This window comes from Equus asinus, chromosome X (assembly GCF_041296235.1).
Source record: "Equus asinus isolate D_3611 breed Donkey chromosome X, EquAss-T2T_v2, whole genome shotgun sequence".
NCBI lineage: Eukaryota > Metazoa > Chordata > Mammalia > Perissodactyla > Equidae > Equus > Equus asinus.
In genome coordinates this window covers 103539392-103661287 of record NC_091820.1, presented here as the reverse complement: position 1 = coordinate 103661287, position 121896 = coordinate 103539392, and the positions used below count along the sequence as shown (strand labels likewise).

The 121896-nt window shown below is 41.4% G+C and overlaps 1 protein-coding gene across 4 annotated transcripts; it reads left to right on the top strand.

Annotated features, from left to right (window-relative positions):
- The first annotated feature begins 4674 nt into the window (after positions 1-4674).
- CHRDL1 (chordin like 1) lies at positions 4675-117317 on the top strand. 4 transcript variants are annotated; one of them, XM_014853723.3, is made up of 12 exons: positions 4675-5144; positions 8717-8865; positions 33564-33676; positions 36286-36379; positions 74330-74475; positions 75896-75989; positions 91937-92004; positions 99026-99194; positions 103140-103349; positions 109735-109902; positions 111633-111722; positions 114947-117317. In XM_014853723.3, exons 1-12 carry the CDS (start codon positions 4993-4995, stop codon positions 115075-115077), a joined length of 1584 nt encoding a protein of 527 aa, XP_014709209.2. In that variant the 5' UTR covers positions 4675-4992; the 3' UTR covers positions 115078-117317. The 4 variants fall into 4 exon arrangements, with proteins under 4 accessions (XP_014709209.2, XP_044619388.1, XP_014709215.2 ...); XM_044763453.2 differs by having other exon boundaries at positions 4678-5144; positions 74333-74475; positions 103140-103334; XM_014853729.3 differs by having other exon boundaries at positions 4694-5144; positions 74333-74475.
- Positions 117318-121896: the final 4579 nt, after the last annotated feature.

Genomic DNA, 121896 nt, shown 5'->3' with positions numbered 1-121896 from the left:
TTAGACATATGATATCCCCAGTTTGTTTTTATGACATCCCTGGTTAACGTGTTCCACACCTTTGTAAGACTGCTCAAAAATGTTGTTCAACTATGTGAAACAAATCTTCCATCAGAAGCGGGTGTATTTTATGCTCTGCCCATTTGACTCCTTCATTGCAATTGTGGGCACACCACAATTTTGGATCAAGGAATGCACCCTTTTCATCTTTTAGATATTTACTATAATCCTGCACACTATGATGAGTTTACCTTGGTTTTTAAAATAAATATGTTCCTGAAATTTTCTATAAACCAAATCTTGCTTTTTTAATGGCAATGGTGGGCTGGGGGGGAATGGGGACATGTTGGTCAAAGGGTACAAACTTCCAGTTAAAAGATGAATAAGTTGTAGGGATGTAATGTACAGCATGGTGATTATAGTTAACAGTACTCTATTATATGCTTGAAAGTTGCTAAGAGAGTAGATCTTAAATCTTCTCACCACACAAAAAAAATTGTAATTATGTGTGGTGATGGATGTTAACTAAGCTTATCATGGCAATCATTTCACAATATATACACATATCAAATCATGTTGTACACCTCAAACTTACACATTATATGTCAATTATATCTTAATAAAGCTGGAAAAAATAAAGTGAGTATGAGTTCTGCAACACACAGTATAGAAGATCAACACACAACAATCAATTGTATTAACGTATACTAGCAATGAACGTTGGAAGCTGAAATTAAAAAAACAAAAACATTTAGAATTTCTCCAAATAAAATAAAATACATATGTATGAACCTAACAAAACACGCACAGGGTCTATATACTGGAAACTACAAAGCACAGATGAATGACATCAAAGAAGACCTAAATATATGGGGAGACATACTGTGTTTATCGATTGGAAAGACTCAACACATTAGAGTCGTCAATCCTCCCCAAATTGATCTATAAGTTTAATACAATTCCTGTCCAAATATGAGCATGATTTTTTGTAGACGTAGATAAGCTTATTCTAAAGTTTATACAGAAAGTTAGAAGAGCTAAAACAATCGAAAAAGAAGAATAAAGTGGGAGGAATCATACTACTTGACATAAGGCCTCTATGTGACTAGAATAATCAAGACTATGTGTTGTTGATGGAGGGATATGCACACAGATCAGTGGAACAGAACGGAGAAACCAGAAGTAGACCCACACAAAATGCCCAACTGATATTTGACTAAGGTGTGAAAGCAATTCAATGGGAAAAAGACAGATTTTTCGACAAAATATGTTGGAGCAATTGGACATCCATAGGTGGAAGAGGGAACCTTGACCTAAACCTCACACCTTATATAGAATTGACTCAAAATAGATCAGAGATTTAAATGTAACACTTAAAACTATAACACTTTTCGAACAAAAACAGGAGAAAATGTTTGGTATCTAGGGCTAGGCAAAGAGTTCTTAGACTTAACATCAAAACATGATTCATAAAAGGAAAATTAATAAGTTGGACCTCATCAAAATTAAAAACATCTGTTCTATGAAATCCCATGGGAAGAGAATAAAATGACAAACTACAGACTAGGAGAAAATATTTGCAAATCACATGAGCAGTAATGGACTAGTATCTAGATTATATAAAGAACACTCAAAATTCAACTGTAAGAAAACAATTCAATTAGAAAATGTACAAAATGCATGAAGAGACATTTCACTGAAGTGGATTTACAGATGCCAAATAAATACATGAAAAGATGGGAGATATCAATAGGTATTAGGGAAATGCAAATTAAAACTACAATGAGCTATCACTATAAACCTATCAGAATGACTAAAATTAAAAACAATGACAACAAGAAATGCTGACAAGGATGTAGAGAAACTGGGTCTCTCACGCATTGCAGGTAGGAATATAAATAGTACAACCATTCTGAAAAAGCATATGGCAGTCCTTACAATACTAAACCTGCGCTTACCATACAATCCAGGAACTGCACTGTTGGGCATTTATCCCAGAGAAATGAAAACTCATGTTCATGCAAAATCCATAGACAAACGTTCACAGCGGCATTATTTGTAACCGCCAAAATCTGGAATCAAAGCAGATGCCCGGCAAGAGGTGAATGGTTAAACAAGCTGCGATGATACATCCATACCATGGAATACAACTCAGCAATAAAAGGAACAAACTCTTGATACCTGGAACAGCTTGAATGATCACCAAAGAATTATGTTGAGTGAAAAAAGCCAATCTCAAAAGGTTACATACTGTATGATTCCATGTAATATACTTAAATGACAAAATTATAGAGATGGAGAACCAAGTTTAGTGGTTGCCAGGGAATAGGAAGAGGGAGAGAGAAGATGGGTGTGATTATAAAAGCTTAACACTAGGGATACTTGTGGTGTTGGCACTGTTCAGTATCTTGACTATGGCGCTGGTCACATGAACCCACACATGTGATAAAATTTCATAGAACTATACACATAGGCAAATGGGTGCACGTAAAAGTGCTGAAATTGAACTAAGGTGAATGGATTGTATCGATATCAATTTTCTGTTTGTGATACTGTACTATAATTATGTATGATGTTACCATTGGGGGTAAAGGGTATTCAGGATCCCTCTGAATTATTTCTTACAACTGCCTGTAAATCTACAATTATCTATAAATAAAATCATTTTTTATTATAAATGGATATGAGATGATCTATGCTCTAATCCCCATTTAATAAATAGAGAAAAAGAAGACATGGAGATAATCATCAGTTTAGTTTGAATAAGACCTGGTAGGAAGTCTAGGTTAAGACTCACCCACATTTGAGCTCCCAGTTCAGAAATCAAGACTGGAACGTATACAAGGACCACCAGTATTTACGCTAATGAAGAATCTTTCAGAGAATTCCAGCAGCTGAAATTCTCAGTTGCCAAGTGTATAAGAGATCCTGAGCAAAAACTGCCCAGTTGAAAAGAGCCATTTGATCATAATAAATTGTTTTAAGCTTTTAAGCCAGTACGTTTTGGGGCGGTTTATTATGCAGTAATCAGAATATTGCATCAAGCAAGGGGAGCGAGTGGTTGTAGCCAAATAGATAAGTTTTTAAATCTCAGCGAGTCTACTGATTTTAAATGCTAGGACCCATGTTTGTCCAAGGCTGTTCCCTGAAACCCATTTTCCTGAACACTCTCTAAGCATGTTGGGAGTGATGATGGGGGTTGAGGTATACAGATACAAAGGAAATTGAACAACCAGTCCTTGCCCTTGAAGAACTCACAATCTAGTGAGACAAAACATCAGTGCCTTAAACGGCATAAGAAGAGTTATAAGGCAACAAATCAGCAAGTTCAAACTAATATACTACAGCACAAATTGAATGCATGTGGCAATGTATGGCTACCCAAGCAGCAGGATGGAGCTAGACATTTTGGGCCCTGAAGGCAACATTTCAGAAAGGGCCCCCTTTCCTTTGTTAACAGTGAAATAAACATCTCCAGCAATGCAGGGGCTAGTTGCATGATATTAACACTTCTGAAGAAAGAAAAAGGAGAAAACTTCCAGGGACAATCATTCTTGTTTTAATTTTCCTTTGTTCTCTGTTCCTGATATGTTGTTTTTTGGCAAGCCACCATTTCCCTGAGCATCAACTTCCTCATCTATAGACTGGAGATAACAATTAGAGAGTAGAGGGTTGGAAGTCAGGAAATCTGAATTGGAATCTCAAATCTATCATTTACTAGCTGTGTGACCTTGGATACAACATTTCTCCCCATCAGTTTTTCTCTTCTGTGACACGAAGAGGTTGAGCTGAATGGTCCAGAAGATTCCCAGCAACACTGACACTTCAGGCCACAGACAGTTCACAGTTTGTTGTGAGGGTTTAAAAAGCAATGATGATGTATATGCAAGTACTCTGTAAGCCATAAAGTAGTATACAGATGTTAGGAATATCAATATTATCCAGTTCCCTGCAGCTGTACTCCAAATTTAGGGGCTTAAAATATAAATGGACACTGTCTGTCAAGGCATCTGTGCTCTTGGAGGATTCTGATAATTCTTTGTAACTATCACTCTTCCAATAAACACAAATTTGAACCAGTCTATCTCAGGCTCACCAAAGCATGAGCACTGCTATTGTGATTTCGAGGTTGGGTTCTTGGCCCAACTCAGAATCATAGCGACTACTAGAACAGTGGCGGCTGTGGCGGGCCCCTCCAAGTTTTCTTTAAAGACCCTTAACAGTTAGTACAAGCCCTTTCCCCTTTCTGTGGGGCTTGGGAAGCCCTCTTTGTGAGAGAAGGCAGATTTGAAAGTCGTTTTCTCTCCCTCCACACAGACACCCATCTCCAATCTCCACCCCGCCTTCAAGGACACCAAAGCTTTGTCCCTTTTCTAGCAGCAATGTGGATCTGGGAAACGCCACAAAATGATAAGCAGCTTGCTAGGGCATAATTTGCCAGGCCAGCTCATCTCGCCTCCCTTGCACCAGCTCAGGACGAGACCAGGTGCAACCAGAAAGGCCGTTGTGTCTGAGGAGATGGGTTGCGGCCTTGCAGGCAAGGAAGTGGGAGAGTAGCCGGGGTCTTCCGGGAGGGAGCAAGTGCTGGAAGCTCCTGGGTGCATCCAGCGCAGAGGGGGAGGAGAGGCTGGAGGAGATGTGCGGTCCCTTTAAGACCCCAACGCTCACTTAGCCAGAGAAGGGGGAGTGCAGTGGGGGCGCTGCGAGATGGGAAAGTAGCCGGCTGAGCCTCACACTTTCTCCCGATTTCTTAACTTTCGGGCCGGGGGAGCAGGAATAAAGCCGTTGTGCCGGGGCGGATAGGGGGTGCGTACTCGCAGCGGCTGCGTGCTTGCGGACTTCCCGCCTGCCCCAAGCAGCCGGCCTCTCGGGCCAAGTGGCGAGCGAGCGGGCGCCGGGCGGGCAGGTGGCCCCGGGCCGCCGCGCCCGCGCCTTGGCTCTGTCCCCCGGGAGCCGAACGAGCCGCAGCTCCCTCGTGGTGTGAGGGCGGTGATGTTTTTCCTCCCACCCACTTTTGAGTCCCCCCTCCCCCCTCGCACGCACTCTAGCTCTCGCCACAACCTGCGAGCCCCAGACCTCAGAGGAGCGCCCCGGGGAGCTCGGAGCGCGTGCACGCTTGGAAGACGGAGGAGGCCAGTGGCCAGGTCAGTGAGCAGTGCCGGGTGCCCGCTTTCCTTGCCTTCCTTTCCAGCCTTTGCACAGGTGGGGTATACTCTGTTGGCTGGAGCCGCTCCTGGAAGTTCCCCCAGGGCGCCTCGAACTCCCCCGACCTGCCACCCCAACTCGCTCTCGGGACCTGCCATTCCAACTCGCTCTCGGGTTTAGCTGCTAGCGGCCGGCCCGGCTGGAGGTGGGGCCCAGGGCGCCGGTCAGAGGCAACTTGGGGGCTCTGGATTCGAACTCATCACTCGCCACTCCCCGCTCGGCCTGCATATCTCTATGCTCTGGCGCTTTGGGGAGGCCACTTGGGTAGCTGCTAACTAATGGGTTTTGCAGTCCCTTTAGTTATCGCGTGTGTCCGGAGCCTCTTTTCTCGCTTGCTGAAGTGCTCTGGACCAGTGGGTAATTAATGCGTGCTAAAGTTAATGAAACAGGGCAGACGAGCGACAGGCTCCTCTATCCTCTGGACGTCTGCCTCGTCTTCCAGCCCAGACCACTGGGGTCAGAATTTGAGACGCTAGGCTCAGGAAGCAACGCACTATTGCCTGAGCTTAGGGCCTGGAAAGCCTCCCTTCTAGTCCCTCCCGGCCCTGCCACTCACTCTGTGGCAATAACTCTGTGAGAACAGGCAGTTGAATTCTCTGGGCTCCAGGGTGCCCATTTTGAAGGTGGAGTTGTTGTTGGGAATAAAATGAAATGATAGATAGCAAGGTGTTTTGCCAGCCAAATGCAAGGCATTGTTTGTCAGGCATAAGCCGTAATGAAGGCATCGACTCTGACAAGAGACACCCTGGGCTAGAACTGCCATTTTTCGGTGGTAACCCTCCACCAGTGAACTGAGCTTTTCTTGTTGGGTGATAGAGTGGGGAGAGGATTTAACTGATGGACACGGCCTGAGATCCAGTATCTTCTTATTGTTTGTCAGAAAAAGAATTGCTACCCTGGGGGCTGTCCCACAGATGATACTGAATGTGAGATTACAAGGTCAGTCAAGCCTCTAGGGAGGATTAAAGAGACACTGTGGGGCGTGAAGAACTGGCTGACATGTGCTCATCCTTTAGCCTTCCTTTGGGAATGTCTCCGGATTTGTTCTACCCAGGAGACCTCTTCTGAGACTGGTCGGACTCCTGACACTTAGGGCCCATATTGCCCTGCATTTACAGCTGGGCAGGGAGCCCTTGGTCCCTTTGCTTGATGCAAATGAACAATGTGAATGCTTGTTTCATGGAGGCACCTTAATGGATACATTTCCTTAGGTTCTGACATGCTTCTTGTTCTCTTGTAAAGCCCACTCTCCCTCCTCCCCTCCCCAGTGTTAGTTGCAGGGTTTTGTTTTCTTTGTGGCTTTCTTGTTGGAGCCTGGATCCCCCCAAAACACATCAATGGCTACATTTCTAAGTCACCTATAAAAGAGCCAAGTTCAATGGCACAACAGCCTGTGTGAAGCAGACAGAGAGTTAATGCAGAAATAACTCCAGTTAAGTGGGTCAAAGTATAATTTGAAAAATTAAGGACAGTTTGGCTCTTTGCAAGTATAAGAGTCGGCATGTTTGCTGAGCAATGCTTGCTTGTGTTTATTGCTGCAGTCCCAACAAATGTCTTGAACCCTTTCCCCAAAAGAAAAAGTTAAAGGGACAAAGAGAAATTGAATAGGGAGGAGACCTGGGGAGGGAACTCTTCTCAGTTTATGTTTCTGCTCAGAATACAAAGGCAGGACTTCAGGATCTTGAAATCAAAAGTGATTATTTATAAAGCGATTCGTTTTCTGATGTTCTCCATCACAGCCTGGGAGGCCACACAGATGACAGGAACGCCAAAAGAGATTGATAGCCCTCTCGTCACCAACTTTTTTATTTGCTCATAACATTATTTGGGACCCAAGAAAAGCAAAAAAAAATCCTCAGAGCCGTTTTCTTGCCAGCTTGAGTTATGAAGCAATGCTACTGTTCACCAAATCACCCAACCATTGTACAGGAAAAACAACCCTGTTGGTTCTTGCCTGGGGAGACCCAAAAACTGTGGTTTCAGAAATACCCCCTGAGATCCATATGTGATTGTGATGAATTGGATTTCCGTGATTAAAAAATGTTTCTCATTTGGAGGCTTGGGGGATAAGCTTATTAAAGTAGGCTCAGGAAGAGCCTACTAGGGTTGGTAGCTGCGTTAAATTGTTCATGGAAATGATTTGCTTTAAGGGATCCTGGTAGCCCTCAAAGGACCGTGATGTTCTGAGTGATTGAAGGTGGACCACAAGCTTACAGAGCGGACCAAGACGTCAGAACTGAGGCCTTTGGAAAGCTAGGAACATGTCCTAGGAGAATTTAGTCCTGTTTAAGGAGCAGGGAGGAGGTAGAGAAGGCAGACGGATGCTGCAAATCCTGGCTGATAGCGCAAATTATTCTCTGCAATCAGTTTTTCTTCGGTTACATATTCATAATTTGAAACAACGGATTTCAAATTATCCATAGCACTTAAAGTTGGAACTGTGTCATCCACATCACTGCCCAAAGACAATTAAATTCTCCAGAATGGTCACCTTGCTTGCATTCCTTTCAGCTCTTTATACAGCATTTAGGTTGGACCCTCTGAAAAGATCAATGAGTTCAGTTCCCATCCAGGGTTAGCCCCAGATTGAAATGTGGTGTTTTTCGAATACTTAAATATTTTCAAATCACCCATTGGAAGACTTTTGCAAATTGTAAAGTCTGTGGAAATGACCTGTGACTGGATATGAGCTATGGCAAAGTTGCTGTGTTCTAAGGCTGAAAAAGTTTAAGATTTTCACCCCTGAGACTGGAAATGCAAGTCTCATATTTTTAAGAATTGTAGTTGCTTTGATTGTCTTTTTCATGGTGACCCAATGTGAGCATGTTACCTATGTAAATTTGCCTAATTTCCCTTAAAATGGCTCGTTTTAAATTTCCATTCCACAATGGGCTTCATGTGAGAGAAATATGTCTGAATCATTCAGGTGTTTAATTGCAGCCATTTGCTAATTACATCGCTCTCTTCCAACATCAGTAGCCAAACTGAAGATCCTTATAGATCTCAGAAGACACAGGAGGAACACTGATCAATTTGTGCCTCATCCCTGAAGGATAAATAATAATAGTAGTCTTGAAGCTAAGATTAGTTAACTTTCATTTCAGAAATTGTTTGGGTCTCATGCCTGTTATTTTTATCTTGTTTGCCAAAGTAGCCGTTTTGCAAACCCCAGTTTCCCTTTTCTCCCAAAGAAAATCTCTTGAGAAATCAACTTTTATTCCCTTAAAAAGGAGGATTTCAAAATTTATTTTTATTTTCCTATGACTTGCCTGTAAGGATTTAGCCTGAGCGTCGGATAGGAATGCATGTTCATCCGCTTGAATTTTCCCTCACAATCTTTGCAAGACAGGAGAGGCAAGTTCTCTTTCTTATGCAGGAAAACAATGGTTGCACTTATGTAAAATCCCCAGCACTTTTTTTTTCCTTAGCAAGTTACAAGCTTAAGCATCAATGATCTCCATCAGTTCCAGAGGATCTGTTTTAAGTCTTTTTTCTCCTTTCTTCCCAACAGCTTGAGTATACTGGGCCCTGAAAGTTTTGAGTTGCCTTTTGCAGTGGCCAAAATGAGAAAAAAGTGGAAAATGGGAGGCATGAAATACATCTTTTCCTTGTTGCTGTTCTTTCTTTTCCTAGAAGGAAGCAAAACAGAACAAGTAAAACGTAAGTGTCTTGAGTTTAAAAAACAAGATACTTTCTTGTAATTTCTTTGACAATCTGGTTATAATCTGTTGGGATCGTGATTTAGCCCAAATGTGGCCATGCCCTTATTCTAAGGGAAGAAAGTGAATGTTACTGGTTTATGCATGAGTTGATAAAAGAATGAGGGCTTTGAATTGAGCCAACTAAATTTGGGACTGTTTTTCTGATTATCATATAGTTTTCATCTCATAGAACACATGACACATTAGCCTATTTTCCTTTTCCTGTTCTAAACTGTACAAATCTCATTCCATTTTACGTAACTCTAGAAATATCTGACAGATGAGCTGGATTTTTTCCCAAATTTCAGACTCTTCAGCAAAGGTTTTCAGTTTATGAAAAAGAATAACACAGAAAAGGAAAAAAAAAAAGAAAAAGTAAAGCCGGCTCTGCCTGTTCTCTTATGCCGGAAAAACGAAGAAGGAAAAAACCTTCACAGGAACTGGATTCAGATGAAAAATCCTTTGAGGAAATTGAGATTCCAGGGACCATGAGCAAATTGGATGCCATTTATTGAAAGGAACGTACCCGCAAAGCCAGGGAATATTTCTAGAAAGTCAGTGATCCGTGTGATGGGCTAACACATTGGAGAAAGCAGAGTGGCAAGAAGGGGAGATAATTAAGCCTCCTTGCTGCGACATTTGGGAGATTTATGAGTAACCATTGACATCTCTGCTCTTGTTGGGAGCATTCTGCTGCCTTCACACAGTATGAGCCTCACCTTCATTGGGCCACTTGCAGTCACCTCTGAGGTGGACACTTGCTCTAAATTTGAAGGAAAACCCATAGCTCTAGTTCCCCTTTTTGGCTGCATTAAAAGAAGCTCAAAGTGGAACTGGTCCAAGAAGGGCATTCTCTGCTCCACTGAACTTATTCATGAGAAGGAACTGTGAAAATATTCTTGGTAGGAGCTGAAGCAGTATCTGAAGCCCATCACTTAAACATTTATCTCCTTTATCAGCATAAGTTAAATATATCAGGCATGAGTCTTGCTGACAGAGAACAGAGTCAAACCTATTCCATCATTGCGTGTGTTTCTGTCCCACTACAATTTTCATAGTAAACTTAGTCTTCTTCCTTGGAGAAATAGTGCTTTTGATTAGGTTTTTAAGCACGAGTGATCTGTGGCAATATCTAGTATGATTGGGCCATGAGAGGAAGTTTAGCAGGGCACAATATCAGCAGAGAAGCTTGGATCAGCCTCTCCCTTGTATTGTTCAAAGGACCTCCTTTTCCTTCCATTTGAATGTGTCATCCATTTCAGAGCCCTCCTCTTTCAGAACTCCTTCTTGATCAAGGGGATGTAGTAGAAAAGTTGACCATCCATTCTCAGCTCACTTCACAATCAGCTGGACTTAAAAGCCTTCCTCTCCTAGGAGGAAACTGCCCTTATGGCCTGTTACTGATGGCATCCTAGGGGAAGCTTGCAACTCTTAGAAGACCGTCTCTTCTGGGAAGCCTTCCATATTTATGAAGTCTTGAGGAATATTGTCCATGCAACTTAAAGCTTAATTGACAAACCAAAGAAAAATATGACTTAAAAACTATTTACAGACCAAAAACTATCACTTTCTAACCTTTCCTACTGCCTATGAATTTGTCCCAAGCCCTTTTGGTATTCAATTGGTGTCGAAATGATTATGTAACAGATAGCCTAGGGCACCAGTTCTGGTCTAGTGTTTCAGGCTTGTAGTCAGATAATGAGGCTAATGTCATGGTCATTCTCTGAAGGAGCAGCTTAGCATCATTCTCTGTGACCGTGCCCAAAGTTAACTGTCTTGAAGATGTGTGCAAAGTTATCTCCACTAAAGGGGAAATCTCAAAGTATATGCCCTATGTACGTTGCCTTGATACACACACACACACACAATGCACACACACAGATTTATATTGCTTCTCTAACAGTGAGAAGTTAGAAGTGGTGGAAATGTCAATCCGTTGGGGAATGGTTACATAAATGATCCATGTAATGTACCATCATGCTTCCATTAAAAACACTGCTTATTGAAAATGTGATAGCCCCAGAAAATGCATGTATTAACTTATTTTTAAATTTCTTATCTGAGCTTTATAAAAAATGTGTATCCCTCAACGCCCATCCTATTCCCCAGGGGTAACTATTGTTAACAGTTTGCTATGTGTTCTTCCAAACTCTTTGCTGTTTGTTATAAAAAGATACATACATATCTATAGGTTTTTTTCCTTTTACAAAAATGGGATATTATATATTTTTTTCTGTAACTTGTTTTTATTCAGCAGTGTATCTAAGACATCCTTCCATGTCAGAACGTTGCAATGTGACTACCATATTCTTTCTAACGCCTGCATAGTTTCCAGTTATATAAGTTTGCCATAGTTTGTTTAACCAGTCCCTATTTGTAGCTCTTTAGGTTTTTTTCAGTTTTTGCTATTATAAGTAAGGCTTTAATGAACACCTTTAGGCACTTAAGCATATTTGTGAGGAATTGTTAGGTTAAAGTATATGTTCTGTTTTAAGCTTCGTAAGTACTGTCAAATTGTCTTTCGAAAAAGTTGTATCAATTTAGATTCCCACCGTCTATGTATGAGTGTCTATTTCTAATGCCTTCACCAAAAGTCTTATTAATCTTTGTATTTTAGGGCCAGTATTAGGGGAAATCATATTTCACTTTTACTGTGGTATTTTCCTATTACTGGAGCATCTTTTCAATTATTTTTTAATCCAGCTGTATTTCTTCACTGAATTACCTATTTTTCAGTTGGGTTGCTTGTCTTATGGATTTATAAAAGCTTATGTATTGACATTTTGTTATTTCAAATGTTATTAACCTTTTGTATTTCAAATCTTATTTTCCCAGTCTGCTATTTTGCTTTAAACTTTAAGTTGTATTTTCCCATACATAAGTTTTAAATATTTGTGTAGTCAGCTCTGTCACTCATTTCCTTTATGGCTTCTGGATTTCTTCTCATTCCTAGGAAGGTCTTTCCCACTTCATATTCTTAGATTTTTTCTACTGCTTCCATAATTTGGAGTTTTACCCATAATTCTCTATTCCATCTGAAATTTATATTCATGTATGGTGTGTAGTAGGAAACTAATTTTTTTTTATCTGAGTGGTAGGTTCATGACTGTTATTTTTGTTCATCTTTGTGCTGCTTCTATTCATTCCAAAGTTTCCACAATTGGCAAGTATTACTTTTACAGCAAGGGAAACATCCTTTAAAGTAAAAGGACATCTAATTTCCCCTATTTTTACTGTCCAGTTCTAGAGAAGGGTACATATGGATGTGGAAAAAGGAAAAAGAGTTAAAAAAATTGGGAAAACTTTAGGAAACGTGTAGTTATAAGGGTAATCAAGCTTCATGTTTCTCATTGCTGTCTGATACCATTTTACCCAAGGAAGCCAAAGATTCTGATCTTTCACTGGCTGACTTGAATGTAAGCTTCTAGGTCAAGGAGGGTGCTCTATAGCCTGCTGGCTCTCCTCGTGGGCATCAGAGTGGAATGAGGGAGTATGCTGTTGTGGTCAGAGATACTCACTCAGTTGATGTACAGTCCGAAGAGGTCTGGCAAAAATGCTTTATTTGTGGAAAGCTGTTTTCACAAGAAAAGGTAGAGGTGTGTGCTGCCACTTGCTAGTAGCTAATTAGCCATAGTCCATCACTTTCACAGGAGGGAAGACAGGCTCAGGAACCCAGGAAATACGGATGGTGCATTGCATTGGATGAATGAGCCATTTGTGGCTTATATAAAAGTTTGTTACTGTCCAAAATCAGCAAGGTTTGAGGTCTTTAGCTGGGAAAAGGTCTTTCTGTAACTCCATTATGCTCTGTTGTTAAAGTTGTAGTCAAAGAGGCCAGGAAGCTCTTTTGAAGTTCAAAGGAGCGTAACATTCAGTGCATAATATTCATGCAAATATGAGACAATTGGGCTGAAGAGTTTGCCTCTTTTGGCAGATCTAACTTTGGTAATGAACTCTTGATCAAAGTAAGGTGGAAGAATTGAGTTGTTAGAAATATTCAATTACGTATTTTGAATGGACCAGCCTGTGCCAAGTCTGGCAAAGGTTCTGGGCAGAGAAATCATTCGTGTGTTTTATGGAGTCCATTCCTGCTTTATAAGGTGAGTTAGCTGGATCTTCCAAGGGACTAGATTTCACTCATTTTTATCCTCAGGAGAAAAGCTTCCAACATTCATTTTTGGCTAAAAATGGGCCTCTGAACTTCTCAGGAAGGGCGAGTCACCAAAAGATTGAAGAGAAGGAAGAAGATACTTAGAAAAGTTAAGACATGTGAAGCATGGCCTTATGGAGCCTACCTAGAGCCTCTCTATTGTGGAAGCCAACAAGAAAGGCTTGAGTTTTCCTCCTCCAGATTCTTACTTGGACATTTGAGGTGATTATTTGACAATAGGAAGAAGCAAGGAAAAGAGTAGACCTATTCACATCTTAGAAGTTTAAGTAGGTAGAAGTAGAATATAGGAAGAATACCTTAAAATTAGATCGCTTAATGTTTTCAAAGTACATTCTTAATTATTTTTTATGTTGGGGGAGCCAGTGGGGTTGAGTATGGAGGCTCCAAAGTCAGCTTAGATCCAAACCCCAGCTCCATGACTTTCTTATGTACCTTGAGAATGTTACTTAACTTCTCCAGCTTTAGTTTTCTTATTAGTACAAAGGGGGAAATAATAACACAGTGGCCATCAACATGGTCATTTGAAGAATAAATGAGATTGTGTATATCAAGTGCTTTGCAACAGTGGCTGGCACATAGTTAGCTTTAAATAAGTGGTAGCTATTAGAGTAACTCTCTTGCAAGTCAAGTGATATTATCACCTTAATTTTTAGATGAGAAACTTGAAACCCAATGAGGTCAAGTGATTTTGTACAAGGACAGACAGCAAATCCAAGCCAGGGCCAGAACTAAGACCCAGGTATCCAAATTCCGTGTTGCGTTCACTACACCAGATTGCCTCTAGCAATTCTCTGAGAAAGCCAGTTCATTCTCTTGAATAGAAGCCCAGTCCTTTGCACATGGCAGCCACTTAACACATAAGAGATGATCCAAGTGAATGAATAAAGAACTTTGTAACCAGAATTCCTGAGAGAGACAGTATACTATTTGAGAGTTAAAAGACAGAGATTAGGAGTAAAGTTATTCATGAACCTAAATAAGCTAAGCCAAAGGAAATTTGTGAGGAAGGTTAAAAATATGTGCCTTTATGTCCATGCTTCTTAGATTTCCCTGATTTCTCAGTAGGATTGGAATGTCCTCATAGTCTAATGGAAAGAGGACTGTGCTTTAAGTCAGGAGACCTGGTTTCTGGTCAGTTCTGTTGCCTGCTTTGTGGTATTGGTTGAATCATTCATGCTCTTTGAACTAAAGATTCTCCATTTATAAACTGAGAAAAATTCTTGCTTTCTGGACAGCAAACGAAAGGATGCTAGAATAGGGAATTGGGAAGTAGGACAAGGGAAACCAAGGCTCTGGCTTTAGGTATTTGGAGCATACCTGGACTTTTATCATTATCACAAGTTCGTTGCAAAGAGTATTTTATTCACTTAAGATTTATAGCTTGCCTGCTTCTAAAAAGATTAGAAACGGGTTATATATGAAAGAGTAGTTGCAAGACAACATTTTTAAAGATGAAACAAAATAGAGGCCATCTGAAGAAAGTAGAAAGAGTAAATATTTTTAATACTTGGTTTAGTACGTTATAATATTCGCACTCTAAATTGGACTTATGCTTCCTGAAAGGATAGAAAGAGAAACTTTGAGTTTGTTGGCAAGAGAAAATTACAGTTTCATCTACAGAGATTTATTTCCTCTCTCCTACCCACTCAAACAGTATTGATCATGGGATGTTTGAATAAGCACCTTGTGGGTGGTATTAAGGACACCATGTATAACCTTGTTTCCATAGAAGAAAGAAGAATTGTCTGTTTGGCATTTCTTTATTGACCCTCTGTAAAGGAAGAGGACAAGTATTAAATTATAACTCAGTAAAGGTCTTTTATAAGTGCTAAGGAAATGTGGTTCAGGTACTTTTGGATGATCTAAGTTAATTGAAGGCGAGAACATGGAATTGTTTAACAAATGGGTGTTTAATATGTCTAGAGACTAGATTGTCAATTATCAGATGCCCTAAGCAAGCTTTATAAGACGAAGCACTGTCTTACAACCACTTTGGTTTATTATGTCAATTCACAGTTGATTCTCTAAAACGCACCTGTAGGGGAGATATATCCCATGTTGTCTGAAGTGAAGCTGGACGTTTTAGATACCAGTGTCAGGGCATGCCAAGTTGATACTGTTGTGAAAAGTTCAAGAGCAGAACTTGAGTTCTTGACCAAACACAAAGTGAACCTTGGGGCCGGCCCCATGGCTGAGTGGTTAAGTTTGCGCGCTGCGCTGCGGCGGCCCAGGGTTTCGCTGGTTCGGATCCTGGGTGTGGCCATGGCACCGCTCGTCAGGCCACGTTGAGACGGCGTCCCACATGCCACAACTAGGACCTGAAACTAAGATATGCAACTATGCACCAGGGGGTATTTGGGGAGATAAAGCAGAAAAAAAAAAAAAGATTGTCAACAGTTGTTAGCTCAGGTGCCAATCTTAAAGAAAAAAAGACAGTGAACGTCTAAGCAGAGACTTGTGCCACTGAGGTGCTGATAGGAACAACAATTTGTTTTTGCAAACGAGAGCTTTGATTTTTGCCCAAAGTCCTATGCCAAATGACATTTAAGAGACGGTTTTAACCAGAAAAAGATTCAGGTCAGGTTTCATCAGCTGAGCAGCCTTTCTGTAAAAGGATCTCGCCATGGCCTCATAGTAAAGACTAACAAGAATACCATCAAATCCCAGTTATCAGTGCTGATGGAAGATAGAAGGGCACAATAAATTGAAATTTCATGAAAAATCTCCAGTTCTCATCTTAGCCAATTATGTCGCCTTGCTCGACGATCAAACCTCTTTGAAATATGGACCCTTTTCTTCTCATTGGGTTTGCCCACCTGCTAGTAGAAAGGGCAGGTAGTGGGAGGGCTATGCTGTGCATAGGCTACTCAATATGTATTGAATTGAATTAGTTTTGGGCAAATGATCCAACAAGTAGGAATAAGATAATTAGCTCCTGGATAAAAAGGAATAAGCTGTATGCACAGGATGGAGAATTTGACTTCTTCCTAGCTTTCCTCTTTCACTGGCTTCCACAGCCTGGAAGTGAAGTCTTAAAGCCCTGAGGAAATCTACTGGAGACTTCAATTCTAGAAGCCCAATTGCTGGAGATATAGGAGACTTTTTTCCCCTGTAACTACTATATCTTGCCCTTCTTCCATTCTGTTTCAAGTTTAATAAATGAAAGAAGGACTTATGAGTTTAATTTTTTCTTCATTATTATAGCAGCCTTTTAAAAAAATAGTTAAAAAGGAATTTGTTGACTTGATTTGTCCACTCATATAATGGACAGCAAAGATTCATCTCTCCCTTTGCACTGATGTATGTGTTATAATAAAATAAATATTATTGTGATACTTACATGATGATGTGTCTACAATAATAGCTCTTATCAAAAACAATCATGGGAATGCTTTCTTGCTTTTAGACTGGTGGTGAAACTACTGACCTTTTGACCTCGTCCTGGGTGCTACACAGTAATGATTGGGCAAAACATTGGTGGCATAGTGGCACATCTCTGTTGTTTACTTTTTGTCATCTTTCTTCTGGTTAACAGCGGCCCCTAAAGTACCAGGAATTGCCACTTCGAATTAGGGCCAGCTGAACCATTTGAAAAACAGCTACAGTGATGCAGGTTGAAGATCCATCTCAAATGTTAATTGGAATTCCTTTGGGACCAAGTTCTACTCACAGATGCCATTAGTTAGTGATAAGACATGCATTCTCCAGCTGGTATCTCTCAGTTATTGGCAAGCGATAAACTTACTTTTCTTGCCTGTATCTCCTAGAAGTTGAGGAGGCATCATTGTTTCAATAAGATCAGCTCACTTGTGCTTGTCCAAGATGATATACTGAGACTTTAAGTGTGGTTGATTATGCCACGTAACTCATTAAATTCTCTCCTGGGTGATGCCAAAAACTTTTTAAATGTTCAGAATTAGCATGTACTGAAATTGACTTTATCATAGTTTCTGAAAATTGATAATTGTTCAGCAGACTCATCGAACGATCAGCTATAATTGTGCTAACCAATCTTGGACAACTGTTGTAAAACAGATCTTAAAGATTATAGTGTTTACTTTTGATATGTACTTGAAAAAAAACAGTCAGCAATTGCAGACGCATTGTTTAATATCTCCAAAGGCATCACTGTTCATCTCCTTGCCTGCCTCCAGTTCCTGAATTTGCTCCTTCCAGGAGTTTGTAGATTTCTGTCTACAGTCTGTCTGTTTGGGCATAATTGGCCAAATCTCATATTGCTGAGATAATAGGACCAATGCACTTGATGAAAGACCATTATGTTTGCATTTAGGGTCAGATTTCTATCAGAAGTTAGTGTTTGAGTAAGATAGTTTTATCCTCAAGAAGCATAGTTTACAAGACACTGGTACCAGAATATGGGATAAATGCCATGTGAATATTATGAGAAAAGTGCTGTTAGGTTTAAAGAGAGTGAAAAAGAGCTTTTAGCTGGTGTAATCTATCTTCACAACTGGATTTCATACCCCTTGACAGCATGGGTACTATTTTATACTTTATGCTTTATCACTGCGATGGATACAAAAAAATGCAAAATAACGTCTGCCAGCTGTACCATTTTATATAGTCTATTTGAGTATGACTTGACTTCACTACAGCCAACAGTGAATCAGTCTTTAAAATTAAAAATTTTAAAGAATCAGTCTTTAAAAGGTAATCAAAGCTGCATATCAAAAATAGAGCAGAAGGGTAATTTGAGAAAAGTTTAGGCAAGGATGTGTGGAAGCCCTTTATTTTCCAAGCTCTAAAAGTGGGTGACCTGCACCTTACAATTTTGTAGCAGGAGAGGCAGAATTCTGTAGTGGTTACAGTCCTTTGTTCTGAAGCCAGACTACTTTGAATCCCAGCTCCATACCTTGACCAGTCATGCCAACTTAAGCAAGTTACCAAACCTCCCTGTGCCTCAGATTCCTCATCTGTAAAATAGGGCTAATAATGGTACCTACCTTGTAGGGTGTTTGTGAGAATTTAGTGAATTCATATCTGTAAAACTCTTGAAACAGAACCTGGCTCAGAGGAAGTGCTCGACAAATGTTAATTGTTATTATCACCATTCTTATCTGGCTCCATGTTTTTTAGGATGTGGTTCCTGGCTGCTTTTTACACTTATCATCTACATCTTAGGCTTTGAGGCAAATTTGGAGCAGGGAAAATTAATTTCACTCAATTTTCACACTTTTTCTAAGAATGCTCTTTAAGAGGCTGAATTTGGGAGAAATGGAAGCTTTTGACTGAAACAAGTTATTTGGATTGTCTGTGGTTTTCATGAATAATGGTGAGCTCAGATGTATTGAAAGGATCCATTTAATAGTGTCCAAGAAATAACCTGTCTTAAAGATATTTCAGAGAAGAGATAGCAACTTGCTTAAAAGTGATAGATAAAGAATACTCTCCTTGTGGCATCAGTATATACTGCTCCATTGGAAAGAGATTTTCCCGCAAGTTAGAATCTTTAACAGTTTGGATGTGAGTTTTAAAAATATGTAAATTTTGAAACTCAGATTTTGATAGCTTGTCTTATTTTAGTGCTTGCTTAGTCTTTCAGAGGTCTTTATCTTTTATCATCCCATTTCTTTTTCATCAAGTAAGAAAGGGGTAAATCACCCAACTATGCAGATCACATAGCTGATAGTGAAAGCTCATCCAATTTCATATTTTAAGTGGGTAGATCTGATGTCAATCTCTGAGGAGCTAATCCAAGCAAGCAAAATAATCCAGAATCAAATGCATAATACACAAGGTTCCATCTTACTTTGCAGTGTGGATTTAAATCTGCAAAGTAACTTCTAGTTTACCTCCATTCAAGTATTAGTGGCTGCAGACTCATACGAGTAGGCTGTTTATGCTAGCCTGATAACAACATGTTAGTAGCGCCCTTTGTGGATTTGCTTCTAAGAATTTCAAATTATTTCTGAAATGTCTAGATAAGTTGTATATGTGAAATACAAATCACTCAGGTGTTTATCAGTAAGATTATGAACTTGTAGAGAAAATCACTCTCCTCTCACCAACATCTGGAATGTAGTGAAAGCTGCCTCATTTAGATGTTTGTCTTGGGAAATTCAGGATTGTCTCTCATCAATTAAAGATGCTGGAATTGTTAAAATATTTCCTGCTCCATTCTAGAATATCATGGAGCAGAAGTCTAATTTGTGTATATACCAAGAAAATTGTATTTCTAAGACTTGGCTGAAAAACATACAAGTTCTACCTAAAAAGTAATTCTTATTTCCTGAGTTCTTTCACTTCATAAATGATTTTGAGCATCTACTATGAGAAATATAGATTAATATAACAATGTTAACAATAATGGTAATGTCATAAAAGGGGAAATAAGAATAGTTACTAAAAATGAGTACATATTCAACCTTCCTGATAAAGAAAGAAATATTGGTTCCATTTCCCCCCCACCAAATCAGCAAAGTTTTAAACAAAATATTCAGTGTTAGGCATTCTCACCCACTGCTAATGGGATGGTAAATTAGCATAGCTTTTCTGGAAGGCAGTTTGATAATATAGCCCAAGAATTTGAAAGCATTCAAAACCTTTGACCCAATAAATCTACTTCTGAGAATTTATATTAAGAAAATAACCAGTGTTTCATGTAGAGGTTTATATATACAAGGATGCTTATCATGGATTTTTTTAAAAGAAATAAAAAGAAGCAACCTAATATGCCCAAATAGGGATTGGTTAATAAATTATGGTTCAACTGTGTTGGTATAGAATCATGTCACTGGGGATGAGGTATGGGGAAATATTTAATGGCACAAAAATTTTCATGATATGTTAATTTTAGAATATAGTTTACAAAGTGCAAGTACTATATGTTGTTAATTTTGTAATAAAACCTTTTTATACACAATGTGTAGAAAAAAGACTAGAAAGAGCTTCTAGTTTCTGACCTGACATGTAATGAGCATAGAAGTTGTCACTCCCATTGTCACAAGAAAAAAGCTGAAGGAACTGAAAAATCAGTCTTAATCCTCTTAAATCCATCAGAATATTGAGGTCGCAGGGCAAACCACCCTGTGTTTTTTATTCTGAAAACTGGAAACATGGGTGAATTCAAAGAATCACCACTGCTGGATCCTGGTAGGAGTACTTAGAGGGTAATTCACTAATTGCTGGAGAAGAAGCATGTACTAGCTTGAGAGAGGAAAAGTCCTTTTTGTGAGTATTTTGAGTTTTATCTCTTAGAGCTCCACAGGTTCTCAAGGTAGAGATTGGAGAAAAATTCCTTTCTTTTTCAGGCAGGGGAGGGAAAAAGTAACCATTCTAAAATAAGCCCAGAGCTTTTTGTTCTCTTTAACTAAGGACTGCCCTCAAGGGAAATGATTTTACCACAGCCTAACTGATTGATATTTTATCAGAGCTTAACCAACCTGGGAGAGAGAAATACCCAACTCCACTAGCTTTCCTGTCTCACCTATACTAGTGGGAGGGAGAAAAGCTAATAAGAAGTTTTGAAGGTTGTATGTAGCTCAGGGAAACAGGCTCACTGAAAGACTGAGAGCTGATCATACAATTATAGAAGGCTTCTCCTTCCCTCACAATTTACCACCACATCAATAGGGCCCCTATATAATCACAGGTGATTACCACTGAAAGAACTGCAAGCTTCAGACACTATTTAAGAAGGAGTATCTAGGGAATCCTAAAAACAGCAGGAGGGAAATAAACAAGGACATTAGTGCAGATTTGAGCCTCTGATACTCCGGCTACAAAAAACAGTAAAATTAACCTAATTCCTAGCTAGATTTACATAAAACTTCACACTAAAGGTCTGTTTACCTCAATTCCTTTTACCCAATACTTTTTTTTTTTGAGAAAGATTACCCCTGAGCTAACATCTGCTTCCACTCCTCCTCCTTTTGCTGAGGAAGACTGGCCCTGAGCTAACATCCGTGCCCATCTTCCTCTATTTTATATGTGGGACGCCTGCCACAGCATGGCTTGACAAGTGGTGCCATGTCCCCACCCAGGATCTGAACCATCAAACCCAGGGCCACCAAAGCAGAATGTGCAAACTTAACCGCTGCGCCACTCCCAATACATCTTGTTTAACTTTGAACAAAAAATTACAAGGCATGCTAAAAGGCAAAAAACACAGTCTGAAGAGACAAGTCAGGCATCAGAACCAGACTTAGATATGGCAGATAATTTTGAATTATCAGACTAGGAATTTAAAGTAACTATGATTAATATGCTAAGGACTCTAATGGAAAAAGTGGACAATATGCAAGAATGTATGGGTAGTGTAAACAGTGAGATGGAAACTCTAAGAAAGAATCAAAAGGAAATGTGAGAAATCAAAAACATTGTAACAGAAATGAAGAATGCCTTTGATAGGCTCATCAGTAGACTGGACATGATTGAGGGAAGAATCAGTGAGCTGAAGATATGCCAATAGAAATCTCACAAACTGAAACAAGAAGGAAAAAAATGAAGAAAAATGCAACAGAATATCCTAGAACTGTGGGAAAATTACAGAAGGTTTAACATGTATGTAACAGGAATACCAGAAGGAGAAGAAAGGAAGGAGCAAAATAAATGTTTGAAGTAATACTGCTTGAGAATCTTACAAAATCAATGACAGACACCAAAGCACAGATCCAGGAAGCTCAGAGAATAAAAGCAAAGCAGGATAAATATGAAAAAATCTAGACCTAGCATACCATATTCAAACTGTAGAAAATCGAAGACGGAGACCATCTTAAAAAAAGGAAAAACGCATTACCTATGGAGGAACAGGATTAAGAATTACATCTGATTTCTCTTCAGAAACCATGCAAGCAGGAAGAGAGTGGAGTGAAATACTTAAATTGTTGAAAGGAAAACCTCACCAACGTAGAATTCTGTATCCAGCAAAATTATCTTTCAGAAGTAAATGAGAAATAGATTTTTCTCAGACAAACAAAAATTGAAGGAATTTGTCACCAGTAGACCTGCCTTGCAAGAAATGTTAAAAGAAATTCTTTACAAAGAAAGAAAATTATATATGTCAGAAACTCAGATCTGCATAAAGAAATGAAGAAGATTAGAGAAGGAATAAATGAAGTAAAATAAAATCTTTGTTTATCTTATTCTTCATTGAGCTAACAGAAAAAAGTTTGTTCAAAATAGTAATAGCAACAATGCATTGAGCGATTATAGCTTATGAAAAAGTGAAATGAATGACAGCAATCTCATAAAGAATGCCAGTGAGGAATGTGGACTACTCTGCTATAAGGTACCTAGACTACCTGTGAAGTGATATAGTGTTATTTGAACTGGACCTAGATTAGTTGTAAATGTATATTGCAAACTCTAGGACTACCACTAAAATTGTTTTAAAAATAAGTATACTTGATATGCTAAGAGAAGAAAGAAAATGGAATAATAGAAAATGCTTAATTAAAGCCAGAAAAGGCAGAAAAAGAATGGGACACACACAAAGGAAAAAGAAATAAAAGTCAATGAATAGAAAATAATTACAAATATGGTCAACCTTAATCCAACTGTATCAATAATCAGTTTGAATAGTTTATATACCCCAATTAAATGACAGAGAATATCAGAGTGAATAAAGAAAACAAGACAAGATCCAATTATATGTTGTCTACAAGAAACCCACTTTAACTATAAAAATACATATGTATTAAAAGTAGAGAGAGATAGATATAGCATGCTAACACTAATGAAAAGAAAGCAGGAGTAGCTATAGTAATTTCAGACAAAGCAGACTTCAGAGCAAGGAAACTTATGTGAATGTATCTGACACAGCATCAAAATATGTGAGGCAAAAACAGAAATGCAACAAGAAACAGACAAATCCACTATTATAGTTGGAGACTTTTACCCTCTTTGATTAGTAATTAACAGATCCAGCAGACAGAAAATCAGTAAGCATATAATTAACCTAAACAGCACCGTCAATCAACCAGATCTAACGGACATCTATAGAATATTTCATCCAACAACAGAATACACATTCTTTTTTTTTTTTTTAGGAAGATTGTCGCTAGCCAACATCTGTGCCAATCTTCCTCTATTTTATGTGGGATTCTGCCACAGTGTGGCATGACGAGTGGTGCTAGGTCCATGCCCGGGATCTAAACCTGAAAATCCTGGGCCACCAAAGTGGAGCATGCAAACTTAACCACTGTGCCACCGGGCCAGCCACCAGAATACACATTCTTTTCAAGCTCACGTGGAACGTTCACCAAGATAAGACCACATTCATGGGTCATAAAACACACTAACAGTTTTAAAAGAATAGTGTAATAAATTATATGATGTATATACTCAGAACACACAGCAATTAAACTAGAAATCCATAACAGCAAGGTAGCTGTAAAATCTCTAAATATTTAGTGGTTAAATAATATACTTCTAAATAGCACACAGGTCAAAGAAATCTCCAGAGAAATTTTAAAATATTGTGAATTATATGAAAATTAAAACAGCTTATCAAAATTCATAGGATGCAATGAAAGCAGTGCTTAGGGGAAATTTATAGCATAGAATTAAAATATTAGAAAAAAGAAAAATCTAATGTCAACCATCTAAGCTTCACCTTAGGAAACTAGAAAAAGAAGAGCAAATCAAATGCAAAGTAACCAAAGAAAAGAAATTTTTAAAAATTAAAGCAGAAATCAGTGAAAGTGAAATGAGGAAAATGATAGAGAAAAATCAGTGAAACCAAAAGCCAATTCTTGGATAAGATCAGTAAAATAGATAAACCTCTATCCAGGTTACCTAAGATGAAAAGAGAGAAGACACAAATTACTAATATGTGAGATGAAAGAAAGGCCATCACTATCCTATGGACATCAAAAGGATAATAAAGGAATATTATGAACAACTCTATGTCCACAAATTTTATAACTTAGAAAAAATGGACCAGTACCTTGGAAGTTACAACCTACCAAAACTCACACAAGAAGAAACAGTCAAAATAGCTTTATATCTGTTAAAGAAATTGAATTGGGCCGGCCCAGTGGTGCAGCGGTTAAGTTCGCACGTTATGCTTCGGCAGCCTGGGGTTCGCCGGTTTGGATCCCGGGTGCGGACATGGCACCGCTTGTCACGCCATGCTGTGATAGGCATCCCACATATAAAATAGAGGAAGATGGGCGTGGATTTTAGCTCCGGGCCAGTCTTCCTCAGCAAAAGGAGGAGGATTGGCAGCAGATGTTAGCTCAGGGCTAATCTTCCTCAAAAAAAAAAAGAAAGATAAAAAGAAATTGAATCAACAATTAATAGCTTTCTAAAACAGAAAGCACCAGGCCCAGATGGTGAACTGATGAATTCTACCAAACATTCAAGAAAAAAATAAAGCCAGTACTCTACAATGTATTTCAGAAGATAGAAGCAGAAGGAACACTCCCTAACTCATTCTGTGAGGGTGACATTATCCTAATACCAAAACCACGGAAAGACATTACAAGAAAGGAAAACTACAAATCAGTATCTCTCATGCAAAAATTCTCAACAAAATATTAGCAAAGTGAATCCAACAGTGTAGGAAAAATCCAAAACCAAATGGGATTTATTCCAGGGATGCAAGGCTCTTTTAACATTCAAAAATCAATTAATGTAATCCTTTAACAGGCTAAAGAAGAAAAATCACATGATCATAGCAATAGATACAGAAAGAGTAGTTGACAAAATCCAACACTATGCAACAAACTAGGAATAGAGGGGGAATTTATTCAAATTCATAAAGAACATCTACAAAGAATCCCCATTATCATCATACTTACTGGAAGGAAACTAGATGATTTTGTCTTAAGATGAAGAACAAGGCAATAATGTCCCCTCTCATCACTCCAATTCAACATTGTACTTGAAGTCCTAGCTAATGCAATAAGATGGAAAATGGAAATAAAAGGTAAACAGATTTGGAAGGAAGAAATAAAACTTCCTTTGTTCACAGATGATATGATTATCTATGTGAAAAATGCCAAAGAATCAATTAAAAAACCCTCCTGGAATTAGTAAACAATTCTAGCAAGGTTGAAGGATACAAGGTTAATATATAAAAGTGATTTGCTTTCCTATATACTAGCAGGAAACAATTGGAATTGTAATTAAAAACACAAGACCATGTACATTAGCAGCACAAAAACCCCATCAGAATGCTTAGGTATAAATCTAGCAAAATATGTACAAGATCTGTGTGAGGAAAACTACAAAACTCTCAGGAAAGAAATCAAATAAATAGAAAGATATTCCATGTTTATGGATAGAAAGGCCCAGTGTTGTTAAGACATTAGTTCTTCCCAGCTTGATCTATAGATTCAGTATAATATCAATCAAAATCTCAGTTAATTTACTATGTGGAAATAAACAAAGTGATTCTAAAGTTTATACGAAAAGGCAAAAGATGCAGAATTGCTGACACAATATTGAAGAACAACAAAGTTGGAGGACTGACACTAACCAACTTCAAGACTTGCTATAAAGCTACAGTAATCAAGACAGTGTGGTGGTGTTGAAAGAATAGACAAATGGATCAGAGGAACATAATAGAGAGCCCAGAAATAGACTCACACAAATATAGTCAACTGATCTTTGACAAAAAGAGCAAAGACAATTCATTGCAGAAAGGATAATGTTCTCAGCAAATGGTGCTGGAACAACTAGACATCCACATGCAAAAAAATGAAGGTAGACACTGATCTTAAACCTTTCACAAAAATAACTCAAAATAGAGGCCAACCTGGTGGCATAGTGGTTAAGTTCACGTGCTCCAGCACGGGTTTGGATCCTAGGTGTGGATCTACACACGGCTCATCAAGCCATGCTATGGTGGCATCCCACATACAAAATAGAGGAAGATTGGCACAGATGTTAGTTCAGGGACAATCTTCCTCAAGCAAAAAGAGGAAGATTGGCAACAGATGTTAGTTCAGGGACAATCTTCCTCACAAAAAACATAAAAATAAAAAATAAGCAAATTCTGCTCTGCAAAAGACACTGTTAAGAGAGTGAGAAGAGGGCCGGCCTGGTGGCGCAGTGGTTAAATGCGCATGTTCTGCTTCGGCGCCCGGGGTTCACCGTTTCAGATCCCGGGTGCGGACATGGCACCTCTTGTCAAGCCATGCTGTGGTAGGCGTCCCACATATAAAGTAGAGGAAGATGGGCACGGATGTTAGCTCAGGGCCAGGCTTCCTCAGCAAAAAGAGGAGGATTGGCAGCAGTTAGCTCAGGGCTAGTCTTCCTCAAAAAAAACAAGAGAGAGGGAGTGGAAAGACAAGCCCCTGACTGAAGGAAAATATTTGCAAAACACACATCTGATAGAGGACTTGTTTCCAAAGTATACAAAGAACTCTTAAATGTCGACAACAAGAAAATGAACAACCCAATTAATAAATGGATAAAAGAGCTAAACAGATACCTCACCAAAGAAGATGTACAGATGGCAAATAAGTATATGAAAAGATGCTCTACATCATATGTCATTAGGGAATTGCAAATTATAACAAAAATGAGATACCACTGCACATCTATTAGAATGGCTAATACACAAACTACAAACACCACCAAATATTGCTGAGGATGTGGAGCAACTGAAACTCTCATTCATTGCTGGTGAGAATACAAAATGATATAGTCACTTTGTAAGACAAGTTGGGCAGCTTCTTACAAAGCTGAACATAGCCTTACTGTCCGATCCAGCCACCATGCTCCTAGGTATTAAGTCAATAAGTTGAAAGCTTATGTCTACACAAAAACCTGCATTCAAGTATTTATAGTAGCTTTATTCACAATTTTCAAATATTGGAAGCAACCCAGATGTCCTTCAGTAGGTGAACAGATAAACAAGCTGTACATCTATACAATGGAATATTATTCAATAATAATATAAATGAGCTGTCAAGCCATGAAAAGACATGGAGGAATCTTAAATGCATATTGCTAAGTGGAAGAAGCCAGTCTAAAAAGACTTCGTACCCTATGATTCCAACTATATGACATCTTGGAAAAGACCACACTATAGAGACAGTAAAAACATCCATGGTTTTCAGGAGTTAGGGGAGTGGAGGGGGGAAGGGATGAATAGGCAGAGTATAGTGGATATTTGGGGCAGTGAAACTATTTCATAGGATACTATTATGGTGGATATATGTCATTATACATTTGTCATAACACTTAGAACTACACAAAACTCAGTGAACTCACATGTAAACTGCGTACTTTAGTTAATATATCAATATTGATGCATTAATTATGACAAACATAGCACACTAATGCAAGGTGCTAATAATGGGAAAAGTCAGGGTGGGGTGAAGAGGGGATATGTGAGAATTCTCTGCACTTTCTGCTCAGTTTTTCTGTAAACCTAAAACTGCTTTAAGAAATAAAATCTATTAATCCAAAAACAGGAAAAAAAAGACTGGAGGGGCATTAGCAGAATGTTAAAAGTGGTTATCTTCCAGCAGTGGAATTATGTGTGGTTTTTCTTTCCTCTCTATATTTCGTCTTTATTGTTTTATTAAGGCATAATTTACACGTAGCAAAATTCACCCTTTTTAGTACAGTCATGCATCGCTGAATGACAGGGATACATTCTGAAAAATACATCGTTAGGCGATTTCATCATTACGCAAACATCCTAGAGTGCACGTACACAAACCTAGATGGTATAGCCTACTACACACCTAGGCTGTATGGGACTAATCTTACGGGACCACCATCATATATGCAGTCTGTTGTTGACGGAAATGTCATGTGGCACATGACTGTACACTTAAAGCTAATACATTATATGTCAATTGTGTCTCAAAAAATAAATAATTAAAATTTAAAAATTCACCCTTTTTAGAGTACAGTTTTGTGAGTTTTGACAAATAACGTTGTGTTGTGTAAGCACCACCATAATCAAGATATAAAATAGCTCCATCACTCCAAAAATTTGCTCTGTACCCCTTTATAGTAAAATCCTTCCCCCACTCCAGACCTTGGCAACTACTGATCTGTTTTCTGTCCCTATAGTTTTGCCTTTTCCAGAGTGAAAATCATTGGAGTCATACAGTATGTAGACTTTGAATCTGGCTTTTATCATTTAGGATGATGCCTTTGAGATTCACCTGTGTTTGTGTATCTTAGTCTTTCATTTCTTTTTATTGCTGACGAATATTCCATTGTTTGGATGTTTGTAAGTTCATCAGTTGAAAGACATTTGAGTTACTTCCAGGTTTTGCTGACTATGAATAAGACCACTTTAAACATTTATGTACAGGTTTTTGTTTGAATATACGTTTTTATTTCACTCAGGAAAATACCTAGGAGTGGGATTGCTGGGTTGTATAGTAAGTGTATGTTTAACTTGATAAGAAACTGCTGAGTTGTTTACCAGAGTGGCATTTCCACAAGCAATGTATGAGGAAAAGTCCAGTTGCCTCACATCTTCATCAGCACTTAATATTGTCAGGTTATTTTGAGTTTAGCCATTCTAATAAGTAGGTAATAATATCTCATCATTGTTTCAATTTGCATTTCCCTGATGACTAGTGATATGTTTGCAGTCTGGATATCTTCTTTTTTTTTTTTTTGGTGAGGAAGATTGGCCCTGAGCTAACATCCGTGCCAGTCTTCCTCTATTTTGTATGTGGGACATCACCACAGCATGGCTTGGTGAGCAGTGTATATGTCTGCACCCAGGATCCAAACCTGTGAACCTCGGGCCTCCAAAGTGGAGTGTGTGAATTTAACCACTACACCACCAGGTCGGCCCCAGTATTCCCATTTTTAAAATTGGATTGTTTGTTTCCTTATTCTTAAGTTTTAAGATTTCTTTATATATTCTTGATAAAAGTCCCTTATCAGAAATGTAGTTTGCAAATAATTTCTTCCAGTCTACGGCTTTTCTTTTGATTTTCTTAACACTGTCTTTCAAAAGCAGACATTCTTAATTTTGATGGTCTTATTTTACAATAATTCTTTTATGGATTGTGCTTACAGTGTCATATTTAAGAACTCTTTGCATAACCCAAGATCACAAAGATAGTCTCCTATGTTTCCTTCTAGAAGTTTTAAAATATTAGGGTTTACATTAAAGTCTATCTATGATCCATCTTTTTTCTTTTTTTCTTTGATTCGCACCTGAGCTAACATCTGTTGCCAATCTTCTTTTTTTTCTTTTCTTCTCCTCCCCAAAGCCCCCCAGTACATAGTTGTATATTCTAGTTGTGGCATGTGGGATGCCGCCTCAGCATGGCCTGACAAGTGGTGCCACGTCACCCAGGATCCGAACCAGTGAAACCCTGGGCCGCCGAAGCAGAGTGCGTAAACTTAACAACTTGGCCACCGGGCTGGCCCCAGTATGATCCATCTTGAGTTAATTTTTGCATATGGTATGAGATATGGATTAAGATTCATTTTATTTTATGTTTTGCCTATGATTGTCCAAATGTTCTGGCAGCTTTTGTTGAAGAGATTGTTTCTCCATTGAATTGCCTTTGCACCTTTGTTGAAACTCAACTGACCACATAAAGGTGCATCTAGGGTTTTTTTGGTGAGGAAGATTGGCCCTAAGCTAGCATCTGTTGCCAATATTCCTCTTTTTGCTTGAGGAAGATTGTCCCCGAGCTAACATCTGTGCCATCTTCCTCTATTTTGTATGTGGGACACCACCATATGGTTTGACGAGCAATGTGTATGTCTGCACCCGGGATCTAAAACCATGAACCCTGGACTGCCAAAGCGAAGTGCGTGAACCCAACCACTATGCCACCAGGCAGGCCCCTGTAGGGCTACTTTTTCACTCTCTCTTCTATTCTATTGATATGTTTGTCTAACCTTTTGCCAACACCACACTGTCTTGAAAACTATAGTTTTACATTGTCTTGAAATCATGTGGTATATATCCTTCAGGAGCTTTCTTTTTCAAAATTATTTTGGCTATTCTACTTCCTTTGCCATTCCATATAATTTTTGAATAATATTAAATTAATTAGATTATTAATTTTTACAATGTATCCTGCTGGTATTTGGATTTGGATTGTGTTGAATCTATAAACCACTTTGGGGGAGATTTGACATCTTAACAATATTGTGTTTTCCAATCCACGAACAAGGTATATCGCTCCATTTTTTAGGCCTTCTTTGATTTGTTTAATCAGTGTTTTGTAATTTTCTGAGTGCAGATCTTGCACATGTTTTCTTAGATTTATACACCAGTATTTCCATGTTTGTTGGGAACTATAGCAAATAGTACTTTTTCAAATTTCAATTTGTAGTTCATTATAGAATATATAAATGTGATTGTTTTTTGCATATTGGCCTTGTGTCCTGTAATCTTGCTAAATTCTTACTATTTGTAGTAACTTTTTAATAGATTCTTTGGGATTTTTCTATGTAGGTAATCATATCATCTATAAATAGAAACAGTTTTATTTTTTATTTTCTAATGTGTGTGTATATATATATATATTTTTTTTCCTTACCTGGTTTCACTGGCTAGGATCTCTAAGAGTGGTGGAGCAGGCGTCCTTGCATAATTCCTAATCTTAGGTCAAAAGCATTCAGTCTTTTGCCAGTAAGTGCGATTTTAGCTGTAGGTTTTTTGTAGATGTCCTTTATCAGATTGAGGAAGGCCTCTTCCTAGTTTGCTGAGAGTTTCTGGCATGAATGGATGTAGAATTTTGTCAATTGATTTTTCTGCATCTATCACAATGATTACATTGTTTTTTCATCTCCAGTTTCTTGATATGGTGAATTATTTTGACTGAATTGTGAACGTTGAACTAGCCTTGAATTTCCCAGATAAATCCCACTTGCTCCTAAGGTATTATCCTTTTTATATATTGTTGGATTTAATTTGCTAAAATTTCATTGAGAATTTTTGTATCTGCATCCATGAGGGATATTGGTCTGTAGGGTATTGTTCTTATAATGTCTTCGTCTGGTTTTGATGCTAGCATAATGTTTACAGCAAAGATTCAAATTGGAAGCCCTCCTTCCTCTTCATTTTTCTGAAATGTTTGATATAATTCATCAGTGAAGCCATCTGCCCCTGTTGTTTTCTTGGTGAGAAACTTTTTAACTACAAATTCAACTTCTTTAAAAGATAGAGAATTATTCAGTTTATCTATCCCTTCTTGAGTGAACTTTGGTAATTTGTGTCTTTCAAATAGTTCATCCATTTCATCTGAGTTGTTAAATTGAGTGGCATACAGTCATTCATTATAGTCCCTTTTTATCTTTTTAATATCTACAGAATCTATACTGAATTATTCTCTGTTGTCCCTGATGTCAGTAATTTGCATCTTCTCTCTTTTTATCTTTGTTAGTCTTGCTAGAAGTTTATCAATTTTGTTGATCTTAAATAACCAGGTTTTGCTCTCATTGATTTTTTCCTATTGATTTTCTGTGTTCAGTTTCACTGATTTCTGTTGTTTATTATTCCTTCCTTATGTTTGCTTTTGGTTTATTTTGCTCTGCTTTTTCTAGTTTCTTAAGGTATTGGTTTGAGACTTCTCCTTTTCTAATCTAGGTATTTAGTGATATAAATTTCCCTCTATGTGCTTCTTTAGCTGAATCCCACTGATTCTGATATGCTATGTTTTCTTTTCATTTAGTATGAAATACTTTCTAATTTCTCTCTTGATTTTTTTCTTCAACCCACAGGCTACTTATAAGTTACCAGCATATTAAAAGTGGTTGTTTTCTTGTGCTGGAATTGTGTGTAATGTTTCTTTCCTCTGTATACGTTTATGTTCTTTTTGTGTATTTGTAGGTGTTTTCCAGTTTTCTACGTTAAGTATGCATTGCTTTTCTAATTAGAAAATAATCAATTAGTATAAAATAATACTCTGCATTTTGTGGCACTTTATAATTTGCAAAGAGCTTCGTTTAATCCTCCAACATCTGCTTAAGAGACGTTTAATCCATATTTCACAGATGTTAAAAACTGAGATTGGCAGAATTTAAACGGCTTGCTCAATGCCAGACGGGTAAAGCTAGTTAAGGCTCAAACCCAGATTTTCTGTCTCCTAGTTCCTCATCCTGAATAAGTTGGAAATTAATGTTTGAAAAGTAAATTGGAATTTATCTTGTGAGTATTTGGAAAGAATCATTGAGGGTCTTTCAAGCAGTTAGGGATTTGAGACAATTATCTCAGTGTAGTTTTAATTTGAATCTCTGATTACTAGTGATGTTGAACATCTTTTCATAAATTGCCTGTTCCCATTTCTTCTTCTCTAAATTGCTGTTCACGTCCTTGGACCGTTTTTCTATTGGATTGGTTGATTCTTTACTTATTGATTTGAATGATTAAAAATGTTCCAGATACTAATGCTTTATTTATACTAATACTTTATTTGTTGGAAATATCTTCTCCCAGTTTCTTGCTTACCTACCTTTTCTTTATTCTTTCAATTTTGATCATCAGGGAAATGTCTGTTGGAGAGTGTGGGAGAAATTAATGTGTTTGCTACAAAAGGGGTCTTGGTTTATTTTGACCTTGTGTGATGGGAAGCAGGAGACAGAAGAGGATGGGATTAGAAGACAAACCACGTGATTTAGTGAAGAGAAGGAGACATAACTTTTGAGTTAATTGGGAGTTGTTAACGCAGAAAGAAATCTGTAAGTTGAATGAGAACAAGGACTTTGTGTAATTCTGCTTGCCATTTTATTCCCAGACTTAGCATATTGCCTGACAAAGAGTAAGTACCCAAATATTTGTTTAATGATTGAATTATGTTAGCACGTGTGGGCAAAGCCGTATATAGGGACCTAATACAATGTGTTTAGTCCATCACTCCTATGCCAACACAAGACAGCTCTGAGAATGTTCTCATAGATCAGCATTTTAGACATTAGCTTGCATTTCCAAAGCAAGGGAGCACAATCTTTTCCAAAAGGACACATGACATGCTCCCTTATCTTACCATTATAACAGAATGGTAGTCAAGATTTTGGCTTCACTGTCAAACTTGGGTTTGAGTCTCATGTCAGTTACTTATTGGTTATATGACCCTTGACTTTCCTCATCTATAAAATGAAACAAATAGGGGTTGGCCCCGTGGCTGAGTGGTTAAGTTCATGTGCTCTGCTTTGGCGGCTCAGGGTTTCACCAGTTCGGATCCTGGGCACGGACCTAGCACTGCTCATCAGGCCATGCTGAGGTGGCATCGCACATAGCACAGCCAAAAGGACCTACAACTAGAATATATACAACTATGTACTGAAGGGCTTTGGGTAGAAGAAAAAAAAAGATTGGCAACAGATGTTAGCTCAGGTGCCAATCTTTAAAAATAAATAAATAGAGACGAATGGTAGTACCTAACTTACTGAGTCACTGTAGAATCAAATAAGCAAAGCATGTAAAACACTGAGCCTGTAGCAGGGGTTCTGTAAATATTCGCTATGCCTCTTTCCTTGATGTACACTGAAACAGATGGAACCTGTGATTGCCTTTGGATTTTGTGACTTGGTCTGTTTTCTAACAGGCATATTTTCTATCTCCTTCCTCACAGATTCAGAGACATATTGTGTGTTTCAAGACAAGAAGTACAGAGTGGGTGAGAGATGGCATCCTTACCTGGAACCTTATGGGTTGGTTTACTGTGTGAACTGCCTCTGCTCAGAGGTACAGTCCCTCATGCGTGTGATTTCTTAGCTTGCTCCTCAGCATGCAGAGGTGCTTTCAGTACCCAGAAGGCCAGGGAGCATGGGTGCCAAAAGCCTAAAAGAGGTAAAGAAGCAGATCACCACGAAAAATACATATCTCCTTTTTCATCTATTGCCTTTTGGCTTGCTTTTCATGGGATCTCTGAGTATTTCCTATGGACAGATACTTATGGTCTCTTAGCTATATAATATAGGACATGGTGGGAGGAGGCAGAATAGCTTGATAGTGGGAATGGGGGAAAAAGCTCAATATAATGCCTGGATGACAAGACAAATCCTTTTTGAAAACCATTCTCAAGGCTGGCCTTTAGAGAAGAGGTTAGGACAGATTATACACTGATTTATTGGGAGAGTGTATTATATGTTGTCACAGCCAATAACTGTAATTAGGATTGAGGTTGTGAAACCTTGGCCTTTACCTGGTGAGGATTAGAGTTCTCTTGGCTTGGCCTTAGTTCCTGTCCGGTCACTCAGAGAGGCGTTTTGATGGCTTAAATGCCATCTTTGCAATAGACGACGCAGGTAGTCCTATCTTCTTTCCATGTCCTTGACTCCAGGACCACAGCTATGGTCCATCGTTCTGAACAAGCCTCTACCATCATATACTAGGCCAGGGTTTCTCAACCTCTGTATCATTGACATTTGGGGACAGATAATTCCTTGTTGTGAGGTCTGTCCTATGCATTGTAGGATGTTTCAACATCCCTGGCCTCTACCCACTAGACGCCAGTACCACCAACCCTAACTGTGACAACCAAAAATGTCTCTAGACATGGCCAAAGTTACTTGGGGAGCAAAATGACCCCTGGTGGAGAACCACTACCCTAGGCCAGTTGGAAAGGAAGGCCTTGAGAATTCTGAACATAGAGAAAATTTTCAAGACCAGCCTCTCACTTCAGACTTGATGGAAAAACTGCTACTCCTTGCTAGTCCCCAGGTAGAACAGGAGCAGTCACTTGCGAGCCTGATTCTTTTGCCATTTGAACAGAAAATTGGGCTTTCGGAATTTTGAGCATGTGGAAACCTAACCTTCAGGCAACATCAAGTGGTGTTAAATGGCTGCAGGTCTCTAGCGTCAAGACAGACCAAGTTTCCAACCCTGGTTCTGCCACCTGTGAGCCATGTTATGTTTGACAAGTTACCTAACCCCTCTGAGAGTCTATCAGCTTCTTCTTTAAAATGGGATAGTGATATTTACCTATTTCATATGGTTGTTGTAAGGATTAAATTCTCTAATCCATTTCAATCCCTTGAAACAGTGCTGGGTCAGTCAACATTCAAGAAATATTAACTGCTGATGTCATCATCATCATCACTCTCATTATGGTTATCATTATTTTTATTAATCTATTAACTCTAGAACAGAATTCAGCATAAAGCATTAAGGAGGAATCAGTTTAGACCTCAGCCAGGAGGGGTGGTTTCTGATGTGCTTTGGTGATCTCACTTCAAGATCTGGCTCTGAGGAGTGTGACACATAAGGAGGCTCTGTGGTGTTTCTAAATGTAACATTCCAAAATTTATCCTAGAAAGTGCACGAGAAAAGAAAAAGGTTTGTGGTAAGATGATTCAGATTTGGATAAAAGAAGCCTGCCTCTTTAAATGGCCAGAGCAGGTATTAAATAGAGCATCTGGGGACTGATTAACTGCCTGGTATGGCATGATTATGTTAGATTCTTGACCCAACACATTGGAAATGGACAGCTAACCCTTGGGGGCTGAGGCTTTGCTTTCTGCAAGGCAGTGAAAATGTTAATATGATCCCAATGCCAACAGCTCAAGCACTAGGCATCTTCTCTTTCTCCATCCTTTCACCCTCTTCCCCCACAAGAACCTGACAGATACAAGTAACCCTTGCTTCAAATGAATTATGGATGGAAAATGTTAATACAAAATTGATTTCCAAAGTCTTCCTTTGTTCCAGCAATTGTTGAGAGCTGTCAGAGCTAGGGATCTTATAATTGTAAATCAGGCAGGGACCCAGCTGCCCCACCCAGGCATACTAGCTAATCAGTTCAATTCCAAACCGTAGCTTGTTCTTTAAAAATTTTTGACTGAAAAGGGAAATGAGGAGAGGAGGCACTCAGCCTACTGGACCAGGGCAGAGGCATACGGAATCCAGGATCCATGTGCTAGGGATATTTCCTTGCCCAAGGGTGGGTAGCAACTCAGGGGACCCATCACTCATTATTCCTTCCCTTCCATGGCATTGGGCAGGTGATTATGAAATCAGACTAGGCTCTTGCAAAAGACGTGCAGCTAGAACTGGGGAGTGGTAGAAACGCCACAGAGCCAGGCCAGGAGAAGCCTCCCACAATTAGTGGAAGGCTTTGAAAACTGGAGCAATAGTGATCCCAGCCTTAGAAAAATATGCTAGTAAGCTATCAACAAACCCGGTGGAGGTGCCAGTGATGAGAAAAGTAAAGAAAATGCTGATTTCATTCAGCTTCTCGGGAATGTGTTATTCACTGTCTGGGTGAGTTCCTGCATGACTATTTCCCAAACTGGCATGATCCCAATGACCCTTGAAAGACGTTTATTTTTTTCATATTATCTCCTCTCTTTCAGAACGGGAATGTACTTTGCAGCCGAGTCAGATGTCCCAGCCTTCACTGCCTGTCTCCTGTGCATATTCCCCATCTGTGCTGCCCTCACTGCCCAGGTAAATCAGTTCACATCTTTGTTCTCCAGTTGCGATTCTCCTTCCTTCCTCTTCCACCCAACCCACTCCATCTCCCTCATTCCCCAGAAAGGAAACTCCCACACGGAAATAACAATAGGACACTTTTAGGCAGCCTGCAATGGCCCCTGAATACTGGTTATAGCCCAAGAAGGGCACATTCTAGGCTCTAATAAGTTATTGGGTACCCAGTAACAGATTTTCATTGGCTTTTAATCATTTGAAGGTGGATGTCAGTTGGGGGAAGGGAATCGTGGCCCAGAGATTTTCTGCCATAAACAGCCTCTTCCTGCCATGAGCAGCGGGCACCAGGGGAGTTGTAGCATGGTGGCACGTGTCCTACAGAATTAGTGCTGGAGTTGCATCCAAGCATAGCCTCTAAATGATGAGGGGCTGTTCATAAATCAAAGGGGCTGAACCAGTGAGGTTTATGACAGTATAAAGCTGCCTGCCTGCTGAATGGTCACCTCCTCCAGACTGCAGAGTTATTATGTACACATTGTTAAGAGCGACTCTAAGGGGAGGCAGGCGGAGACTTTTTCACAAGGCTGTTAGGACGTCTGCTTTCATGGTTTGCGGCTAGGGTGTTTGTCTGAGGCAGGGGCTCTGTCAATGACACTTTGTTCACATCTGACTGAGGCCTGGCTCCCACACCAGAAGCGTGCAAGCATGGAATGATTCAGAGAATGCCTGTGGGCCTGACAGCTGTCCTAGGAAAAGCTAAGTGACAGTCTTCGGGTTGGGACATTAAAAGCCTTGTAGTCCTGTAAGTCCATTCTATTTCCCTCTAGGATGGACGTTCTTGAGTTAGGGTCCTTAGGTGAGCTGTATGGGGTCAGTGACCCCTTTAAAATTGTTCACACTTTTTAGTGTAACTGTGTATACATGTGAATTCCTTTAAAGAGGAGCCATGGCTTTATTGGTATTCTTAAAGGGCGTGTACATGACCCTAAAGATGTGAAGAACCACTAGTCTAGGGCATAAATGGTGCTTTAAGTAGTAAGGAACCTCCAGAGCTTATAAGAGAGAAACCCAAGGTGTCAGGGCAAAAATGATAGGAATGGGGCTAGGAATGAAGTTCACTGAAAACTCAGTTAACTTAAATGTTACATGAATGGAGTTTTTGTTTAATGGAGAAAAAAACCCCAAACCTTTTTGTCACCACTTTTATAAAGTATACTTTCCTGCACCAGTAAATATACTGAATATAAATATATGAAAACAGGGGATTCTTTCCCAGATGGCAAAAGATCACGCCCTGCCACAGGTCTGTCATCCTGAGTATTGGTGATGATAATACATGCTTCAAGATGTAAGAGATGGACTTGGCATATGATCAACCTAAAAGTTGTTTTTTGGAATTAATCCCTAAATGAGGCTTACTATCTTCATACGTGTTTATTTGCTTCTTCTACTTAAACTGGATTGCAAGGGTGTGGTAAGGGAGGAGTTCTGGTAGATGGGAGCAGTTTCTGATAAAGAGGCTAATCTGGAGAGTTTTTTTTTTAATCTGCCAGGTTGTTTGTCAAATAGCCTTATAAAAGCTTTTTTATCCAGAAGCCTCCAAAGTGGTCTAATGTCATAGGAATTTATCTAAACTGCTATGTAGTGATTGTTCTTCACTAGGAAGGAGGTTGAGGCATGACCCAGACACAGAGCATAGGGTGGAAAAGCATAGACTGAAGTATGGCTGCCATTTACCCCAGCTGCATAACAGGAAGCAAGTATTGAGAAGAGGAGAGAGTATAAGCTAGCAATTACTTTGAGAGAAAAAGAAAGTGTTAAAATAAGTGAGGTCATAAATCTCAGAAAAGAGAAAATTGAAAGAAATAAACACATTGTCTTGAAGACTTAAAAAGCCCATTTTGTGGAGTATAGAAACCAGCTGTTCATTTTCTTTTCCTTGTAGTTCTTGCAGGTCACTTCCTTGTGAGTTCATTTTTCTTCTTGTTAACTATAACCGTTAATAGTTTTTTCTGTGGGTAGTGGTACTGAAGTTCCCTAGTTATTATATGCAAAAATGTCTTTATTTTGCCCTCATTCTTGAATGATAATTTGGCTGGGTATAAAATTATAGGTGCATGTTTATCTTCCCTCAGCACTTAGAAGATATTAATAAATGGTTTGTTGACTTCCTTTGTTTGTGGATAAGAAGTCTGCTGTTTGACTATAGTTCTTTTGTGGGTAACCTGTTTTCTCCTTCTTCTAGCTTTTAAGATTTTCTTTTTTTCTTTGATGCACACAATGAGGTGTATAGATGTGTGATTTATTTTTACTTATCTTACTCAGCCAAAGTACTCAAATTTCTCTTCTATTTTTAGTCATTATTTTTGTGAAAATTACCTCTTCCCCTTCTATCTTTTTTCTCATTCTCAAAGTTGTCTTTGGTGTATGTTATGGCAGCTCATTTAGTTTATCCTGTGTCTCTTAATTGCTCTTTTATTTTTTCCCTCTTGATATTCAATGATATATTACTTCAATTCTGTCCTCCAATTCATGAATTCTTTCTCCAGCCTTTTCATCCCCACTATTTAGGCCATCTGTTGGGTTTTGTTTATTGTTTTATTTTCAATAACTATTTTCCTCCAAGTTTTGAATTATATTTTAAAATATCTACATGTTGCTGTTTTATAAACCCTTGTTATTTTTTCTTAGGATCTTATTCCCTTCTTTATTTCTTTGAAGTATTTAAATATTTACTTATAATCCCATTTCAGATTGTTCAAATATCTATATTTTTTCTGGTGTGAATTCTCACTTTTGTTGGATTTCTTGACAGCTTTTGTTAGTTCTGAATTTCCTCTCATTTTCTACAATTTTTGTTTAGAAGCTCATCGTCTTTGGAGGTTTTCTCTTGCATAAACCCTTCCTTCCTGGTGAGAAGGTTGTTTCAGGCCTTGTTAGATCACTTAGCTCTAAACCAGGTCATATATTACTGTCTCAGCTTGGGCTCCCTCAGGCCTGGATGATCTATTTCTACGTCTGTTTTCTTGTGCGGTGGTAATCCCTGATAGTGATCTTGGACTGGGACCTCAGCTGCAGCTGCCTACCTTGGGCAATCAGTCCATTTGAGGTAACCACCTTGGGTGGGCAGAACTGTGTCAGCCCCTGTTTACATATGAGGAATGTGACTCTAGTCCCCAGTTTTACATAGGGAGCCACTTGCAGGCCATAGTTCTTGCGCAGCTGCCTGGCCTCAATTGTCTGTATCCAGTCCCAGATGCCAGTGGACCATATGGTTTTGGCCCCCATTTATTGCTGCACTTTCCGTCTATGTTTTATTCCACGAAGGGTCTCCTTTCGTATCTGAGCATGATTTTGCAGTTTTAAAGATTTATTTATTTATTTATTCTTAGTTTTACATTTCATCTCTCTCTCTTCTTTGATTTTGGCAAAGAGCAGGGAGTTTTCTCACATACTCTCTCTGCCATATTAAACCAGAATGCGAACCAGCTATTCTTTCTTTCTGTTGAAGATAAAACAAGAGTAAATGGATTTAAACCATAGTGGAGAAGAATTAGTTTGATAAAAGGATGAACTTTGGGACATATTGGTTGTTAAAATCCTAGAATAAATGGCTAAGGAGAATTTTGATCTCTTTACTGCATATTTCTGGAAATAAAAAGTAGCCACCCATGTGAGATAGAGTTGGCACAGTTCTGCGTTGAGACAGGGCAGTGGCTGTGATGACTCCTCTGTATTGCTTCCACCCCAGTGATTATTAGGCATGAGGAAACTCATGCCTTCAGGGCCACAGGAATGCTTGGTCAAAGGAAGGGGCTCTAATTTTCTGTCTTAACCCAGTGGAAGGCACTGTGATCAAAATGTCCTCACTTAAAAATAGAAGATTTAAAGCCAAGATGATGAACAAGCTCTGTATCAAAAAGAAAAAACAAACAAGGAAACCATATACCCAAGGTTTTGGCTGTACATACTGTCTTATAGCAGTATTGACCTCGGGGACCGTTCACCTGCATAGTGAGGGACTCGATGGGAGGGGCCTGCAGGCCATGCCTAGAGCTCCTCTTCCAGTGGAGGAGACTGAGGAGCCATTGCCTCCCCCTTTGTTTCTGTGTTTCCCATGGCGCTTGCTTTCTAAACTCCCTACCTCTGCAATTTCCAAGGTTCCCACCTGCATTTTAGGTTGTCTCCTGTAGCTCCTGCTGAGCCAGGGAAGTCAGAGTATGCAGACTGCTTGTCCAGAGTCACCACAGAGAAATCTATACTGATGCCCGTGAAGAGCAAATGAAAATTCTTTCATCAGCGCTTCCCCAAGTCTTTATGGCAGAGGTCAATTTTGGTCACATACCAAAGGGCTCTCCTGGGCCCAAATTGGCTGGTGCTACATGGAGGCTAGAACATTCTTAATAGAAAAGTCAAGACTGCGTAGAAGTCAGAAAGGTCATTAAATCCATCCCAGTCTCTAAGCAGGACTCTCTATATTCCCTGATAATGCGAGATTTCTAGAAATGAAATTCAATACCTTCTCTTTTGGGAAAGTGGAGTGGTAAAACGGGGAGAGGAGAGAAAAAACTATGACTTCTTTTCTTTTGTTCTTTATATATAATTTTATCACCAAAAGAAGACTTATATAGTGACCAGGAGCCTAAATCATGGTATTATCTGAGAGTTTTTTTAATGGCCATTCTTTTTTTTTTTTAAAGATTTTATTTTTTTCCTTTTTCTCCCCCAAAGCCCCCCGGTACATAGTTGTGTATTCTTCGTTGTGGGTTCTTCTAGTTGTGGCATGTGGGACGCTGCCTCAGCGTGGTCTGATGAGCAGTGCCATGTCCGCGCCCAGGATTCGAACCAACAAAACACTGGGCCGCCTGCAGCGGAGCGCGCGAACTTAACCACTCGGCCACGGGGCCAGCCCCTTTAATGGCCATTCTTAATGAATTTGCTACTCAGGATTAATAAATTTGGGTTCCCTTACAGATATTGCAGTATTCATGGGTCATTAAAGAGCTGTTATAAAGTTGCCAAAATATCTAATTTGATCTGTTACCAGAGACCTAATCCACAGTGTTCCCTTTCGGCTAGGTGTGAAAAAGTTTAGTTCTGTGGTATGGTTTTAATAGGGACACTGACAGTGTGGTTTTGCCAAGAGAGGCACCCCTCACCCCAGCCTTTCAAAGTCAAGGTAGGTTAAGGAAAGGACCTTTCTAGTGATGCACTGTAGTCTGTGTTCCTGTAAGAAGAAGCTGGAAGCCCTGTGGCATTTCTCTCTGGACAGTAGTTGGGCTGTGAGCTAGCTAGTGAATTCAGGCATTTCTCCTATAGTGCAACATATGCATTTCTGAAAATCCTCACATTCTGCAAAACTGTACGCTGAAAAATAACAGGGCTTAAGAAAAAAAGCAGGATTGGAGAAAACAACTCAAAACTTATGCAACTTTGTAACCAGAGTACTAACAAAACAGCTATACTAATAGAATACTAGCATGATTTAAAAAGGCATCTTAAACTTCTAATAAATACAAGAATATTACATTAAGTATAGACTTCACTACCTTTTAAAATGGTGACATTAGCTTGAAGGAAGAGGTTATAAGGAAGGATTGAGCCTGCAGAGTTATAGAGATGAGAAAAATACACAAAGATCTGAGAGAATCATGTAATAAGCACTTATAAGACAGAGCATACGGCCAAACTGAGCCAAGAGGAAGAATGTGGGTTGAATGGGAATAGGATAGAGTAGTGTATTCCTTCATGGTTTGCTGATTTCAGTTGTGTTAGTGTTCTTGGCATTCACCTGCTGTCACGTGATGGTGCAAAATATTAATTTGCTGGGAAAAATCAGGTATAAACCAATGGAATTTCTATTTTATACCAACATCATTCTCTTATTTACCACTTGCATATGAACAAGTTTGGATTACACAAATCTATAGCAGAAACAGACTATAGAAGATGAGGCACATATATGGCATTTGGCCTTTGACAGTGTAGAGTGAGGGTTGCAAGTCACTGGATCACTCTGAATCTGTTTTTTGGTGTGTTGTCACAGCTATCTGCACATTGTTTTTCCCTTGCCTCCCATCCCGTACATTTATATGAAAAGGGGATCTGGTTCTATGCCTGTGTCCATGTCTGTGACTTCTATTGTTAGAGTAATCAAGTAGGTATGCCTGTTTTGTTCCCTCCAGTTTATTTTTTTTAGGGCAGAAGTTCGGGGGGGGGTATTTATTTATTTTTTATTGTGATAAAGTACACATAACATAAAATTTATGATTTTAAAGTGTACAATTTAGTGGCATTAAGACCATTCACAGTGTTGTGCAATCATCACCACTAATCTAGTTCCTGAAATTTTTCACCACCCCAAAAGGAAACTCTGTGCCCATTAAACAGTCACTTTCCATTACCTTCTCCCCCCTCCAGCCTTTGGCAACCACTAATTTACTTTCTGTTTCTATGGATTTTCCTATTCTACGTATTTCATATAAATGGAATCATACAATATGTAGCATTTTGTGGCTATCTTCTTTCACTCAGCTATGTTTTCCAGATTTATCTATGTTGTAGCTTGTATCAGTCCTTCATTCCTTTTTATGGCGGGATAATATTCCATTGTATGGGTGTACCACATTTTGTTATCCATTCATAAGCTGATGGACATTTGACTTGTTTCCACCTTTGGCTATTGTGAATAGTGCTGCTATGAATATTCATGTACAAGTTTTTGTGTGACATGTGTTTTCAGTTATTTTCGGTATATATCTGGAGTGGAATTTCTGAGTCATATGGTAATTCTATGTTTAACCTATTTAGGAATCTCTTTCAAATTTTAAAGCTTCCTTATCTTCTTTTGGTTCGTCTCTTTGATTATCTGCTGCCTGTCATCCTCATGGTTGCTGCTGATTGCTGTTGTTGCGATCATCCACGTCTGATCTCCATTGCTCTCTCATCTCTTCTTTTGTTCTTTTCTGAATTCAGTATTAGCTTGCCTCTTGGATTTTATTGAAAAAGTTCAATTCTTTAAACAGTAACAGCCAATTAGCATATTCTTTTCCTTTGGTAAGGTGACTACAATAGCTATAGTATGCAAGATGATCAATTGGGGGCCATATCTTTGCCTGCTGAAGATTGGTATATTAAAAAAAAAAAACTCTTTGGGTCCAGAGCTATCCAAAAGCCTGAGGATTCTGGAATGATGGTCTCTGCATAGCAGAGGTTTTAGTTTATTATTATTGTTGTTATTTTATCATTGTTAGTATTCTTACACTGATTGCTGAGAGGTAGCCACAAGGTGTTCACCGTTGATCACTAGACCATCCATGTCCACACTGTCTGCTTTCCTACGTCTTAGACCCCATTCACTGTCTTCCATGCTTCATTTCTATTATTTTCCTGATACACTTGGTCCTTGAACACTGTGCAGAGTGTGAAGGGTTAAAACCTTCTGTAGGAAAGTGGCACCCAACTTGCCTCCTGCCAGGTGAAGTGATCTTTGTCTCTGGTGAACCCTGGGGATTTAGTTGGTCTTTTAAAAGAATGTGATTTCCTATTAGCATGCTAGAGGCCTGTATGTCATGTAAGGACAAAACTCCTAGGAGGACTATGGCTTTCTGTCATGGTAGAGCAGAACTCTTCTATTTCTTTCAATGGACATGAACCAAAGCTGGCCCCACATGAAGGTGAAGAAGGTGGCACTTCATTGAGGGATACTAAGAAGCCCCAGTTGTCCCAAATAAGTCTTCCATTTGCTTTCTATATTTAAGAAACCTCTACCATTACAATCACTTTTCTGGGTTAAGGCAGTGTTTCCAAAAGTTTGTTGCAAGGAACACAATTTAATGGGATGATAATAGGATTTACTAGAGAAAACATTTATATAGTCAAATAAATGTGAGAGTTTCTGGATTAGAGAAGGCTAAATAGGTTTCTTTTAATGCAGGACTTCTCAGAGCCTTCGATATATTAATGTGCATTATGAATCTATAAAAGAGCATGGGATGCAGTATTTTCCGAACTTATTGAGCTATAGGCCTGATTATTTGTAGAGCACTTGGCAGGATGAGTGTTCTTTAATATGTTTTAGAAAGTCTTGGATGATGCCATTCAACTTCCAGAAGTTATTTATATGATAACAATAAGCTATTGGTATGTGCAGTATCTTAATTTGGAGAAGTTCGTTAGTGTAGCAGGCCATTTTAGAACAAGACTCCAAACTAGTGTTATTCAAACTTTAGTGTGCTGAAGGATCACCTTAGGGGGTTTGATAAAATGCAGACTCCCAGGCCCTACACTGACAATTGTGATTTGGTTGGGTGGCAGTGGATAGTCTGTATTTTAAGCAAGCACCCCAATTAATTCTGATGCAGTTGGACTGGGGACTGCACTATAGTAATAGGACGCAGGGGAGAGCTTGATAAAGGAGTTCAAGAGCACTGACTACACAGAGCAGTCCTGGGTGGGATCTTGGAGTAGAAGGCCCTGTGCATCTGCAGAGGACTTGGGGGCATCAGGACAGCATTGTTTCTCTGATAATGGGGAGCATAGGCTCCCTGGAAACATACTTTGACTGTGTGACACTTCCCCAGGACCAACCCTGCAGTAACATGAGCTCACTGTTCCATTTGGCCTGCCTCCCTGCTTTCCCAGAGCTCCCACCCAAAGTCTTTCTCTTCTGCCATCTTCCACAGTTGGAGTCCCTGGCTGTTGTGTCCAGAAAGAAGGACCCTCCGTAGGGAGCTCCCGCCTCTACCCCCGCCCATTGTCCATGACTTGTTGTTGGCGAGAAATGAATGACATTTCTCGGAATTAGCCCAGGAATTTCTGCTGATAAACAAATGAAACTCTCAAAGGGAAAAGCAATCAACATAGTTTGAAATAAAATCAATGTTTTCAGCTTAGTCTGTTTTCAACTTAGTTTGAAATAAGAGTCACATCTAGGGTATTTTAAGGAAAGAATTACTAAAATGTCCTTTAGTGAGCTTTCTTCCTAGTTGCAAGGATGACCCTTAAACCAGGGCCTGCTTTCAGACTAAGTAGAGCAGGAGATTATTACCTTGATTTCCTGTGACCTGTGATTCCTAGACCTGTTCAGCTGGCATTGTATCAGCCTCCTCCTCCCCCACCCCACTTCCCTGCTAAGTTGCCTGATAGCCAAAATGCTATCATTATTACAGCTTCATCTTGTGAATTTAAGCTTTGACTTCTGATGCATTCATCTATCTTTGAGAGTGATAACTCTTATTAATCATTTTTAATTTAATCTACACACAGGACCTAGAAAGTGGAATTTGATGGTGGAGAGTGTGGCTGAATGGGTGGGTGGGGGAGATCCCACGGCCACAAGCCTGGGTATCTGGAAGAGTTCTGGGGGCATTGAAGAAGGAGCCCAGGGAGTCAGGCTTTGCCTTCCCCACAGTCCTGTGGAGTACCAAGTTCCTCCATAATATCAAGAAGAAGTTCTTTATTCGTGGCAGAGGACACGATGATTTCTAGGATCAGTTGCCAGCTCGCAAGTTTTTCACTTCAGGGTTGTTAATTTAAAACCAATATTTTCCAGAAGTAACCAAATATCCTTGCTATCTGTTGCCTAGAGCCAAAGGGTTTCACTCCAGGGTTTTGGATGCAAAGTGATTATAACCCAAAAGGTTTACCAGATTATTTGCAGCGACTAAGATAAATAACAGTCTTTATTAGAATGGTTTTTGTATGATTTTCGTATCTAGATTTTTACACCGTCAGCTATTCCCTGAAAGTGATTTTAGAAACTGGCAGACTTAGGGTGTCAGTTGTTGAAATCTGTGCCAAAATCCACCTCCTCACAGGACTCCATTTTTGACCATCAAAGTAGTCTATTTTATAAATGTCTTGGTGTGTTGTCTCTTGTCTTTGCCACATATACACTAAGACCCAGAGAGTGGGAAGTGGTTCAGCAACAGATGTGTGGCTGCTGAGACAGTGTTTTTTAGAGTTGTACTCCTTGAATTGGAGAGAGGCTATGAAGTATATGTACTATATTTTTAAAGAAAGGGATAAATCAAAGTTGTCTGCAGGAGGGGAAGGAAGAGGTTGGTTGGATTTTTTTTTTAATTGGAGAGAAAGGGAAAGACTTCAAACTAGGTAGTAGAGGTTACTTTTAAAACATAAAGATAAAGGAAGTGTCCCTGTAAGCTATGTTTTCTTTCTTTAGCAAATTTGGGCAGCTTTGATTTCTCCACATTCACAAGATCATGCCCTCAGGGATCTAGGGCCAAATCAGAGTCCACACTCACCATCATACCTTTTATGTAGTGTATTCCTTTATTATTTTAATAGGAGGGAAATGGAGCTTGAGATGGAGGGGCAGGGAAATTTGGCTTGCTTTCTTCCTTGCGTTGTTTGTTTGTTTCTCTTCCTCCCTCCCTTCTCTCCTTTTCTTCTTTTTTAATCTCTTTTTATTTTAAAAAATTTTATTGCAGTAAAATATGCATAACATAAACTTTACTATTTTAACACTTTTAAGTGTACAGTTTTGTACGTGTATGTTACTGTGCACCCGTCACCAACATCCATCTCAGGAATTTTTCCATCTTCTCAAACTCTGTACCCATTAAACACCAACTCCCCATTTCCCCCAGCTCCTGGCAATCATCATTCTTCTTTCTGTCTCTATGAATTTGACTGTTCCAGGTACTTCATATGAGTGGAATCATACAATATTTGTCCTTTTGTGACTGGCTTATTTCACTTAGTATAATGTTTCAAGGTTCATCTATTTTGTAGTGTCTTTCTTTTTTAAATGAGGATGAGAATGGAAAAAAAATTTGAGAAGACGCTAGTGCTAGAGATGAGAAAGTGAAGTCAGGAGTCAACCAAGGAATCTTAGAAATATCTAACAAATATTGGTTTTCAGAGCACATTTTTCATAGGGTGAGGAAGACTCCAGAGACCATGCTGTCTTGAACAGTGACAGCCATGACAAGCAGTAACTATCAGTAATGACTGTGTGAAATGCTGGATTTTGAAAGACAGGCATATTCTTTATTAACCTTTCTCAGGGAGCATCATCCATTGGGAGCTGATTACTGGCACATTTTGTCATGTTTTGGAGAAATCCATAGAGGTAGAACTGTGTCCCTGTTTTCCTTTATCTGGAGAAGTACATTTCCAAAAGAGCCTCCTCTGAGATTGCAAGGGAAATCATGTCTGGAGCCATTCAGTATGGTTTTATTAGAAAGATTATTAAAGGATCAGACTATCAAATCTATGAGGCAATGTTGAAGGAAAAGTGTGCATATGGCTATTTAGGGGCTGTTATTTTTGTTGTTTATATTATTTTGGTCTTCATGGTGTTTGGTTTGGTCTGGTTTGGGTTGTTTTTTAAATTTGTTTGTTTGTTTTTGCACAAAGCAGAGCAGTACCCAAGCCTAGAGCAGGATGTGCTTTCTGTCCTCCAGCTATGTACTTTCTATTCCTCCTTGGAATTAGTAAGAAGGCATTTGGGGGCATTTGAGGCTTTGTCCTCCAGCTTCCCAGCTGCAGAATGTACCAGTATGTTGGCATCTGGATGAAGCCTTCTGGCTTCAGGTCTATATCATTGACCAGAGGGCCCATTTGGCTTCCAGAATCAGGACTACATTTGGGAAGGAGAGAGAGCTTTGGTCCTATGGAGTATGCATTCCCTTCCCCCCCCCAGGTGAGGCTGTATTGTGCTATCATGGAGAGAGGAAGGCATGGGGCCAGAAAAGAGATGGGGTCTAACCCTACTCTCCCTCAGATCACTGTGGGACTTTCACAGAGCTTGCCAGCCTCTTTGTGCCTGTTTTCTCAACTTGTGAAATGAGAGTGATAATTCCTACCTTCTCCTAAAGTTTGTACTGACAGTGAAAACAAAGATGATATGGGAAAATGCTTTGAAAAGTATAAAGAGGTATCTATCAGTGAGGCAGTGTATAGCAGGGGAAAGAAGGAATTTAAATCTCGAGTCATCAGATTGCATCAGTAAGAGAGAATGTGGGCAAAACCTGAAACTCTGGCATTTCACTATTTGTTCCCGTAGATCCCAATGACAGAGCCCCATAACCAGGCGCTGACCATATGTCTCCAGCTTCAGGGAAAAGTTGTTTGGGGTCTAAAGGAAATAGGTGACAAGTTTAATGAGTGTCAGGCAGAAGGCATGACATAAATGACATTACCTCTGCCTTTCCTTTCTATTTCCTTCTGATTAGGTTTTCAGTGGTTCCCTGAGTGGGTGTGCATCCCAGTAAAGCTGATTTCTCAAAGTAGAGCGAGCCCTTAGCAGAAACATGGGGTAATGCTGAGAAGGTACTCAGAGACAGGTAACAGTCTCCGAGCTGTCTTGAAAGCTTGATGAGGATTTTCTTTTTTTTTTTTTTTTTTTTTTGGCTAAGCCTGACCACTTCCCCTGCCCTGAATCCTAAAAACGTTGAGCAGGATTCTTTGCTCTGTACTGTTGTGTACTGATTAAGTTGCCATAATTCCTGTTAGCAGGCCAGCACTGCATGAGTCTCTACTTTGTTCTGAATTCATGTTCTGGCTAGAGCCTGTCATCCAGCACCTCATGTAGGAGCACAGCGTGACCCTACTGCAGGGAGCGTCTCAGACCACTGGCATCAGGGAAAGGAGCCACTGCTGTAGTGCTGCTTCCCAGCCTGGGAGGATCAGTCCCCCCCGTCTCCCAGGGCTTTGGAAATGTTGGGAAACTGTTTTGATCATCACAGTGATTGGGGAATGTCCTTGGTATTTAGTGGGCAGGAACCAGGGATGCTAACACAGTGAGTAGGAATATGATGCAGTGAAGAAGTGCCCCACCCCAAATTCCAGTAGCGACCCTATTGAGAAACACTGGACAGCAGCTTTACCCAGAGATGCCTGGAAGGGAATCTCCTCCCAACCAGAAGTTGGTGCTACAGTCTACTCATTCATTCATTCACTCACTCACTCACTTATTTGTTCACTTCACAAGCATTTACTGAGTACAAGCTTTGGGCCAGGTCCCATGTATGGTGCTGAGGTTTCAGAGTCCTTGCCTCAAGTTGCTCACAGTCTAGTGGGGGAGATAGGCATAACGACATCATTAAAACTTAATGTGAGGAGTACTCTGGTAGAGATTTGGACAGGGGCTGGGCAGGCGGAGAGGGGAGAGAGAGAGACACTCTACAAGAGCCGGGAGCCAGGGTCCTCAGAGGGGAGCCAACATTTGAGCTGGGTTCTGACAGACAAATGGGACTTTGCCAGATGGAGGAGGAGGAGGAGGAGGGAGGGCATGTGCGAAGGCATGTGTGGGACCGAGACTGCAGTGGGTGTGGTCCGTGCTGGTGGGAGGAGGCTCAAAAGGTTAGGTTGATGGGGGCCCAGTCTCAAAGGACCTCATCCTCCCTACAGTGAGACATTGTTTGGTGGAGCCAGCCCACTGCAAATGTTGGGAGTAGGTGAAGTTTGTCTTTCATGCTCCCAGACATCTTTTTGCACCCGTTTTCCTCTCTGTCAGTCCCCTGCATCCTCACCTCTCTCTCAGCCACTCAGCTTTCACATAGACACTGACACCTGATGGGAATGAGGCTGGGTTACCATTTCTAGGGGCTTTCACTCTTTATCAACAGAGAGGTGAATGCTTAACTAAAAGAATTCACTATGGATAGAATTCCAGGTGTCAGTGGAGAGACTTTGGGGAGGGGACTTGGAAGAACCGAGTGTTGAGGAGACAGTGCAGAGGGGCTAAGATCAGTTTACACACACTCACTGTGCATGTGAGCATACATGAGGTGTGTGTCTGAGTGGGTGAGATTGTGTATGTACGAGCCAATATGTGAGGGGATCATAATAGTTCCTACCTCAAAGGACTGTTATGAGAATTAAATGAATTAATACATGTAAGGGGTTTAGCACCATCCCTGGCCCAAAGTATGCCCTCAATAAATGCAAGCTCTTTTTTATTATTTTAGAATGCACGGCCAGAGTTCAGTCTTGGGAAGTGGGGACATACTGGCCAGGATGGAGATGAGGATTTTATGCTAAGACCTTAGTGGCCGTGTCTGGTTAGTTTCAGTATGTACCTAGGCCACATCCTAACACTGGGACAGTATAATTTTTTAGCATGTGGCTGATCAAGATGTAAATTTTCTCAAGTGGAGCCATAGCAATATTTTATGTACATTTGTGTTTACTTTCTCTGTCTCCACTCGGAGCACATGGCAGGTGGGAAGCTGTTGTTTTACGGACAGTGCAAACCTGCCTTGAGGCCCAGGTCAGCAGTTCTGTCCTCATGTGTGGGAACACGAAATAGAAGAACCGCAGCACTTAGGGCTAGAGCCAAAGAGATGCATTAGAAAGAAATTAACTTGGGAGGGGCTGGATGAGGGAACAAAAGTCTTAGCTGGAGAAAGAAGGAGCAAACGGGAAAAAAAAACTGGGAAGGACAGAAGACATAAGATCATCCAGCTGCCCCCAAGCTGAACTTACAATGTTTTCTGTGTTCTCTTTGGAAGAGGGGTTGGTTTGTCCAGCATTCAATGGAAACTTGTTGATTGACACTGAGTTGGGCACGAGTTCAGTGTGAGTGCGCCTTCAGCTATTTATTTGATTTTTTAAAATTGCACCCTTTGCAGTAAGATTGTTTAGCTTCTCCTGGCGCCCTGGGGCAGTGAGTTTAGATTGTTAAAATAGCAGCTATTAACACTATCTGTGTTATGACACTGTCCTCCCTGACCGCCTTTAGAGGAATTGGGTATAAAGTTGTTTGACAAAAGTTAAATTCCACTCTCCCCACCAAGAGAGACGGAGAGTCCTCCTCTGAGTCAGAGCACGTTTGTTTAGCCCTCACCCCAAAAGCCTCCAAGTCTGCCTACCCCCGCACTGTCCCCACTCACACACATGTGACTCTCACAAACACACACTGAACCACACTCACTCTCACGTGCACCGTCACACACTCACACCCACCCCACAAACTAGAGGAATCCTGGGGAGCCCTTGTGCCTGTCTTGCTGTTCCTTTGTTTTGTTTTCCTTTCTTTGTTTTGTTTTGATTTGAAATCAGTCTTTGGGATTAAATTGGATAATTTTTTTTATGGTATTAATAGTGCTGTGGAGGGAGCATGTAAGGACTTTCTCCTCAGTCCTGGCCATGCTTGCTTCTCCCAACTACTAAATACAATGCTGACTGATCAATCAAAGTCGTCTTTGTCGGACTTTGCATACCATACCTCTTGGGCAGATAGCCCAGGAACCTCTAAATGATGCATGAATTGCTGGATTATCTAGATTATTCATAGGTCTGTTTAAAAGGGAATTTTTCATGAGAGGACTGGATGGCTCTGGCTTTCCCAAAGGCCCTGGGGGAAGATCAAAGGAGCCCAGTCAGTGGGAGAAGTGGGAAGCTGCTGAGCTCCCTAAGCAAGGCAGTAAGGGTGGCTGCAGCAGAGCCACACTCTAGGCAGGTCAGCATTGGTCAGTGGTGAACAGCTATGATGAGCCCAGGCCTAGGAGGCGTGGAGGGGAAGTTCTGTGTTCTCTGGACATCTTTGGTGTATGTCATCCATACCAGTGCTGTCCAATAGAAGTTTTTGGAATGATGGAAATATTCTATATCTGCACTGTCCAATATGGCAGCCACTAGCGCTTGTGACTGTTGGGCACTTGAAACGTGACTGGTATGACTGAGGAACTGCGTTTTAAACTTTTTTTAGTGTCACTTAGTTTAAATATAACTAGACACGCGTGACTAGTGGCTCCTATAGTGGATGGCACGGCTTTATACCATTCATTGGATACTTTTCTGCGGCATGGCATTTAATTTTGTACCTTCCATGCGTCTATTCAGTGTCTTGCAACTAGATGATAAACTTCTTGAGGGCAGGAATCATATTATTCTAAAACCACAGAAAATTATATCTTGAAGAGATTTGTCGTCCAGTTCCTTCCCCTCACATTTGACAAACGCAGAGCCTGAGAAAGACTCTCTCACTTACCTGAAGCCACAGCGCTCATTATAATTAGCTGAACCTGGAACCCACGTCTCCCTACCTCCTAGACTGTGCTTCGCCACATCTCCCTTGCAGATAAATTTCAAAAGAGTAAATATTCTCTTCCTTTCCACTCTCTTCACTGCTTCTGAGATTAATCCCCTGATATTTGAAAATAATTTGGAACCCAAGTATCTTTATCTGCTCATGTGCCAATTCACAACGTAGGCTCTGGACGAATGTTTACGGAATGAATTAATTCTCTGAGGCTTTCCTGTTGTGTGTTCTCTTTTATGTTATATTTTCCAAGAAAATCTGTTTCTGTCTCACTCAGTGCATTTGAGTCAGCCAGTGCTCACGCTGTCTCAGCTCAGGGAGACAGGGCCTCTGCAGATGTGGCCATGGCCTGGGCAGCTATTTGGGTATAGACTAGAGAACCTAGTTTATCAGCTGCCTAGCAAGCTGATAAAAATGCTATAGCGCTTTGGGCTCCAGGCCTCATCTGCAGTTTGAATTCTGTAGACTTGATGGTAACCAGGAACATCAGGCATAACTCTTTGCCCTCTCCACTTTTTCTCTGGCAAAACACAATCACCTACAACTAAAGGTACCACAAGTAGGACTTGGGGGCCATATCTTACTGGTCACTTAGAAATTGAGATAAAAAACCCAGTCCAAACTAACTTTTGAATCAACTGCCAAAAGGAAGACAATTCAACTCAGGTCCGAATAAAGTATGCTTTCATCTCCTTTCTCCTCTCTCTTATTTGCCACTCCAAGTCTTTGCCCCTAACCCAGAGCCAACCAACAGTAACTCAGCAATAGCTTAATTGAAGCAAAACCTGTTAACAGCCACCAAAGGCTGAGTTTCAGCCAAGGAGCTGGCTCCTCCAGGCAACCCTGCCAAGAGCCAGGCCCAGGAAAAGGAGCAAATGGCCTGCATCCCATCTGCGGTGGAATGGCCAGCTCGTTTGCTGGTACCACCTAAAGAAGGAGTGGTCCGGTACTGAGATAGAAGGCTTCCAGGGACCCGCCCAGCCCTAAAAATCTTAAGCCCAAGTATAGTCATTGGATGCCAAGGACACTGGAGAAAGTCTTTGGAGCATGTAGGAGCACCAAGCCAATTGGAGTGCCTGCTAAGCCAACCCAGCATTCCTAGCATTCCAGCCACGCCATATACACCCCCACCCCCAGAAGGCAGCCAGTGGCCACATCAGAGGCTACATCCAGCAGGCTGAGACCCCCATCAGATCCTCCAGGAGCCTACTCCCTCGCTTAGGCCTGCCTGCTGCCCTGTGCTGAGTTCAGGGAGGTGGACAAACAATACCGCCCAGTTTAGCCTAAGAATCTCATTTGCCATGGAATCTCCAGGCGGTGAATCATTTTGAGCAAGCACTTAAGCAACTTTCCACTGAGTCATCCTGAGGACTGTCAGGTTCATTAATCCTGACATATACTGTGTATATCCTTTGTTCAGATCCTGTTCCCATCCTGATACTGAGGGAGACAAGATTGTAAACAACAGAGCTTTAAAGACGTGCTTATTGGGAGTCATTTGTATCAGGGTTCCCTTTGCCTCTCTATCTTCTAAAAGGCCTGAAGCACTAATTAAAATCCTGCCAGTACCAATTCTTGCTCTGTGTATGCTCTTGGCTGCATAACTACCAAGAGTATGTACTCTTTACTCTGAGTGGCAGTACATGTTGGATTTCTTTTCCAGATACTCCATGGGTCCTTTTTCATTTGGCTTCTTCTAGACCAGGGGTCAGGAATTTTTTTTTTCTGTAAAGGTTCAGATAGTAAATATTTTAGGCTTTGCAAGCCATACAGTCTCTGTTGCAACAACTCTTCCATTATACTGTGAAAGCAGGCGTAAACAGTATGTACATAAATGGGCATGGCTGTGTTGCCATTAAACTTGATTTACAAAAACAAATTGCATGTCGGATTTGGTCCACGACCCCTGCCCGTTCTGGACACAATGGGCTAAGTCCAGTTAGTAGGTGAGACCTAATTTTAACTGTTAAGAGTGCCTGCAAGTATCACTTTGGGGAAGGGACCACTCTTACCCTCAATTCTTTGGGCGAAGAGGTGTAAAAATTAGAATATTTTTCATCTTTCCCATTTTGAATATGAATGTTGGATTCTCTATAACAATCAGAATAGGCTAAATTATGATGCAGTCACAACCCGCGAGTCTCAGCAGCTTAAACCAACCAAGGTGTATTCCTTACTCACACTGCATGTCCATCTCATGTGTCATTCTCATCCAGGGACCCTGGCTCATAGAGCCTTGCTATCTGGAATTCAGTTCCAGTGGCATGGGAAGGGAATGTAGCAAATTATGCGCTGGCTCTCAAAGACTTCTGCCCAGAAGTGACACAGATTACTTCTGCTCATATGTCATTGGCTAGAGCAAGTCACATGGCCATGCTTTGACTTCTCAGGGACAGGGGAAGTGCAGTGCTGCCATGTGCCTGGTAGGAGGAAAACTGGAGTATTGATGAATAGCCCTAATGACTATCACACGCTCCAGGAACTGCTTTCCAGGTTTCTTCTTCATGTCCTTCCTTGCCTAGCCCTTAGGTTATCTGGCCTAATTGTCTGTTTTGCACAACCCTGCCTGGCTTTCCTCAGCCCTGCTGGTCATTGACATTGGGACATGGGGGAATAGCTTAGGAACTAAAGCATTGGGATAGTAGTCATTCCTTAGAATGCTATGTAAACCAACCATAAATATGAAGTTAGGCCTTTGAGCCAGGTCCTACATGCCATTGGATCCTAGGCTTGATTGCCATTGGGCGGCAGGCCTGAGAACAAGTGGACCTCCCATGCCTCTGGGTTTTATTTTACTTTGGTTTGCTTTTAATGGGAATTTGACCTAGAGAGGAAATTCTAAACATATTGAGTCTGGGCAGTTTCTGCTCTTAGTGCTTTGGAGAGCAGTTGTCAAGATGGAGGAAGGAGGTGGAAAGTGAACGGTAGAAAGTGTAGGTGATATTAATGCAATATTATGGGCTAAAGTGAAACTTATGGCCCATGATTTTAGAGGAAGGAGTATATTTGTAAATACACAAGACTTGGATAGGATAAGCCAATTACTCTAAAAATCCCAATATCTCAGCAGCAAAACACAATGGGGGGTGGGTAGCTGTGAGGAGGGAGGGCTCTATTCCATGCAGTCATTCAGGGTCCCAGGCCCCTTTCACTGTAGCGGCCTCTCTATCCTCTACGACCTCAGAGTCCTCCTCTAGATCCTCTGCATGTAGCCCTCTGTCTAGGGAAAAGAAAGAAAGGAGAGTTGTGCAGGAGGTTTTACAGGTCAGACTACAAAATCCTGAATCATTTCTCACCACATTCCACTGACTAGAACTTATTCACATAGCCCGACCTAACTGCAGTGAGGCTGTAAAATGTAGTATAGCTGAGAGCTCACTCAGTTGAGGGTGGGGGTAGAGGGTGGGAGGAAAATGGGTTTGATGAGCACACAGCACCACTGTATACTTGTCTTAAGCAAAGGTGATGTTTTTGTAGGAAGGGCGCAAACTGCTGAGTCTTAAATTGAAGTCTTCACCAACATCTTCTCAATATTGAAATGTCTGACGCTCATGGGGCATTATGAGCCTTGATGGAGTAAGAGACTGGTCCTACCCTCAGAGAACTTGTATTATAAATAAAGATAAGTGTAATTCCCCTAGACCTCATATTTTGCTTTGTACTTCACATGGCCTTTGGACCCATAGGTAAGAGCAATTACATTCTTGCTTGTACAGTGACTTAAGATGTGCGTCCTAGGGGCAGGAAAGTGAAAGAGTTGACATTCAGTGAAATGATGATCAGTGACCCTGGGCAACTCATTCTGAATCCTAAATATTCATAAATCACTCTTAGAAACTAAAAGAAAGCAATTAAAAGGGGAACTATAGAAGTAAACTTCTTTCTCTTCTTGCCCTGATTACTAGGACATTCAGAATCCTTTAATGCTCATATAACATCATAATTATGTTAACTCTATTGGTTGGTATTTCTTTTTCTTTTTTTTTTGAGGAAGATTAGCCCTGAGCTAACATCTGCTGCCAATCCTCCTCTTTTTGCTGAGGAAGACTGGCCCTGAGCTAACATCCAATCCCATCTTCCTCTACTTTATACACGAGACAGCTGCCACAGCATGGCTTGCCAAGTGGTACATAGGTCCACACCTGGGATCTGAACCAGCGAACCCTGGGCCACGAAAGTGGAAAGTGTGAACTTAACCGCTGTGCCACCCAGCTGGCCCCTGGTTGGTATTTCTTATAGCTACTTCTTGGTTCAGGTTTTTTCTGTTTTGATTGTTAATTACTTCATGGTATATGCCTTTTGTTGCAAAAAGGAAAAATTGAAAGCATGGTTTCTTGTTTTATTTAATGCTAAGTTTGAAAATTGGTATTTGTGGAAAAGGTTTTCTGTGTGTATCATGACTTCCTGAGCAGTTGGTTTTACATGGTATAGTTTTAGAGAAGAACTTTAGGTCAAAGAAAGGCTCAACTCTCTAAGCCAAAGGAGTATATCCCTCCTTCAAGGACAGCTAGAGCTTTCATGTCCAACCCATAGCTGTAGGTCAGAATGGACAAAACATTTTTAGGTTCCCTTTCTCCCTAGCTGTATGTTGAATATTTGGGGATCAGATCATTTGTATTTATTATTTCCTCTAGTCCAGGGCTTCTTAACCACTTTCGGGCCAGATATTTCTTTGTTGTCAGGTGCTGTCCTGTGCATTGGGAATGTTTAGCAGCTTCCTTGGCCTCTATCCATTGGATACCAATAGCGCCCTCCTCAACCTGTGACTACCAAAAATGTCTCTGGATATTGACAAATGTCCCCTGGGGGAAAAATCACCCTCAGTTGAGAACCACTGCTGTCGTCCTGAAGTATTTGTGATCTTGCATAGATACCCTCACTTGCCCAGGATCCTGGTCTTTAATTATATGTATTTTGCCATTTCCTGTAGAGATAGGAGTTGGAGACAAAGGTTATGGGTGGCAGGAGACACAGTTCTAAGAATGCCTGCACTTATACCCCCGTGGGGCATAGAATGAGGCAGCATAGAACAAACGCTGCATATATATGTCTAGAACTGGGAGTAAAAAGCCTCCTCAACACTCTTTAAGCTTTGAGAAGCTGACTCATTTCTAGGGTATCATTGAAGGTTCTGAATAAAATGAGTTCTAGAACCAGAAGCCCTAAAGCAGTGACTCTCAAACTTTACTGTCCACATGAATCACTGGGAATTTGTTGAAATGCAGATGCTGATTCAGTAGGTCTGGGTGGAGGTCTGAGATTCTGCATTTCTAACTAGCTCTTAGGTGACACTAGTGCTGCCGTTCCCCATACCACAAGAGTGGAGGGTTGGTCTCTGAGAAGAGGAGCTGGCCGTCCAACGCCGTTTTCAGGTTCTGTCAAGGGAATTGTTCTGTTCCAAGATGATTTCATTGGCCCAGTAACTAAGAAGGTAATCTGCAGTTTTTAAACATTCCCTCCTACCACTCTCAAGAAGGCACAACCCAAGTCTATAGCCTCCCCCTCTTTCTCTCGCTCTCCCTAACCATTTGAGGCTAATAGGAGGTGAAGTAGTCAAGTACTTCCTTTTGATGAGCTACTTTATATTTTTTAGACCTTCTATATGCCTGTGAGTATGTGAGAGAGAAAGTGGTTTCCTTTTCAGAGGAAACAGAATTTAGGAAAAGCAATTAAAGTGACAGAAAAGATTTTGTGTGGGTGGCTATTTTATACTAGCTGTAGTTTCATATAATGCCTAGATCTCAAGAGCAGTATAGTAGATAGCTCCACTTCTGGGGCCAGAGACTTTGGTTCAAGTTCTAGTTTGACCACTTCCTAATCTTAGTTTCCTCATCTATAAACAGGTATAATAACATATCTACCTCATAGGGTGGCTGTAGGGAGAATAGAGGTAATGAACAGGAAGATACAGTGCTGAGCACAGAGCCTGCTCAGTGTAAGCTCTAGTCAATAACTGTCAGTTGCTAATGGTATGGATGCTGTCCCTGTAATTATTGGAACTGTGGCTGTCAAATTCTTTTCTGCCTCAAGAGTGTCTAATATGCCATACTCCTGTCAGTGATGTCTCTCATTATGCTCAGTGATTCCCAATCAGGGATGGGCTGATGTGTGGAGCTTGGAACTACTCCCACCAGAGGCCATGGTCCTCTTGAGAATTACGAGGTCCCCTTTTGAGAATTACTGGTCCAAAGCAATGACTGATCCTCATATTGCATTTCCAGACTTGGTAAATCCAAAGATGATAACAAACCTTATTTACTTGCTTACTTTCTGACCTCTACAATCACCTTTCTCCCTAATAACTTTACTCCAAAATGAGGAGAGTGGCCATAATATGAGCATCTGGCTGCCAAAAGATGAGTCCCAGTTTCAAAGGGGAAATTTGCATTAATCTTTGACATTTCTTTACTATTCACGCCTCCAGTTCCTGAAGAATAGCCACCATCCGATGGCAATCAGTGTTGGAGTTCTTTTAAATCTCAATCCCCTAACACTTCCTTTCCTTTCTCTGTATTGTATCCTCTTACCTATGTTACTCTTTGCCCAGCAGGGACTTTGGCTTCAGATCTTAAAGGATTTCCTAGGAGGAGAAACATGATACTTTCTCTTTTCCTCTAGTAATTCTGTGACATGGCAGATGAACTGCCTCCTTTGGTCTCCAGGAAAAGGTGGACTGCCTTTTCCTCACAGCTCTGACTGCTCCAGCAGCCTGGAGCGCTTCATCTGCCACTGCCTTCCCCGCAGCCTCTGCCAATGGCAGCCTCTGCCAATGGCCTCCAGGGACCACTTTCTGAAACCTGCTGCTAACACTTTTCCAAACACAACAGAAAGCGTGTTTGGGGATAAGTTTTCTCAATTAACCCTCAAGTACTGAATACCTCTTTTCTTCCTTTAAAAGTATGTAATGTGATAGCCCTAGGTTTTTTCACTAGCCTCCTAACGGGTCCTACCTCCAACCTCATGGCCTCTTGTCCGGTCATCTCAGAACAGTCTTTCAGAAATGTAAATCTCATCAAATAACTTCACTGTTGAAGTCACTTCACTGGCTTCTCATCATATACAGAAAAAATCCAAACTCCAGGGCTTGACTTCTTTGTAGCCCCAGTGTCTGATGTCACTGGGTTGTTGTTCCATGTGCCAAACTGTATGGTTCAAGTTAATAGCACTATACAGTATTTCACAGGGGGCATTTTTCTCTTGGTTTACAGGGCTTGCTAATGAAAGAAAAAAAGAAAGGAAAAGATGCAAGAGATGCTATGCAGCTGCCTAGAGGAAACATGTTAGATTGTAGCTGAAGGTTGAGTGACTGAGGGTGGGAGCAGGGTCCTGAATTCAGTAGTTTATAGTGTCCATGAGATGGCAAATATCAAGATCATTAAAACATCTAGTTATTAGATGAGGTGCAGGGCAGTACTTCCCAAAGGGTGTTCCTGGGATGTTCATAGCTGTTACATAGATGAAAAAGACGTCTGGTGGTTCAGTAAAGTCAGTCAGAGAAAATGCTGGGTTGTAGTTAAGCAGATTTCTTTACTATGGGACTTCTGCGATCCTTTAACACACTGAAAGGGCTATTGTGAGCATAGAATATGGATCTTTTCCCAACTTTATTTGCAGCACAGCATTTTGTTTTCACAGAGCATCTTGTGGACTAGTAGTGCTCTGCAGAGCAGACTTGGGAAATGCTGGTGTAGGCAATACAAAGGAATGCTTGACTGCCCTCCGCACTGTCTCGGCCAGATGCCTCGCATTGTTTCTGTAAATGCTGCTTGAGGGTAGTGACTAATTTGTCCATTTCAAAGGGTCATTGACCTTCAAAAATAAAGCCTGGTTCCCAAAGGATTAGAACTAACCAAGTAATAGTAGAACTCATTCTTAATTTATTTAGGGAGAAGAGGAAGGCAGTGAGTGACACATGTTACAACAAAACCTGTCATTAATAATTAGGTGACATGTGGAATAGTTGCTTTAACATTTTCATTTCAACTACAAGTCCATTTATTACAGTGTTCGGTAATTAGAAATTTTAAAAGCCCATAGTATAGTAGTGAAAGAATAAGACAAACTTATCAGATCCACTGCAGAAGAGGTTCTTTTCGTTGGGCTATGTAGTCTAAGTTCAGATGAAGACCTGAGATTTGGGAATTGGCCCCTGACAACAGAGGACTTTGTGTTTTGTCTTCTTCCTCAATTGTAGGACTTGATTTTAGTGGGCTTCCCTAGCCCTCATGTTCTGTGGCTCTAGGCAAAAATTAAGAGACCTAAGTTTGAATCCTTGCTTCGACACTAAATAATGGTGTCGCCTTGGCAGCTCTGGTCCTCATTTTCGTCTGTCAGGAGAGAAGGCTATTTCCAGTTTGCTTTTGGAAATATACATGGGAAACTCTAGAAGGCTTATGTAATGAGATTGAAATGGTCCATGAGCTGAATAATGGAGCTGATGATAAAGCTGTTCAGTAAAGTGGAAGAAGACATTTTGACAGGAAAGAACGTAGAAGTTCCCTCTAAAGATTGGATTATGGGAAGCTTTCACCAGTACGTGCTCTCAGCACACAGAAAGCTGAAAATGAGCATGCATAGCCCTAGAGCCCTGGAAACTGGACTGAGTTGCCTGCAGAGATCCGGTGCTGCTGAGGGGAAACCCACAGGACCCTCGCTTTGTATTAAAATAGTAGGGACACCTCTTTTGGGTCATGGAATACTTTGAGAATCTGATAAAACCTGCAGACCCTCTTCCCAGAAAAATGCATGTACACTCATACACTCAAATTTCTCTAAGTCACTTCAGAATCACTTCAAAAGTCATACTTGATTTTTCTCCAGCTCTCTAGGACTTAAATCAAGAACCAATTTGGGGCCAGCCCGGTGGCACAGCAGTTAAGTTTGCACGTTCCACGGCCCGGGGATTGCCAGTTCAGATCCCGGGTGCAGACCTACACACTGCTTGTCAAGCCATGCTGTGGTAGGCGTCCTACAGATAAAGTAGAGGAAGATGGGCATGGATGTTAGCTCTGGGCCAGTCTTCCTCAGCCAAAAAAAAAAAAAAAGGATTAGCAGCAGATGTTAGGTCAGGGCTAATCTTCCTCAAAAAAAAAAAAACACTTCACCCTTGGATATTCACATTTATATCTTGAAATTAATAATAGACTCTCAACGTTCAAGCATATATCACTATTTCAATGATTGTTCCTCCATTCCAGTGCTAGAGCCAGGAGGAGATAGAGAAATCAAGACATAAGCCCTGCCTCCTTTGCTCTTACTGATCACTTAGCAGGCAGTACACTTGTTATCAGGTGCTAGACTGTAGGGTACAGTCAGACCATTATAGTTGCTGCAGGAAATCAGAGTGTATTTGATAGATGGTGAGGGCTGGGTAGGGTATGGGTAAGCAAAGGGGAGTCTGCAGTTGGGTCTAGCATTAGTTAGGGCAGAGTTGGCAAGGAGCATAGTGGGGGCAGGAACCAGCTGGTCTGAAGTAGAGTGTTGTTTAGCCAAGGGGATGCATCGTTGAGATGCGCTTCATTACCCTAGCTGTGCTGTGATGCTCCTCCATACATAGGGCTTCAGCTCCAGATGCTCGCCCACAGGCAGGTGACTGACACTGCAAGGCTAGAATTGCTATCTGAAAGGCAGCAAATCACAAGCTGAGGGGCCTTTTCTGAGTTGGCAGAACCTTTCAGGGGTGTAGTATGCTCTGGATACCGGACCGCTGGAGCAGACTCAATTATAAATCTCTTTTTGCCTTCAGATGGAATGCACTTGGTAAGCTGGAGATAATCATAATCAATTGCCTGTGTTGCATACAGCTCTTTTTCTCCCTGAACCTTTTCAAAAATATAATCCTGTTTGTTCTTTCTATGTCCCTGTGAAGTAGGAGCAAGTGAAATGATTACCCCCAGCAAATAACACACGTACTCACAGATGCAGGAAGTTCTTTAGAAACTGAGGCCCAGAGATGCAAAGTGACAGCAGTCCCATCACACAGCAAGTCAGTGGCACAACCCAGCCAAGGATACATCTGCTTCCCTGCCCCCCGAAATCCCGTGCCCAGTCTGCCAGCGCCCCTTGCTTCATAGAGCCATGTTCTCCTCTTACACAAATCCTCTCCTCAAGCCATCCTTCACAGCATCTGTCTGACAAGAAGGCATACTCAGGCAGGGTCAGCTACTGACTGACAGCAGCTGAAACATTAACGGAAGTGGGATGAAAAACAGCCCGCAGATGGGTTCCGGCTGAGGAGGGGAAGAACTGGGATTACCCCGGGGTGTGAGCTTTCAGCGCCCTCTTCCACTCTCTTCTCTCCAGCTGGACCGGCAGATGACTGTTTCCTCTCACTCGGCACCTTCTTGGCTGGGACAGAGTGTTGTGTCTGTCTGTTTAGCTGCAGAGTGATCTGCTAAATCTGCTGCAAGAATTTCCCGGCCTGGGACCCCACTGGGGGTTGGGCAAGGGGTGGGAGTAGGGAGGCCACTGGTTGTATGGAAGGTATGAGCCCACACAGAGTCTCCTTGAAGATTCCAAGCAGGAAAATCCTGTCCCCTCTCTCCCCTCCTTTAGCTCAGCTGTCTGGCAGACCCTCCACATCTCCCAAGGCGGGTAGCCCATGGCAGGGCCAAGCGGCACTGGACAAAATTATGACTTGGGATTGACCCCCTGACCCTTTTGTGGTTCTCCCTTTCTTGTTCATTTACCTTTCCCTTCTTTACCTGCCTCCCCGTCACCAGGGTACAAAGCCCCTTCGCTTTGTCCAGACCTGCCCTACTCTGATACTCAGCCTTTGTGTCTGCATTGCAAGATGTTTAGCAGTTTAGTATTTTTGGTAACAGCTTTATAGAGATATAATTCACATACTATTTATCCTTTTAAGGAATACAGTTAATTTGGTTTTAGTGTATTTACAAGGTATTGTAACCATCGCCACTATCTAATTCCAGAATGTTTTCATCGCCCCAAAAAGAAGCCCCATACCCACTGGCAGTCACTCCCCATTTTCCCTTCCCCCTGGCTCCTCACATCCACTGATCTACTTTCTGTCTCTATGAATTTGCCTATTGTGGATATTTCATAAATGTGGAATCATGCAGTACGTGGCCTTTTGTGTCTGGTTCTTTCACGTAGCATGTTTTCAGGGTTCATCCCTTATGACAATTATATTGCATTGTATGGATATACCACATTTTGATTATCCGTTCATCCATTAATGGGCACTGGGTTGTTTTTACCTTTTGACTATTGTCACTAATATTGCTGTTAACATTCGTGTACAAGTATCTGTTGGAGTCCCTGCTTTCATTTCTCTTGGGTATATACCAAGGAGAGGAATTACTGGTTCATATGGTAACTCTGTGTTTAACGTTTTGAGGAATTGCCAAACTGTTTTCCAAAGCAGCTGTATCATTTTACGTTTTTACTTTCCCACCAGCAGTGTGTGAAGGTTCTATTTTCTCCCCATCCTCACCAATACTTGTTATTATTGTCTTTATTCTTATAGTCATCCTAGTGGGTGTGAAGTGGTATCTCACTGTGTTTTCTTGTCCCTCGCAAGGCCTTACTCTTTACTGGGGACTGTTCCAGTCTTTGGTACTCATTACTGTGAACTTATTAAATTCGGGGGAAGGCAGGGCCCCTCTCTAACTAATGCTTGAACCTGGGGCCATGTCAGGCGCTCTGGCAAAGCAGAGAGGAAGAGAGTTTAGGGACAGAGCAAACTTGCCACTTTTGGAATCTTTACCGTAGCAGGAGCAGTCTGCACTACCAGTCGTTTTCCCTTCCACCAAAGAGACTTTGAGTGCGGAAGTAGCTAGACAAGGCTTCCTGGAAGAGGTGAGACTGGAGTTGGGCCATGAAGGGTGAGGGGAAGGAAAATGGGTGAAGGGGGAAGTGGAGAGGCTAGACTGAAAAAAAAAATACGAAGAGCAGCTCAGATACTGACCCAAAACAAAGATGAAACTCAAACCAATAAGCAATTACTTTTGTTTAGTAGCTCTGGAAAACAGGCAGCAGGAGAGGAGGCTGGAAATAGTGGCTAAAATGCAGTGGGAGAGTTGGCTGAGTTCAGATTTTATTCTTTGCCCTTTAGGACTACTCATAATCACAAATACACTCATGACCCTTCTGACCCGTAAAGCCACCTGTCTGGGCCCTCAGGAAATCCGAGGAGATTACGGGTTTGGTATATGGCTCTGGACAGACTCAGATCTTTGGCTAAAGAAATCACACCTGGTGGGCTCCCCCCTGAGATGGGGGGATGGGGCAGATGGTGTCAGCTGAGAGCTGAGGCATAAAAGGATTCTGAGTGAATGTGATGGCTCAGAAGTGACTCTAGTCTTCACTCAGAATCAGGGAATTTTTGAGAAGTTCTGCAGAGCAGTGAAAGACAGTTTTCTTAGCCAGTTTAGGATGCTATAACAAAAATACCATAGACTGAGTGGCTTAAGTAACAAACATTTATTTCTCGAAGTTCTGGAGACTGGGAAGTCCAAGATCAAGGTGCCCGCAGATCTAGTGTCTGGGGAGAGACCACGTCCTGGCTTGTAGACAGCCACTTCATGCTATGTCCTCACATGTTGAGAGCAGAGATCAACTCTCTCCTGTCTCTTCTGATAAGGGCACTAATCCCGTTCATGAGGGTTCTGCCGTCATGACCTAATCACCTCCCAAAGGCCCTACCTCAAAGTACCATCACATTGGGGATTAGGTTTCAACATATGATTTTGGGAGAGGGGACCTCAACATTCAGTCTATGGCAGGCACTATAAGGACTGGGCTGCCCCACCTCTCTTCCTTTACCAGCTTGCTTTCTGCCTTCCAGAAATCCTATTGTTTCTAGCTAATAGTAATACAACAACAGGATTTACTGAGGATTAATATGCACCCAGTACACGTTATGTGTATTGTCTCAGTTAATCCTTAAAATAACCTATGAGGTAGGTACTATTATCAGCCCCATTGTATAGATGGGGGAACTGAGACTCAGAAACGTTAAGTGATTCTCTCAGCTAATAAGTGGTAACTAATTATCAGTGGAGCTGGAATTTGGGCCCAATTTGGACACCCTGAAATAAGCCCTTTTTTCCCAGTAGATGGATCTTGGAGGCTGTATTTTCAGTTAGCTGCCCCATGAAGAACTAAGTTCTGGAAAGTTTCAGAATCCTTGCCCTACGCTGTACAGCCTCATTATGGATAGGCTGTATACATGTTACAATTTAATTATCTAGAAAAAGAACCTGTTTTCAAACATTGTCTTCCATTGGCACCTTGGTATCAATTTGTTAATGAGATGAGTGCTAAGCCCCGCTAGCAGGACCTCAATGTGATGGGCCACAGAAGAGTTAAGTTTCTATGGAGGAGGAGAGTTTGGGAAAGATCTGGAAATCATAAGTTTCTGCCCAAGGAAAGCTGGTCTAGCTAAGTCATCACTTTGAGAGGCCCAGGGCAAAAGGAAGTGATGGTGGTTGGTTGTAGCACTGAAAGGAAGAAATCTAAATGATAGGCATCACTAGTTTAGCTGATGGACCCATTTGAAGCAGTACCTTTGATTTCAGTGAGCATCCCGAGGGAAAACTCATTTGAACCCACATGGCCTCGGAGGGTGAGCACTGTTCCCCTTTTGGAAGGGAGCCACTGTTTCGGATGCATTCATCCTGCAAGATGTACCGCATCTTTGCTGTATGCTCTGACCTGGCCTGACCAAGATGCACTGCCAAGCTGCCCCTCCCTTCATTGTAGCACGGCTCCTCCGAGGGCCACAGTTACTTTCCCACCAGCCCCCTTATTTGTCTGCTTTCTTTCCATCTGGGCCAAGGCCTAAAAACCAGCTGAAATTTATGCACTTTAAAACAATTTGTTTAAGAAAGTAACGTAACAGCCCCCACTGTCCCCAAACAGAGGTGCTGAATAGTGTCAGTAGGAGAGAACCATCTCCTTCTAGTCAACTAGGAGCACAGAATCCTAGCTAGGGTCTGTCCCATTAGCAGGAGTAGTGCTGGGTTTCTATGCCCAGCTTTGTAGGATCGATTTGCTATGGTTTGAAGGAACTCAAAATGATCACCTAGTCTGGCCACTGGCCTTCAAGTAGGATTTTTTCAAACATACTCTTCCAATTTAGTTTTTGAATGAGAAATTTGTATCATTCAAGAATATGAGTGCAGTGGCTGGCCCAGTGGCATAATGGTTAAGTTTGAGTGCTCCACTTCTGTGGCCCAGGGTTTGCAGGTTCGTATTCGGGGCGCAGACCTACACACCACTGATCAAGCTGTGCTGTGGTGGCATCCCACATACAAAATAGAGGAAGATTGGTACAGATGTTAGCTCAGCAAGAATCTTCCTCAAGCAAAAAGAGGAAGATTGGCAACAGATGTTAGCTCAGAGCCAATCTTCCTCAGCAAAAAAAAAAGAACACGAGTGCTTATATGTATATATGATTATATGTATTTACATATATAAAGGTATGAAGTAAATGTCTAGTTCACCTCATCCCACATCCATCTAATTCTTACCTTCCCCCCAAAACAGAGTTCCCCCTATAACTTTCAGTACTTTCTTATGTATCTTTCTAGATTTTCTTTATGAAAATATAAGCAAATATGAATATGTACTCTTTTAAAGATATACTCTCTTTTACATAAAAGTAGCATGCCATGCATATCATTTTGCATGTTGTGATTTTCTTCATTTCATAATTTATCTTTCCATATTGGCGCATAGAGAGCTTACTCATTCTTTCATACAACTTCATAATATTTCATTATATCAGTGAGCCATCACATATTTAACCAGATAGCTATAGATGGACATAGAAGTTGTTCCCAATCTTTTGCCATTACAAACATTGCTGCAATGAATAACTTTTATGTATGTTTCACACATGTGCAAGTGTATGTGTAGAATGAATTCTTAAAAAGTAAGATTGCTGTGTCAAAAATGCGTATATTTTTAAGTTGATAGATATTGATAAATTACCCTCTGTAGTTTTTGTATCAGTTCTCACAGGCTTGCCAAGAGAGTATATTAATCAAACTTTTGGGTTTTTTCAAATCTGATAAGAAAAATGGTGTCTTGGTGCAGTTATTGACATTTCTCTTATGAGTGAGGTTGAATATATTTTCTTAAATGTCTAAGAGCCTCTTGTAGTTCCATTTCTGTCAACTCTCTGTTTATATTCTTTGCCTGTTTTTTACTGTTGGGTTATTAGTCTTTTTCTTATCAATTTCTAGGAGCTCTTTATATATTAGGGGCAAATAGAATTTTAATCCAAAAGTAACAAATCTCTGAAGAGGTTCTATGTTAGTTGTTTTTACAGTGTCTTTTAGCAGCAAAGCCCTTTCTTAGAATGAAATCATAAAAATCATAAAAACACATGCATTGATAAAATTGGAGCTGTTCTGTGAAGTGGAAGTGAGGAAGGGGCTCATGTCCCTCTGACACTTCTGAAGAATCCCAAAGCAGCCTGGAACACAATTTGAAAATGGCTGCCCCACGTGGCTGGTTGGCCTGTGATTTCAGTTCTAATAATCCTTTCAGCCAGGAATACTTTCTAGTTTCTAATCTGAATCTTCATGATACAGTTGGTACTCCTTCCTGCTTGACATAGTTGGGCAATTTGTGATAATTTAACCTCTCTTCCATTCTTAACCTTTATGTGTTATTTAAATATGTTATCATTTAACACCTTCTTGTGCCAGCCCCTCCAATGATAGCAGGATTCTCCTTGAAGTCCAGGACATGTCTTATTTACCTTTGTAGCTCTAACCTAGCATGGTACCAGCTATTGTCAAGGTATAGTCAAGGACCTGTTAGTGCCAGGTGTAGTCAAAGACTTCCATAAGTGTTTGTTGAATAAAAAAGGAAACAAGAGAGCAACAGTGCCTTAACTGTCTTTATCCCACAGCACCTACCATACACAAAAGAACAAAGTAAATGCTTTTAAAGATTTTATTTTTTTCCTTTTTCTCCCCAAAGCTCCCCGGTACATAGTTGTATATTCTTAGTTGTGGGTCCCTCCAGCTGTGGCATGTGAGATGCCGCCTCAGCGTGACTTGATGAGCGGCGCCATGTCCGTGCCCAGGATTCGAACCGACGAAACACTGGGCCGCCTGCAGTAGAGCACGCGAACTCAACCACTCGGCCACGGGGTCGGCCCTAAATGCTTCTTAATTAATTATCCAGTCATCCATGGAAACAAGGAAAATCCCTTCTGTTCTTCACATTTATAGCTTTCTCCTATGTGCCTTCTTTCTAGACCAACATTATTTACCATTTATTGTGGACTTTGTTATATACCAGATACTTTTGGGCTTTTTAAAATTAATTATTTCTAAACCTCACAGCCATGTAAGGTAGATGGCATACTCATTTTGAAGATGAAGAAACCGAAGTACAAAGAGATTAGGTAGCCTTCCCAAGGTCACAGAGCAAAGACAGGCCAAAGCTGAGATTTACACCTACTGTTTACAGACCCCAGAGACCAGGCTCAATTCTTTTCACTTGCATCACTGAGACATAGAGCTGAAAAACACTGTGTACAAACAGCACCCAACACAGGGCTTCCTTTCCTAGTCCTTTTGGTGTTCTGTCCTCATGTTTCTGGGACCTGGGGCCGAGCCCTTTGGACTATACAGTTCTGTTTTATTGGGGGTGTGTGTGTGTGTGTGTGTGTGTGTGTCTGTCTGTCTCTCAAGGTAATTAAAGGGAACATAACCTTAACCTCTTCTTTCGAGTTTTTTGCCTTCATCTCCTTGTGTCCTCTCTACCACAACCTCCAAAGTGGCCTGCTAATGTGCTGGGACTATACCAGTAGAATGACAGAGAACCAGACTGGAAACATTAGCATCAGGCTCAGCCATCAAAAGTAAGGTAGGAACCCAGGTAACAGTAGCCATGGCAAAAGAAGGGAGGGCTTGGAGTTGAGGAGATTAGCAACCTATCCCTGGGAGCTCTGGAGAGGTTTGCATTTATCTCATAAACACTGGGAGCTGATTGTCTCCTGACATACACGCAACCTTTCTGACTAGCCAAGAACCGCTCCACTGAGAAAACAGAAATTTGAGGGTAGGGAGAGTGGAGAAGAGAGCAACCAGCATGAGGACTTTGGGTTCCAGAGGATGGGAAGAAGGGTAGTTCCAGGAGGGGAAAGAATGGTGAACCAAAGGAAGTGGGATAGGACCACAGACTTCTTGGTAAAATTTGCCAGTTTCTCTGAAGGGAGGAAAAAAAAAGCCTTTGGCAAAGTTATTCACACTAAGATGTTAGTAACAATGTCTAGCCACTCACAGAAGTTTTGGGATTATAAACTGATTGCAAAAAGGCAACCATTTACCCCAAAGGGTTTGGACTTCTAATGATGGCAGTTTAGTCACTAGTGAGAGAAAAGGAGGTAAGAAATATTTAGGATAAGGGAGTGTTTTCAGAGCACCCCAGAAATCATAGTTCTGTTTGACATAAGACCATCCCTCACCATGGGAGAAGAAACAGTTTCTTTTCCCAGCACAACTGTAGTCAGATGGCTTAGTGCTGGTCTGCTTACCCCACAGTGTCCTTCCTCCATTCCTCCTCAGAGTGCTGTATGGGATTTGACTGGAAACAGGAGACAGCAGAGGCTAGAAGCCATGCATCCTGGTCATTTCTGTTGTAGCATTCCCCTGAGAGGCCTTGAAGCCAGCTTTGCTTTGGACTGATTTTCTGCCAGTTTTCAGCCAGGAACACTGAATGTGTTCCAAGGATAGTTGGTTAGAAGCCCAGCCACCTTCAAAAATCTGAGAAGGGAGAGGGTAGAGTACGAAGTGGCTTTCCTTGCTTCTGTGGTTCCTTGCATTGGCCCTCTAAAGATGCAGGGGAAGATTTAAGTCCCATGTCCTATTCTTAGATAGAAAAATCGAGGCCCAAAGAGGTAAAGTGGCTTGTGTAAGGTTTTGGGGAGTCATATGAGATTATGACTCAGTGATCCTGACTCCCAGTTTTTTTTTTAATTTCTTTGTTTAAATAAAAATTGTATATATTTAGGGTATACAACATGCTGATTTTATATATATATATATATATATATATATATATATACACCCACACATGTTGAAATGATTACTAGTCAAGCTACTTATCTCCTCACCTAGTTACCATTTCTTGTGTGATGAGAGCACCTAAAATCTACTCACTTAGCAAATTTCCAGTGTTCAGTACAGTTAGTAACTGTCGGCACCATGCTGTACTTTAGATCTCTAGACTTACTCGTCCTACGTAACTGCAGCTTTGTATCCTTTGGCTGGCATCCCATTTCCCTCACCTCCTTGCCTCTGGTAACCACAGTTCTACTCTCTGCTTCTATGTATTCAACTTTTTAAGATTCCGTATATACGTGAAATCATGCTGTTTTTTCCTTTCTGTGTCTGGCTTATTTCACCTCACATAATATCCTCCAGGTTCATCCATGTTGTTGTAGATGGCAGGATCTCTTTCTATGGCTGAATAATATTCCATTTATATATACACACCACATTTTCTTTATCCATTCATCTATCGATGGACACTTAGATTGTTTCCATATCTTGGCTATTGTGAATAATGCTGCCATGAACATGGGAGCACAAATTTCTCTTCAAGGTACTGATTTCGTTTCCTTTCTGGCCCCAAGTTTTAGCACCCACTCTGTGAAAAGTACACAAACTTCAAGGCAGGAAAACTATATTTCTAAGTTGGCTCTCCTATTAAATAGCTGTGTGAAATGGGCAAATTCTTTTGGGGTATCAGTAGCCTCATTTTCATAATTCTACCCCCCACCACACCATTAGGGATGTTAGAAGAATGAAATCAAAATAAATGGGAAGATGTTAAGGTAATTTTATTGCATAAAACTAGTATTAAGCATGACCATAACTGGTTTCTTTTTCTTTGGTTCTGTTTTGTCTTCCTCTCCTTTGTTTTCTCTCCGTCTCCTGTTGAGTGGATTAGTAGATTCCCCTGCCAGGTTCCTCTAAAGAGTATTGCAAGAAAGACTCTCAAGGTCATGCTTCCACTGGAAAACCTCACTCTGCAGTTGCTTCACCACTGGACCCTCGGTTGAGGGCCGAATTCAAAAATCAATCCACATTCTTTTAAGGCAAAATAATTCCAACATTTTTTTTCTTTTGGTATTCTAGAGATCTGCCAGCTCCTGTAAGAGTCATGGCAAATATTATTTTGTAGGTCATCCTAGTTTTCCTTCACCACAAAAAACTGAGATTTGGTATAATTAGAGCCCAGGGGGCAAATGGCCCTGCTCCTGACCTTTCTCCAGTGGGTTTCACTCGTGTCTCACAGCTGCAGCTGTCTGGTTGTGTGTACTTGTGGGCAGGAGCAGGGACTCATAGCCCAGACCAAAGGGTCAGTTAGTATGACTTAAACTCTTTCTAGGAGCTAAGGCTTCTTCTTTTTAAGGCAAAATTAAGGAACTTCTCTTTTACTCTATAAGGAGTCCTTAATAAATAGTGAGTGAGTTACTCATAAATTGAAGCTAGATCAACTTATATGGCAAAATATAGAATTGAGGTACTTACCAAAATCACTGAAGCTAGAGAAAGGGCAATATCAGTTTCCTAGGTGGGGTTTTTTTTTTTTTTTTTGGTGAGGAAGACTGGCCCTGAGCTAACATTTGTTGCCAATCTACCTCTTTTTTTCTTTTCTTTCTCTCTCTCCCCAAAGCCCCAGTACATAGTTGTATATCCTAGTTATAGGTCATTCTAGTTCTTCTATGTGGGATGCCTCCACAGCATGGCTTGATGAGTGGTGCCTAGGTCCATGTCCAGTATCAGAACCAGAGAACTGCAGGCTGCTGAAGTAAAGTGCACAAACTTAACCACTTGGCCATGGGGCTGGCCCCAGGTTTCTGGGTATTTTATTTTTTCTTTCTTTTTCTTTTATTATTTATTTATTTGTGATGCAGACTGGCCCTGAGCTAACATCTGTTGCCAATCTTCCTTTTTTCCTTGAGGAAGATTGTCCCTGAGCTAACATCTGTGCCAATCTTCCTCTATTTTATGTGGGATGCTGCCACAGCATGGCTTGATGAGTGGTGCTAGGTCCACGCCCGGGATCCAAACTTGCAAACCCTGGGCTGCTGAAACAGAGTGCACGAACCCAACCACTGTACCACCAGGCTGGCCCCTGGGGATTTTAGACCAAAACATTCTAGAGGGACAACACAGCCTTCATACTCTGTTTGTTTTGGTTTTAAATTAAATGATCCCTTCCTTGTTACAGGTTTGAAGTGATTGGCACCCTCCTTTGATAGTGGGTAGGAGGGAAGACTCTAGAATCAGTCAGACATCAGTTCAGATCCTGGTGCTACCATTTACAAGTTGCGTGACCTTGGGCAAGTTAATTTCTTAAGACTTAGTTTCCTCATCAGCGAAATGGGTATAATCATAATGTCTGCATCAGAATTAGTAAGAACCAATGAGATAATGTATGGAAAAGCACCCACCATTATGCCTGGCATATTATTTAGAGCTCAATAAGTGTTAGCTATTGTTTGATGATGATGATGATGTTGATAGTGATGGATATTATTATCAGCCTTTATTATTTTCGCCTATATCCTGAGAATAATTTTATTCTGTTTTTCTAAAACAGTTGTATCGAGATATAATTTACCCACCATAAATTGGACTCATTTTCATTATAGGTTTGACTGATGGGAAAGAAAGGATGCTCTAACTCCCTAAGCCTCCGCTCTAATAAAACACACAACTCCCCTGATTTCTCTTCTTCTACTATCCCACAGTAGGCACTTTCAAAGCTCTGCTTGTATCTGTTGTTAATTTGTACATCAGTGATTAGTTTACTCTGGGGGCTTGCTCATTGTTGTTTGGGGGGGTGTGTGTGTATACATGTGCAGCATGCACTTTGAAGAAGACCAATGAGAAGACTTCTTGAGACCATTCACTTAGAGTCAACTCTCTAAGTGCATTGACTTTTTGCTACATGGCAACCCAGTCTAGACTCCATGGAGAAAAGAGATGTGTAAGGCAGATTCCAAGTCTTAAAAAAGCAATACATATGCATGTATACATAGGTTGATAGAAAGAAGATGGAATTTAGGGTCAAGAGACCAAATTTAAATTCCCTTTTTCATCATTCACTACCTTTGTGACTTTAGATAAGTTATTCAAATTCAGGTACTTGTTACTCTCAAATGGAAAATAAAGATAAGAATCGATCTTACTTAATTTATAGGGTTGTTATGAGGCTTCATTGTAATAATGTATGAGAAATCTCTTTGTAAATTGTTGGCTAGGTAAATAAAATTGACAAATATGTGTTACAATAATATTCGATTGTAAATTGTGTGCTTCAGACATCAGGTACCCTGAGAGGTGCAGATCATGGGCTGCAGCTATTAGGAATGCCTCGTGGAGGAAATGGGACTCTTTCTGAGCCTTCAAAATCAGATAGGACTTCAATACATGGAAAAGAGCGGGAGGGGAGGGGCAGTCTTGATCGAGGGATTAAAAATAAGCAAAGACTCCAGAACCCCAGAGGCTGGAATAAGCATATAAGCACACACCAAGCGATATAAAACATAGAAAGGGGTAAAGTTACCTGAATAGTTATAATAGATGGTTCCTCTTCTGAAAGTTCGCCCTCCTTCCAGGCAGGTTAATATCTTATTTGTCTAGGACTGTTAGCTCCACCAAGGCAGAGGCCTTGTCCTTCTTCTCTGATCTTTCTTTAGTGCCTGTCACAGCGCCTGGCACATAGTAGATACTCACTAAATGCTTAACAACTGAAAGAATGGATGGATGGTCATGTCAGCTGCTATTCTTGTCTGGCTGCCTTAATATTATCTAAAGTCATCAGCCACTGAATTAGGGACTGTCTTTTAATTCCCTATATGTGGTACAGCCCCATCTGCTGTTGGGCTTTGAAATTCTTTGACTGTTTTGCAATGATGGCAATACTCGGTGTGATTTTTCTCCACCCTGTCCCAGAAGACTCCTTACCCCAAGCGAACAATAGGGTGACCAGCAAGTCGTGTGAGTACAACGGGACCACTTACCAACATGGTGAGCTATTCGTGGCCGAAGGGCTGTTTCAGAACCGGCAACCCAATCAATGCACCCAGTGCAGCTGTTCGGTAAGACCCCTCATCTTAATGCCCCTACCCAAATAAGAGAGCTCCCTCTGTACTTATACCTTTAGTTTGAGCCTACACTGTCGGATGTTTCAGTGGAAGGTGAACTGCATCTAAATCATAAGCCTCCCTGCCCATCTGGACTCCCCGATCTTCATCTGCCCTGAACAACTGTGTTGAAGAGGTCAGATCAGTAGTATTGGGCAAAGAAGAGCTGGTGGTGTTGATCTGCACTCCTTTTCACAGTAGTTATACCACCAAAGCCTTCATCTGAAGGACACGATTATTCGAAGCCTTGGGAATGCTATGGGTGGAAAAGCTACTGGCACTATCTAGGGTCACTGAACCAATTTGTAAGAAAATGGGCTGTCTCTTAGTTCCCATCTCTGAAGTAGTCTACTAATCAGTTCGTTCTTGGTGCCCTGCAGTGACAAGTGTCTCGACAAAACATGATTATTCCTGTGACTTTATTTGTCAAAAGAACTGTGTGTACTTCAGGAATAAAGTATATGGATTATATCCTCATCTAATTGTACAGTCCGGAGACTGCAATAGGTTGAACCAGAAAATGGAGAGTAAAATGAGTGTTTACACTGAAGTGTGAGGGAATGAAGTTAGAAGTAGAAACAACTTTTGTGCTTGTAAGGGGCATTAAATTCTGGATTGCCAAGGGAAGTTACAGAATCTCTTCCTTTAGGGATTTTTAGTAAAAATATACTATCTCGATAGTTTGGGAGAATTTGGTTGTGGCTTTGCCTTCCTAATGACCTTTCAGGAGCCCTTCTAGCCCCAGAATAATATGCATCTAAGAATTAAGAACAGGTTTAAGGAATAATGTTTGGAACATAGAATTTTAAAGAATGAAGATTCTGCAAAGACAGCCATAACAGCAAGTAAATGTGATCCTCTCCTTTGCCTCGTGCTGAATTGAACTGTTAGTTCAGATCATTTTTTACAGTTTTGTGTTACCCCAGTGAGCTTGTCTCCTTGGTTTGGATGGGAGACTCTAGTGAGAGTTATAAAAAGTGGCCACCACACAAATCCTCATTCCCATAAATCCCTAACATCCAGCCGGGGCGTGTGGGAACCAAGGGAGACAATGAACAGAGAAGAGAGGAGCGAGACTATATTTGGTGGTTTGGAGGCCTGTGGCAGCCCCCACACTGACTACTTTGTACCATCTTAGATCAGTATGCCCAACTAGGATTGCCAGCTCTTCTGTGACTTAGTCCCTGGCGTGGAGAAGTAGGAAGTATCAAACAAACAATACATGATAAAATTTAGGAAGTACCTAGAACCGACTATGGGAGAGCAGCAGGAAAGGACGCACCATGTTTTAAGCCCCTGCTCAACTCAGTTACTGAGCTAAGCCTTTACTCTTATCCCAGATCCTTCTGACCTTAATTCTGTTTCTCCTTGGCAGGAGGGAAATGTGTACTGTGGTCTCAAGACTTGCCCCAAGTTAACCTGTGCATTTCCAGTCTCTGTTCCGGATTCCTGCTGCCGGGTGTGCAGAGGTAGGTGTCCCATATCCCAAGACCCAGGGTGCTGCCATCCTGAGCAGGACTTAGAAGAGAGGAAAATACCTGTACAGGGTTCTTGGGAAAGGGAATTTTCTATGGTAGCCATAGTTTCTACCAGTGCTTTCATTCGGAAAATGAAACAATAAAAGCTCTGATTTTAAGGGCCACTGCCTGAAAGAAACTATGCTGGAGAGCAGCGGAGGAGAGGGGGTGGGAGTCATCTTAAGTGGAAGTGAGTATCTATCTCTCCTTCCTTAACCCCTTCTAGCTTGTCCCCAGGTTATTGTATTATAAAACACAGCCCATTTCCATGCACAGCCTTAAAAGGAAGAATGGGCCTTGCAGAGTGTTTTGAGCATTTTGAAGACTGCAGGGCAAATTTAGGTGCATTTTTTAAAATCCCACAGTAAGATGGTGACAAACTCAATACAAGTAAAATGGAAGGCATCATCTTCTCAAATTATATCCAAAATGGAATCGTCATCTTCTCAAGATCATTTTGTATAGTTTTGTGTTACCCCAGTGAGCTTGTCTCCTTCGTTTGGATGGGAGACTCTAGTGAGAGTCATAAAAAGTGGCTACCACACAAATCCTCATTTCCATAAATCCCCAACATGGGTGCATATTGGAATGACCTTGGTAAATTTATGTGCAGACCACGGCTGGGGAGGTGGGGATAGGTGATCCCAATGGGCAGCCAAGAGAACCACTGAGTTAGAGGAAAAAATTAAAGGATTTGCTGGTAGGGGATGGGTAGTTGACTTCCTATACATTACTGCCAGCTTAATCTTCCAAAAAGATAGCCTTAACCTTGCTGCACCCCTACTCAAAAGTCTTCATGCTCACATATTATAATATGCCAGTCACAGTTCTAAACAGTTTATAGTTCCAAACACTTTAATCCCATGACAACCCTGTGTGGTGAGTACGATTATTATCCCCATTTTATGGATGATGAAACTGAGGCAGAGAGAGGTTAAGAACCTTGCCAGAAGTCATGTAGCTAGTGAGTCAAGGAGCTAAGAATTGAATCCTGGCAGTCTGGCTCCAGACTCCAGGCTCTTAACCATTTCATTGCCATTGAAGGGGACGGCTCCCTGTTGCCAGGAAAATACATGTCAACCCCCTGACTCTGACAGTGAAGGCCTTCCATGTTCAAGCCTCAACTTGCCTTTATAGGCCCACATTTTTCCATTCATGCACCTCAGCTTCCACTCACGTTGTTCTTATGCTCTCTTACATTTGTAGCTTTGCTTTCTCCTTTGCCCCTCAATACTTCTTGAACTTTAGTGTGCTTCAGAATCACCTGAAGAACTTGTTGAAATTCTGATCCCTGGGCCACAGCTGCAGAGATTCTGATTCAGTGGCTTTGGCGTAGGATCCCAGGATATGCATTTAGACGAACCCCCACTGTCCATTCTGATGCTTTGAGAAACCATTCCTAAGATTGTGAGGATGACTGGGGGTGGCTTGAAAGGAACGTTTTACATCTGAGTTTAGTGCACTTAAATTGAGCCTATTAAAAGTCTGGAACCTGAGGAAGCCAATAGAAAAGTAACCAATGTCAGTGTCTGATTGGTCAAAGCATCTAATTCCAACCATATGGCAACCAAATTTGGAGTGAATGAGTGGCAGCTGTTTCATCATAAGGAACTGGCAGGAAAAGGAGACAAATGGCTGCTTAGGTCACATCTGTACATGTGCAGTAAGGGTTGAGAGGAGGGAATGTTGCCTGTTTTTGAAATATCCGTTGCCTCCATCTCTGCCTGTGGAAATCCTGCCAGTTCCTCAAGACATAGCTCAAATGCAGCTTCCCCAGATTCAAACACAGGGAGTCCTCAGGCACGTTTTGATAAATACTAGCTGGAAGGCCTTTCTCTCTTCTCTGCCTTCTCACCTCCATCCTTAATTTCTCCACCCCTAAATCCTCCTTATCTTTCAAAAGCCAGCCTAATGCCGCCTCTTCTATGAAGTGTTCTTTTAATCCTGCAAGTTGGGAGTAACCTTCCCTCTGCTCTAGGACCCCTCAGCACTTAATCTGTGCTTCTCCAGTAGCATTTATCACCTTGTCATGTTTGTCTTTTATTATTTGTGCTCATGTCTTGTCATCCCTACCAATGTATAAGCTATTTAAGGCAGAAACTATTTGTGTCTCATCTCCCCCCCCCCCCCACTGCACTAGACACAGAGTATAGGTGCTCTTTGAATAACGCACGCTTGGAAATATTGCCAGAAAGTTAGTCATAGTTTGAATTAGATGCTACTAAAATATTATGATTGTGTTTTCTTCCTTTGAATCATTGATTGCCTGTGGTAGATGGTACTGACTATACATTGGTTCATGGTCAATAGGAAATTACCTGGTGTTGTTCCTGAGCCCCATGTTGTTTTTCTCCCCCATCCTACTTTAGGATGCTATAATTAATATTTTTCGAAAGAAATTAACTTATTCTGAGTACCAGTATATTCTCATCCCTTTTAATGTGCGTTTTGTACCAGCCCTCATAAGTCAGTATGGATTTACTTGCAGCCTAATTTGATTTATGCTTCAGTAAGGCTGTGAATCTTTCCATACCTGTTTCTCACAGTGTGTGGGTATCCGTACCTCAATACAGCTGTTATGTTGCATCCAGGAAAGATGAGTATGTTGTTCCTCAGCTCCTTTCCCACCTTTGCTCCAATGTAACTTGAGTCTGCTCCAAAGGGAAGAGTCCGTACTGAGCAGAGGTGCACACGTGGTTGCTACTATAACCAGCTAATTGGTATAATCCAATTTTTAGGCTGAGATTATTTTGTTTGGGGAAAAGGGTATGTGAAATTCAAACTGAAGAATAATTAATAAAAGAAAGGAAACTGCAAGAAGATGTATTATTGCATCCAAGAGGCAATACGGTGCAAAGGACATAGGCCACAAGCCACAAGGACATAGATTTGAGGTTGCAGAGCTCCCGTCTCCTAGTGATGTTATCTTGGACAAGCTGCTTAACCACTTAAAGCCTCAGTTTTCTCAGCTGTGAAAATGGGGATGCTAAGCTCTACCACCAATAGAAAGGTTGTAAAAATTAACTGAGCTGACATAGAGTCCTAGGAGAAGGTCCAGTACAGAGTTATTCCTTAATGAGTGATAATCATTATATTTCATATAATAATTACTATATTTATTACCCTGGGGTTAAGTAGAATTGCACCTTCTCTTCTGTCTCTGACAGTCTTGCCTTTTGATTTGCTTAATCTCCGTATGCAGAACCTCCATATACCGAACCTAGTTTCTAGTCCTTCTTGTGCTAACAGATCCTAGGACTAACCGTCTTCTCAAGAGTTCTCTTGTCACAAATAAATCTATTTTCTTTTCTTATGTCCTCAGAAGCAACAGATAAAAGCTGGCTATTACTGATCCTCTGTTGTCCCTTGACAATTCATTAAGTTCTTTCTCTGCCATCTCGTCTCCAGCCTAAATAAACCATTCTCTTTCATCTTCTCCTATAAGGACTAAATCCTACACTTTTCATAAAATTGTTGCTTTTTTCCCCTGCTTTTAATTTCTTTACATCTTTCAGTTGTATATAATGTGATTGAATCTGCTTTGAAGTTCTAATTTTTGAAGCACCTAGTTATTTTTTTCTGCTGAAATGATGTTTTTACAAAGGTATACCTTGTATAAGCATATTACTCATACAGTGGGGAACCCAGACACACTTCTGCCCTATGTTGGCCACCCTAATTGCAGGCAAAATACTGCAGAAGAAATAACCTTTTGAGTGCTGAACTTGCAAACCTTAATATAAAGGGCCCCATTCAGACAGGCTCTCTGCACTGTCACCAAACACTAATGTGTGCCTTTCTTCCTGGGTCAGACGGCAATCTTAGCTGTGGATTGAATCTCAGCCCCCGCCTCAGTTGTTTAGACATGTCTTTGAGGCCAAGACAGTCAGGAGAGTGTTGGCAGGGTGCGTGTCATTGCTGGCACTCCAGCAAACCTCATCTGGACTAGAAATGTAGCTCAAAAAGCCACTGGAACCTTAAGGGAATCTTTATCAGAAGAAAAAATCTCTTCAGAGATTGTAGGACTGCCACATTCTGGGCAAGCAGGCCTCAAACCCAAACCCACACCCAGCTTCCCTCCCCCGTTTATCATTTCTGCTTCCTGTCTCCTGCCAATCTTGCCAAAGCAAAGGGGAAGGCTATGTACTTGGACTCTAGACAAGGGAGAGGTATTTGGGGTAGGCTATCAACTGTACTGAGAGCCAAACCTGCATGTGGTAGATGGTGTACATATCTAGCGCTTACTATGCGCCAGGCACTGGTCTAAGCACTTTTGTGTGTAATATCTCATTTGATCCTCACAACAAAGGAGGAACAGTTATTATCCCCATTTTACAGATGAGGAAACTGAGGCAGAGAAGTCAAGTGATTTTCCCAAGGATACATGGTAGTAAGTGGCAGAGCTTGAATTTGAACCTTGTTAGCCTGGCTCTAGAGTCCCAAGTTTTTGCACTATCTGGTGGGAGCCATTCATAGGAGTGTGACAAGGGCCTCTCCTAGTGTAGGAGAATAAAGGGAGAGAGAGGACATGTGTGGCACATTGGCATAGGCAGATAATCCTAAGAAGACAGTAACCACACTGCCCGTCTTTCCCCATCAAGGTCTCAACCTACCCACTCCCAACCACAGGGGAACACCCTCATTCCACCCTTCTCTCTTTCTAGGCTTAAAGAGGCCCGAGTGTAAATATCTACCTTCTTTCATTCAGCATACATTTGTCGAGCAATCACTAAGTACCTGGCACTGTGCTGTTGCTCAAGACATAATAGTGAACAAAACAGACGTGGAACCTGCCCTTGCAGAGTTTAGCGGGGAAGACAGACATTTATCACATAATGATGCAAGTAGATATAAAATCACAACTGTGCCACATGCTACAAAGGAAAGGTATTATAAAAGCCCATAATTGGGAGGGGTCGACCTAGTCAGGGAGGTGAAGGAAGACTCCTAGGACTGTCTCTCCAGCCTCAACTCACACCACATTCCTCTTCACTCTCTGCACCCCAGGGAGGTGCACAGGGATGAGTGACTTAAAAGTTAGGCAGATAACTGGTGGCAGTCCTGTCCTCCCAGGATTCCTGACTTCTGATTTTACCGTGAAACCAGTCACCTCATGCTGTAGGAGTGTCTGTACTGTCCTTCCTGCATTATAGATGCTGCATGATACTCTAGTCTGGACTTTTCTTCTGAAGTAACTACCATACCTTACCATATTATCCAATTTCAGTTCTTCAGCTTGTTTTAAAGGCCCTCTGTAAAACAGTCTGACCCTTCCTTAACCTACTGCTCATCCTCTTTTCTCTGACACCAACACGCACACCTTCTTCTCTAGGCTGGCCGTTCTCTGTCCTGTAATATGCCATGTTCCTTCCCACCTTCACCGCTGTTATGTGCTTCTCTTGACTCTTACTCCCCACAAGCTTGGAATAGCCTCCCTCCTCTTCTACTGATTAGAATCCTCCCCATCTTTCAAGAGCCCAGCTGAAGGCGCACCTCTTCTAGGTAGTCTTGCCTAACCCCTCTAATCCTCACTGATCTTGTTTGACCACTTTCAGGGCTTAGTGTGGTTCATAGAGTTCAGCATTTAAAAATATTTTCTTGTATTGTTCATTGTTTCCTGGGTCTTGGCTCCTCAACTAGAAAGTTCTATAAATAGAGGACCGTCTTCTTCTTCCTCTGTTTCCACTAGAATAGTATTGAGCATATATCTTGTGATGAATTTATTAAAAGGAAAGAGAGCCACAGTTATGAAAAGCTCTTGACAGCACTCCAAGTGCAGTGCTGGCTGGAGAGACAGGAGAAATGATTGAACTCACAACTTACTCAACTCAAGCTCCTTTATCCAACGCATCTCCAGTGAGCCCAAGGAGAAAATTGAGTCTCTTTATAAAATCGAGATATTTCTGCTAACTCCTTCAAAGTAACTGAAACTGGAAGCAACTGCTTAAAAGCAATTTGTCAGTGTTCAAGACAACTGCCATTTTACCTAAGACTTTCAATTTCTTTCCGAAAAAGCAGCAAAATTACACCTCAGACGCCATCTCGGCTGCAATGCAGAGATCTCCAGGGAAGTGGTGTGTGAGATATTTCATTTTTTAATATCATAAAATTCTATCAAATTTTTCAAAATCAAAGAAAACTGGAGAAAATACCAGCAACTCCAAATATAGATCCTCACGTATCAGTCTAGAGTTGCTTTTGTTTTTGTCCTCATTTTCAGCAGAAACACTACCATCTCCTGGTCATAATGATAGAAAGGAAACATTGTTAGTGAGAAGCACTACTTAAAAAAATAAAAATTAGCTCAATAATTTTTGAGTTGGTATGCTCTCACCTAAACTTCCAAATGAATTGAAACACTGATCTTTTCATGGCTAGGGAAGCCTGACCATCCTTAGTAATCCCTTTTCAAAAGTGAATCATTCATGTTCATGAATATGGGACCATCTTAGGGATTGTCTATCCTTGCCTACCTCTCCTCTTCTTTGAAATCCCCACTGGAAGCTTTCTTCTTCCATGGAAACTTTCCAGGTTGTTTTTGTTCTCTCTCCATCCCTTGCACTCAGAATTCATCTCCATGTGCCTGCTGACTGTCCCAGGACTCCCACCCCTCTGAGGTCATCATGTTCTTCTTGGCATGTCTTTTATGTCTAGAATGTTTCTTCTTAGACAGAAACCCCTTCTGACAGTGGATGAGACAGCATTGACTTTCATACTGAGCTTAACAAATTAACAGCAATGATTCCTAATTGGCCATCTGGGATATCCTGTCAAGGTCAATAATGCCCCATCCTGTTGTGGTGTTGGAGGGTTTTTCATGTGTGTATGAGTCTGGTTCTACAATGAAAATAAGGAGTTCCTGGTGAAGCATTTCAAAGCAATGCTCTTTTCATGGATGGTTAAAGCCACCCTTCCTTCAGCGTTGTCCTTCTGACTACTTCAAGGGACGCTGCGACTGCCCAGAAACACACCGCTGGATATGCCCGCTACTCTCATTAGAATAGTCTTCATGAGCTTAGACCTCAACATTTATAGAAATTAATCTTTCTTGACTGACAGTATAAACGGAGGAAAAAGAAACATGAGAAGGAAGAGTGATGTCAGGCAGAGGAATCATATTTGAATACAGTAGTACCCCCTTATCCACGGTTTTGCTATCCGTGGTTTCTATTACCTGCGGTCAATGGCAGTCCAAAAATATTAAACGGAAAATTCCAGAAATAAACAATTCATAAGTTTTAAATTGCACACCATTCTGAGTAGCATGATGAAATCTCACATCATCCCACTCGGTCCTGGGTGGGACATGAATCATCCCCTTGTCCAGGGTATCCATGCTGTGTATGCTACTTGCCCATTAGTCACTTAGTAGCCATCTTGGTTATCAGATCGACTGTCTCGGTATCGCAGTGCTTGTGTACAAGTAACCCTTATTTTACTTACTAATGTCCCCAAAGCCAACTTTATTATTATAGCCATGTGCTGCATAACGACATTTCAGTCAAGGACAGACTGCATATATGATGGTGGTACCATAAGATTAATACCGTATAGGGGCTGGCCCCGTGGCCGAGTGGTTAAGTTCGTGCGCTCCGCTGCAGGCGGCCCAGTGTTTCGTTAGTTCGAATCCTGGGCACGGACATGGCACTGCTCATCAGACCACGCTGAGGCAGCGTCCCACATGCCACAACTAGAAGAACCCACAACGAAGAATACACAACTATGTACTGGGGGGCTTTGGAGAGAAAAAGGAAAAAATAAAATCTTTAAGAAAAAAAAAAAAAAAGATTAATACCGTATAGCCTAGGTGTGTAGTAGGCTATACCATCTAGGTTTGTGTAAGTACACTCTATGATGCCCACACAATGACTAAATCACGTAACAACACATTTCTGAGAACATATCCCTGTCATTAAGCAACACATGACTGTAGTTATTGTTGTTACTCTCTTAATGTGGCTAATTTATAAATGAAACTTTATCATAGGTATGTATGTATAGGAAAAAACATAGTCTATATAGGGTTTGGTACTATTCACTGTTTCAGGCATCCTTTGGGGGTCTTGGAACATATCCCCTATGGATAAGTGGGCTGTACTGTGTTATCTACACTACAACTGTAAGAACTCGCAAAGCCCAGGTCCCCATAGCCCAGAAAAAGTGGACAGTTGCTATAATTATCCAATTGATTCAAGCGAATTGCTGGAATGACTACATCCACTTTCGTTTTTGGCTTTGGCTGTTAAAACCAGACCCACATCCTCTACTCTCACCAAGTAGTCCAGTCCTCTTTGGATAGGGCCAGGAAGCCAAAGTGATGGTCACAGAAAGAAGAAGGACCTTAAACTGGCTGCTTTTCATTCCCGGGTTGAACAGGCAGTAAACATCAGTAGATCACTGAGTTTCCCTCTCCACCCTGCTTGTTATTTTGCATTTATGGATGTGGTAGCGCAGGACTCTATTTGGGTTCTTGGATTTTTACCACTCTGCTTTATGACTATGTAAATTGCACTGCCTCCCAGTGAAGCAGATATCTGTCTTCTTCAACCTCATTTTAAACCAAGAGAGAAAAACACAAACTCCTCCTCTAAAAAGATGAAAATAAGGAGAGGACTAGCATAATTATGAAAGAATCTAAGCCATTTCAGAAGGAATGAGCTGAAGAAATTTCTGCAGCCATTTTTTTTTTGTATCTCCAGGATTCTGGCTTTAGAAATGTAATGATTTAGAAATAAAATGATTCCCTTTCTATGTGTGAGCATAAATTTTCTTTTTCTGCTAGGCTTCATTTGTTTGTTTAATCTAGATCCTTTCCTTTGTTAAATACCTAGCACACTTGTGGGAGTCCCTAAGTTGGGCTTTCCCCCTGTGTAAGCTACCCTTGAAAGAGGAGAAGGAGGGGCTGGCCCCGTGTCCGAGTGGTTAAGTTCGCACGCTCCACTGCAGGCGGCCCAGTGTTTCATTAGTTCGGGTCCTGGGCGCGGACGTGGCACTGCTCATCGGGCCACGCTGGGGCGGCGTCCCATGTGTGACAACTAGAAAGACCCACAATGAAGAATATACAGCTATGTACTGGGGGGCTTTGGGGAGAAAAAGGAAAAAAAATTTGAAAAATCTAAAAAAAAAAAGAAAGAGGAAAAGGAGGAAGAAGTGGAAGGAAAGGATGGGAAAAGAGGGAGAGGCAATAATAGCTAACACTTACATAACACTCACAGTGTGCCAGGCACTATTCTAAGCTCTTTGCATATACTAATTCATTTCATCCTCAAACCCTATAGGGTAGGTATTACTGTCTACATTTTAGCAATAAGGAAATTGAGGCACAGAGAGGTTCATTTACTTGCCCAAAGTCACACAGGTAAGAAGGGGCAGAACCAGGAATTGGACCCAGGCAGTCTGACTCTGGGCTGTTCTCTTATTCATTACTGCTATGCTGCATCTCAGCTTGGGGATGTGAAACAATTTTGGGGACTCTTGTTAACTTTGAGCCTACTGAAGGAACAGACTTTGTGACAACTCTGCTCCCAGGGGCCAGATATGGTAACACTTCCAGCAGATTCATCGGGACTACTCTGGGATGCAAAGACCCCATTTATAGCCATAAACTTGGATCTGTGTAGTCACATCTCCATTGAAAGAGCAGAGCATGGGTCATGGGCACCATCTAGCTCAGTTTTTTTATTCCCTCTCCCATGATTTCCTCCTGCAAACACATGCACTTTCACAATGCACTTTTTAAAAAGTACGTATTTCTGATTTTTCTGGATAAATGCTTTTGTACTCCTCTTCAGATTTGGCTTGCTACTGTTGGCAGGAGTCCTTCCTTGTCTGTGACTTAGTGTTTCTCAAGCAGATATTTTGTTTAAAGTGCTTAGAGCTTGTATTGACAGCCCAAACAATAAAATGCTTTATTTGACAATAAAGTATTTTCTAAGAAAAATGACCGCCCACTTCACAAGATGCTGGAGGACCTCTTGTAGTCTTATGGATCACTACTGGAAGCTCAGGTGTCTACCAGTGGAGAATCCTTATACCAGTGTTCTTCAAAGCTTCCTTCAAATTTCAACACACTTGCTCCCTCTGAAAAGAATTTGGAGAATTAGATGTTTGGCATAGGCCCCCCCCAGAGTCATCTGCTTCCACTCCCTCTTTCATCTCCAGCTTGGTTATTGAGTACTAACTATAAAGTAGCCCAACCACAGAACCTGGAACGATCATTTTCTTCCTCTCTGCCCTCTCACAATTTCCCTCAAAATACTTTTAACTCTTTTCCCTGATTCTGCTGATTTCAACTTGTTCTTCTGAAAATACAGAAATCACTTTGTCTTGTCGCAGAGATCACTTCCCCCTGTCTTGAGGATTCATTTAATTTCTATTTGCCTTATGATTAGAGTGACCGTATAATTTATCATCCAAACTGAGACCCTTTTGAAAGTGAGAGGGGCAATCTTAATAATTATGCCTGCCAGAAAAAGAGGCATAAAACTGTGTTGTCCCAGATAAATCAAGACCTACGGGCACTCTATTTATTATGATGTGTGTGTTTCAGAAGTGGCCACATGCTGGCGTAGTTTTGCTGTCTGAGGCTTATCTTCATGGGTATCTCATAATCTCGTTGTACATTTAGTCCTTTTGAGAGGATAGGGTTTAATTCTGTGACCTGGTTAAGCCAACCAGAGATTAATAGAAGCAATGGGAGCTATAAACAATCTGAATTTTAGCCTAGCTCTTGACCATTTTTCAAATAATTGTTCTCCATTTCTCCCATTACCAGAAAGCCAAGCCATTCCAGCTCCATAGGGTACCACTCAGAGGATAATTGAGGTTTGAATAAACAACACATGTGGCTTTTAAGGTTAAATGAATATTGTTTGACATACAGTACACCAGAGTTGTTTTTCATTTTGGTTTCAAAAATTGGTTAAAATTACCTCTTGTTGCTTCTCGGAATTAACTAGAATCCATCTGTCTCCATTAGAATCACTGTTGTTTTTTTTTCTTTAAAGCATTGGCTGAAAAAAGAGGCTCCCTCACATGATCACTTGTCCAGTGAATCAGGGGCAAAAAACAAAGAAACAGGTTTTGTAGGGTACTGGTGCCTACTTTCTTCTTTTATGGATTTTGCCTCTTAGATATATCTAAGTTATATCTAAGGTATAATATCTAAGATTGTAAATGGACAAACCTATTTTCAGCTGTCCAGACAGACCCTGCCCAGGCCTAGAGAACCACTTATAGCCATAGAAAATGTGAACATCCAAGAAGATAATTCCAGTTTAACTATGGTTCAAATTATATGGAGTAACTAAAATGTTGAAACCTTTAGCAGCTATTTATAGCAGATTCAAGCTTAGAGAATGCCATTTTGATAACTTTGAAAGCTCAAAGGCAACAAAATACTGGTAGTTCCTACTTGAAAATATATATTCAGAAGTAATAGCTGTGGTAGTTTTTTTGTGTGGGGTTTTTTTTTCTCTGTTTTTTATGATTTATTTTGAAGGTTCTTTTTTTTTCCCCTTCCTGCTTTTTCTCCCCAAAGACCCCCCGGTACATAGTTGCATATTTTTTTTAGCTGTGGGTCCTTCTAGTTGTGGCATGTGGGACGCCACCTCACCGTGTCCTGATGAGTGGTGCCATGTCTGCGCCCAGGATCCAAACCGGCGAAACCCTGGGCCGCTGCAACGGAGCGCGGGAACTTAACCACTCGGCCATGGGGCCGGCCCCCTTCAGTAGTTTTTAATGAAGTGAAATAGTTCAATTTAGGTACACATGACTGTCTGAAAATGCTTAGGTGGTTGTGACACATTTATCTGAACTTGTGTTACAGGGTATTAATAGTCTGCTCCCACGTTTGATACTGACTTGCCTCGTCACGTTGCCATCTTGCCTCTGTTCATTTAACAGGGATTATATGCTTCTATATTGCTTTCCAGATTCTGACTGGACTATGAGTATTTTAAAACACCATTTAAAAGCCCTTTAAGACTCCATGGTCTAAATGCAATAAATTGAACTTCTCAGAAGGCCGTGCTGAGTAAACATTTCATGTCAATCCCAATCATTAATTTACATTAAAAAAGGACATTTGATGCGGACAGCTATTCTATCAGTTTTCTTTTGTAATTTGTTCTTTTTTACCTACTTAGATTAGGCTTAAAACCACATCCTATAGCTTTTATATTTTGTTTTGCCATTTGCTCGTGAATCTTTTCTGATTTCAAATCTCTTGGGTCCCATGTTTTCATGTTTGCTCAGGACAAAGCTTAGACCCACCACTGCCACCTGAAATGGAATAAGTAAATCCAAGTTCATCCCCACTTAGTCACTGTCAAGGGCAGTGCCATTCCCTAGCTCTCCAGATTTGCAACCCAGAGTCATTTTATACTGTTTTCTCCTTTGCCTTCCTCCTTTATTATCAAATCTTCCATCAGGGTCTTATCATTTCCTTTTGATCAGGAGTGGTCTGATTTGCCCCTTCTTCTCCATTATTTTATAGATTTTCATGGCTTATCACATATTATTATGACAGTCTCCTAGTCAGCCTCCCAAATTCCAGTTGTTCCCCAACTAGCGGACACTCCATTGCCAAGATAAGCTTCCGCAAATATCACTTTTACCATTAGAACCTCTACATAAAGATTGGTAACAGGATCAAATGTGAATTCTTCAGCCTCTTTTTGAAGTCCATGCAGCAATTATTTACCACCCTTACCTCAACAACCAGTCCCCCTCCCTTCCTCCCTCCTTCACCCTCCTTCTCCTTCTCCCCCTCTCTCTCCACCAGCCCCATTTCTCCTTTCACATCTGAGGTTTCTACTCAAGCCACATCTTGCTTGCTGTCTCCAGTATGTGACTTGCTATTTCCCAAGCTCTGGCCCTTTGCAAATGCCATTCCCTTCAGTTGAGATACCCTCTGCCCACATCACTGTCTGTTTATACCCTGCATTTATCTGCTTCTAAAAATGTGACTTAACAGTTCTTTTGGGAAGCTTTCCATGACCACATCTGGCCGCTTGCTCCACCTGTTCAGTATCTCCTAAGCACATATATTCCATTTGTATTTTCAGTTGTTACCCTGTGTGTGTGTGTTTTTAGGCTATTTCCTATATTGATTTCCTGTCACCTCCACACAGGTTGTATATGTCTTGAGGGAAAGGGCATGTCCTGTTCTCTCCTCCTCCTGCCTTAACATCAGGCTCTCCGCTCGAGAAGCATCCAGTGCATGTTAACGGACTTTGGGGAATTATGTTCTAGACAAAAACAGAGGGGAAATCATCTTCACTCTTACAGGGTCATTTAAGTTTCCACATAGTCTGCATCCAGTCTGTGTCTACTATCTTTACTCAGACATGGAATAACCAGGAAGAGGCGAGTATACTATTGCCCAAGCACTTAATTCTGTATTTTTGACTGCAGTTCAATCAGTACATATACTGAGCACCTGATGTGTACCCAGAAATATGCTAAAGTGCTCCAGCCCAGTTATTCACAAACTCCTGCACACATTAGAATGTCTGGGATGGCTTGTCAAAACCCAGATCACTGACCCCCCACCCCGGAATCTTTGACTTAGTAGGTCTGGAGTAGGGTCCGAAAGTTGGCATTTCTAACAAGTTCCCAGGTAATGCTGATGCTGCTGGTCCAGACACCACACTCTGAGAACCAATGATGTAGTCAGTACAGAGGGGGCGTCTAAGACATGGTCTCTGGTTTCAAGGGATTTACAGTCTCTTTAGGGAAGCAAGGCAAGCTTAGGAAACATTTAACAGCCAAAAATATTGTAGTGTTTTAGTATTCATTCATTCAACAAATATTGACACTATCTACATGCCCAGCACTGTTCTAGGCACTGGAGTTACATCAGTGAACACGATAGACAAAAATCCTTGTTCTCATAGGAGAATTCTAGTGAGAGAAAACAGACAATAAATAAAATATATAAAATGTACAATAGTGATAAGTGCAAAGAAGGAAAAGAAAAGAAGGATAAGAAAAACCAAAAGGGGATTGAAATTTTAGATAGGTGGTCAGAGAAGGCCTCCCAATTCCATCATTTGACAAGTATTTCTTGAGTGACTACTATGTGCCAGGCACTGTTATAGATGATGGTGACAGCCATGAATAACGCAAACAATAAACCCTGTCCTTGCAGAATGGACACACTTATTTGGGAGCCAGGTAAGCTGGTATTTTGGGTATTAACGCTCATCAACTCATTATGTGACTGTGAATGGCTATACACCCTCTTTGAGCGTTGGTTTCTCCATCTGTTAAATGGAGCAGTTGGACAACGTTATGCTTGTACATCTCTAAGGCTATAGAATGCTAAGTCCTTCAGGAGATCAGAAATATGTAAGAGTGCTTGAGGAAGACTTAGTAAAGGAGGAAAAACTTAATGGTTTTCATAGGCATGGGGAGTTCTGGGGGGTGGGAGGTGGGAAGGTAATTTCAGAAGAAGAATAACGTGAGCAAAAGCATGCAAGCAAGAATGGGAGCCAAGTTTTAAATGAAGAACAAGGAGGTCAAAGGGTTCCCATTGTATAATAGCTGAGATAGTTGGGTAGGAGGTAGATGCTGAGCAAAGATGAGGTGGGGGCTAATTACAGAGAGTCTTGCCTGGGAACTCACTGAGGGTTTTGATCAGGAAATGATACAATTATACAATCAAAGTGGTGTTTTAGGACGATTAACCTAGCAACCAGTTAAATCTTCAAAATTCATATTTTTTTTCCATAAGATGACCTTTGAATCATGGAGAGTTAAAGCCATACTTTGTTGTATGTCACTGTCTAATGATAATATTGCTATCAAACTAATTTTAAGGTCTTTTTCAAGCCCTAAAAGCCAAAGATGTTATGTAATTTTCCCTAACAGTATTACACATGATTGAACCAGTAACATGTTACTGTTTAGACTTAGGTTTTGAAAGTTTCAGAGATGCATTAGAACAGAAAATCCTTAATGCTTATATCTTTTTCTCTTCCTTGTTATCCCATGAAATATATGATTGACTCTATATTGGGTTTATCCTCAGGCAGATTAGATAGATAGATAGATAGATAGATAGATAGATAGACGTAGAGATAGATATAAGACATATATTCACAGAAACACACACACATATAAATAGTACTCATGTAGAGTGACGCAAACATCTCTAAGACCAAGCTCTTCTCATCAGCTTGCTTGGTCCTAGATAATACAAGGTAATATTCTTGGAAGCTGAGGAACGTCTGTACCTGTTTTGTGAATTTTGCCCTCTAGGCTAAAAGTAGAATCCTGCTCCTAAAAAGAGTTACTTTGGAAGATGGCAATGATAGGGGTTCGCTGTTCAAAGAGTGGACTTACAGACCTAGAGAAAGCTGTGGCAGGCAAAAACAGAAGTACATCTTGGATATTGGTTATGTAAACACTCCAACCATAGCGAGTTTTATCCTAACTTTCATATCAGGTCATAACTTCTCAGAGACATAATGGTGAATTTAACAAATCATGACAGACCAAGTCCTCAAAACTCTCACTTTTTTAAGGGTAGTTTAAACACAAGTTAAATATGCCTACAAAATACTTAACTGTTACTGGAATAAAATAAGCAAAAGTGACAAATGATGGCTATATTAAAGTAGAAAGTGATTATTTTCCCTTTTATTTTCCAAATTATGTGTAATGTTGCTGGAAAGTCTATTTTAGAAAGTGGCAACTTTCACGGGAGTTGTTTTGAAAAATGAGGCACACCCAAAGAGAAATCTTTCAGTGGTGCTTTTTGAAGGACTGCCACAACAGCTAAAACATCTGGAGAACTTTGAGATCATAGAACCAAAATGTTACTGGGTCACAAGGGTGATATTTTTTCCTTCTATGTATGGATGATTCTTTCTTTATTTCTTTTTAATCAACAGGAGAAGGAGAATTGTCGTGGGAACATTCTGATGGTGATATCTTTCGGCAACCTGCCAACAGAGAAGCAGTAAGTGTGAATAGTTCAAATAATTCAACGCTCCACAGCATCAGGCCAAACTTTCTTCTCTCCATGGTTACTATCCCAGCAACTCCATAAAAGGGCGCATTTTTAAAACCATTTTTCTTCCCTTTCCTCAGAAATTCGAATGGCATCATTACCAACCTATAACCTTTTAAATGCACTGTATAATTGGTAAGCAGGCCAGGACACAGAGAAATCATAGCCTTAGCCCTTAGGAGCCCTTCATCTAGATCAGATGTTGGTGCCCTTTCAGGATGACTTGCCAAAACTTTGTCTTCTGTAAGGGAGGCAGATCGCTACCCCTATCCTCAACAGGAAGGACTTTCTGTGGGATTGTAAGGCAGGGCAGCCCATCCTTTTGGCAGAGGGACTTTAGACATGTCCACTTAACCTCTATCCTAAGCCTTAGCTCTTAGTCATACAGCTTGAAGAGCGGAAAGGCAGCAGACCAGATTCTCCTTCCTCAGCCTGCAACATCTTCTCATTTCCATTCTCAGCACTAATTTCAGAAAAAGCTTTATGAGTAGACATCTCTCTACATAGGGTAATAGCATCTCTTGTTCCTTTGTATTTTGAAGTAATTAACAAAATAGAATCTCTCTCTAACAAATTTGTGTCTAAGTACAGCAACACTTCAAAGTTCTTAAAATCTGAAAAGGAGATGTTCCGATTCAAAGAATATATCATATTAAAGAACTTAAGAAAAGTATACAAAATGTACAAAGGCACTCATTGCACATAAATGGGTATTCATTGCGCCCTTGTACAAAAAAAGCGCACAGGGGCATTCAATGCAGCATTATTTTGATAAGAGCAAAACAAATGGAGACAATCTAAATGTCTGTCAATAGGAGCTTGGTTAAATACACCCAATCTATGGGGCACTGTGCAAGTGTTAAAAAAAATGCAGTGCATCAAAGTGCAGTAAAGTGGAGGGATCTCCAAGATATATTATGTAAACAAAACAAGGTGCAGGATACAATTTATCCTGTCATATCCTTATGTAAAGATTGTGTGTGTGCATGTATGTAAAGGCATATGAAAAGTCTGGAAGGTCACATACCAACATGTTAAGAGTGGTAATGTCAGAGGGGTGAAAATGGGCAGGAGGAAAGGTTGATTTTGAGTTTTTACTTTATATCTTCTGTATTATTTGATGTTTTGCAATGAACATGAATTAGTTTTGTAATAAATAACATTTAATGATTTTCTAAAACCTTTTGAGTTAGTTTTAAACGCACTTTGGATATAAGGCAAGAGTCTAGGAAATTATAGGGCAGGCCCGAGGATAGTGAGGGTATGAGGAAGGTGTTGATAGGGGACATAATAAAATGACCAATACAAACATCACAGTGTTGCTTAGGCCATGCTTCCCAGTTATCACATGTGCCACTTTTGCTTTGCATTGTCCCCAGCTTGCCAACACCCTCAGCAGTGAGGTGAAATGATTCATATTTTCTTTCTTTCTTTTTTTTTTTGAGGAAGATTAGCCCTGAGCTAACATCTGCCAATCCTCCTCTTTTTTGCTGAGGAAGACTGGCCCTGAGCTAACTTCCGTGCCCATCTTCCCTTACTTTATACGTGGGACGCCTACCACACCATGGCGTGCCAAGCGGTGCCATGTCTGCACCCAGGATCTGAACCGGTGAACTCCAGGCCGCCGAGAAGCGGAACGTGCGGACTTAACCGCTGTGCCACCGGGCCGGCCCCTCATATTTTCTTTATTCTCTAGTCGTATTATTTTCTAGACATTGCTGTTTCTGAGTGAGCATAGAAGGATTGTGGGTAGAGTAGAGAATAATACTCTGGATGTCTCAAAAAAGGAGCTCTCTTGCAAGAGAGGGTGGGCTTCTCAGTTTTCAGAGTAATATAGACCCTGAGGAAAGATTTTCTCCATCCAGCTCTATCTGCTTTGTAATAAGTGAGATTCCTTCCAGATCCTAACAGGAGATGATGTCAGTCTCCATCTTCTGTGTTGTAAATTTCCTTTTTCTCAGCCCCAATTTTTTATTGTGGTAGGAAATTGAGAGTAGCTAAATTAGTTGCTGTCAACCAGATGCCATTTTAAACCAAATTTAGGTCTCAGTCACCTTAAGCTGTGTGCCTTACTTAAGCTGGGTTTCTTAGCCCCCAACACTTAGCACTGTGGCCACCTCAGCAGTTTTGCTGGTAATGCCATTAATTAGACTTCCTTCCTGACTTTGTCTTATGCTGCTCCCAACTCCATCCCTTGTGTAAGCCTCATCGTTCTTCCTAAGCTGCTGGTGATAGGGCTGGACTTAATCCAGTACTTCCTGTAGCAAAAGAGGTCAGATACAGAATGCAGGGCCTTGAAATAGTTATTGATTTTCAAAGGAGTTAAAGACCTATCTTTAGAAACAAACGTTTGGGCCTGGTAGACCAAATCTCCAGATGGTTCCACTTTATTATAAATAAATATTTTCCTTTGTTCTAAAAGGGGTAGATATTGTGGGATATGATTTGAATAATAAATAGCATCTGTAGTAATGGAGAACTATGTACCTGGCACATAGTAGGCACCCAGTAAATATGTGTTGAGTGAATGAGTGTGGAAGGTGGACTGAAATAGGGGGGTGGGGAGTGGGGGGGACTTTTCATTAACATTAATGCACAGGAATTTGCCCCAAATAAGAGAGAAATCCTTCAAACTTGTTTTCTCTTGACTAGCCAAAAATTAGGAGGTGGGAGAATCCCTTGTTAATATCCTTCATAGGCCCAGCTTTCTGCATGGGAGAAAAATGGCAGCCCTAACAACACATTTCCTATTCAGTAGACTGTTCCTTTAGTAGGCTGTTCCTTTTTACAGGGAACCATCAAAAATCTCGGTTCAACAGAAACACAGATGATTGTTTTATTTTGCCAAGTGAGCTGAAAACCATCACTTTACCAAGTTTTATGAAGTGCATAGAAAGGAGAACCAGTGGTTCAATTATGACTCCTTTGTAAAAGCGTGAAATGGTTTCCGTTTGATTTTTATATCATAATTTCACATGAATTGATCCTAGTACCATCATATGTGTGTGTGTGAGTGTGTGTGTGTGTGTGTGTGTTATGTTGGGAGAGAGAAGTAGGAGCAGGGTCGAAAGCCAAAACATGAAAGCAACCATAATTTTGTTTTGGACAACACCCAAACTGATTTTTGTCCCCAATAGATTACTCAGAGATTTACCATTAGAAAAGTAGAGGAGTTTGTGATAAAAACAATATGAAACAGATAAAAACGCATGTCTCATTCACATTGTAAGAACAGTGGTTTGGGAAGGAAACTGGGCTAAGTGTCTCCCAGACAGGGATAGATGTAGGTTACCAGTGACTACAATATAATGTACTCATGGCTTTGTAGATTAGAACAAATTTTTTTAATTAAATTAACCTTTTTAATTTAAATTAAAATTTCTATTTTTTAATTGAACTTAAACGTTTTATTTTGTGATAACTGTAGATTTATTTGCAATTGCAAGCGATAATACAGAGAGATCATGTCTGCCCTTTACCAGTTGCCCCCAATGGTAACCTCTTGCAAAACTATAAAACAGGATAACAACCATGAAGGCACTTTTAAGGCCGTTTCTGAACTTTCATGTTTTCCTGTCTCTGCCAATAAAATGCTTATATATTAGGCCTTAGAACAAGTAAGGAAGAAATTCCTGGGGAATTTGTACAATGGTGGGAATTTTCCATCACCAGAAAAGAACTGTGTAAGAGCTACCTCAAAAGCCTGAGATATTTGTCAGTCCTTCATGTCACTAAATTAAATAATACCAAAATATTGAGCAGAATAAAATAAACCATAGCTATGTGATCATTCCTACCTAACTAGTTTTGACCTGCTCTCTCAAGCAGGCTATTCACAGTTGGTTTTGAAGATGAGCTCCAATTTCACTTACAACTCCAAGGCGTTAATGCCTTTTTCTCCTTTGCTGTAAGTTACAAGGTCAGAATGGCCCCTGGTAAGCTTTTTCCGTTTGTTTAGGGGAGCAACTCTAAAAGAGCCATTATTCTTTTCTTTCTTTCTTTTTTTTTTTACTTGGGTCATACTGGTTTATACCACTGTGTAAATTTCAAGTGTACCTCATTATATTTTTGCTTCTGTATAGACTGCATAATGTTCACCACCAGAACTCTAGTCTCCATCCATCACCATACACATGTGCCCCTTTACCCCTTTCATCCTCCCCCCACCCCCTTCCCCTCTGGTAACCACCAATCTGTTCTCTGTATCTATATGTTTGTTTATCTTCCACATATGAGTGAAGTCATACAGTATTTGTCTTTGTCTGACTTCCTATTGATGGAAGAATGGATAAAGAAGATGTGGTATAAATATATATATATATATATATATGGAATACTACTCAGCCATAAAAAACGATGAAATCTTGCCGTTTGCGACAACATGGATAGACCTTGAGGGTAGTATGCCAAAAGAGCCTTTACTCTTAAGCCAAAATCACACATCACCACCCCCACTTCCAGGCCCAAACAGAAGATCCTTTGTCAGTGATTCTCAACAGTGGCTTCAAATTAGAGTTCCCTGAGGAGAATATAAAAATCCTGATGCCCAGGCCTCACTCCAGACCAACTCTATCAGACTCCTTGTGGTAGGCCCCAGGAATCAGTATTTTCACACCTCCGCGGGTGATTCTTTGCGCAGCTGAGGTAGAGACAAGTGGCATGTGTGGTTGTGAACACTGTAGCAAACTTAGATATCTGAAAGAACTTTTCTTTGGAGCAGCTTTTAGCCAAATGTTCGTGAATCACTGAGTTTGACCAGACATTTTCTGTCCTACTTTCTCTTCCTCTTGTTCATCTTCCTCTCTCCTTCCCCCCATTCCCACTCTCCTGCCATCTCCAAAAACTCAGCCTTCACTGTCACCCTGAATAAAACCACTCTCCTCCCTAGCTTCAGTTTCTCTGTCTGTAAAACAAAAGACCTAAATAAGATGAGGTTCTGAGGGGCTGACTGGTGTATCATAGGGCCTCTGATCAAAATCCCTGAGTTTTTGTGTGGTTTTTTTTTTTTGGTCTTGAATCAGTTTTCTACCCTTACCATATGTCCAGAGTCTGAGTCCCTGGTACCAAAAAAAAGCATTTTAGTTTGTGTTCACCATCATGAATCAGAGAACTTCTTGTACTTGCAGCTTATCATGGGTCAGCAAGCTTCCCTCTCAAATTCTAGCCCTGTTAAACTCCTTCCTTTTAGCATCAGTAGGACACCCACCAGCCAAACTGTCCTCTCTGTATTCCTTTGGCAAAATTTTGCCAAACTCCAGAAAGGACAGAACAATCTGTATTGGCCTTTGTGGAATGTGAGTGATTATGGCAGAAAAAGACATATGAGCCATTGTGGGAATGAAAAATATTTGCACTGAGAATCCCATCTGTGTGCATGATAATAAATTGATGCAAATTCTTATTTGTGTGAGGTTTTATAGTGGTGCACCAGCTTGGGCTCTTCTTAAGTATAGGTAATAATGTTCTCTTTCTCTTACCCCAGCTCCTGTTCACTCTCCTCCCAGCAATGCCTCTACCCGACCAAGAGAGTGATAATAATTCCCAAAGCTAAACTTGCAACATGTGTGTCTATGGAACATAACTATAATAAATGTTTTATGGGATGGTTGGTTCAGGGGACCCTATAACTACCTTCTCATTGTTCCCTGTTATTTCTATCACTGAGTATAAGGATCTTCCTTTTTAATTGCCTGTGAAAGATTTTTTTAATGGGTTCACCCCTCCTTTACCCCTAACAAATGCCCCTAAAACATAATGTCACTTGGCTTTAAGCCTTGAGGTTCTATTCTTCATTAATTACAACCCCCTCTGCCCCTATTCTACCTCAGCTCCTGGGAGAGGGGTGGGTAGCAGAATAGTGGGCTCATCATGTGTCTTGAGCCCTTGCTGAAAGAGCAATGATTGGATTACTTGTACTACAAGACTCCAAGCTTTCATTAGGGATCACAGCTTTCATTCATTCATTCAACAAGGATTTGATAAGCACCTTCTAGATGCTAGACACTGGTCTAGGCACTGGAGACATAGCAGTGAACAGGACAAAGTCCTCACCTCTGCAGAGCTGACGTTCTAGTACTGTCATGCACAGTCAGTTCTTCTCTCTCTAAAATGTCGAGGGTGTCTGTGCTCTATAAAACGTCTAGGGTATCTGCTCTATGATCTCATGTCATTGCCTGCATTTCCAGTCTCAGTACATCTTATCTAGACTATGCTTGGTTTGTCTCTTCCTCCTATCCAGTTCACACTACACATTATCAGGGTTCATTGCTTGGAAACACAGTTCTGATTTTTTCTCTATTTAAAAAAAAAATACCTCAAAGACGTCTACACCCTCGCCCGTGTTGCCTACCAAATAAAGTCCTCACCCTTTAGCCTGTCATTTAAAGTCCTCCATGATCTGGCTCCAACCCACTTTTGGAATGTTATCCTTCAACTGTTCCCTTTTATGGTCTCTATGTTCTCTGCTACACCTTCTTAACTTGGAAATCTCTGCCTGGAATATTCCTCACCAACTCTGCCTGTAAAAAGTCTCCTCACCCTTCATAGCCCAGATCACAAACCCTCCCCGACTAGAAGCTCTCTTTCTCGTCCTAATTTGCACAACATTTTACACTTTTCCTGTGGCCGCTGTCATATTCTGCCTTGTGTTGCAGGCTAGTGCCTTAATTCTTAAACCCGAATGTGAGATTCTTGGGGGCAGGAAAGACACTTTACCCATTTTGGTTGTTTTCTCCCTCAGGAGTTTGTCTGTGAATCTAACCCAGTCTTCTCCAGGGAGAGAGAGAAATCTCAGCACGTCGCCAGTGCTGCTCTTACTTCACGTCCCTATTTCTCTTTTGGTGTGGGTGGACCTGCAGCTAAGAAGAGCTCATGACTAAAAATCATCAAATAGCTTCTAATGTATGTAAGTCTATCTCTGCCTTCTCACTGGTGAATTTTGGGGGCTGAATTTGTCCTTGTCATTTTACAGAGACATTCTTACCACCGCTCTCACTATGATTCTCCACCAAGCCGACAGGCTGGAGGTCTGCCCCGCTTTCCTGGGGCCAGAAGTCACCGGGGAGCTCTTATGGATTCCCAGCAAGCATCGGGAACCATCGTGCAAATTGTCATCAATAACAAACACAAGCATGGACAAGGTAAGGGACATGCTCCTTTTGTATTGCATCCACGTCAGGGCTTCAGCAGCCCTGGTCATCGGAGGGCTAGAGCTGAGAAAGGACCCTTTCTCCCATGCATATCATACATTCACATGTGGATCACTCACCATCAAGTCTAGAAAGTAGTGATGGACTTGGACGAGTGACTCCAGGGGCCTCTTAGGACTTCCTTAAATACAGACTAAAGAGCATAGGTTATGTTTCAGGTGTATCTGTCCTTATTTAGGACAAAAGACAAGAAAGGAGTAAATCTAATGCAGCCTCCAGCATTTTCTTAGTTGCCCCTGGGAGTTGGAGGTCCTTGGGAAAATTCCTTGGGTCTTTAACAGAATGAGAGGTTGTTTGTTTTCCAGCAGGGCACCCAATATTCAAAGGTATTCAGTGCCAAATGCTTCTGAAGCTCTTATACATACTTTAGAAATAGCCATGCTCACACTTCGGAGTCTCTTGGGGCTCTTCTTAAAGATACATATTCCAGGCTCCTCTCTCAGAGATTGTAATTCCCATGAGGAGATTGTCCTTAGAAATGAGTGATCCAGTGAGAACTCCAGAAACCTGGCTGAGTACCAGGAGGACTGATTAGGTTAACACCAACATGCAGCCCACTCAGCCGACCAGCTGGCTGCAGAAGGCACCCACACAGGTCCACAGCCCTGGTCCTTCCTGCACAGAGTTCTCTGGCCTCCACTCCCCGCCCCCCAGTAGCGGGGGTGAGGGGAGGAGAAATTCAATCAAACAATTGACTGCTTCTTACTTTTTTAGGCATTGTGTCAACCAGCTCTTCAGAGCAAGAGCTCAGCTGGTTCCTTTGTATGAAACCACAAACATGTTTTGTTTCCTTTAAAGGACAAACAAATCAAAGGCAGTTCCCTGAATGGGTTAAAAGTAATAAATTATTAAACCAAATGATTGAATAACACGGGTGAAAAACAATCCGTTACAAAGGACTCCTACTATAAATCTCAACAAAGCTAGTCAAGCTAAAGCTAGTTGATCACATCTGTTACTAGTTAGATGTAAATTTCAGATTACAGATAAAAAAATTAAATTGCTTTTGAAACTAACAGGCTTAAAAGAAGAACATTCAAAATAAAACTCTTAGTAAAAAATGGTGATGTATTAGAAGACTTGGAAATATTTACTATCGATCTGGGTTTGATTTGAAATTTATTATTTTTAAATTCCAAGGCATTCTGATATGAATTTATGAAATGAAGAGGAGGAGTGAGGTAAAGATGGAGTTTGATTTGCAATCCTAAATTGCCTCCAATAGATTCCATTTGCTCTGAAAGTATTTCAAAGCCTTAAAAAACGTCTGGGGAAATGGCCTTTGAAAATCCTAAATCCCATAATGTCCACAGGCCTCTTCATTTTCAGGACAGAGGCTCGTCCCTTGATTTTCTCCACATCCTACAAAAGGCCAGCTGGTTTACATTTATTCATTTGCCCCTATTGATTTGGATACAGCAGTTCTCTCCTGACCTTTCTGTTATCATTCACTGGAAAATCACTTGTCCCCACCCACGACTCCTGAAGCCCCAGCTGGATGATTCAAAATCATCTTGAGAATTGGTTGGTGGGGAGAAGGCTGCATTTCCCTCTAGAAAATTGACCTTACCCTATTGCACTTCAGAGTGCAGTCTCTCACCCAGTCTGGATTGTTCCCTTATTCCAAATGTTTAGGGAGAGGGAACCTAGCTGTAATACACTAGGAGTCCTGCCTGCACTGCTCCTTAGCATGTCTCCCCTTCTCCTCAGCTCTCCTGCTAATGATGTGCTCCTCTGAGATACGTCTACTTAGTCCCTTGTTAGAATCAAGAAGAGGCAATAGGACTCCACCATTTTGAACTTGAGTTCAGCCTAAATTGTCTTGAAGCAGACTATGTACCCACTTAATCACATTGTCTAGAAAGGAGTGTCACTGTTTGGGGAGGAGAGAGAAGAGATAACGGCAGGAGAAAGAACAACACATCTGGCCTGTCTTGTCATGTCATTCTATCCAGAGCCCTGAGCTTCACAGTTAGATATCAAGTCCCTATTCTATCTCACTGTAAGGTTGGGAGCTTCTCTTGTTTAGGTTCTCAGGTTCTTGGAAATCTTTACATAGATTGACCTGTTAGAGTGCCTAGTACTGTAGCAGCTCTTGCAAAGGACAGGAAAAGGCAATCAACATCATGCATATTTCCTAATGTGACCCAGTGGACTTGAGGAGAAAGAAATAGCCCAATGATTCATCCTTCTGCGGCCATTGTCTTGCAGCCAAATCAGTCTATTCCTAGAAACGCCCAAAGTGGGGCTATTTCTCTCACCCTAGCCCCGCCTTAAGTGATACAACCCACCCTAGAGATGTTGTTGACTGGGATGTCGACAGGTCTCCCTGGGTATGATGAGGTGATGGAAATAATGAGAAACACACCCCGTCCCAGTCATGGCTTGAAATCTCCAGAATGTCTCAGCACTTTCAAAAGGAGAGAATTCATTCTCAGACCTCCCCATTCGCAGCCCTGTGCAGTTCTTATTCTGGAGCCTAGCTCTATGCCTTACAGTAAGAGCCAGATATGTGTTGGATGGTTTGCATTGAAGGATGTTCCTGTGGTCCCTTCCCTTCATAGGCCCCTCAGCCTGCAGCCCAAATGCTTGCTCTTGCAAGGCCCCTGAGGAAACATGGAGCCAGTGACTTTATTTCCCACTCAACAAATGTGAAACCACCAAAGGATATCTGTAGGGCAGGCAGTGATTCACCGTAGCCCGATCTTTACAGCCATGGTGAGGTGGGGGACAGAGGACATTGCCTGAAGATTAGAGGCATAAGCTACCTTTCACCACTTACCAGGGAAGTGCGGGTCCTTTCCCTCTCAATCTTGTCTTAGTGCCTTCCTTCCCATGCCAAAGGGTAGGCCAGCGCCATTTAGCTTTATACTCCTCTATGCTGGTGGATCAGATTCTCATAGCATTTGATATTCTGAATGGATTTGCTTCAGGATCTGGGGAAAAAATTGGCCCTTTGGAAAGAGCAGTACTTTTGTCATCTAGCCTCCCTGAGCAGCAGATCTCTCTGGGAAATTTTCATGGCAAGAAGCACATCCACTTGAGCCATTACAAATCCTCTATGGAACTGCAGGTATTAATGCTACATTCTGCTAGAGGTTCTTTATCATATACCGAGGACAGATATACTCCCATGCATTTCATTCATTCCTCTATTTTTTTTTCTTCTTTATCTCCCCAAACCCCACCCTGTACACAGTTGTATATCTTAGTTGCAGGTCCTTCTAGTTGTGGGATGTGGGACGCCGCCTCAACGTGGCCTGACAAGCGGTGCCATGTCCGCGCCCAGGATCTGAACCCTGGGCCGCTGCAGCGGAGCGCACGAATTTAACCACTCGGCCACGGAGCTGGCCCCCTCCTCTATTTTTTTTATTCATTTTTTTAAGATTTTATTTTTTGCTTTTTCTCCCAAAGCCCCCCAGTACATAGTTGTGTATTCTCAGTTGTGGGTCCCTCTAGCTGTGGCATGCGGGATGCCGCCTCAGCATGGCCTGACGAGTGGTGCCATGTCTGCGCTCAGGGTTCGAACCGGTGAAACTCTGGGCCACCAAAGCGGAGCTCACAAACCCAACCACTCGGCCATGGGGCTGGCCCCCATTCCTCTATTTTAAAAACTATTTATTGACTGCCTTCTATCTGCCAGGCACATGTGAGCATCCAGAGGCCACTGCTGAAGAACCTGAGTAGTTGCTGATGGTTTAACAAGGCCCAAATGCTTTTTTTGGTTACAGAAGCTGCTCTGTAAACGTATCTCTATGGCCATCAGAAGAACAAAGGATCCTAGATGTCTTAAGGGGTTCAGGGCTTTGGTTCTGAGCTCAGAGGCCCATTTTCAGCTTCCTAGCCTTTAATTTCCAGTCCTCTGTTCTCTTCCAGTGTGTGTTTCCAATGGAAAGACCTATTCCCATGGGGAGTCCTGGCACCCGAACCTCCGGGCATTTGGCATTGTGGAGTGTGTGCTGTGCACTTGTAATGTCACCAAGCAAGAGTGTAAGAAAATCCACTGCCCCAATCGATACCCCTGCAAGTATCCTCAAAAAATAGATGGAAAGTGCTGCAAGGTGTGTCCAGGTAAAAAGGCAAAAGGTGCGTTGGTTGGAAGCCCTGCCTTTGGTTGAGTGAGATCCCCACATAGTCATTCTCAATGCTCTCTGAACATCAGAAACATAATCAACCTGCCATATCATTGTAATGATACTAGTTCTACTAATAATGAACTTCATTCTCTCCTCTCTTGAAAGGCTGATAAGATGGTTGCTTGGAAGAAATTTACTACTCGGAAATAGACTGGGGATTTGCTTGTGTCTACCACACCTTTGACCCCATGTAGTCCCAAGTGCCAAACTTAAAACTTGCTTTTCTGAATGGTAGAGAAATTAGGTTATAATGATTAGTAGGAAGAATAGTGGCACCTTTCATTTATATCGTTATTTAACTCATGAAAGCACAATCACATATATTACCCTTTTGAGACAGGATGAGAGACAGGTGAGGTGTAGTGGAAGAAGAATGTGTTCTGGTCCTAATCTAAGTTGCTGTGTGACCTTGGAAATGTGGCGGTCTGCTCTGGGCCTCATCAGCCTTATCTGTACAATGAAAAGTTTGGAATAATTGATCTCCAAGCTCCCTTCTAAGACTAAAATCCTATAATGATATTTTCAGTTCTCTATGAAAGATAAGAAAATGGAGGAATATAAAGTAGAATGACTTGCCAAGAGTCATATAAATGGATAATAAAACCAAGGCCTGGAACCCAGGTCATTTGCAGCCCATTGTCTTTTCCAGGAAAGTAGAAAATATTAACTGATATAAAAAGGCAAATTAATTATTTAGATGGTAGTTTTAGCACATGAGCTAGATAAAAATATAGTTGGTAGTACTGGAGTTGACAGAGTATGGGATTGGGAATCAAGTATTCTAGCCCTGGCTCTGCCAGTGCTTTCCTGTGTGACCTAGAACGTGTCACTTCACTTCTCTTAGCCTCAGTTTCCTTCTCTGCAAAATGAGAAGGTGAGAGGAGATGATTTCTTATGGCCTTTCCAGTTCCAGCATTCTAGGAGTGAATGAATGAGTCACTTCCAGGCACATGAATTTATCATATGCCCACCTGCAAAGCATTTTTGTAAACACAGACGAGACACCAAACATTTTTAAATGTAGGCAGAGAAATAAATCATTTATTCCTTCAACTTAGGCAACTCCTCATGAGTAGCAGGCAAATGTGAACTTAGTTAATGTATATTTTTTGAGCATCTTCATGTAGGCCAATGGTTCCCAAACTTATGTGCACATTGGAATCCCCAGAGAGCTTCTAAAAATACCTGTGTCCTATCCCCAGAGATTATAATTTAATTGATTTGAGATGTAGGCCTGGGCTTTGGAAGTTTTAAAAGAACCCCAGGTGATATTAATGTGCAGACAAGTTTGGGAACCACTGCTGTAGGCCCAGGGTGGCTTATGGTCTTGCTACTCAAAGTAGTTTGTGGACCAGCAGCACCTGAAAGCTAGTTAGAGCTGCAGACTCTTGGGTCCCACCACAGACCTCCTGCAGCAGGATCTGTGTTTTAATAAGATCCCCCAGTTGGTTCCAATTTGCCTTAAAGTTTGAGAAGCATTTATTTATGGCACAAACAAAATCTTTCTGTTTTTGATTGTTTTATACCATCAATTTTTATTTAGATTTACCCACATATTTATCATTGTGTATATTCAGCATTCCTTCTTGTATTCAGATCTTCCTCTTCTGGGATCTTGTTACTTCTGTCTGAAGTGAGTTGTGGTCAGCTTGGTGGCAAACTCAGTTTGGGTTGTCTAAAAATGCCTTTTTTCCCCTCTCCTTCTTGGAAAATAATTCCCATTTTTGTTGGGCAGACAAACAGAAGTGGGCTAAGTTTCTTTTCCTCTGTTGAGGGAGGAATGACATTTGGAAACAACTGCTCTCGATCATTTGGGACCAGTTGTTTCCAAGTGATCAATGAACAAAATCTTTCTTAATGTAATGACTGTCATCTTCCAGAGTAAACATGGAGCAGGGTGTGGATAGGAAGGACAGGAGCTATCTGATCTGGAGTATAGAATTGGGGCATTAAAATTGATGAGGAAACGTACTCATTAGGAATAGGGAGAGAGCCCATTCTGAAGATGATATGAACAACGGGGCCACCCAGTCACAACAACCTATCATCACTTCCAAGTCTGTGATCTCACTGGATCCTCAAAGCTTTTAGTGACACTTAGGAGTAATTCCACAAACACAATTTTCCCTTTGGTCAAGAGTCTAAAGCCTCTGGTCATATAAGTAATACAGCATGGTAATTTCAGACAAAAACTAAAAGTTACCTACACTACCCCAGGTGAGATCAATCCTTCCACTATATAATATTCCAATTTGAATCTCAGACCTTCAGACAAAATCCCATTTCATTGTGTGCTTAGGATTTTATTCATGCAAGTGATTCTAATAAGAAGTGAACGAACCAAAAAGGTGTCAGAACAGGACACCAAAAATGGCATTATTTTTTAAATAATTGGCCTCTCAGGTTGGTTATACAGTCATGCATCACTTAACGACAAGGACACAGTCTGAGAAATGCATCATTAGGCAATTTCATCATAGAGTGTACTCACACAAACCTAGATGGTATAGCCTCCTACACACCTAGGCTAGATGATACTAATCTTGAGACCACCCTTGTTGACTGAATCATCATTATGTGGCACATGACTGTATTTATTAAAACCTTTGCATTCATACTTTTTGGCTAAGCAGTTTCACTCCTCGGAATCCCAAAAAAGTAATCAGAGAGATACAAAAATATACAAACAAGGATTTTTGCTGTAATGCTGTTTACAATATTGAAAACTATCTGAAAGTCCACCGATATGGGAATAGTTAAATACTTATGGTATATTTGTACTGTGGTATACTATACAGCCAGTAAAAGCCATTGCAGACCAAGATTTAATGCCATGTAAAGATGTTTCCAATATATTAAGTACAAACAGCAAGCTACAAAAGAATATGTATATTCTGATCTCACTTCTTATGTTAAAAAAAGACAGCGTTCATAATACACTTAGAGAAAAAAAAGACTGGAAAGGCATATAGCAGAATGTTAATAGTGGCAATCTTTGGGTGACTGAATTATGGGTAATTCTTATTTTCTTCTTTTTGTTTATCTGTATTTTCTAAATTTTCAACAATATATATTACTTTTGTAATTAGAAAAAAATAATAAAAGTTATTATTTAAAAAACTGCCCTCCAGAATCCAATTGGCAATGTACCCAAGAGTCTGATTGACCAAACCTGTTTCTCTGGAACAGCTGCTTCCTCACCCTGCTCAGGTGTGTGGAGATAGAGGACTTATTGGGCAACGTGGAAGGACAGAGTTTCTGTTCCATTCTGTATACTTGTCTCTCAGTGAGCCAGACATGGGTGTCTGCAAAATTAACGACTCTTCATAGTCACATTGCCTAACAAGAGTCACTCTCCAAAAAGGACAGGGCACCTGCTCTGGGTACTCAGAAACTTCCGAGCATCAAGCGACATGCACTCGCTTATGCATTCCATCTGGAAATATGTACTATGTGCCTACTGTGTGCAAGACATGGTTACAGGCACTGAGAATAGAGAGATGAGCAAGACAGACAAAGGCTACTTGCCAGCGTGGTCCTTACATTCTAGTAGGAGAAGATAATGAACACAAACCAATAAGGTAATTTTAGGTTGTGATAAGTACTGTGAAGAAAAAACAAACAGAATCAGATGATAGTGAATTGTGGGGAGGGCACTTTCAAAAGAGTGGTCAGGGAAGGCGTCTCTGAAGAAGTAATATTTGGGTAGAGTCCTGAACGATGTGAAGGGGTGAGAAATGGGAAGATCATGACATCATCGGCCTCTTAGAAAATAACACATGACACAGAGGAAAAGGAACAAAGAGGTGAGGAGGGAAGAAGATGGATGGGGGAAAAAAAGAGCAGTAAATTCAGTTATTCTTGTTGAGAAGGGAAAAGAGAGAAATAAAATTCACTGATGATCCAGCCAAAAGTTTCATTATAACAAATGATTACAGGCTCCTCCAGGAACAAACTAGGGCCAAAATAAAGGGTATGAGTCTCACCTCTCTCTCTTGCCTGTTGCTCTGGTAGAGGCTGGCTTTGCCTTGCATATCAGTGGCCACTTATAGGGTTGTGTAGGACTTCCACTTCCAGAAGGTTCCCCAACTCACCTCTCTCCCCTATCGTACCACGCCAGTACTTGGAGTTCCCATAATTACACACTCCTTTTGGATTATATAATAAAAAGCCCCTGTGAAGACTTAAAAGTTCCCTGGGCTGGGGTAATACATCTCTTTCATCAGTCATCACCACTTCATAAGGAAATGATTTTTCAATTTCTTAGTTCTAGAGGGCTCAGGACAGGAGCATTCTCATGGGAAGTGGGAATGGCCAGAAATGACTTCAAGGATGGCATGCTTCCTCCAAGAGAAATGAAAGTAGGTGAACGTGGAGTGAGCAGAAAGGTGGAGGGTGTGGAATGAGGAGGATGTTGCCAAGTAGGTAGTTTGAAAGACACTTTGTTTGCTCTTAATATTTTCAAGTGCCAGCCAGGGTTGAGTCACTAATGGATTTTGTCGTTTGTAGATCCCTTCTGGTGAGTAAATTAAGCTCTTAGAGGGAAAGGGTGGTGGTGCAGGATAACTCTTCAGGACACTGGGAGGACTTTTAGCATGTTACAGGTACTTCCAGTGCCATCATGGATTTCATATGGTAGTTACAGCCATAGCCAATATTAAGCTGGTGAGCAAAATTTTATAAATGAACTCAGCTCTCATTCTAAAGGTGATAATTAAATACACAGAGGTACACTCAGTGACCTCCCACCCACCCAACCATTTGAAAAGTGCTAGCACACATCCCTTAGTTACCTAACACATCACCAAAAAAGACTGGCCCACTGAGTAATTAAATCACTAAAAAGAAGGGCAAAAGGATAAAGGAAGCTTGATTCTAGGATAATCTACAAATTGAGTAATCCAACTGGGAATCATGAAGAGAAGACATCGATTTTGTCCTTACAGTGCCAAAATGGTGGTGGGGGTTTGAAGGCTAATCAGGTCGGCAAGAGACATGAAATAGCCATTTGATTACATCTGGTCCAAGGCATCTGATTGGCTAACACTGAGTCTCCCTAATCAGAGTCACAGATCCAAAGCACTCAACACTCAACAGTTTCAACAGATGGCTCCAGGGTGTCCACAGCTTCTCGTTGTTGTTTCTGATTTGAGTGTCCACTTTAAATACACCACTGAAGGGGCTGGCCCGGTGGCGCAGCGGTTAAGTTTGCAACGTTCCGCTTTGGCAGCCCAGGGTTCGCCTGTTCGGATCCCGGGTGGGGACATGGCACCTCTTGGCAAGCCATGCTGTGGCAGGTGTCCCACATATAAAAGTTGAGGAAGATGGGCACGGATGTTAGCTCAGGGCCAGTCTTCCTCAGCAAAAAGAGGAGGATTGGCAGCAAATGTTAGCTCAGGGCTAATCTTCCTCCAAAAAAAAAAAGGAAAAAAAAAAATACACCACTGAAGAGGGTGCTGATTACAAGGCCAGCAAAGAAATTTAACTCATGGATAACGAACCAGGAGAAACTTTTTTTGGTAGGGAGCTGAGGGAAGGGGTGGTGGTGGAGCAGAGTGGAGACTATCAGGGGGTTGGTACCTTTATACCTGGAAATGAAATCCAACAGTTCATAATTTAAGTGATCCATAGTTGAGGGATTTGACCAATTTTTTTGTGTCTCCCAACCATTCGTTTGGCATAGAATACATACGACTAATCTGACATCTAGGTTTTGGCACTGGTGTTGATCTGATATTATCGTCCCCCTTACAAACATATCAGTGAGCATTCAGAAATGTCAAGCCAATTTGGATAGATCCGTTGGGCAAGTATATGTGCATAAATGAGTGTTATAAATGTTTTCAAAGTATATCTAAGTGATGTCAGGGAAGTTAACCAAGACCTTCTGTCAGCCCATTCCCTGGGTCTCTATTGGTAACACTGAGCTAGACAGACCGTGATCCTGATGCAGTATGGAAAATCCCATGTTCCCTTAAGTGCCTAAGAGATTTGTACCTGGCCACATTCTTCCTCCTCATGAAGGTCCACTTATTTGGTGGTGGGTGGATCCAGTTTAGTTTGTGGGCCAGTGTTCTGAAGAACTATGGATTCTCTTATCACATGGACTTAAAATAAAGGTCATGTGCTCCTTTGTGATTTGATGGCTGTTATAGGAGCAGCCTAAGCTGAGCCAATTAAATATGGGTGGAATTTCTATCTCTGTAAGAATGTTCTTGTTGATTGTGCACTTTTGATGAGTGTGAGGTGTTATGAACAATAAGATACATAAATGCAGAAGTTTGCTTCCAGTTTTGGAAAACCATGACAGAACTCTACTTGCTTCCTGATTCCAGAAGAACTTCCAGGACAAAGCTTTGACAACAAAAGCTACTTTTGTGGAGAAGAAACGATGCCTGTATATGAGTCTGTGTTCATGGAGGATGGGGAGACCATCAGAAAAATAGCGCTGGAGACCGAGAGACCACCTCAGGTAGAGGTCCATGTTTGGACCATTCGAAAGGGTGAGCAGTAATTTCTTTTTTATTTTTTTGTAAGGGGGCACAGGGAAGGAGGAGAAGACTCACCTAATTTTGCTTCACCTATTCCTCTGTTTGCATCAGAAGTTCTCCTGATTGCTTAGAAGCTAATGCAGGAGTAACACAGTTGTTATTATGGCCTTTAACTTTAATCATGGCCTGGGCTATAAAGTAAGTATTGACCCTTGGGTTTGTTCTCTTTCTCATACCACCAAAGGCTGGAGGAGTGGTTCTCAACCCTGACTGCACATCAGAATCATCTGGGTTTTCAAAATACTAAATGCCTGGGCACATTGTGTTCATTGCGACCCTACAGCTGTTCAAACCATCCCATAGATACCAGCCTAGTGCTGATCTAGTCTGGTCAAGTTTTCTAGGAATCCAAGGTGAGATTTCAATTGGAAAATAAAGCACATCCTCTTCTACTGACTCCCTCATAAGGCTCAAGAGAGCTCAAACTTTAGTATGTTTCAGCATCACACAAGGAGCTGGTTTAGAACACAGCTACCTGGCCTTAGCCAAGAGATGCCAATTCAGTAGGCCTTGGGTGGGTTCTGAATATTTGCATTTTTAACGGATAGCCAGGTGATTCTAATGCAGGTGGCCCTTGGACCATACTTTGAGAACCAACTGCCCTAGTATTTGTGGGGCTATTTTCCATCTCTTTTCACAACAGTTTTTCTTTCTCGAAAGAATGAGCTCTTCCCCACCCCTTAAAAAATATGCTGGAACACACATATGTTTCTCACAATGTTTATTTTTGCTCTATGCCTAGGAATGTTGATTTTCCATCTCTAACTCCCTAGCTCCTCTGTAACTGGTCACTTAGGACTAAGCGCTCTTCTGTTGGCTTCCCTTGCAGTTGGCCCACTATTCATTGCCCCATATCTCTCACCCCACAGAGATGTGTGGATGTTTTTCAACTTGCTAGTGTAGCGTCTAAATAGCCACTTGTTCATGGTGCTGCGTAATCCAGGTCTGTGCGTGGTGGGCAGAGAAAAACCCAGGCTTCATTTATGTTGCTCCCTGTAGACCTCTTGGGGATTATTGAAGTGGGCTAGTAACATGTTGCTCCTTAACTACAAGGCAGTTTTCAGTTGTTTGTGTTATTCTGATAAAAGCTATTCAGGCAAAGTTGAGACTATGGGAGCCTCATCATTTTAACTCTCCTCATTTTTTATAAGGGAAAGCTAAAGGAGCTGTGAATATTTCCCAAAGGAAAATATGGCTTTTGGGTGAGTTCAGGAACAGGGATGGCTTCTCCATTTACACAAACAACCTGCCTGCAATCCCCTTGCTGGCTCTCACTGCCTAGCCAGGAGGGCAGCCCAGTGGTTTGGCAGGGACATAGCCTACCCAGACTTGGGGCAAGGGCAGAATTTCTAATACTGTGTTTGGCTACAGAAGCTTCAGCCAGCACCCGTGCCTGATTCTATGTGGCTTTCCCTAGGAGTGGGTTCCATGGTCAGGAGCACTGTCTCCCTTATCTCCATCCTCTGGAGAACCAGGGGGAGGCCAGTGAGCCAAGGAAACAAATGGAGTCAATTATAACCCTTGAGCCATCCAAGTTCCTGGTTAAGCACATTACACAGCCCAGTTCGATACTCCTAAGCCCCAGTAATGAGATGATATGCTCAGCCCAAGCAGAAAAAAAGAGTTGGTGGTTCCAGATAGAGAGTGCCTGACCACCTGCCCCACTTTTTGCTTGGCCCTAGGCATCCTCCAGCACTTTCATATTGAGAAGATCTCCAAGAGGATGTTTGAGGAGCTCCATCACTTCAAGCTGGTGACCAGAACAACCCTGAGTAAGTGGTACCACCTCTCTTTCTTTACTCCTCCCTGGAAAATGCATCCAGTTTTCAATATAGCGTAGCCCCAAATAAAGTCCCTCTGTATTCTCAGTGCACATTATCAATGCTCAATATCAACATTAGAGGTTGTTTTGTCTCTTCTCCGGGTGACTTAGCAGTGAATGGGGTGTCTGAATGGGAACTTAAAAGCTTGGACCTGGTGAATACAAATCCAGATGTAGTCTGAGCATAAGCCACCTCACGTCAAAGTTTCCTGAACATCTTTAATTAAACTGCTAAACCCAGAGTCTCAAGAGTGTTGGAGAAAGCTTACAAGATTCTAGGTCTGGTGCATTTGTGGAGACTTCATATCTGGAAGGATATGTCCTTTGGTGGTGGGGATGAGAGACAGAAAATGGATGCATATCAATTCCCGTGCTGTATCAAAGTTCTGTTTGCCTCTTTGAAACTGCCCCTGGGTGGTCATGTTTCTTTAAAAGCATTCAGGCACTCAAGCATAACTTGCAGCTGTCCCACTTTCTACGCTAGATGGAGCCTAGGGACTGCTAGGCACTGGAGGGTGGTGGGGGGAGCACTTCTGAAGGAATAAAAGGCACAGACTTTCTATCCACAGGGAATTGTAATGGGCGAGACAGAACATGAAAATGCCTCCACTATGAATTAGTTTAGTTCTGGGGACTTAAATACCTAAGTGCTCAGGGGAATCTGCAAAGAACAATGAGATGAGAGCCAGGTGGGCTTAGTCGGGGAAGGCTTCGGGGAGGAGGTGTGTTTTGAAAGAGAAGGGTGTGACTGGGCAACAGGTCAGGAAATCAGTCCAGGGAGAGGGTGCAGCCTAAGAGAAGACTCAGACAGGAGCAAACAAGAAATGTAGGTGTGGGTGGGTGGGTGGGTGTGGGTGAGGAACAATTACAAAGGCCACATAGGGTGCACTGAAAGAAGAAGAGTTGGAGGTAGGAAGTAGTCAGAGTGCCTGAAAGAAGCCAGAGAGAAGTTCAGATAGAAGGCAGGTAGCCTTGGTACTTGCTGCAAATTTACAATCAGCGTAGTGATATCAAAATGGTGCTGTGGGAAACATGTCTCTCAGCTGTCAGATGGATTTATTAAGCACCTACTTTGATGAAGCCATATTCGGAAGAGCCCAATATGCCATGCAAAGAAGTTGGACTTGATCTCCAGACCAGGGAACCCCAGTGGCGGTCTTCAAGCAACTGAATGATGCATTCAGATCTGTTTTTTAGAAAGAGGTGTTTGCTGTGTGAGTGAAAGGTGGATTATTAGTGAGGCAGCTGGTGATAGTCTGAATTAGGAAGCTATTCTACTGTATTAAGTTGGTTAGACAGGGGAGGAGGGGTCACTGTGAGGGACATGAGGCACATCTCTGAGGTTAAATCATCAAGATCAGTATCAAAGAGAGAAATGAGTTTGGAATGACTCCAATATTAACAGCTTTATAGACTGGGTGAATAGTAATACCATTCACCGATGGGAAATTCTGGAGAATAAGCAGGGATTGGTAAAAAAATGAATTTCACTTGAGACATGTTTAGATTAAGATGCCTAAGGGCCATCTGAGCAGAGTTATCCAATAAGCAGCTGAAAATAGGGTTGATGAGGTGAGTTGTTCTACAGGAGACTGATAGACAATAAACTGGACAGTAGGAGAATTCAAATAGAGGAGTCAGGAGTCCTTACGTGTGAATAGAGAATAAAAGAGGCAGAGTGTAGAATCTCAGGATCAATGATGTAACTTTTTAAATTAACAATTAATTTCAAAGAACGTATTTTTGTTTGTACCGTTATCAACGCACTGCTCTAGGCATCAGGGACTTGAAAGATGATTTAAACAAACTCTCTGCCCATAGCAGTTAGGATCTGGGGTGTGTAACAGAAGTAGATGATGTCTGCCTCTGACTGTGTGCAACTGAAGGAACTGGGTAATGAGATGATCTTTCAGGGTCACCTGGGGACAAAGAAGAAGAAGCCTGACCCGTTTGTATAATGTGCCTGTCAGATCCTGGCACACAGGAGGGCTTCAGTAAAAGCCGGTTCTTTGCCCAACTCTTCTTTCCTCTCCCATCGAGTCAGAGAGAATAGGAGAAAGTGAAGAATCCAAAGGAGAAAGGAGGAGAGAAATTGAGTCCATAAGGAAGGGGGTCATGTTCTCATGTGGCTAGAGAAAGAAAAGAGGTTCAAAATAGGTTCTGGATTAAGAGGAGCTTGCTGACCTTGGACTAGGAGTTCTCCAGGTTGCAACACCATGAGAGCAGGAATAAAAAGCCTAAAGAGGGTATCTAGGGTGGGCAGTTTGTTATGCAGGTTATTTAACAGGGCAGGAGAAGGAAGATCTTGCCACTCAAGGACCAGGAAAGTTAGAAAAGGGATGGTCCAGGGACATGGGGTGGTTTCCAGTGCTCAGCACAGAGTGTGCACTCAAAAATGCTCAGTTAGCATGACAGAATGGGGAATAGAGAAGTTGGTAAGGACACATTGGAAGTGTGGAGAGTCCATGGCGGGAAAAGAGAAAACAGGGAATGGAAGGGGACACGAACAGAGACGACAGGGAAGGGAAGAGATACAGCCGTGTTCACTCAGAGTAGAAAGGGAGCACATGGGGGATATGAGAATGGAATTCTATAAGGAGCCATAGGAGGGAATTGAGGGCTGCTAAAGAGGGTGGAAAGACAGTATGTGGGCATAGGAGAAAGCAGAGGTGAGCAGTTTTTAACAAAGGGTAGCAGGAAGAGAGCAGAGCAGTAAATAATCAAATAACCCAAACCAATATTTGGACGCCCCAAAGTAAGCGAAGCCCCGGTATGCAGCAAGTACTATTTTCCAAAGTGCCCTCTCTGAATTGGGGCCGAGTGAGCCACCTAAATAGCTAACAACCTGATAATGGAGCATTTTGCAAATGCTAAATATACTTAAAAATTCCAAGAATAATGCTTAGGTTTTACTCATGAGGAGGCAGTTATGTATTATTCCTGGGATTCTTACAAATTGCTGTCTGTTGAAATGAAAACTCCATGGCCCATTTTCCATATCTGTCCCCAGAAAAGTGTTTTGGGGGCTACTTTGCTGAAACCACCTTATATTTGTATTCCAACTCCCCTGGTGGGTTCGTGAGTTGGTGGATAAGGATGGGGTATATTGGTGATACTCCTAATTTGCTCTGTTCTCCTCTTACATCTCTGGGCCACTTTGTGTTTGCCTTATAGGCCAGTGGAAGATCTTCACCGAAGGAGAAGCTCAGATCAGCCAAATGTGTTCAAGTCGTGTGTGCAGAACAGAGCTCGAAGATTTGGTCAAGGTTTTGTACCTGGAAAGGTCTGAAAAGGGCCACTGTTAGACGAGACAGACAGTATTGGATAGGGTAAAGCAAGAAAACTCTAGCTGCAGCTGGACTGCAGGCTTATTTTGCTTAAGTCAACAGTGCCCTAAAACCCCAAACTCAAATGCAGTTAATTATTCACGCTATGCACAGCATAACTTGCTCCTTTATGTGGAGTGGTGTGTCAGCCCTTAAACATCTCCTCCAAAGAGGCTAGAAGAGTCTTGAATTATTTGTGGGAGGAAGAGGGATAGAACACCACAACACTGCTCTAGTTTCTGGGCGAATCACATTTCTTTGCAGGTTAAAGAGTAAACAAAACCCCAGGGTTTCTCTCTAGAAAGTTATTCCAATGAAAGAAAGAGAAGGGAATTGCTTAGTAGGAGTTCTGTAGTACAGAGAAAATATTTGTATGAAATGATACTCTTTGAATTTTAGAATGTTTTGTGTTTTTTTAAAAAATTAACTCCCCATCCTCACATACACAGACACACACTAAACTACAGCCTTCCTTCTGAGGCAAGGCTAGTGTAGACTCTCCCTTTCTTTCCCTTGTCTGGCTCCCAAGTAGCTTGGAGGTTGTTGGCACCCAGGAAGATAAATAAGTAATTGTGAGCAGAAGGCTCTGCCCTGGGGTCTTGGTGTAACTGTTGAAGTCACCACCTATAGTGGCAGGGTGAAGAATAAGAACACCATTTGATGGCTGCATTCACTTTGAAGTGGTAAATAACTTTTCCCTAATGATACCGCTCCTCTTTTTTTCCTGAACCAATGGGGCTGCCATCAAGAAGTTAATATTGGATGAAACTTGCAGAAACTGAATCCATATAAGAAAATAATTGTTGAAGAAAGGAGTTGATAGAAGTCAACAAGGCCATCTTTGTGTTTTCAAGTCAATAAAACTCACCAATTAATAGCTCAATATTCACTAATTTTCTTGGGGCTGTAGTTTTCTAGTCCAAACACTTAGGTTTAATGATTAAATTCTAGAAGCTCCTTAAAAGGGCAGTTTCCCTTCTTCCCCAAGCATAGGAGTTGATTTTTACTTTTGCAAAGGGACTCAGTCCTCACAAGCTTCTGAATGTTGACTCTTTAGTTAGGAGAAGTATTGCTCTTTTGGGGAGATGGGAATTCTGATGAAGATCTTTATCCTAAGCCTTCCTACCATTCTCTTGTCATCCACCAAGCATAGATTTGAATCATGGATCCTAGAGAAGGCTGCTCCAAAGAATGTCTATTTGCAGCCCAATACCAGAGCATAAATTATTCATTCTGTGGCCTGGCTTTAGAAATCATCTTGGTGGGACAACTATAAATTTTCCACAGCAAGGATCTCAAGCCTACCTTCTAGATGTATCTCCTCTGAGGAGCGTGAATGAAGTCTAGTATTTAGAAATATTAAGGACCCAGAATTCCTGTATTTCCCACTCCATGACCATAGGTGAGAGGAACATTTTTTTCCTCGAGTATTTGACACCAATAGGGAAAAATGTAAAAGGTCCAGTCTTTATGGCAACCTGGCACAAAGGAGTCTGTTCTCATAAAGGAGACACTGGAGCCCTGTGGCCAGGCCCTTCATGGGACAAGCCTCTCACTCCCTCACACCCATTCTCCTTGGGAAAGGGAAGTAGGACATCCAGGGTTGAAAGGCTACGGAGCATTATTGGGGGGAAGGGTGTTAAGTAGCTGCTGCCTCCCGCCCCGAGGTGGCAGTATTTCCATAGTGTGGGAATAACCAGATCCTGAAGCAAAAGCTGATTTCCCCTTCTAGATGACTCACCCCAAAGCCTTCCCACCCAGGTGTTCTCTGAAAGCTCAATCTTAAGGGAACACCCAGAGAGTTTCCCTAGATAGACTCCTGCCCCCAGGTGCTAGGACACACCTTTACAAAGTACTGTGTGAAGCAGGAGCTAGGGAGCTGTGCTAGGCCAACGTAGAAACCCTCCAGTGCTTGGTGTTGTGTAGGGAGTAGGACATAGGGAGAAGAGGCCAAGCAGCCTATAGTTGGTAGCAAGGAATGGATGTGGTTCTTCTTGTGTATTTATTTGTGTCATAAACACTTGGAACAACAAAGACCATCAGCACCATTTAGCAGTTGTAGTCATTTGTAGTTAACTCATGTAAACAAGTAAGAGTAACATAACAGTATTACCCTTTCACTCTCCTTACAGGACATGTACCTAAATATGGTACTTATTTATGTAGTCACTGTACTTCTGGATTTTTAAATTAATAAAAAAATTAATTTTGAAAAATCATCTGCAGTAATGTGTGAGTGATTGACTCTCTGGTCAATATGGACCTTGGACTAGTAACAGGTGATGGGGGGCCTCACTGTTTGACACTCAGCCTGACACACTTCTCACACTATAGCATCGTGGTTAAAAGTGGGAACTTTGCAGTCAGATTACCTGGGGTTTTAATCCAAGCTCTGTACTTACCAGCTGTGTTTCTCAGTCTCCTCAAGTATAAAATGGGGATAATTACTGGTACTATTGCCTTTTGCTTGCAGTCTTGCAGTGAGATTTAATTTAGTCAATGCATGTAAAGTCATTAGAATAGTGTCTGGTGCATAGTGAGTGGTCGATTACGACCATGGATGTTCAAAGATGGCATGGCACTGAAAATGTCCATTGATTTCTGGCTTCCCTTTAGGCCAAAACGTTTAAGAGATTGGGGACAGAAGGCCAGACTTGGGTTTCAAGAGGCCCTCGATTTTGGTCTGCGGCTCAGTGGCAGATTTGTATAGGGGGCGGGGTGAGAGTTTTGTCGCATACGTTGATCCAAACTGAATTCCCTCAAACCCCTAATACCAGCTAGATTTGTGCTATCACAGAAGCCTTGATACAAGAGAGCAGAAATGTCAAATTATATAAGGACAATAAAGTATGCGTTGGTGTTAGCACACACAAGTCATTGGTGATGAAATGTTGGGGGAGTGATAGGAGCAGAGGCCAGAAGTGAGTGGGGAGATGAGGAATTGGAGACAGCAGTTAGAGACAACTCTTTGGAGGAGCTTAATTACAGAGAGTTGAGAGAGGTGAAGGAAGTAGCTGGAGGAGGATATGTGGTCAAAGGAAAGTTTTTGTCTTAAATATGGGAGATATTTGGCCATATCTGAATACTGAAGGGAGGACTCCTACATAAAAGAAAAGATTGAAGGTAATGGGGAAAAAAGGGTTAGCCTGTTGAGTGAGATTCGTGAGAAGCCGTGCCCCCATGCTGAGGCCTTGAAACACAATAGTTGACCCACAACCAGGACAGAATTTTGGCCTTCGGTTGCCAGCCCCTTACAGTGAATTAGCTGTGCCTAGTTCCCCTCATCTCTGTTAGCTTGGTCCCCCTTTACACCCAGCATACTTTCTTCTGGAATGGTGGGCTATAAATCCCAATATTACTCCACCTCCATTGGGGGAACCACACATAACTCAAACCAGACACCTCAGCGCCATCCACACTCTTCCTTTTCCCTGATCCCCCACATCCAGATTTCAGCAAGTCCTATCGATTTGGTCTCCTAAATGTAGACCATGTTTATTGGCTTTTGCTCTTATCCCCTCTTGCAGAATCTTTTCCTTTCTATGGTCTCCACCCCCCAGTGATTCCCAGGAAGCCCCAAAGATCGTCCCATTTGGGCTCAAGGACAAGTCCTGCCTGCTACCACATGTTACCCACCCTTTTATTCCTTTCTTGCTTTGGCCCTCCTCTATGATAGGCACTGGTAGAAAAAACAGCCATCGACTGCCTCCATCACCACACTTCTGACAGTCACCTCTCTTGCCAGCTGTGATATTGCTGGTGAGTGCTCCTTCTGCTGACCTAGAAGTGCCACCATGGTGGTGGTGCTCTGGAATCCTCAGTGTTCCCCCGTGGCACCGTATCCTGTGCGCAAGTGGAGAGAATACCGTACTCCCTCCCGGCCCATATTGTTCCATTTTGCCACCTTACATTAAGCCAGTTAACACATAGCTCTTGAGCGCATATTATATGCACCAAAGCAGGGTCTTCCTGCGCCCCAGAGTCTCCTGGAGTTTTTCGTGGAAACCAGTCTTTCAGGTTCCACTTCCAGCTCTTTTCTCAGGGCTCAGTTGCTAGTATGCAGAGGCTGTGCTGGTTATAAGCCTCCAAGACAGACATGAGACTGTCCTCCTCATCCCTCTCTCCTTTGGTGCACATGTACTGCTTCCATTCCCCACCACATCCCTCATGCAAATTGAGGGGGCCCACCCCACCAGTCTGCCAAACAAGCTCAGACACTTCTGAAACCTCCAAGTGGAGAAGATGCCTCCTTGAAGGCAGAGCTCCAGCCACAGCACACAGCCTCCGAAACATTTGATACGCATTCACAACTTTTTGCTTTTTATATGCTTCTCCCACCACTAGAATGTTCTTCCCTTTTCTTCACCTGGCAAACTCCTACTCATCCTTTAAGACCTAGTCCAAGTGTTACCTCCTCTGTGGAGCCTTGCCTCCTCCCCTTGGAGTTTGTGGCCATTTTCCCTTTCTTCCATATGTACTATATCCTCCAACCATGCCAACTCTGTGCTCCTGGAACTTACCATGTCCTTAGTACTTTTGTGCCTTTGCACACAGCTTCCTTTGCCTGGAATTTTCATCCTCTGATGTCTCTACTCAATGAACATCTACTCATTTTTTAAAACTCACATTGCTCATCTCAGACCCCATCCATCTCTTTCAGGTGCGGTTAGTTCTCTCCCCCATGCTCCTAGGAAATAACAACCAAAGCACATACCCTGTGCCAGTCACTGAAGTAATCAATTGACATGCATGTTTTCTCAGTTATTCCTCACAACAGCCCTATGTGGTAGGTCCCATTATTGACCCTATTTTAGAGATGAGGACATTGATGACGACAATGGCTTTTACATGACATTATATGTAAAAATGTGAAGTATTTGCTCAGCCACAGTCTCCCTGATTGGATTAGAGAGCTCTGAAAGGGCAGGGACCCAGTGCCCAGCACTGCCAGACATTCAATAAATATTTTCCAAGTGAATAGTCAATCTGATGAGATTCTTTCTCAAGTTGGGAAAGAAAGAAGTTCAGGGATTACTTAAATATCCAGGGGCTAGGCAGTCCTTCAGGACATTTTCTCTGTACCCCACTCCAAGGAAAACTAATAAAATCTGGGTTAACAAATACAAATGAAAAAATGCTTGTTTTCTTGGCAAATGATTTGCCATGAGATGTCTTTTAACTGATAAGTATTGGGTTTACGCGTAGATTTTTGTGTGTGCTTAAAGCACGGTGTCTCTGCGTTTGTGGCATAGGTCTCACAGCAACACTCGGCTGTGACGAGTTCTTGCTGAGACTTCAACATTGTGGATGATAAGTAGTATTTCTATTTCTACATATACTATCTATATTGTAATGTAATATTTAGAATAGCTGTAGTACATATTAAAATACTTATATCTCTATCTGTCCGTGTGTGTGTGTGTGTGAATCATTAGGCTTCAACATCGTGTGTGTGGAACCTTCACAAAGTGGATGATATGAGAGACCCAAGGCCTGGCTTTATGTTAATATAGATCAGAGGAGTTCTGAGTTGTCCCCACGTATAAGTAGTCCCCAATCTAGGAATGAAGTATTGGCCAAAAAATTAGGATTCAGCATACATTTTCTTATAGAAACATCATTCCATTTGATGCTCAGATTCCCAGGCCAGTCCACACAAGCCTCTTGAACCCTGAGTGGAGCCAAGTTATAAATAGTACTAATTACTACCTGCTTAAGCTTGGTCCTGGGGCAAGGGCAGGTGGTGAGGAGAGAGGAGTGGGCAGGGAGTTTCCTTTCACTTTTCTGGGTCGGATGGGTGGGAGAGGGGTGAGGGGTAGGCTCTAGGCAAAATCTCAAAGAAGACAAAGTTGGTACTGAACAGCCTCCTCTCTCCATTTCATCACGCACTCTACGGTCCCTGGTGCTGTCATTCCACCCTTCACAGCCAGCTTTCCCAGACCCAAGCCTGCGTTGCTCTGCAAAACCCCCAGGCTCTGCAGCTCACTTAACAATTAGAACCTGAGTCCCTTTGGGGCAGCTCTCTGGGCCTTAGGAAGGAAGCAGGTTTAGTGAAGTGAATGAGAGTTGCTTAACCCTCAGATACTTTTCACTTTTAAAGACTTTATTACTCTTTATTACCCTCAAAATGAATTCCCCAATTACAAAATTACAGACAGAGGGCGCAACCTCTGGCAATGGAGGCAGTAGGAGGGAGGGGTGTGTGTGTGTGTTGGGGGTGGCGAGTGGGGTTTGTTATTGGGGAAGCTGGAAGAAGTAGGCAGCACCAAGTAAGCAAGCCATCCCTACCTGTCCTGCCTGAGTACCTGAAATCCCTGCCTCTGCCCCTTGTAAACAGCACTAATGCCATTCCTGCTTTTCCAGCTTTCTCCTTCTTTCACTTCCGAACCTGCTACCTCTCTAAAATGCCCAGGTTTGGGTTTGTTTATGGTGGGAAGCGGCAGCTTCCATGGCAGCAAAGGCCCTAGTGAGGAAGGAGGGGCTGCTTGTCTACCAGTGTTGAGAACTGTCTGTGCGGCTGTGCATTGGCACCCACCTGGCCATGGCCCTGGGCTAGCCCTAGGAGGGGGCTCAGAAAGGCATTCTGAAACTCAGGAATGTATCCGCGTAGGGAAATGGCTTCATCAAGAGGTAATCAGGGGAAGAGGAAACACTGTGGAAGGGCTTTAGCCTTTTTCAGTCCTGTGATCAAGACATTCACCTCTGTTCAAAGAATCAGCAAAATAAAATAAGTTTGGGGTCAAACCTAGTGAGGAGTCCACTCCCATCAGGAAACCAAGAGAAGACAGGGAGTTAATG

What these genes read in the sequence shown, in the direction of transcription:
- CHRDL1 (XM_014853723.3), top strand. Translation starts at nt 4,993, where the DNA reads ATGTTTTTCCTCCCACCCACTTTTGAGTCCCCCCTCCCCCCTCGCACG. An exon ending in GCACCCAGTGCAGCTGTTCG is followed by an intron (nt 74,476 to 75,895) that starts GTAAGACCCCTC and finishes TCTCCTTGGCAG; the next exon opens with GAGGGAAATGTGTACTGTGG. An exon ending in GGTGACCAGAACAACCCTGA is followed by an intron (nt 111,723 to 114,946) that starts GTAAGTGGTACC and finishes TTTGCCTTATAG; the next exon opens with GCCAGTGGAAGATCTTCACC.